We start from the raw sequence: 144,179 nt of genomic DNA, 5'->3' as shown, positions 1-144,179 counted from the left end.
TGCGGCGTTCCGTCTCCAGCTCCAACTTGGTCGCGAGCAGCTCAGCCTGGGAACAGTCGGCAACATTGCTCTGTACCATCACCAATACCTCTATTTTCTTCGCCTTCTGGGCCTCTTCCAGTCCCCTGGCACACGCACTCCGCGCGGCCTTCCTCCAGCCTATGCTCTCCTTCTTCAAATTTTCAAGTTGGGCTTCCACCTACCCCAACTTTGCATGCAGTGGCCTCAATTCACCTCTTACAGCCGCCGCCTTGTTTAGTAGGGCCTTTGCTAAGGCGGTCGCCTCCATTTGGGCAGAGCACAATCCCTTTAGCAGCTCAGCCTCGGTGAAATTGGTGAGCGAGCGCACGGCTGGGTCTTCCACTACTCCCAAAAGGCGATCTGCAGTTGTCCTGACTGGGCCTCCTTCTCCCTCCAGTCGCCCAGACACTACTGGAGCATGGTAGATGACAGTCTTCAACTTGACCCCCCCTTCCTCTCCTTGGGGCGCAGGACCCTTATTTGGCTGTTGCTCTTCTCCCTCCTTAGGACCGGTCGCTGCACCTTCCATTTGTTTTTCAGGGCCAGTTGCCCCACTATTCATCCTTTCTGCTGCTTCCCCCAACTCCACTTCGGGGTTCTCCTCCGCCGTCACCTCATTCCTCCGCTTCAAGGCGGGCTCCTCCACATTCACCCTCACCCTCTTCTTCTTCTTCAACAAAGTCTCCATCTTCTTTTTGTTCCTCTCCTTCAGAGGATCCACTGGGGGCGATCGTGGCTCAAAGCCGCTCAGATCCTTCTCCCCTAGCGGCTTAGGGCGTAGTCTGATTCGCTCCCTCCCGATCGGCCTTGGAGCAAGCCCTAGTTGCGTCTCCTTATATTTGTTCGCTCGGGTGAACAACCTCATTTCCTCCTCCTCCTCCGCCTTCCGTTGCCTCTCTAACTCCTCCCTTGCTGGATCATCCCCCAACGATTGCAGCCCCAAGTTCACAGCAAACAACGTTGAAGGTAGGACCAGCTCATCCCACCTCACTCTCTTCTCTTCTCTCTATTCCCTCACCCTTTTCACTTGGTCCTCGGCCGCCTCATCCAACTTGGGCTCGACTGATTTGGTGGGCACCTTCCACGTTGTGCGCACCCCAGCCCCACCGTTCGCCGTCACAAAGAACCATCTCGGTCTTCACCCCTTCACCGACGATGGAAGACCCGCCACCAGACCTCGCCCCGCCACCGCTTGCAGCATCACCCAGGTCTCCTGCTGACCGGAGGCCTTGTAGTAGAAGAAGAACTCCTCTACTGTCATTGTCGTCCCTCCGGTCGCCTGCGGCCAGGCACTCGCGCACGCCATTACTATCTTCCAGGCGTTCGGTATCAGTTGCCTTGGCGCCACTTCTAGCTTGTTTAGCACATCCACCACTACTTGGGGGAGATGCAGCCTCAAACCCCCTCGCAATGCTTTCTCGTACAAGCTAAATTCGCCCGGCAGCACATCTGATGCCCTCTCCTTGGTTGTGGGCAGTCTTAGCCCTATCTCTGAAGGAATTTGATAATTCTTCCTTATTCCCTCAAACTCTTCTACTGTCAATACGGACCTGTCTGGTTTGGTGTGCCAATGGTCTGGCTCCACCTGACTGATAGGTCTCGCAGCTGAGATTATTGTCCTGGGGCGAGCTCGCACAGCCTGACTCGCTCCCTCCCCCTCCATACGCTCCGTGCGATATTGTTCCGCCAAATCCACCGCATCGTCGTCGCCCAATGGATCAACCCTCGCGGTTGTTGCTTCCTTTTGGGCCATCTCTCTTGTGTGTTTGGGAATAGCTTCAGATGTTAGTGCGAGATAGTCCACAAAATGTTGCAAAGAGGTATCACTTGAGACAAAGGAGTTTACACTTGGAATATTTTGGTTGTTTGCAAAGAGATACATAAAATGGATAATACCTAAGCCCAAGGTTTGCCTATATTCCAAGGGTCACAATTAAATTTCGCCAGTTTGAAAATTTTCAAACATCTGCCAAAATTGTCTTTTCAACACCCTATATTGACCTATCGTTTCATTTCTTGCTCAACGCCTAGCCTTCCCCATCATGGATTCCACCACGTGTATGCCCATGATTCACTGCTCCTTTCCCCTACCCTGTCTTTTCCACTTCAAATCACCACGTGTCCTGCCACTCCTCGAGCCCCGCGCATCATCACTTGGTCACCTTTCGCGGTCGGCCCTCCTCATGGTCGGTCCCTCTACTCGATCACCCTTTGCGGTCGGCCCTCCTCATGGTCGGTCCCTCCACTCGGTCACCCTTCGCGGTTGACCCTCCTCATGGTCGGTCCCTCCACTTGGTCACCCTTTGTGGTCGACCCTCCTCATGGTCGGTCCATCCACTTGGTCACCCTTCGCGGTCGGCCCTCCTCATGGTCAACCCTCCACGAGGTCGGCCCCTCCATTCGATCACCCGTCGTGGTCGACCCTCCTCATGGTCGGCCCCTTCGCCTCGTTGGTCTCTAGCAACCATCATTCTATTCATTATTTCCTTCGTTGGACTAAAGCTACACTTGGAAATGGGGGACTACTGACATAGGTAGGCCCATAAAGGCTATAGCCCACTATGAACAACCCAAGCCCACCATTTGGGGCCCAATACGTAATTCAACTGATGAGGCCCAATATGATTGGAAGTCAACATGACATTAAGAACTAATGACACTCAGACACGGGGCAGGTGAAGGACAAACCACATAAGCAGACAAAGATCCTGCAAAGTTATTGCACTGCACATCAGCCATTAATGAAGCCCCTTACAGCATTTATTGCGATAAGCCCTCCCCGTCGAGACAGAATGGCCTCACCATGAATGAGGCAAGCTAGAGCATAGATTTTCGGCCATGGCGCCAGGGCGGAAGGGACAACGAAATGATTACTAGAGGATATAAGCAAACATCGAAGATAAGAAAAAGGTTAAGCTTTCTATCTCTACATTCTACTTCTCTTTCTAACTTGCTCGTCGGAGGGTTCGCTGGGGGACTCCCCGTTCCTTGTTGAACTCTTGTGCAGGTCTTCTGGTGGGCTTGGTCACTCGGACACTAGTTTGGGAAACATGGATCAGTCCGACCCGTTCCATCTAGAACCCGCAGTATTATCAAAAATAAACTGTAATGTTTTAACTAATATGATCTTTAATGGTTAGTTGCTTTATAGGCTTTTGTCTATTTATGAAAAAATAACAGGTAATATAATATTTATTTACTTTATAGCTTATGTATATGGCCTGGTAGACGGATTTGGGAATTATAATTATTTAGAACCGGATTTAGGTTGATTATATAGGCTCGATGTTCGAGCTGAGTAGGCTTTTGAGTAAATACAAAGTCCCTTATTAGATAATGTTGGCCTAGCCTGGTGAATGACCATCCCTACCAGAAATTATTCGAGGTGCACATAAACTGATCTAGACACTCAGGTATCAAATACACAAAAAAAGGTATATTACACTTTGCTTCCTTTATGTTTGGTCACTTTGTCACTTTGACCCGTAAAGTTTATTTTTTCCTATTTTGGCTCTTCATGTTTCAAGTTTTTCTCAGTTTACCCCTAAAGCTAATTTCTATTAAATATTAAACCTAAAATGACACATTAACAATCACGTGACATAAAAATATTTTATTATACATAACTCATGTTTCTCACATAAATTTAAATTTTAATATAATAATATTTTTTTTTATGTTATATGACGATTATTACGACATTTCTGTCTAATTTTGAATAAAAGTTATGAGTAAATTGGAAAAAAAAAATTTAAAACATAAAAGGCAAAAGTGGGAAAAAAAAAATTAAGGGTCAAAGTGGAAAAGTGATCAAATATAAATGGGACAAAATATAATTTACCCTAAAAAAACAACTTTAACAATTGCTAGGCTTTGTTTGGAATATTTGATTTTGGCTAAAATAGTTAATGACAACCAAAAAAAAATACAGTAACTAATAAAATAAAATATTGCATCGTACACATCAATCAAATTAAAAAAATTCAAAATCATCTATTTAACTATTATAAAAAAAATCATAAATCATTCTAAATATACAATTTTTTTCATCTCATAAAATAGTCAAAAATATTATTAAATAATCAAATTTCCAAATGATCACTCAAAGGGTTATTGTTAAAATTTGATCAGATTGACACAAAATTACACTCCAATAATAGGGTGCATATATTATGCCATTGATTTTGTACTCATTTTGAAACGAAAAAAGAAAATAAATATTACAGTAATATCAATAACATATTATTACCATCTAATAGCATCTCCAATGGCTTGTTATTAGAGCTGCTATTGCCAAATTATGGCAGTGGTTCATAGAAAGCCACCTCCAATAGTAAGTTTTAGCAGCTGCTATCTTTGGCAACTGCCAAAGCTGCCAAGTCAATTTCAACCAACCGTTTCCTCCTTCCCTCCCTCCCTTTCTCATCATCCTTTCCAAACACAGAAGCAATTTTCACCCAAAAACCACAAAAAAATAAAAATAGAAGCAGAATTTTTGAAAAAAAAAAAACAAAATTGAACAATTTCAAGCAAGCAAGCAACTTAGCAAGCAAAATTTCAAATAGAAGCAAGCTAGCAAAATTTCAATTTTAACAATTTTAAGCAAAAAAAAAATTGAAAATAAACACAGTGAAGTAAAAAAAAATACCTGACATAAATGGTATTTTGTAGGTTTGATCTTCTTCGTGTTCTTTGGATGATCTTTTTCGTGTTCTTCATTAGGGTTTCAATCGTTAGAGATCCCTTTCTGTCAGTGATGATCGTTAGGGTTTCGAACGGAGGGGTTCAATCATTAGGGTTAGGGTTTCAAAGAGGAAGAATGTGAGAGATAGGGGCTGTAGTGGAGAAGAGGGTTGGAGATCATAGAAGGATCCGAAGAGTTTGAGGGTTGGAGTTCAGAAGGGTTTGTTGCTGAGGGTTTGGTGGTTGTTGTGGTTAAGGGTGGTGGTTATGGTGATGAGCAACGACAGATGCGGCACAGAGGGAGAGAGTGAGTGAGGAAAGTTGTAATCGGTAAGGGTGAGGGCGAGGGAGAGAGATGAAAGCTGGTTGTGGAGAGGCATTGGAAATGGGTTAAGAAAGAGAGCAAAGTATGGGGTGGTGGTTCTGAAATCAACGAGAGGTATAGTGATAGAGAGATAAGAGAGACAAAGAGATAAGGATAAATTTGGACCGTTGGATTGTTTAATCCAACGGTGCTCTTTTGTCATTAGAAATACAAAAATTGAGCAACGACTCCTTTTTTTCCCCCCCCTCCAATTGAGAAATGTTTGAAACAGCTGATTTTTAATGGTTATAATTTTTTTTATTAAAAAAAAGGTCTTATTTTTACTCATTATAAAACTAAACAACCAATCTCCATTTGAATGCATACTATCTTCAATCTACATAAAAAAAATTTGTATGTTTTTTCACGCAATTAGTATGGAAGGTTCATCAAAAACAAAGAGAAGAAAATCATTCATCACTCAAGAAGATGTGGCAATTCGTAGAACTTGGTGTCACATTACTGAAGACCTAATTATTGGGAATTTGCAATCTCATGCTTATTTTTAGCGAAGAGTTTTCAAAAATTATTACTCGCTGCAAAATGGTCACTCAAGAACACAAGTGTCCATCTCATCTTGATGGGGTGTAATTATGAAATGTTGCAACAAATTTTGTGGGTGTTTGGCACAAGTCGAATATCTACACTCAAGTGGGATATCTCAAGTTGATAAAGTAAGATTTTATTTTCATTTATTATGTTTTTTTATTTATTTTGTCTCATATAAAAATTAACTAATTAATTAATTTAATATTTTATTGATACAGATGCTTCAAGCAAAACTTTTATACCATCAAGATGAAAACAAACATTTTGCTTTTGAATATTGCTGGCCAATCTTGCAAAATAATATCAAGTGGCAAGATGTAGCTCCTACGAGCACAATGGAGTCAAGGATACATACACCGTTTTCTTCTAATTCAGCCCCGAATCCCCTATGGATAACTGCATTTCTCTTAAAGATAACAATAGTCCAAGTGTTGGTAATAATTCAACTGTTAGTAATAATCCAATTGGTGTGGGAAGTATCTTTGTAAGGGGTAAAAGACCTATGGGTAGGAAATCTGCAAAAGAATTGCTTCAGAAAAGTGAAGCTGTTCAAGTTGAAGTCCACAAATATAATAATTTGTTGGAGACAATTAACCAATACCTTGCTAAGAAGGAAATGAAAAAAGCTGAAAGAGAAGAAAAAATAATTCAAGCATTACAGGAGATGAAAAAATTAGAGATCAAAAAAGAAGAACATTTATTAGAGGTGAGAGAACTTGAGATAAAAAAGAAAGAACGTGAGATGAAAAAAGAAAGAACGTTTGATAATGACTATGAAAATTTCTCATTTGAACTCTCAGACGAAAGCGTATTACATAATACACAAAAGTGAGATTTTCGCCAAGTGATCCGTACATGTCAACAATCCAAATTATTATTTTTCCTTCTCTCTTGATGAATAATTATGGGACAATGTTATTTTTAATTTTGCAATGTCTTTTATTTTTCAATGTAATCTTGAGTATTTTTAATGTAGTTAATAATTTATTTATTTTTTTTGGTGAATAATGGATGGTTGTTGGTGGGTAGTTGGTGATTGTTTATTTTTTAATGTAGTTGATAATTTTTTTTTTAGTGGTATGTTTTTGGTGTGGTGAATTATATTTAAATTTTTTTTTGAAAAATTTTCAATTTTTTTTGAAATTTTTATATTTGTCTAGTCGAGTGTAATGTAAATATATAATTTTTTTTTTTACAACTAGTTGAAAAAAGGTCAAAAAAAAAAAAAAAAAAAAATTAAAAAACTTATATCTAAATAACACCTACAAACTTGAAGGGAAAGTTGAAATTTGCCAAAATAGCATGTAACCAATGGAGCGCCATTGCTATAATTTGGCAAAATAGCATTATTCATTGCCAAATTATAGCAATGGCAATGTTATTTTAGTAAATACCATTGGAGATACTCTAATATGAGTTTGTTATTTTTTCTCTTATATATATATATTGGGAAATTACCTGCAAGTGGTAATTGCAAAAAATTATTGCATATGGATGAAAAGGTTTATAATTTTAATTATTAATATCGATAAAGTTTATGGCTAATTTGTAATTACTTTTCAATTTATACACTTATATGGGGTTAAACTTTTCTCATGTTGACATCTTAAGATGAGAGAACTTAAGGGGGCCGTGAAACCCACCACAGGCTCCGTTTTTTATGATCCGAATCGTTCACTTTTTAAGATTCGTTGAGTAGAATATTCATGCAAAAAATAAGACGATCGGATATCAACAGCTATATGTTTGAATCAAAATTGTATTTACAAAAAATGAATGGTTATTCTTGAAATTATATTTGCCGTTCATTTTTCTAAAAAAATATGATTCAAATATATAGCTACTAATATCCAATCATTTTGATTTTTTGCATGAATATGCTACTTAATAAGTCTAAAAAAATGAACGGTTCAAATCACCAGAATCGATTTCAAAATATACCTACCAAATGTAAACTCTCTCTTAAGTTGAGATGACAATTCAAGACAAGCCAACCCCATATATATGTGTGTGATAAGTGGTGAGTGGGATTCATTCTTCTTATATAAATATATTATGTATATAAATAATGCTATATAAATAAAAAAAATTATATAAAAGTTTTATATATAATAACAAAATATTATTGAAAATATATTTATTATCATACCACTCTTATGAAGTTTTTTATATATAAATTTTAGGAGAAATTACCAGTAAATCCCAAATTGGGGAATGATGATCCATTTAGTCCTGTGTTTTTTCTTATGAACCATTTGGTCCTATTTAATTGGTAAGGAATATTTTCCTTTGATTTGGCATGGGCAAAGTTTACACATTTGCCCTTGTTATAATTTTGGTGGGTTTTTTTTGCTCATTTGTGTGTAATGATTGAGATGGTAACGTTTTACATTTCCATTTTTATGTGTTTGATTTTTGCAGAGTGATATACGGTGGATAAGTTTCAATTCTTGATATTGTTTTCTTTATTAATGTCGATACGGTTAACATTACATTTTTACTACCACAAATGTTATTAACATTCCATATCACCACCAACATTCATTTACTAACATGACGGCAATGTTTGTGTCTATAATGTTTTGTGTGGCGATGTTTGTGTGGCGATGTTTGTCCTTTGATAATGATTTGTTGATGTGTTTATTACGTTTATTGTGATTAGTCACACTGGATTGGACAAACGTTGCATTGTTTTTTTTAGTGTGGTTTGTTTTTATGTTGTTTTTCTCACGGGAACATTTGGGTCACCGATGAAATATCACATGATGTTGATACATCAATCATGTACATTTTTTTAATGTATTTATTGTGGGTTCAATTTTTGTTTATTTTGCGATGATGTTATGAGTTGTGATGGCTACGAGTAGTCGTAACATCAATTTGTCCTAAATGCGAATGTTAAGTCTGATGTTACGTTACAGACGGACAAAATTTTAGGATGCTTAGTCATAACACTTTGATGTTAAACAAACGCACATCAATGAACATAGGTTATTACATTTACCAATTACACAATGGTGAATCTCATAACTATATGCAACAACAATTACATCATGTACACATTGTATCAATGTTAACGTAACACAAATAATTACATGCATCGTTGAGCATTTAAACACAATAAAAACATGATGTCACCATACCTTCATCGTAAACCAATGAGAAGCTCACAATTAAATTAAATTAAAATCCAACAAACCAAACTTTCAATCAACAACATTGCAACACCTATATTTCGAGAAAACCAATCGCCCAATGCCACATTCAATGACAAGGGCTGCTAATTCTACGTCAATCTATTTTATTCAAAAGTATGACATTAATTCCACACAGAAAAATATGTTTCTAGTTCAAAACAGGGTCAATACTGAAAAGGGTAATGAACTACTGTAATGTGTACACTAATGAAAGGAACAAAACTGTGTAATGTAAACCAAATGCACATCAATAAACACAAGTTATTACATTTAATTAGAATGCAATAGTGTGACATAATTGTGATTGTAACATTAGAACCAAATGCATCATTGCACACGCATTTACGTTGGAAATATGACGTCACAATACCCTCATTGCCAATTACTGTGACGTACACAACCGAATTAACATCCAACCAACATCATACATAATGAATAGGATCTGAATAAACATTGTACTGAATACCACACCAAAGTACAATGTTTGCTAAATGCACGACAATTCATTTGTTCAAAATATGCAATAAATTCCAGTAAAACCACACATTTTAAGCGAAATCCCACCTCCCGTAACAACCAACTCATGATTGTAAATTCCATGTTAACAAACCATCTCATGAGTCGACAAATCCAAGCTAAAACAGGGTAATGTAATACCACGGTCGACGTGTCTAAACTGGGCTTTTTTTTCATTGTTGATGCTGGCTTGTTACATCGGAACGGTAACTTTGCTTGTTTCTTCACTGCTAAATGGGTAGATGTACATTCTTTCATACCAGAATCTTGATTCCGTTGAACCGGCACTTTTTCCGAAGTTTGATGCCAAGCATTACCTACCATGTTAAAATTTAATTTGTCAATATCAATCCACGATCAAACAATCGTTAACAATACAAGTACAATATATGTTGCAAGCACTTACAAGCAATGCAATGCACGGTGCATTATCAACGAGTCGTATACTAATGCAAGCTAATACAACAATGTCACAAACATCATAACAATCGGCATACGACACTATCAAAAACAAAAATTAGAGGCAATGTTTTCGTCATGACGTTTATTTACTTGAGAACCAACGGTGGGAACTACCTGCTAACTATATTGTGTCACGTTTGGTTCTGCCAAACATATGAGCCAAGCGTTCCCTTGTAAACTACGTTCTAACTACATTGCGTTGATATCTTTCTGGTCAACGTACTAACAACCCCAGGACATCAGCAATGCAAACACATTAACACACTGTCAAAACAACAACATAAGGTAATATTCAAGTCACAATAACAATGCTCCAATAGCAATCATTGTTAAAACACACATACGACCACGTACGCTGTTATGTTAAACAATTACAATGGGTCAAAATGAGACGTATTCAATGCAACAGCCACATTGGGGCATTGTATACCCATAAAATGTCCACAGAAATCGATGACGTTACATTCGTTGATGGCATCCATACCCATTACACCCAATCACATTATCAATTTGATTACACACTACTCCAATAACTACCAATCAACACCAAGACTCCAACGTTAATGCACATCAACATTCACTAACATCACAATACCTACGAAAATTTCAAAATACACTGCATTACGGCCATACCATGTCAGACCTACAGCCATTTCTCCAAAATACATTTGGGGGAAATGTATGTAACACCAACAACTAACAACTCCAACTACAAAACCAACAATACCACATATAACATCTACAAAATAAGTCAACAATTACACACGAAAAGTAACGAACCTGCTATTTTCATTGTCATCGATTGTAACTCTGGGGAATGACTGAATCGTCGGCATAATTTGCAGTGCTTGTATACGACGGCGAGGTTAATGGTGTTAACGAAGCAGCCGAAGCAACGTTTTGTCCGTCATAGTCAACGATGGCAGTAGTTGGCCTATGCAGTGTTGCTTTCCTCTCGATTTAGGGTTCCTCCCGAAACACCAATGTGGATTCCGTGCTGTTTATAATCATAGATTCAGAACTCACATTTAGGGTTTCAACAATAACACATAGCAATGTTCGAATGTGGAAATTGTCCTCCTAATGTTTTCTTATACAGTCTAAAAGATTCAATCAAAGACGAGGGAAAAATAAAAAGCCCTATAGTGCGCTCGATGTCCACGACAGTAATTTCAACATTACACAAAACCAACATTGTCCTCCAATTAAAACATAAACACACAACAGATGAAGGCCAAATGTGACATTTCAATCATCTCAGGACTTTTTGGTTTAAAAGAAAAGATGCAGGACTACATAGTGCATAAATCATTAATTTGGGATTTATTAGTCCTTTACCCTAAATTTTATGTAAGAATATAATTTTTCTTTTCAAGTGTGTTACTCTTAAAGAGGCTAATTATTCTGTTTTTCGAGAATAAGAACCTTGATAAAAAAATAATAATTACTCTGTTTGGTTTCAGCTTTTAGAATTCATTTTTTAGAAAATTATACTTTTTTGTTTTCTATATTTTTTTTACTGAATTTTTTTAATATTTTAAGTAAGTTTTTTTTTTAAATTTTTAGACATACCTAACATAAATATAATTAAAAAATATAATATTTGTGATTTTTTTTTAAAAAAATCATTAAATACCAAAATATAAAAAAAATAATATATTTTCATATTTTTGTACATTTATTAATTTTTTAAAATATTTTTTGATAAATATTTTATTATTTAAATGCATGTAAGTAAAATATATCTAAAAAAATTATTTAAAATTTTAAAAATATTTATTAAAAATAAAAATATAAATAATTAAAAATTTAATTTTCAAAAAACTAAATTAAAAAATGTCGAGTATATATCACGGGCACATCACCTCATGATTTTCGTGATCAAAGAACAATTTATGTCAGGAATATGCAGGTGAGGTGGCACCCACCTATTCTGTCTGAAGGCCACGTGGGAATGCCACGCCACGTCACGTCTCTAGGCACCTACCTATGAAGGAAAGTTATTAATTGATAAGTAATGTTAAATATCTCAAATATTTTGTCAAATGTTTTATTAAATATATTAAAATTTTTATCAAATTAAAAATCACATAAAATTTATATTGTGTGGTCCCACATCTATATAAAATTTTTGATAAAAATATTAATATTTTTTTTAAAATTTCGAATATTATTTAATTTATAATTGATGAGAATATTATTGCACGGAAGCAGTGGAGCACCAAATAATTTTTCAAGTAATATTAAAAATTTTAAATATTTTACAATACTAAATATTGTATTAAATATTTTATATAAATATAAAAGACTCATATACTGGCTTGCTTTGGCAAGTTAGCAAAATGTTACTTTTTAATTTTTTTAGCTAAAAAAGTTAACTTTTTTTATCCAAATCACTACTTGAAAAACTAACTTTTTAAAAAAGTCAAAAGTCAACTTTTTATCAACTTCTCAAAACATCACACTGTACATCTAACATCCATATAAAACAGTAGAAAAACACGTGGGCCAACATTTTTCTAATTTTTCACCCATAAACCTCATCTCTTGCTCTCTTTCTCTAAGGTTTTACGGTAATGATTCAGAACATTAATTTTAATATTTTAATAGAGTACTAATAACATAATAAAGAGAAAAAAATTAAATAAATCAATACTAAAATGTCAAATCATAATGGGTAGGACCCACTATCTGTTGGGAAAAACTACTCACATTACATAATTTCACATTGCATATCGCAAAATTATGAGATGAACAAAACAAACCTTCAATCCCAGGAAAAATAAAATGCTGAATAAAATATAGATGAAATATAAAATGGTTAAAGGAAGCAAACCGAAGCCTGCGTGATACTACAGTCTCTTTAAAATAGATTCGCCGCCTCACCGTTGGGTGCTGGAGGTACGCCGACGTCTACTTCTTAGGATACGACGGTTTTTACCAGCTACAACAGAAGCATCTTCTGATTAGCTTAGCGAACAGACAACAGCATCACTCTCTTTCAGGAAGAAAATTATAGGAGAAGTAGACTGACAGTGTATGGATGTCAAGGAAAAATTCTATATCTCTTTCCAAGGAATAGGGTATCCTTTTATACACCATGAGAGAGAGGGGAGGAGCCTCTAGCCATCAAGGCTGACAACTAATGCTAGCAAAACTGCCCAAACAATTTTGTAAAACTGATGAGCCTTAAATGTGTGAGTTATATACACATTTATGAGGCAATTTCTTATTCAACCATTTTTCTCCAACAATCCCCTACATGAATAAAAATTGACCGAATACAGCAAACACTCAACGTTTATCAACAAAGACTCAGAAAGAGAGAGAGCACATAGACTAACCCTGCATCAGAAAAGGTAGCTGTTGGCCTTGAACCTTTCGTAGTGAAAGCCTATCGGATTTACTGGCTGACCAGTGAATGTTATGTCTTGAACTGTTCTGCCGTTTATGTAAACCGAGACAATAGACCTCACACAGGAGTTAGTCTAACCATTGTTCTTGTTCTCATTGGTGTGTCCGGTATGGCCCTGGAACACTAGCCTGGTTCTGTGAGTGTTTTTAAAGAATTCGGCCTTGGCAATTCTTAAAGAAACGGCTCCATTTCGCACTCACATAGGTGACCTAGATACGGTATTTCATTATACCACATCACTAAGGTCATTAAAAGCATTAGCTTAACCTTCCACCCCCACAAGGCATCACTGTATAAAGGAATGGGCAAAAGGATTTACCTCTTCAGTGACTCACCCGTTACACGAAGTTAGGTTGTCCCTTTGAACCTAGATCTTGGGATCTCCAGTCAACTAGGTTGGGTTTTCCGTTCCGATAACCTTTACTAAAGGCCTTAACCCCATTCCTCTTGACGACTTTTCTACTAACTCTCGAGTTAACCCTTTGGTTAGCGGATCCGCAATGTTGTCCTTAGACTTGACATAGTCTAGAGAGACAACTCCATTTGAGAGTAGTTGTCGTATGGAATTATGTCTACGACAGATATGTCTAGACTTTCCATTATACATATTACTCTGTGCCCGACCAATCGCTGATTGGCTATTGCAATGAATACTGATAGCTGGCACAGGTTTCGGCCAACGTGGAATATCCTCAACAAACTGGCGAAGCCATTCAGCTTTTTCAGTTGCTTTATCTAAAGCAATAAACTCAGATTCTATCGTTGATCTCGAGATACACGTTTGCTTGGTAGATTTCCAAGACACGGCTGCCCCTCCGAGGGTAAACACATAACCACTAGTGGATTTGGAATCTTTTATATCAGATATCCAATTTGCGTCACTATACCCTTCTAGTACCGCTGGGTATCTGGTATAATGCAGCCCATAATCCAGGGTGTAACGGATATACCCCAACACCCGCATAATGCCCTTCCAATGAGTAGCATTAGGATTACTCGTGTATCTACTCAGCCTACTAACAGCGTAGGCGATATCCGGCCTTGTACAACTCATCAGATACATCAAACTCCCAATGACCCGAGAATATTCTAGTTGAGAGACACTCTCACCATTATTCTTGGTCAAATATAGACTTAAGTCTACCGGTGTCCTAAACATACTTGTATCTGACTTTCCAAATTTCTCAAGTATCTTATTAACATAATGAGCTTGAGAAAGTAGAATACCACCAGATGTTCTGGTGATCTTAACACCCAGAATGACATCTGCAAGGCCCATATCCTTCATGTCAAACTTAGAGTTTAACAATCTTTTGGTAGCTTTAATCATTTCATCATTGCTACCAACAATGAGTATGTCATCAACGTATAGACACAAAATGACATAACCTTTGTCTGTGTCTTTAACATACACGCACTTATCACACTCATTGATTCGAAATCCATTTGACAGCATAGCATTGTCAAACTTTTCATGCCATTGTTTGGGAGCTTGCTTCAAACCATACAATGACTTGACAAGCTTACAGACTTTCTTACTTTTTCCTGGTGCTGAAAACCCCTCGGGTTGCTCCATGTAGATTTCTTCATCTAAATCTCCATTTAAGAAAGCTGTCTTTACATCCATCTGATGCGTTTTTAAACCACGTAAAGCTGCTATTGCAATCACCATGCGAATGGATGTAATCCTTGTCACAGGTGAATGCATATCAAAGTAATCCAGGCCTTCTCGCTGTCTGTATCCTTTGATAACTAGCCGAGCTTTATATTTGTCAATTGACTCATCCGCTTTCATCTTTCTTCAAAAGATCCACTTACTCCCCAAGGCCTTACTGCCTGGGGGTAGATCAACCAACTCCCAAGTATGGTTCTGTAAGATGGAGTCAATCTCACTCTTAATTGCTTCTTTCCATAAAGGACTTTCACGTGAAGTCACAGCTTCATGGAACGTTCGAGGTTCTCCCTCTAACATATAAGTCAAGAAGTCTGGACCAAAAGACTTTGTGGTTCTAGCCCTTTTACTCCTTCTTGGCTCATCTACTTCATCAGCTTGATCATCTACTTGATCAGTTATTTGATCACCTGTTTGATCATCCATGTGATCATCTATGTGATCGTCTTTGTGATCATCTATTTCTTTCATGGAACTCGAAACCCTGTCTTGGGGACGACACGGAAATACATCTTCAAAGAAAGATGTACTTCTAGATTCCATGATAGTATTCTTGTGTATATCTGAAATATCAGACTTGTGCATAAGAAATCTATATGCACTACTATTTTGTGCATAACCAATGAAAATACAGTCCACGGTTTTCGGACCTATCCTAACCCGCTTGGGTGTAGGTACCGCCACTTTTGCAAGACACCCCCACATTCGTAGGTATTTGTATGAAGGCTTGTGACTTTTCCATAACTCATATGGAGTCTTGTCCACTTTCTTCCGTGGTATTCTATTAAGAATATAATTCGCGGAGAGAATTGTTTCCCTCCATAAGTTCTGTGGCAACCCAGAACTTATCAACATTACATTCATCATCTCTTTCAGCGTCCTGTTCTTCCGCTCAGCAACACCATTTGCTGAGGCGAATAAGGCGCTGTGGTTTGGTGAATAATTCCAAATTGAGCACAAGTCTCGGTAAACGGGGATTCATACTCACCACCACGATCACTTCTCAATGCCTTGATTTTTCGGCTTAATTGATTCTCAACTTCATTCTTAAAAAGAATAAATTTATCAATAGCCTCGTCTTTGCTTTTAAGCAAATACACATAACAGTATTTAGTGCAATCATCAACAAAAGTGATGAAGTACTTGTTGCCACCACGTGATTGTACAACTTTCAAGTCACACACATCACTATGCACTAAACCCAAAGGCTGGGTACTTCTTTCAATAGAATGAAAAGAAGACCTTGTCAATTTTGCTTCTACACAAGTTTCACACTTGTGTTGTGGATTAATCTTGAAAGATGGTATGTGATCTAACTTGATTAATCTACGTAAAGAGTCAAAATTTACATGACCCAATCTACCATGCCATAAATTAGGGGACTCAAGCATATAAGTAGAAGAAGAAGCTTTCTCATTAATCTTAGGGATAAGTGTCATTACATTCAATTTAAACATACCACCTGACATATATCCCTTCCCCACATAGACCCCGCCCTTGGTCAACACGACCTTGTCTGATTCAAACACCATGCGGACGCCATGCTTGCTTAGGAGAGACCCCGAGACAAGGTTTTTACGAATGTCCGGCACAAAAAGGACATCGTTCAAAGTCAGTTCTTTTCCTGAAGTCATCTTCAGGATCACCTTGCCTTTACCCTCAACAGCTGAGGTTGCAGAGTTTCCCATAAACAACTTCTTCCTGTTTGAAACCGGTTCGAAAGTTGTGAACATTCTCTTCTCTGCACAAATATGGCGAGTGGCCCCAGTGTCCACCCACCACTCCCTCGAGTTTGACCCCACCATGTTCACTTCTGACACGACGGCTGACAGATGCATGTCGTCCACATCGTGTGACAATTCCTCTATTTCAGCCATATGTGCCCGATTTTTGTATTGGGGAGGGTTTTTCCTGTAGGGCTTCTTCTTCAGACAATCAACTGCCCGATGCCCGTCACTTCCACAGTTGAAGCATTTGCCATCGAACCTAAAAGTAGGCTCCTTTGGCTTGTAGGTTGGCCTTTTGGAGATTCCTCCTCTAGCCCCCAACTTTGAGCTTTTGCCTGTCGGTGGTTTTTTCCTCGCCCCCGAGGACTTGCCATGCTCAACCATGTTGGCTTTGATAGTGGAGGTACTCCCTCATTTCTTCCTGTTGTCCTCTTCAATCCGGAGCCTGACAACGAGCTCTTCGACTGTCACCTCCTTTCGTTTGTGCTTCAAGTAGTTCTTGAAGTCTTTCCAGCCGTTAGGCAGCTTTTCAATGAAGGCAGCTGTCTGGAATGACTCACTTAGGACCATCCCTTCTGTATGTATCTCGTGCAGAATCACTTGGAACTCTTGGACTTGACTCGGGACAGTTTTAGAGTCCACCATCTAAAAGTCCAGGAACCGGCTGTAACCAGCCCGCGGGGGACCTCGCTACAGCTCGGACTCGACTTTTGTCAGTCACGGTTCTAAATCTGAACCAAAGAGTCCAAATCCGGCAAATCGTTTTGAGAAAACTGATTTTTGAAAGAAGTGCCAAACATGGACTACTTTGCCAGATACAGAGTCGCCACCTAAATATTTTATTTTGGGAAATTTAGGAAACCCTGACTCGGTGCCAAAAGGCCACGTGTCCGTCATCACCAAAGTTGCCTCGGCTCGGGAACTTGGGTACGATTGGGGAAGGTCACTTCGTGAGCACCCCCGCTCGCCCGATCAAAGATCGGCCTCTACTAATCATGATATCTATTTTTGAAAACATTGTGAGTTCCTATTCCGGTTATTAGCCTAGGTTACTATGTGATGCGCACAGCATACAAGTATAGACTGGATCGCCTGAATTGGAACGAAACATTTCATGTTCGCTTTTTGAAAATGGTTTGCTACCCGCAGGTAGGCTTAAAACATTTGATGATTTATTCCAATTTAAGTAACCCAACCTTCACCCACAGGCATTCAGGCAGATATATCACGTAAGAAATTAGCCTCATGGTAAGCATGCTATTCATGGCAGTCACTCACACACATGCAAGGATGCTAAAGCATAAAGCTTACCGAGTACTCCAAGCCAAAATAGAAACTACATTAGAAATCATGCATGATCCTAAGTATACAGAAATGCCTAATGCAACACATACAAAATGCAACTATAGCAGGCTCGGCTATTCTAAGATGGCATATGAAATGCTACAAATAACATTTATTCAATTTGGAATTGAAATACAAATGCAGTTAGTATGATGCGCCGAGCCCGGTGCATGCAAAACTGATGAATGAATGCAAACATGCTGTCATACTGTATGCTAATTGAAATATGCCCTAATCTAACCATCATAAGCGGATAAATAAAAGGGAGAAAGACGTGGGGTTGGAAGACATACAACACACACACGCACACTTATTACAGTCGTGCCCTCGCGCAGAGGGTCCGAATAAATAATACAGTCCAAATATTACAGTCCCGAATAAAAGAATATTACAGTCCAAAATATTACAAAATCCTAATTAATTAACAAATTAACTAAGAAAATAAATAAAACTGGCATGCAAGCCAGGGACTTTCACAGTTATAAACATGGCCAAACAGCAAGCATAGGTATGGCAAAAATGGCATGCAAGAATAGGGGCCAAGAGAGGGGTAATGAAGCAAGTGATATAAGCAAAATCCAAACTGAAAAATTTCCTTCTACAACACTGAAGAGGGACCAAAAATATGAATATTTACAGTATATGGCAGCCTCAAAATCAGTATACAAACATGATAGAAATGTGATGCAAAATGAGGCCCAAAAGTGGCTATAACATGAGGTATGCAAAATATTCACCAAACAGCCAAAGACCCTTAATAAAACATGTAGAATGGGCCAAAATAGGACTATTTCCAGAACTGTAAAATGGCCAAAAACAAAAGCATGATAGGCTAACTAAACATGCAAGAATGGGGAATAAAAGAGAGATATAACATGAAGTGGCATATGGAGGTCCCAAACCATGAAAGGACCTAAATGAAACATGAAGAATGGACCAAAATAAGCACTTTTTTAGCACTGTAAAATGGCCAAAAACAAAAGCATGGTAGGCTGCCATTGCATGCAAGAATGGGGAAGAAAAGAGGAGTATAAAGGTAAGTATAATATGGAAGTCCCAAATGGTGTTAAGCCCTTCTTCAATGTTGAAGAGGGGCTCAAAATAAGCCTAATATCAGTTTACAACATGCTCAAAAACAGATTACTCATGGGCCAAAAATAGCATGCAAGATTATGACATATAAGAGGATCAATGAAGCAAGTGCATCATGGAGGGCTCAAACAGGGTTGAGCCCTTAATGAAGAGTGAAGATGAGCTCAAAAGAGGGCCCTTTTCAGTTAGGGCCGGAGCTTGAAACAAAAAGCAAGTGGGGCTTACAAATGGATCAAGAAAAAGGGTCAAAGAGGAGAAATGTTACTCACCCTTGAAGACTAAAGCTTTTGTTTCTTCTTGGATCAATTTGCAGCTCCTTTAGCCTTTGAGAAGCCTTCCTTGTTGCTGGAAATGAAGTGGTGATGGTAGAGCTTGGTGGTGTAGAAGAAATGGTGATTAGGGACTCAGAAATTTTCAAGGAAATGAGAGGGATAAAGATGGAGTTGTGTATGGAAGCTTCAAGACCAATTTTTCTAACCCCAACAAATGATATAGCTTGCTTGTTATAAAGGCCAAAAAGGGGGTGTAAAGGTGGGGGAAAAGGAGGGCAACTTTCTCCCACAAAATATCCCCCGGATAAAGATATTTTCTGGGGGATAAAGCTCCACAGCTGTAAAGTGCACAGTGCAAGGAACTCGGCCGGCCTGTTACTTTTGCTACAGGTGGCCGGCCGGCCACACCCCCTAGCCGGCCGGCTAGGGGTCAAAAGGGTCAATCAGATTTTCTGGCCGGCCACCAATTGATGGTGTCCTCCTATCTGTGTACAACACAACCCTGTGGTTAAAAGTCCAAGAAAGTGGGTCCAAGGGGTTCAACATTAGCTCGGAAAGAGGGGTTCAAAAGGGTCAGGTGGAATTACTGGCCGGCCACCAACTTTTAGGGTCCTCTCATGTGTCTACATCACAAATATGTGGTTCAAAGTTCAAGAAAATGGGCCCAAGGTGTTCAACATTAGCTCAGAATGAGGGGGTCAAAAGGGTCAAGTAGCATTAATGGCTGGCCACCAACTTTTAGGGTCCTCCCATGTGTGTACATCACAAATATGTGGTTCAAAGTTCAAGAATGTGGGCCCAAGGTGTTCAACATTAGCCCGGAAGTGCGAAAAACGGGCGCTGGAGGGCGTCGGAGGATGTATAACTGGTTGCTGCAACAATTACTGGCCTCTCACCCTTCAGTGACCTTCCCGGTGATAAAACAGAGGTACCTGCCAAAAATGAACGAAAACCGTTGCAAAATGAATGTTCGGGGGCCAAAACGCGCAGTTCGGGGTCCCGAAAATGGGCTGTTAAGCACCGAAAGTGGCGTTCGGCCACGAAGTGGGTTTCTCAGCCCCCAGTGTCCCTCAAAAGGGAGTAAATAGGAAGTATACCAAAAACCGGAGCAATAGGAGATGGTTAAGCGGTCCCGAACCGAGGCACACGGCCTGACGGCTCCGAAAACCGAAAACTAGACTCCGAAATGGGAAAAATGGCCTACGGCCACCAAATGTAGCCTACGGACATTGAGAGATGGTCTACGGGACTTCTCCCTCCCCTCGAGAAAAGAAGCAGAGAAAACTGAGTTTGGTTCGCAAACCGAGACAAGGCACAGAAGAGGGTTCGGAAGTCCGGAGGCAGGGCTCACGGCCGTGACTCTGAAGCTTCTGAACAAGCACATTATGCAACATCACCAAGCGCTCAATCGGTGACGTCTGAGTCTTAAGGTCGGTCAAAAATGGGGTGTCTACAGTTGCCCCTCTTTGACAGAACTCGAAAGTCACAAGTGACGGGAGTGAATGTCAAAGCCCAGAGACGACCCATTTTTGATAAGGCCGAAGACTTAGACAAATGTTCAAGATAAATAGAAATGTGCCCGCAGGCAGGGGCAAAGTGCAAATGATATGCAAGAAGCCGAAGGTAACCCAATGATCATGCAAATGCAGCAAGCTGTAATGAAGCAAGTATTCGCAAATAGATGCAACAGTTTTAAGCAAGAATGCAAAGCAACAACTACATTTCATGTAGTTAAGAATGCGGAGGATTATTCAATCCCCGCCACGTCTCACACGGAGAAGATACGATACCTGCGCGATTCGTCTGGTCGCACCAGCCTCAATTGAACCGTACATACAATATCGTGCCTGCAAAAGAGAGAAACTCAACAAGCACAATATGCTAACAACATATATTTAATGTGATTCTGGAAGTTTGACACACGCAGTGCCGGTGAGTGAATGCATCGCAATGCAAGAGTGGAACATGCGTGACAACGCATGCCCAAGTATAGAGGTATGCCAATATCAAGAAATGTGCACGTTAATGCAGGTATGCTCATGAGAATGCGAGATAATGTGACATGAGCATGAATCAGGGTGTCCGTTTGTCATGAAACAACGAGTACGGAAACGTGTGTTTCGGCGAAGGCGACTCGATCACGGCCTCCGATCCGCTTCCCTGAAAGGTTACAACTCATTCAAAAAGGATACACTTTGATTTTGATGAATGATGATGAGACATATGTCAGATCTCGAAGCCGAAGTTCCGACGGAGCAATTTCGCGACCGGAAGTGTACTTTTCTTGAACTTTTTCAGGTCCCGGGAACTCCGATCTTCCTCAAAATTTGCAGGGAGCTAGGTGAGCCTGTGAGGGACATGGCCGTCCGGTTATAGGGAAAGGGGGAGGTGGCCAACCGGTTTTCCATAAAGTAAATAGCTGGCCGGCCAGTTTTCCAAAAAGCAGATAGCTGGCCGGCTAGAAAAGAGGGCCCGCCGGCCATATGCCCAAATCCGGGGGTATTTTGGTATTTTGACCTCCTTTTTGATGCTCCTTCAATCCAAGACTTGGGGCCTATATAAGGCAGCCGAGATCCCTTCCTTTCTTGCCTCCTACAACACTTTTTTCTCCAGATCTGAGTTTCATACGCGTTTTCCAACGCCCTGTGCAAATTATTTTCGCAAAAATATTCAGTTTCAAGCACTTTGAAGCGATTAAATTTCGGTTTCGGAGCTTCTTTTCGCATTTTCGCCACTTGAGGTAAGTTTATCTCAATATTTGGAAGATTTTCTCGGGAGTTGACTTTTGTTGACTTTTTCCAATTTTGGCTCATTTTGCTCATTTTTGCTCCCTTTTGCAGATCTTCTGAAAAATGGCGGGTAATTCTCCCCACGGCGGAGGTTTTCCAGGTGCCGGAGATGATTTTGATCCCATGACTCTACCTCCGAGGACCCGACCTTTTATTCCTGGGAGGTACAATCCTCCAGCACATGTTCTTCCGCGCGCCGTTTTCCGTCACTTCACTGGCTTTGATGAGCGAGCACCCGGGGATCTGCTTCTCCGAGAGCCGGAGCATCACCTCTCTCATGAGGCCCGAGAGGTATTTACTTCATTTTCTGTATTTTCGTACATTTCGCACCTTTGCCATGCTTGAACACGCAGTTTAGCTTATGACATAGTGCTTTGCTTGTATCCTGAACATGTAGTTTCAACACTCGAATTTCTGAACACTCGGCTCATTAATTAATTGCGAACACACAGCCCACATTAGAACACACGGCTCAAACACTGATTTGTCGAACACACAGCCCGAATTCGAAAGTGAACACACAGCCCACACTTTACGTTTTCTGAACACACAGCCCAGATTAGATAGTGAACACGCAGCCCACACTAGTTGAAATTTGAACACGCAGCCCAAACTTTAAATTTTCTGAACACGCAGCCCAGTTGAATAGTGAACACGCAGCCCACACTTTAAATTTTCTGAACACGCAGCCCAGTTGAATAGTGAACACGCAGCCCACACTTTAAATTTTCTGAACACGCAGCCCAGTTGAATAGTGAACACGCAGCCCACACTGATAGAAAGTTGAACACGCAGCCCAAACTTTAAATTTTCTGAACACGCAGCCTAGTTGAATAGTGAACACGCAGCCCACATTGATAGAAAGTTGAACACGCAGCCCAAACTTTAAATTTTCTGAACACGCAGCCCAGATTAAATAGTGAACACGCAGCCCACACTGATAGAAAGTTGAACACGCAGCCCAAACTTCAAATTTTCTGAACACGCAGCCCAGATTAAATAGTGAACACGCAGCCCACACTGATAGAAAGTTGAACACGCAGCCCAAACTTTAAATTTTCTGAACACGCAGCCCAAACTTTAAATTTTCTGAACACGCAGCCCACACTGATAGAAAGTTGAACACGCAGCCCAAACTTTAAATTTTCTGAACACGCAGCCCAGTTGAATAGTGAACACGCAGCCCACACTGATAGAAAGTTGAACACGCAGCCCAAACTTTAAATTTTCTGAACACGCAGCCCAGATTAAATTTGCATGTAGCTTATTTCACTTCATCGGCATACAGCCCATTTCATTCCATTGGCACGCAGCCCAGTTCGTCTCATTGGCACACAGCCCAGTTCATTTCATTGGCACACAGCCCATTTCATCTCATTATTGACACATGTATTCATTCTGAATGCAGGTTGGTTCCCGCAGTGTGCGGGGATATGGTTCCACCATCGCGCGGGACTGGTACGCTGAGCTCCCGGAGGGTGTCCGAGATCTGGTAGACTTGGCAGGGTTTGGGCCCTTCTGCGTCGGGTTGTCACGTTGTCCTGCCAGGAGGACACTGATGGCAGCATTGGTAGAGAGATGGTGGGACACCACCAACTCCTTTCATTTCTCTACCACTGGAGACATGACCATGACGCCCCTAGACTTTGCTGTGTTGACTGGCTTAGACATAGGAGGTTGGCCCATCCCCTATGACGAGGACATGGGCGAGTGGGAGGCCGCCTGGATGTATCTATTGGGGGCTCGCCCGCTCGTTGACAGGGTTTTTGGGAGAGTCCGATACACTTGGTTCTCTTCCCACTTCCGGCGGGTGGAGATGGTGCCTGAGACTCCCGAGGAGACGGAGCAGTACGCCCGTGGTTTCCTTATGTTCCTCTTCGGGACTACCCTGTTCGCCGACAGAGGGAACACAGTCGGGCTATACCTGCTGAGCGCTCTGGTTGACCTATCACAGGTCAGTAGATTTGACTGGGGGGGCGCCGGCCTGGCTACCCTTTACTTTTATATGAGCGTGACCTCCCGCGGGCGGGGCGATTTACTCGGCGGCTATTGGAGAGCCTGGGAGGTACTTTTTTGTCCTCTTGATTTACATTTCTGCTCTTCATTACTTGTACATTGCACACACAGCGCACTTTTGCAGTCTATATTTTGCTCTCAGCATTTCGTACTTACATTCCGCATTGCTTTTCTCAGCTATGGGTCTATGCATACTTTCCATCATTAGCCCCAGAGTTGGAGGTGGCAGGGCTCCCCATGACCCCTTATTCACTGGTGTTCGAGGGTCCGCACCGGCCGAGACCTCGAGAGACCCTCCTTTACCTGCGACAGTACTTTGACACTGTGCGACATTCAGAGGTACCTCAGAACTTTCAGTTCCTTTCATTTTCATCTTTGATTTGCTCTGTATATTCTCGATTTCTAATTGGTTTATGCATTTATCATCCGCAGATCACATGGCAGCCCTGGGTGTCCCTGGGTGATGGTCTCCGACTTCAGTTTACCGGAGGGTCGGACATCTCCCAGTATAGAGTCCTGCTCGAAGGGCTGGTTGGCAGGGTATGGTTCCTGGGGGAACGCTTTCTGCGCCAGGTATGGGGGTATCTTTCTCAGGATCCTCCCGCAGTACCCCCAGTCAGTATGCGGACTGCTGACAGGCTCTTTTACTCGGAGGTAGTCGGCGCCATGCTGGGTAGTGATGCTTTACTATATATTGAGGAGGGGGACTACGCCACTTACCGTCACATATATTTGATGCCTCCATTGACGGGAGCTCGTATCCTGATGATGAGGCCTGCCGGTATGTCATCCTCGGGCCACGCTCGGGCTCGGGCTGCAGACGCCCCTTCTACTAGCAGGGCTGGTACATCTAGAGGTGGGAGTAGACCGGTTCCTCCGATTCCGTCGACTTATCCTCATCCTGGATGGCCAGATATGCCTACTGAGTTGATGGCGTGGCAGTATGGGGCTATTTCCCCGACTCCGATCCCGCTAGAGCCTCCGATGCCCAGTGATCGATACGCCATTGATCCTGACTCACCGCTGGTATGCTCCACTGTTTTTCATTCATCATTCAGATGTTTAGACATTCTTTTGTTCACTGATGATTATGAACTCATTTTTTGCAGCCACCGCGAGGGTACATGGAGGAGGTGGTTGGACTGGTGGCCACACTCGAGGGCATGGTCCTGCGTAGGGAGGCACAGTTGTCTGTCGCGGGCATTCAGGTACCCTTCAGTTTTCTGGCATTTATCATACTTCTGATGACATGCTGATTTCTACTGCATCGATAGACTACTTGTGTAGAGCACATCTGACACACACCCCACTTGTACACTGTATTTACATGCACCCACTTCACGTAGCCTTTGCTTGTATCTGCATCTGATGTATATATTTGGACTGATGTATTTGAATTGAACTTTTTGTTTTCAGATGCCTTTATGGTCCGGTCAGCCGCAGGCCAGGCCACCTGGGCCTCCTTGGGGAGCTGGGCCATCTGGGCCTTTTCAGGGAGTTGGGTCACCCGGGCCTTTTCAGGGGGCGGGGCCATCCCGGCCTTCCCGAGGAGTCGGGCCATCTAGGCCTTTTCGAGGAGCTCGAGGAGGGTCTGTCCGCAGACGCAAGGCTCACGTTGTAGAGGTGGAGCCTGATGAGGAGGAGGAGGATGCTGAGGAGGAGGAGGAGGCTACCGACCGTCAGTCAGAGACATCTGCTGAGGAGGGGGGCTCCGGTTTTGGTTCGGGGAACAGAGGTGAGGCTGAGGGGGATCCTGAGGATGACAGCTCCGACCCAGATGATGATGATGGTGTAGAGGTTGTCCCGCAGAAGAGGATGAGGAGTGCTTCTCATTCCCGTTCCCGAGGACATTGATGCCGCTATTTCCTGCTTTATTTTTCTTTTTGCTAGTAGTTTGTAGCACTTTGCACATTGTTAGGCAGTTTTATTTTTTGTAAAACTTGTACCTTTGTTTGTTGTAAAGCATGATGGAATGAAATAGCTTTTGAAAAGGTGTTTGTATTTTAAACTTTTAGCATCTTATCGCATCATTTTATTTTGCACAAAAGTGAAATTGAATGGGAATGCGCATTGTGTAATCACCAAGTCAGGTAGTGAACCGACGCAACAAACTAAGCAACTTAACTTACTAAGATATAACAGAACCTTAGGAAGTTTACAACTCGATAAGCAAAATGCAACAACGTAAATAAACAAGACTTTAAACAAAGATTGTCTAAACAAAGAGCAATGACTCAAAAACACGAAACACGTCCGCTCGACAAACAACTCGATAAGCAAAACAACAACTCGATAATCAAAACAACAACTCGATAATCAAAACTCAGCAACAACAGAGTGTACTTCTGACGATCTGGGCATCGGAACGCATCCGAAACGGAGGGAGATGAAGGCCTTTGATTCTCCCGTTGCATGGAAATACTTGGAACTTTCCCTCGAAGGGTAAAACAGGGCCAAGGAGATACACTGCAGCATTGCCGGCCATCCCTGGGAGCCGGCCGGCCATTTTTGTGGAGAGAGACAGCTGGCCGGCCAGTTTTGTAAAAAGTAAATGGCTGGCCAGCCAGAAAAGGTGGCCGGCCGGCCACTTAGTCCTGCAGCCACCAGATTTTTGACACGTGTCCCCGTGAATAGTGTTTTTCCTTCTATAAAAGCCTCAACTTCGGGAACATTCATTTCATCTTAGTTTTAGACAAAGATGGAGGCGTTTCTCGCAGAAAATGTCACATCTTGGATCTCTTCTCTAGATGGCTCGGAAAAGCTGAATTTCCGGGGTTTCGGCTTGAATGCACTATTCACGCTGAGCCGTACTCCGCTACAGCTTCCTTTTCTCCATGCCGCGGCAAGGTTCTAGAATCCAGTGACGCATGTTTTTAGCTTTGGCGGCCAAGAGATGTGTCCCACTTTCGAAGATTTTCAGGTTTTGATGGAGTCTGAATGCTCTGAAGTGATCTTGCCCCAGCTCCGTTTTGGCCACGCTCAGGCTTTAGGGCGGTTGTGTGGGCTCACGGCGCATGACGCTCGATCTCTGATCTGCAGTGGGGAACTGGACATCCTCGGCTTGATCCATCGTTTTTCCGACGCCGGTGACCGCAGCAACCATTATTGGCAGGGTTTCCGGCAACACGCCCTCTGCTTATGTTTGTTGTCTCACTTTCTGCTTTCCTCGGGCTTCGGCGGGGCTAGCATTCACCTGATTGAAGTCGCCCAAGGTTTGAGAGAAGGAAAGAGCTGTATTGCCATGACCTTGGCCGAGACACTGATGGGCTTAGATTCTGTCTATCGCCGGGAGGCGACTAGGTTTGCTGGGAGTCCACTGCTACTGCAGGTAATGTTTCCCACCCAACCTTACATATATATTTGCTCACATCACTCGACCCTCAGGCTCGGTTTTTCTCACAAAACCCTTGTCTTACTTTTCTCTCATCGTACATCTCTCTATTATTTATTCTCTCATTTTCCATCCCTCCCCTAGGTATGGTTAATGGACAAGTTGCAGGTTGTGGACTCTTGCCCGGCCTATTCAGCTCGAGGCTACTTCTTTCGGCAGCGCCTAGTCAATGCTCTTGACGAAAGGTGGTGTCTTGATTGGATGTGCAATTTGTCCGCAGACGGCATTGCTTGGCGTTGTCCTTGGCTCAACCTCCCGGCAATGAGCTATAGTATGTCCCGGCTGATTGGGATCCAATTGATTGGTCTAACCCACTGCGTATTCTATTTTCCGTTCCGATTCCTGCGTCAGTTTGGTTATGATCAGACCTGCCCAGCGGAGGGGATTGAGTACCCAGCCGCTTTCCCGGTCTGGGGTGCACAGCTTGCCCGATATGCCACAGCATGGAGGACTAGAGAGCTCCTGGCCCCTGCTTCCACTTTCGGTTGCACTTTGTCCGATGAGTGCTTGGATTGGCTCAATGAGGAGGCACAGGTTGGGCCTAACTTGGCATCAGATGCTTCGTCCAGCTCTGGGAGGGGACGCAGAGATACTTGATTCAACTATGCCCCAAATTTATTGCTTTATTAGCATTTTCAAGTTTTCTTTATGAATGTACCAAAAAAAGCAACCTCGATTGTAATGCAAGAGCAGGAGAACTCTATTTTGAAATCAATGAAATTGAAGGTTATGGTACTGAAATTTTTTCGCTTAGGGTCCAAAAATGGTCTTAGTCGTAAAAAGATTAATTTGAACAAAGTCGACTTTTATTAAAACTTTTCAAAACTATTTTCGATGTGGATTAGAACTGGACACGCCGAAAATCTGTCACTGAGATGCACAACCCCATATTCTTGCAACTGGAAAGTTGCCCCTAGTCTGAAGAACAATGCGGCACTGCAAAGCAACGGAAAGTTGCCCCTTGTCTGAGTAACTTTGCACCGTCGCGGCAACGGAGAGTTGCCCCTAGTTTGAACAGCACTGTACCGGAGATCACGATAAATGCTGATGGATAAAGATGACTGAGATGATCAAAATGGACAGAGTTGATCGGGGAAAAGTTTATAGCTGAACTTCAAGGTGAAGTTGCCTACGTATCCCAAAGATGGGAATCAAGCCTTACGTAGTTCAGGCTCAGGTTCACTCATGTATTAACACTCTCCTTTTGTGCTCTAACTTTTGCCAAGGTCGCCCTTTCTGGGTTTTCAAGCTTGTAAGCTCAGTTTTTATTATTTCAAATTTTCTGTGCTCTAAATTTTGCCTAGGTCGCCCTTTCGGGTTTTCAGCCTAGCGAACCACTCAGGGATAGTATTTCTTCAACTTGTCCATATTGATCGGTTGTGAGAACTCCAAGCCATCTAGATCCATCAGAACCACAGCTCCACCTGACCAGATAGCTTTGATGATGTAAGGACCAGTCCAATTAGGTTTGAACTTGCCCCTTGGGTCGTGGATGGGAGCTCGGTTATCTTTGAGCACCAAATCTCCTTCTTTCAGATTCCTGGACTTAACCTTATTGTTGAAAGCCCGGGCAATTCTGCGTTGATAGCCTTGGATGTGGTACAGTGCTTTCAGTCTTCTTTCATCAAAGAGCATGAGTTCTTCGAATCTGCTTTGCTGCCAATCTGCTTCGGCTATCTGGCATTCAGCCAATACTCGTAACGACGGAACCTCAATCTCAATGGGTAGAACAGCCTCCATTCCATAGACCAATGAATATGGAGTTGCTCCAGTAGAAGTTCTGATTGAAGTCCTGTAGCCCCACAGAGCAAATGGCAGCTTGTCTGGCCAATCTCGATAGGTTTCCACCATCTTCTGCAGTATATGCTTGATATTCTTGTTGGCGGCCTCAACCGCTCCGTTGGTCTGCGGCCGGTATGTAGACGACTTATGGAAAGCCACATTGTATTTCTCCAACAAGTCTATCACTTCTTTCTTGAAGTGGGAACCATTATCTGAAATTATCTCGTTTGGCACCCTGTAGCGACAGATGATGTTGTTTCTGATGAACTTTGCGACGTGCGACGCCTTCAACACCGCGTATGATTGGGCCTCGACCCACTTTGTGAAATAATCTATCGCTACTAGGATAAACTCATGCCCGTTTGACCCCTTCGGGGTAACAGCTCCGATCACATCAATTCCCCAGACTGAAAAAGGCCATGGCGAAGTCATGTTGTACAGTTTTGACGGTGGGATGTTCATGCGATTTGCATGGATTTGACACTTGTGGCATCGCCGAACAAAACTAATACAATCCTCCTCCATGGTTGACCAGTAGTAGCCCTGTCTGAGGATCTTTCTAGCCAGCATTACTCCATTCATGTGTGCACCGCACTCCCTCCCATGGATGGCTTCCATCAGGCGTTTCGACTCTTCAGCTTCTACACAGAGCTTATGCATTCCCAGATGGCCCCTTTTGTACAGCTTACCCCCGCAGATGATAAACTGAGCAGCCATTCTTCTGACAGCCCTCTTATCCTTGGCATTTGCCCCTAGTGGATACATCTCCTTTTCCAAGAAGTTCCAGATGTCGTAATACCAGGGGTTGCCGTCTTGAACCTCATCTATGGCGGAAATCGACTCGTATGCTGGCGCAAACTTCTGATCAATAATGACTGGACGCATCCGGACTCCGGACGGGATGTCTATCATAGAAGATAGAGTTGCTAATGAATCTGCAAACCTGTTGTTCTCTCTTACGAGGTGGGTGAAATTTAGTTTCTCAAACCGAGGAATTAGCAGATCCAAGGTTTGGTGGTAAATTATCATCCTTTCCTCCTTGACTTTCCAATCTCCTTTTGCTTGAGACACAACAAGGTTCGAATCCCCAATGACGTCCAACCGTCTTGCCGCTAGTTCTAGGGCTGCTTCCAGGCCAGCAATACATGCCTCATACTCTGCCTCATTGTTTGAGACTTTGAACTGGAGCTTGAAGGCTAAAGGGATACGGGAATCGTCAGGTGCTATCAGCAACACCCCTATCCCATACCCATATTGGTTTGACGCTCCGTCAAAGTACATCGTCCAAGTTTCATCTTCGACGTGCAGAATGGCTTCATTTGGGAATAGATACTCAACCGCTTCATCCCCCTCAACCGGGTGGTCGGCAAGGAACTCCGCTACCGCTCTCCCTTTTACTGACTTGCACGTTACATACTTCAAATCAAATTCGGAGAGCAACAGCAGCCAACGAGCTAGCCTACCCGTAAGTGCTGGTTTCTCGAAAAGATATTTGATGGGATCCAAACGCGAAACCAACATTACTGAGTGAGCTAACAGGTAGTGCCGCAGCTTCCTGGTTGCCCATACCAAGGCCAAGCAAGCCTTCTCCAGCGGTGTATAGCGGGTCTCGTAATCCAGCATCTTTTTGCTCAGATAGTAGATGGCTCTTTCCACTTTGTCTTCTGACTCCTGCGCGAGCATGCAGCCCATGGTAGTCTCAGTTACTGAAAGGTACAATATCAACGGTCTCCCCGGCTCTGGTGGTGACAACACGGGCGGGTTCTGTAGATACTCTTTGATCTGCTCAAAAGCTGCTTGACATCGGCCGTCCCATTGGAATTTCTTTCCTTTCTTCAGGAGACCAAAAAGTGGTTCACAAGTCAAGGTTAATTTAGAAATAAACCGTCTTATGAATTGCACTTTACCCAGAAAGCCTCGCACCTCCTTTTCAGTCCTTGGTGGTGGCATTTCTAAGATGGCCTTGATTTTGGAAGGGTCAACCTCGATGCCCCTTTGTGTAATCAGAAACCCTAGCATCTTCCCTGCTGTAACACCAAACGTGCATTTCTGGGGATTCAGTCGCAGCCGAAACTCCTTGATCCTTTGAAAGAATTTTTGTAAGGCGGTGTAGTGGCCCTCTCTATCTTTGGACATGACAATCATGTCGTCCACATACACCTCGACCTCTTTATGGATCATATCATGTAATATTGTAGTTGCTGCCCGTTGGTACGTAGCTCCAGCATTTTTCAACCCGAATGGCATCACTCTATAACAATATGTCCCCCACGGGGTAGTGAACGCAGTCTTCTCCCGGTCTTCGGGTGCCATTACTATCTGATTATAGCCTGAGAAACCATCCATAAACGAAAGCAAGGCATGTCCTGCCGTGAAATCCACCAATTCATCGATGTGCGGCAAGGGGAAGTCGTCCTTCGGACTGGCCCTGTTCAAATCTCTGAAGTCTACACAGACCCGAATTCTGCCATCCTTCTTTGGCACCGGAACAATATTGGCCAACCAAGTTGGGTATTCAGATACCAGCAGGAACCCTGCGTCAATTTGCTTGGTGACCTCTTCCTTGATCTTGAGAGCCCAGTCCGGGCGAATTCTTCTGAGTTTCTGTTTGACAGGGCGGGCCTCGGGGTCCAGAGGGATCCGGTGCTGTACAATCTCAGGATCGATTCCAGGCATGTCTTCGTAGGAGCACGCGAAAACATCTTTGAAATCTTTTAATAAAGCGACTAAGCGCTCGAGCTCCTCCGAAGACAACGTGGACCCGATCTGGACCAGCCGCGGGTCCTTCTCAGTACCAACATTCACAGTAGTGATTTCATCCATTAAAGGTTTAACAAATCTTTCTTGCTCTTGATCAATTAATCATTGCAAAACTGGGGGAATTTCTCCCTCGTTGTTTTCATCAAAATTTTGAAAATCCTGATTTAAGCAATAAATCAAAGGCACAGAAAAATACTCGGAAACCACATCCACATCATTCTCATTAAATATTTCCAAGCCGTCAGATTCCTCTGTTACAACAGACTCAAAAGAAAATGAAAATGACGACCTAGACAGGACTGTGGCATCCGGGTTATCACCCCCAGGAATACCGGACTCAGACTCAGTCGAGCTGGAATCTGATTCCGACGCACAAGATTCGGTAGAATCAGATTTCGGCTCACTACCTGACCCGAAGCTGCTAGATAAAAAGCCTTCTTCATATTGCCAGATGAGAGAAGGTGCGATAGATGCATCCAAGATCGGCGCTGGAAAGCCCGCAGCTATTTCATCTCCAATCATAGAAACCGAAGAGTTATCCCCCAAGCACTCTTGGCCGATCGGAGGATCTGATAGTAGACACGCCAGTGCTACCCCCATTTCAAGCTCTGTGCTCTCAGGGTCCACTGCTTCACACTGCTCTGCCTCAGTTGGTGGGTCTGTCTACGCTTCGGCAACGTCATCCCCAGATAATTGTATGTCGAAGAAGATTTCAAAACCAGGCACGCGCTTCCCCTCCGCGTTTAGCCATGGCTCCGGGAAGCCGCAGAATGGAAAATTTTCCCCCTCCCGGACGAAGCGTCCGTTTAGGGTACCCCAGATGGGCCTGTGCATTAACTCAAATGGCTTCCCGGCCTTCTTTGCTCTGGCCCTTCCGGCCATTTCTTTTCCTTTTCTCACCCAGTCCTCTTTGGTGGGCAGATAACCCAGTCCAAAGGCGTGAGGGCTGTGTGGCACTTCGGCCAACACTGAGACGCCCTTCCGGCCGCTTCTCCCTAATCCTATCCCGGGGGTATGTTTTAGCTTGTTCATGAGGTAGATAGATTGAGCACTTACGTACATACCCTCATTCACAGCCATGACATTCTGCACCACTTGAGCCTCGGCCAAAGTGAACCCCGACAAAAACACATCCTTTGTGCCGTGCTCGATCTCCAAGACAGGTGTAGACACTTCCGGCGGTGGATGGATTGATGAATTCCCAAAAACGATCGCTACCCCTTTCCCGTGAGGGTACTTTAGCATCTAATGTAGAGTGGAAGAGATTGCTTTGACCTGGTGCAACCACGGTCGCCCCAAAAGTAGGTTAAAGGTTGCGGGAACGTCCAAGATATGAAATTCAATGCTATGTTGTCCTGGACCAACCTTGGTTTGAATTTTAACAGTCCCCATCACTTCTCTGCTGGTATTGTCGTATGCTCTGATCACTTGGGTGGTTGGGACGAAGTCCACAGGTTTCAACCCGATTGCATACGCCGTTCTGGTCGGGCAGACATTAATTGCAGGCTCGGTATCAACAAGTACCACCGGTATCCACTTATCTCTACATTCCACAGAAATATAGAGAGGTTTGTTATGACTTGTGCCCTCAGGCGGTAGTTCCTTGTCCGAAAAGGTTAATGCCGGGGAACCTCCTCCCGGAAAAACCAGCCCAACCAACTGTTCAGGCGTGGTGTCTATGGAGAGTTTGGACTTGTCCATGGCAGATAGGACAGCTTCTCTATGTGCTCGTGATGCCATTAGCAGTCCCCAGATGGAGATGTCTGCTTGTATCTTCTTTAATTGTTTCAGCACAGCTTCCTCTTCAATCTGCTTCTCCTTCTGTTTCTCCGCTTCTCTATCCTTCCCGGATGCCTCGGGTTGGTCCAGGTGTGGGGGTTTGAAGTACCGCCCACTTCTTGTCATATGGTCAACCTCATCGAGGTACCAAGTGTCATCCGGTTGATTATTTCCCCAGTCTTCATCCGTGTGGGCAAGACATAAGTCATCGTCTTCCCACCACATTCCATCGGCAGCCAACAGACACCTGTCTGGCTCCGGTTTAGTTGTTCTCGCAGTACTCTCTGTCCACATGCTCGCAGCATTCTCTTTCTTCGTGCACACGGCACTTTCAGTCCCCTCAGGGCCTTTAGCTTTCCTAATTCTCTCAGCCTCCTCGAACTTTTCTCGTTCCAGCTGCATCAGTACAGCTGTTTGTTCAACAATTCCCGTATCTGTAATGCCCATGTCTCGAGCGAAATTCTTAGCACCGGCGCTCTCCGGCGATACAACTTGACTTTCGGCCATTCCGGCCACAACTGATACTTCTGCCCCTGCCGGGCTCTGTTCTGGTTGGGCTTCCCCCACTGCATCTGGTTGATCTTCGAGCCATCCAGTGGCCTTCTCTGATCCCTCATAATCGTACCAATTGATTGACGCATCCCCCGGTTCCTGGTCATCGAGAAATTGCAGGTTGGCAAAGTCCTCCTCTACGGCCGTCAGATCATCTGCCCATAACCCAGATCCATCCCCCCGGATCATACATAGCTCTCCTGTCTCTGGCAATTCTATACCTAGCCCAATTCGGCTCGTTGATAGGATATACTCGCTTGGATCATAGGCTCCCCCAGCAAAACTCTGTCCAGTCCCGGATTCAACAATCTCATTCTCTCCCAAAATCTGCCCTGCCCTATCTTCGACGGTCACCACCATCGGTTCTGGTTGGGTTTTGGAGATGTCCACCATGCACAAGAAGTCAGTGCAATCGGGGAGGAACACCTCCGGCTTAGGTAGGTGGGTGGGCGTAATATAGATGCTAGGATCGTAAGATGCGACCCCAGTCTGGATAAAATTAATTCTTTTGGGAGGGGGAGGTTGGTTATGTGGTGGGAGAGGGTTGGTTGTGACATTGGGTTTATCAGGAGGCGCGATCACCTGTTTGTCAATAAGATCTTGGATCTCATGACGCAATCTGTAACAACGGTCGGTGTCGTGACTGTGTTGTTGGTGATACGCGCAGTACTTTGATGGGTCATAAGAGGGGGGGAGTGGATTCGGTAATGGCTTCGGCTCCAGGGGTTTTAAATGATTTTTTCTGATCAATATTCCCAGAACTTTGGTCAGGGGCATATATAGTGGGGTAAAGGTTCTTTGGCCTCGTGGTTGGAATCTGTTGGTTTGTGTGTTGCTTCCGGACGCGCCGGAGAAGGGTGTGGCAGTCAGGGGCCTTGGAGGGGGAGGGGGAGTGGTGGTGACCATACTAACTTCCGAGGCTCTCGTATTTGCAGCGCCACTCGGGCCCGCATTGTTGTTACGGTTGAAGGTCCTCCTCGGTTGTTCTCTATCGTGGTCAAACAAACCTTGTTTCATTGCGTCTTCGATTTGCACCCCCATCTCATGTAAATCTGCGAAAGTAGGGAAGGGGACTACAATCATTCTCTGCATCAACTTTGGGTGGAGATTGCGCACAATCATCCGGATTTGATCTTTATCCGTGGGCCTTAAAGTCATCATTGACGCCTTTGCCCTCCATCGGATCACAAAGTCCGAGAAAGTTTCCTTGGGCTCTTGCCTTGTCGTTTCAAGATCACGGGTTGTGATCTCGATCTGAGTGTTGTACGAATATTGCGTGACAAAGGCCTCAGCCATTTCATCCCAATTTTTCTTCACTTCATCTTGTAACTTTGCGTACCAGTGGGAGGCCACACCTGACAGGGTTCGGCCGAATAGTGAAAGCTTTTGTGGTCGTGTTAGGCCCATTGGCCGCAAGATGTCTGCAAACAGTCGGATATGGACCATGGGGTCGCCGGATCCGTCAAAACGGTCGATTTGTGGCATTTTGAACCTAACGGGGAGTGTCACGGCCTCCTCGGTATATCCGTCTTCGATATCCGGCATAGCCTTGACCCCTTGGGATTTCTTAAAGAGCTTCTCCAGTTTGCTCAATTTCAGAGCTGTATGATCAACCTCGACCTCAAAGGGAGAGTCCGGGTGATTGGATGTATGGACCTTGGACAGTTGTGGTGGAAGCGGGGGCGGAGCTGGCCCCGTTGGAAGATTCGTGTCCTCTCGCGGGTTCTGGATAGTCGGTACAGTATTCTGGGTGTTCAGAGGAGCGTTCTGAACAGCAGGTGTCTGCTCAGGTAATTGAGCCCCTGCCGGAGGAGGAATTTGGTGTGAAGCAGATGCTGTATTCTGTTGTTGCGGTCTGGTAATCAGCTCAGCCTGCTGGGTCATAATTTCGGCCTGTTGCTTAGCGAGTTCATCTCGGCGAACGGCATCCTGCTGCATGGCCCGCATGGTTTCCTGCATTTGGCGCATCATTTCCTCAACTCCTGTTGGTGCCGTCATACTGTTTTGATTTGTCTGAACTACTGGTAGATCTGTCTCAATGGGGATCTCAATCCGACTGTCCACTGATGGGGGAAACCACTGTTCTGGTGATCTCTGTTCAGATACACTGCGCTTTTTCTGCTTCCTTCTGATAACAGGGGGTAGAGAATGGAACACTGGTTGTCCGTCGATTAGATCCTCGGATCGATGGAGTCGACGACCTCGTGTCCAAAGTGCTTGGGGAATGCCTGCTGGGTTGGAAGCAATTGTGCTAAAAACTGACCTAGCAAAAGATAAATAAAGCGAAAAGGAAATAAATAAACAGATAAACGGACAGCATAACAGCTTAAAATAAAATGCATGACACACAGCTGGGCATAATCAACATACAGTCAATAAGCTGAATAACACACTGTCCTCAAACACTGATCATTATCCCTGTATCACTGTCCCCTAAAACAGAATCTGTTATCCGCAGATAACTAATTCTCAAATACTGGCTGATGCCTGCAGGCCTGATACCCAAACTCATGTTCTTGAACTGATGCCCGCAGGCCTGATGCCGACAATACTGAACTGATGCCCGCAGGCCTGATACTGACGATCCTGAACTGATGCCCGCAGGCCTGATGCCCAAACTCATATACTGATACATGCATTCCTGTAGAGACGCACTCTAAAGCACATAACAGATAAGTGAGAGCCAAAACACCCCTATGTTGGGGTAGGGTTTCCCTATCCTATTTTGTCAGGAACTAGGGTTTCACTACGCACGCAGCGGTTTCAAACAACCTATAAACGGGTAAGCAACCTGTCCAAATTTGGAATGGTCACTATGGATCAGAATATGCACTAGGTCGAATGGTCAAAGAGGGTGCCCCGGTAAAACCGGGGTTTGTGTTCCCATACTGGCAGAGCCCACAACCGGTCAGCCTTATGGTCATGCCTTGACAAGACAAGCCTCTGGCAAACCGTTCAGGAATAGCAGATGGCAAACACGGTGTCCTAGGCGCACCAATGCAAATGCAATGCAAAGAATCACACAAGCGTAGTCAAAAAAAAAGATATCATGAGTTCGAGTCAAGTTCTCTAAATCCCCAGCAGAGTCGCCAGAAACTGTAACCAGCCCGCGGGGGACCTCGCTACAGCTCGGACTCGACTTTTGTCAGTCACGGTTCTAAATCTGAACCAAAGAGTCCAAATCCGGCAAATCGTTTTGAGAAAACTGATTTTTGAAAGAAGTGCCAAACATGGACTGCTTTGCAGATACAGAGTCGCCACCTAAATATTTTATTTTGGGAAATTAGGAAACCCTGACTCGGTGCCAAAAGGCCACGTGTCCGTCATCACCAAAGTTGCCTCGGCTCGGGAACTTGGGTACGATTGGGGAAGGTCACTTCGTGAGCACCCCCGCTCGCCCGATCAAAGATCGGCCTCTACTAATCATGATATCTATTTTTGAAAACATTGTGAGTTCCTATTCCGGTTATTAGCCTAGGTTACTATGTGATGCGCACAGCATACAAGTATAGACTGGATCGCCTGAATTGGAACGAAACATTTCATGTTCGCTTTTTGAAAATGGTTTGCTACCCGCAGGTAGGCTTAAAACATTTGATGATTTATTCCAATTTAAGTAACCCAACCTTCACCCACAGGCATTCAGGAAGATATATCACGTAAGAAATTAGCCTCATGGTAAGCATGCTATTCATGGCAGTCACTCACACACATGCAAGGATGCTAAAGCATAAAGTTTACCGAGTACTCCAAGCCAAAATAGAAACTACATTAGAAATCATGCATGATCCTAAGTATACAGAAATGCCTAATGCAACACATACAAAATGCAACTATAGCAGGCTCGGCTATTCTAAGATGGCATATGAAATGCTACAACTAACATTTATTCAATTTGGAATTGAAATACAAATGCAGTTAGTATGATGCGCCGAGCCCGGTGCATGCAAAACTGATGAATGAATGCAAACATGCTGTCATACTGTATGCTAATTGAAATATGCCCTAATCTAACCATCATAAGCGGATAAATAAAAGGGAGAAAGACGTGGGGTTGGAAGACATACAACACACACACGCACACTTATTACAGTCGTGCCCTCGCGCAGAGGGTCCGAATAAATAATACAGTTCAAATATTACAGTCCCGAATAAAAGAATATTACAGTCCAAAATATTACAAAATCCTAATTAATTAACAAATTAACTAAGAAAATAAATAAAACTGGCATGCAAGCCAGGGACTTTCACAGTTATAAACATGGCCAAACAGCAAGCATAGGTATGGCAAAAATGGCATGCAAGAATAGGGGCCAAGAGAGGGGTAATGAAGCAAGTGATATAAGCAAAATCCAAACTGAAAAATTTCCTTCTACAACACTGAAGAGGGACCAAAAATATGAATATTTACAGTATATGGCAGCCTCAAAATCAGTATACAAACATGATAGAAATGTGATGCAAAATGAGGCCCAAAAGTGGCTATAACATGAGGTATGCAAAATATTCACCAAACAGCCAAAGACCCTTAATAAAACATGTAGAATGGGCCAAAATAGGACTATTTCCAGAACTGTAAAATGGCCAAAAACAAAAGCATGATAGGCTAACTAAACATGCAAGAATGGGGAATAAAAGAGAGATATAACATGAAGTGGCATATGGAGGTCCCAAACCATGAAAGGACCTAAATGAAACATGAATAATGGACCAAAATAAGAACTTTTTTAGCACTGTAAAATGGCCAAAAACAAAAGCATGGTAGGCTGCCATTGCATGCAAGAATGGGGAAGAAAAGAGGAGTATAAAGGTAAGTATAACATGGAAGTCCCAAATGGTGTTAAGCCCTTCTTCAATGTTGAAGAGGGGCTCAAAATAAGCCTAATATCAGTTTACAACATGCTCAAAAACAGATTACTCATGGGCCAAAAATAGCATGCAAGATTATGACATATAAGAGGATCAATGAAGCAAGTGCATCATGGAGGGCTCAAACAGGGTTGAGCCCTTAATGAAGAGTGAAGATGAACTCAAAAGAGGGCCCTTTTCAGTTAGGGCTGGAGCTTGAAACAAAAAGCAAGTGGGGCTTACAAATGGATCAAGAAAAAGGGTCAAAGAGGAGAAATGTTACTCACCTTTGAAGACTAAAGCTTTTGTTGCTTCTTGGATCAATTTGCAGCTCCTTTAGCCTTTGAGAAGCCTTCCTTGTTGCTGGAAATGAAGTGGTGATGGTAGAGCTTGGTGGTGTAGAAGAAATGGTGATTAGGGACTTGGAAATTTTCAAGGAAATGAGAGGGATAAAGATGGAGTTGTGTATGGAAGCTTCAAGACCAATTTTTCTAACCCCAACAAATGATATAGCTTGCTTGTTATAAAGGCCAAAAAGGGGGTGTAAAGGTGGGGGAAAAGGAGGGCAACTTTCCCCCACAAAATATCCCCCGGATAAAGATATTTTCTGGGGGATAAAGCTCCACAGCTGTAAAGTGCACAGTGCAAGGAACTCGGCCGGCCTGTTACTTTTGCTGCAGGTGGCCGGCCGGCCACACCCCCTAGCCGGCCGGCTAGGGGTCAAAAGGGTCAATCAGATTTTCTGGCCGGCCACCAATTGATGGTGTCCTCCTATCTGTGTACAACACAACCCTGTGGTTAAAAGTCCAAGAAAGTGGGTCCAAGGGGTTCAACATTAGCTCGGAAAGAGGGGTTCAAAAGGGTCAGGTGGAATTACTGGCCGGCCACCAACTTTTAGGGTCCTCTCATGTGTGTACATCACAAATATGTGGTTCAAAGTTCAAGAAAATGGGCCCAAGGTGTTCAACATTAGCTCGGAAGGAGGGGGTCAAAAGGGTCAAGTAGCATTAATGGCCGGCCACCAACTTTTAGGGTCCTCCCATGTGTGTACATCACAAATATGTGGTTCAAAGTTCAAGAATGTGGGCCCAAGGTGTTCAACATTAGCCTGGAAGTGCGAAAAACGGGCGCCGGAGGGCGTCGGAGGATGTATAACTGGTTGCTGCAACAATTACTGGCCTCTCACCCTTCAGTGACCTTCCCGGTGATAAAACAGAGGTACCTGCCAAAAATGAACGAAAACCGTTGCAAAACGAATGTTCGGGGGCCAAAACGCGCAGTTCGGGGTCCCGAAAATGGGCTGTTAAGCACCGAAAGTGGCGTTCGGCCACGAAGTGGGTTTCTCAGCCCCCAGTGTCCCTCAAAAGGGAGTAAATAGGAAGTATACCCAAAACCGGAGCAATAGGAGATGGTTAAGCGGTCCCGAACCGAGGCACACGGCCTGACGGCTCCGAAAACCGGAAACCGGACTCCGAAATGGGAAAAATGGCCTACGGCCACCAAATGTAGCCTACGGACGTTGAGAGATGGTCTACGGGACTTCTCCCTCCCCTCGGGAAAAGAAGCAGAGAAAACCGAGTCTGGTTCGCAAACCGAGACAAGGCACAGAAGAGGGTTCGGAAGTCCGGAGGCAGGGCTCACGGCCGTGACTCTGAAGCTTCTGAACAAGCACATTATGCAACATCACCAAGCGCTCAATCGGTGACGTCTGAGTCTTAAGGTCGGTCAAAAATGGGGTGTCTACACCGGCCGACGATAAATTTCTTTACCCCAGCATCCTCGGTCTTGTACTTTTTGTCCAAGGCATCCCACAACTCCTTAGCCGATTTCTTGGCATAGAACACGTTGAAAAGCGGATCTGCCAAGCTGTTCAGAATGTAATTCCGGCATAAGAAGTCTGCTTGTTTTCAAGCGTCCAGAGCCATGAGCTTTTGTTTATCTTGCTCATTCTCCTCTACGGCGGGTACATCTTCACTCAGAAACCTCGCAAGGCTTAGAGTAGTCAAATAAAACAGCATCTTCTGCTGTCATCTCTTGAAATTCACTCCCGTGAACTTCTCCGGGCGCTCGTGATGATTGAGCGGTCCTGCTGGAATAGCCGGAGTAACAGCAGGAGGATTGACCACAGAGGTCACAGCAGGGGTTGGCAAGCCAGTCGCCCCGGGGTTCGGATCCCCACCAACATTAGCAACAACAGTAGCAGCATCGGAGACAATTGCCATTTCTGAAAAATTACAGCAGAATTTTCACTATGTTGTATTTCCAGAAATCAAACTTAACACTAGAAAATCCCACAATTGGAAATTTAATTCAAAACTAGTCTCACCACGCAACCTAGAATCGAACATGGTCAGGAAAGTTTCCAGGAAGACTGGAGGGGTCACACCGGTCCCACTTAAAACCCAGTTAACCTTAGACAAAACTTTCAAGAGCATGTTGACTCCTAGTCCATGGGAAACAACTTTAAGAATTAAATTTTTCAAGGGATGAACTAGGTTAAACACACCAAGTTTCAAATTGTACAAGCAATTACAACAAAATTGCTACAAGCAATTACAACAAAATTGCTACAATAATTACAAGCAAATAAAACGTGCTTTACATATTGGTGAATAACCACAAATGAACACTCAAGCAAACAATTGCTTCAAATATTTAGTCCAAATTAATCATTTTTCCCATTTCCATAGGTATTCCTGCAATAAAGAGTTAGCAGCAAAATACAACAAAACCTCCCTCAGCTTTTCTTTGCTTTTGGCAAAGTAGTGATTGAAGGGGAGGGTACTAGCAAACAAACTAATAAATAACTGTAAAAAATTAGTTACATAATAAACATGTAATTAACTATATAAGTTACAGACCTAAATTAAATATAATTAAACCATATTTTAAATTGGTAAAGGTTACATATGAACTTATGGTACACTAAACATGTAATTAATTGAGGCAAGTTACAAACATTTTATAACTCCTAAATACTTAAATCACATTACTAGGCAAGAATTGCAAATGACATGATTAACATGCAAATAATTCTAGAGAAATTAACATGAATTTAAATATAGGCAAGTTATAAACTTTACAACTCCACACCTAAATTAAAGATTAATAGGTACAAGTTACATGAAAATTTATTACCTAATAAACATGCTAGAAATGTAAATTACACTAAAAATTAAACCCGAATGAACATGTAATTTATATTGTAAACTAGAAGCATGTGAACTAGAAGCGTGTAAATCTAGAAATACAAGGCATGAACCGGTACACCATAAATTAACAAATTAATTAGAAAATACAGTGAATTAACGTTGCACCAATGGAACTATTCTTCCCTATTGATAACAGTGGCCTATTCCATGGCATGGGAAGACCAAACAGTAGCATACACAAAATGGCAAAATCAAAAGCTTAACCCTGTATACATGCATCTAATAAACCGATTAACTCGCTAGTACTACCAGTGGCCAATTACATGCAAAATTATTACACACACCTATGAATCTATTAATTTAATTCTATGATAAACGTCGAATCTATTTTAAGCTTGTTGGGAAAAACTACTCACATTACATAATTTCACATTGCATATCGCAAAATTATGAGATGAACAAAACAAACCTTCAATCCCAGGAAAAATAAAATGCTGAATAAAATACAGATAAAATATAAAATGGTTAAATGAAGCAAACCGAAGCCTGTGTGATACCACAGTCTCCTTAAAATAGATTCGCCGCCTCACCGTTGGGTGTTGGAGGTACGCCGACGTCTACTTCCCAGGATACGACGGTTTTTACCAGCTACAACAGAAGCACCTTCTGATTAGCTTAGCGAACAGACAACGACAACACTCTCTCTCAGGAAGAAAATTATAGGAGAAGTAGACTGACAGTGTATGGATGTCAAGGAAAAATTCTATATCTCTTTCCAAGGAATAGGGCCTCCTTTTATACACCATGGGGGAGAGGGGAGGAGCCTCTAGCCATCAAGGCTGGTAACTAATGCTAGCAAAACTGCCCAAACAATTTTGTAAAACTGATGAGCCTTAAATGTGTGAGTTATATACATATTTATGAGGCAATTTCTTATTCAACCATTTTTTTCCAACACTATCAACTCATTAAAACTGATTTTAAAACTGAAGAATTAAAATTGCAAAGCGTTTTTCAAAGTTTTAATCCACCTACCTATAAAGGAAAGTTATTAATGGATATTTTACCAATTATTTTATTAAATATTTCACATGCGAGACTTATATGGTGTGAGACTCACATGATATAAGTCTCACATTTATGCGAGATATTAAATAGTACATTTAGCAAAATATTTAGAATTTCTAACATTTTTCTTAATTGATGCAGGTATCATCAAGTAGTGTCCAAGATGCTGCAATGGGAAAAAAATATGAAATTTATGATTTTGTATTAGATAATTAAATAAGAAGACATGAAAATTTATAATTGATGAGAATATTGCCACGTGGAACCGGCAGAGCACCAAATAATTTTTTAAGTAATACTAAAAATTTCAAATATTTTACTAAATATTTTATATGAATGTGAAACTCATATATGACTTTGTTTTGGCATATAAGGTTTGGGTTAAAATAGTCATAAAAAGATAAAATAAGTTTTTTAGCTTAATAAGACAAAATATCACATTAAAACCATAATCATTTCATTTTTTTTCTTATAAAAGTCAAAAAAATCTAAAAAAATTTATCTCAAACGAGATTTTTTAATCCCAAACTAAAATAGGCAAAAAACTAAAAAATTAACACACATCCCAAACGAAAGCATAATATGAGCCCTACACTTATATAAAACATTTTAAAAACAAAAATATTAAAAATCTCAAAAATTCTATCAAATGTCTCACGTAAGACCTACATTATATAGATCTCATACCTATATAAAATATTTAGTAAGCCCTCATTTGGGAAGATGGTTGGGATGGGTTTGGAGCTAAAACAGCCACAAAAAATAAAATAGTCTTTTTAGTCTAATAAGACAAAACATCACATCCAATCCATAATCATTACATTCATTCTCTCACAAAAAAGTTAAAAAAGTCAAAAAAGCCAACCCACTTCCCAAACCAAGCTTTAAAAGTTCTGTTAGATTCTTAGTATCACTAGCAAACTCGTACCATCTTATCTTTCCGGCCAATGATCAAATCCAATCGTCAAAAGTCTATACTAGATTGAAAACTTCAACGGTTATTATTAAGAAGTAGTTTATAAAAATTTTTAGTCTGGTTGTAGTAGATACTTTGGACTCGATTTTTCTGCATTTCCTGAAGAATCTCGGGAAGTTTTTCCACTCCCCCATGCATCCACTCCAACATTGACACGATCTGCTCCACCTGTTCAGGAGCAGGTTGCCTAAGATGCTCCTCGTTCTGCAATTCGCGGATGAGACATAATCATTACATTCCTTCTCTCACAAAAAAGTTAAAAAAGTCAAAAAAGTCAATCCACTTCCCAAACCAAGCTTTTTAGTCTTAAGCTAAAATAATTAAAAAAATCAAAAAATCAATCCACTTCCCAAATGAAGTCTAAATTTTTTAAGGTTTTCAACATTACCCTTTTAAAAAAACATTTGGGTCCTAACATTTTTCTAATTTTCCACCCATAAACCTCATCTCTTGCGCGCACGCGCACGCGCTCTCTCTTTTTCTAAGGTTTTAACCCCTCTCTCTTCCATCAATTCTCTCTCTCCTCCACGTAGACGTATTCAAGCTTCTCTCCCTGCATCCATGGCGTCTCTCTTCGCAAAGCTAAATTTCACACCCATCTCCCACTCTTCCGCCCTCACCCCAACTCGCTTCCTTCTCCATTCCTCAATTCACCCCAAAACCCGAACCCCATTCGCCTCCATCCTCTGCTCCTCTGTCACTCGCCCAAACTACATCCCCAACCGCATCCCCGAGCCCCGCTACGTCCGCATCTTCGACACCACCCTCCGCGACGGCGAACAGTCCCCCGGCGCCACCATGACCAGCAAAGAGAAGCTCGACATCGCCCGCCAGCTCTCCAAGCTCGGTGTCGACATCATCGAGGCCGGTTTTCCTGCCTCCTCCAAAGACAACCTCCAGGCCGTCAAAGTCATTGCTCAGGAGGTTGGTAATGCGGTGGATGAGAATGGGTATGTGCCTGTGATTTGTGGTCTCGCGAGGTGTAATAAGAGGGATATTGATGCGGCTTGGGAAGCTGTGAAGTACGCTAAGAGGCCGAGGATTCATACTTTTATCGCCACGAGCGAAATTCACATGGAGTTTAAGCTGAAGATGACGAGGGAAGAGGTGGTCGAGACGGCGCGGAGTATGGTGAGCTATGCGAGGAGTTTGGGTTGTGACGATGTGGAGTTCAGTCCAGAAGACGCTGGAAGGTCGGTTTTTGATCATTGATGAACTCAATTGTTTGGCTTGGTTCATTATAGTTTAATTGATTTTATGAAAGCATAGTGGCTTTACAATCTATTTGATTTTATAGAGCTAACACTCTATTTGAATGGGGTGATTTGATGAGAAATGACTCTTTCTCATGTTTGGTTTATAAATTATGTGAGAAATGGTGAGACAGATAACACTCCTATTTTGTTTATTTTTTTCTCACAAAAAGTGGTGAGTTTTGGTGAGAAACAAGATGATTGGTTATAAAGATCAGCTTATAGAAATGCATACTCTTTCTCATATAATTTAATTTATGAACATGAATGGGTTGTTTGTTATCGAAACCATTCTAGCCTTGCTCAAACTGTTGATTTTACAAACCATTCTAGATGATTTATAGTAACAGAAATGTTTTTTTATCATATTTTTTATTTATTTATTTATTTTTTATGTAATATGACATGGGTAGGCCCATAAAGGCTACAACCCACTATGAACAACCCAGGCCTACCACTTAGGGCCCAATACATAATCCAATTAATGAAGCCCAGCACTGCTGAAGCCCCACATAGCAATAAGAACGAATGGCATCAAGACACATGGCAAGAGAAAGGCAAGCCACAGCAGCAGACAAAGATCTGCAAAGTTATTGCTACGCTACATCGCCATTAATGAGGCCCCTTACAGCATTTATTGCGATAACCCCTCTTCGTCAGGACACCACGCCCTCACCCTAAACAAGGTAAGCTACAGCATAGACTTTCGGCCAAGATGACAGGTCGGAAGGAACAACGAAATGATTACCAGAGGATATAAGCAGGCCTTGAAGACAAGAAGAAGGTTAAGCTTTTCTATCTCTACTCCATCTCTACATTTCACTTCTCTCTCTCTAACTTGCTCGTCGGAGGGTTCGCTGAGGGACTCCCCGTTTCCCGTTGAACTCTTGTGCAAGTTTTCAGGTAGGCTTGGTCATTCGGACATAGGCTTAAGGAGCGTGGATCAGTCCGACCCGTTCTATCATCACGAACTGCACCATCAGTTGGCGCCGTCTGTGGGAACATCTTACTTCGCACGCCAGTTGTGCTCATTGTCGCTGGAGGCCCTTCCCTAATAACCCTCTTCCTACCCCCTGCCAAGGTGTATGGTCACGGCTAGATCCATGGCTTCTCACCCCAATGTTCCCGATCACCAAGCCGACCCCCCCAATCCAAATAACCCACCACCGTATTTCACCGAGCTCACCAACAACATTAACCACTTGGCCGAGCAAAACCAAGCCCTGATTAATGCTCTTCTCCAAAGAAACCTTCCTATGCCTCCTCCACTACCCCCAGATATTCCCCCCAACCAAGAACGAGCCCTGAGCCATACTATCCTGCAGCCTAATCTACTAAACTTGGAAGGCTTACAACCTCCTCCCCCAAATATAAATCCACTACCCCGACCCCTATATCCATTGGTCCCGGCACCAACCCTTGAAGGAGAGGCCAGTAGCGTCCAGCACCTGCTGCCCTCCGGTGGTGACAACATTCCTCTCTGGGATGCAGAACTCCGAGCCATGAAGCTCCAACTCCAAGGGGTTATGCAGAACATCCAGCATAAACCCTCTACCACAGCCAACTCACCATTCGTGGCCTCCATCCGGGATAAACCTCTACCCCCCAAGTTCAAAATGCCCACCATCGACTCTTTTGACGGTACGATGGACCCGGTCGACCACTTGGAGACCTATAGGACCCTCATAATCCTCCATGCTTTTCTGGACAAAATCATGTGCCGGGCTTTCCCCGTGACACTCAAGGGGTCAGCTCGACTTTGGTTTAGTCAACTGCCAGCAGACTCCGTCTTCACTTTCCAGCACCTCAGTGACTCTTTCCTCAGCCATTTCATTGGAGCCCAACACCAGCGGCGTCCAGCAACCCAACTCCTCAACATCCGTCAGACTGAGGGGGAGTCGCTACGCAGTTTCGTTACCCGCTTCAATACCGAAGCCCTGCAAGTAGCGAAAAACGATGACAAGGTCATCCTTACGGCTTTCATGGCCGGTCTGCGATCGTCTGACTTTCTTTTCTCTCTCTCTAAAAACCCCCCGATCTCCATGGCAGCCCTACTCTCTAAAGCCCAAAAATATATGAATGTTGAAGATTCCCTAGCCGCCCGGCAAGATCCTATAACCAAAAATCCGACCCCCAGAGAAAAGAGAAAAGATTCAGAAACCAGAAATACCCAGTACAATAACCAAACATCTCAGTACACTGACCGACCCCCCAGAACCGACCGGTCGGCCCCAGCCCGACCGCCCGGCCGGTTCAAGCGGTACACCCCCCTAAACTCCCCCATGAAACAAGTCCTCCATCAGATCTAGCGAGACTACCCCCTAAAATGGCTCCAACCATCACGGACTCCTTCCAATCGGAAAGAGCAATCCAAATATTGCCATTTTCACTAGGATCACGGCCATAATACTGAGGAGTGTGTTAACCTCAAAGATCAGGTCAAGGGCCTGATTCGTCAAGGACGCCTCAGCCAATTCGCAGATACTCGCCCTCAGCAGAAGCAGCGGACTGAACCCATCAGAAACAACTGCCGGCGTACCCCTCCCCGACAGCCAGCACAACCTAACCAAGGTCATGATTGCCCTCCACAGCAACCTCGGGCACAAGGTAACCCCGCCCCACCTATTGGAGAAATCAGAGTTATCTCCGGCGGTCTTGCTTGTGGAGGACTATCCCGGTCGGCTCAGCGGGCAGAACTCAGGAAAATAAGGCAGGGCTCAAACAAAGAAGTTGCCATGTTGGATCGACCCTCCAAACACCCCAGGCAGTGGACCCAGCCTATCACCTTTATGGACGCCGACTGCACAGGCATCCGTTATCCTCATGACGACCCTCTCGTCATTTTCGCCCTCCTCTCCAATTACAAGGTTAGACGGGTTCTCGTCGACAACGACAGTTCTTCAGACATCATCTTCCTCAATTGCTTTTGCCAGCTCAAAATTGGGGAAGAAAGTCTGTCTCCTTTCCAAACCCCTTTGGTCGGTTTCACTGGCGACCGGGTGACCTCCATCGGCTCCATCGATCTTCCTATCACAATTGGCGAGTACCCGCGACAGACCACAAAGTTGCTCACCTTCCTTGTTGTTGACTGCCTCTCTGCCTACAACATCATCCTTGGCCGCACTGCCCTAAATGCTTTCCAAGCTATCACATCCACTTACCACCTTGCCATCAAGTTCCCTACCGATCTTGGGGTCGGAATAGTGAGGGGAGAGCAGACCATGGCCAGAGAATGTTATGTCGCCTCATTTAAAGAAGTCAAGCTGAAGGAGGCTATGATCATTGAAGGACTCGATGTCAGAGATGAAGACGAGCTGGTTAGAGGGGAACCAGTGGAGGAGCTCGTCGAAGTCCTCGTCAACCACACCAACCCAGCCAAAACCGCCAAGATCGGCAGCCAACTATCCCCCCAAGCCAAGGCTGACCTCACTGCCCTCCTGGTTGAACACAATGACGTGTTTGCCTGGACTCACTCCAATATGCCGGGTATTGATCCCTCCTTCATCAGCCACCGTCTCAGTGTTGAGCTCCATTTCTGACCTATCTGCCAGAAGCAGTGCATTTTTCACCCGGAATGGAATAACCTTATTACTTCTGAAGTAGACAAACTCCTTGAGGCACAGTTTATCACTAATGTGGATTACCCCAGATGGCTGTCGAATGTGGTTCTGGTTCGTAAAAATAATGGTAAATGGCAACTCTGTGTCGACTACTCCGACCTCAACCGAGCTTGCCTCAAGCATAGCTACCCTCTCCCTCGCATAGATCTACTGGTCGACGCCACGGCCGATCATCAAATGCTCAGTTTCATGGATGCCTTCTCTGGATACAACCAAATCTTGATGCACCCATCTGACCAAGAGCACACCTCCTTCATCACCGACCGAGGCACCTACCATTGCCGTGTGATGCCATTTGGGTTGAAGAATGCCGGGGCCACTTACCAACGGTTGGTCAATGCTGTCTTCCATCATCAGATAGGCCGGAACATGGAAGTATATGTCGATGACATGCTGGTTAAGAGCAAGCTCTCCACCGATCATCTGGCCAACCTGTGAGAAACCTTCGCCACCCTACGAAAGTACCAGATGAAGCTCAATCCGAAAAAATGTGCCTTCGGCGTAGGATCTGGGAAGTTTTTAGGATTTATGGTCAGTCAGTAGGGCATCGAGGCTGACCTCGAAAAGATCAAGACCTTAATCGAAATGCAGTCACCCAGAACGGTCAAGGAGGTTCAGAGGCTTACTGGCCGAGTGGCCGCCCTCAACCGCTTCATTTCCCGAGCAACGGATAAGTGCCTCTCCTTCTTCAAAGTCCTTCGGCAAACTTTTGAATGGTCGGCAGAATCTGAAGAGGCCTTTCAACAATTGAAACAGTGCATGGCTAACCCCCCTACTTTCTCAAGCCATCACGAGCGAACCCCTCTTCCTCTATCTAGCCGTGTCACACACTGCAGTTAGTGCAACACTCGTCAGGGAAGACAACTCTGTCCAGCGACCGCTCTACTACAACAGTCGGGCTCTTCGGGGGGCGGAACAGAACTACCAATTGTTAGAAAAAATGTCCTTGGCCTTAGTCACCGCCTCCAGACGACTCCGCCCTTACTTCCAAGCCCATTCTATAGTGGTCCTCATTGACCAACTGTTGAAGAAGATAATGCAACAACAAGAGCTTTCCGGCAGGCTTATGCCATGGTCGGTCGAACTCAGTCAGTTTGATATCTCCTACCGGCCTCGGACAACAATTAAGGGACAGGCTGTTGCCGACTTCATCCTGGAATTCACTAACCTCACCCCAGCCACAACTCCTCCACCCCCACCAACCTCTACCGAGCCAAAAGACCCTCATTCTTGGACCCTCAACGTCGATGGATCATCCCGCAAAGAAGGCAGTGGGGTTGGTCTCATCCTCACCGCCCCTGACGGTGGTTATTTCAAATGTGCTCTCCGTTTCTTGTTCGATGCAAGCAATAATGAGGCCGAATATGAGGCACTGATAGCAAGTCTCCGCCTAGCTAGAGACATTGGTGTCAGCCATATCCGGGTGTTCAGCGATTCCCAGCTTATCGTCGAGCAAATTACGGGAGAATTCGACGCCAAGGAGGACACCATGCGGGCATATAAGGATATTGCTCTCCCCCTTGCTCGCCTCTTCAATACCTTCCACATCAAGCACATCCCTCGGGCTGAAAACTCCAAGGCAGATGAGATGGGCCAATTGGCTTCTGCAGACCAGCCAGACCTCAACCACGGCGTCCGCCTCGAATACCTGTCCCACCTGGCCATATCCACCAACCTGCAGGAAGTCCACTTCCTCCAAGATGAACCTATCCCATGGACGGCAGACATCTTTTTGTATCTGACAACGGGGGAACTTCCAGACGACAAACAGGAGGCCACCAAAGTCAGGGCCCGGTTGTCTAATTACACCCTTGTCAGCAGCCTCTTGTACAAACGTGGTTGTTCACGCCCGTATCTGCGATGCCTCAATCCCGCTCAAGCAACCTATGTGATGAGGAAAGTTCATGAGGGTATCTGTGGTAATCATTCGGGCGCTCGGTCCCTCGCCCATAAAATACTTCGCACTGGTTATTTCTGGCCTACTCTTAATCAAGATGCGACTGACTTCGTACTCAAATGTGATAAGTGTCAACGTTTGCCAACATCCCCCATGCTCCCCCTACAGAATTGATCATGCTTTGCAGCCCCTACCCATTCGCCAAATGGGGGATCGACCTGGTTGGCCCATTGCCTACTGGCCGAGGTCAAACCAAATTCGCAATTGTCGCCATCGACTACTTCACTAAATGGGTGGAAGCAGAACCCCTTGCTACCATTACTGAGCGGAACACAACCCGATTCATTTGGCAGTCAATCGTATGCAGGTTTGGCATCCCTCAAGCCATTGTCTCCGACAACAGCAAACAACTCGACAACGCCAAGTTCAGGAAATTATGTGCAGAACTCCAAATCCAGCAATGTTTCTCTTTCCCAGGTCATCCCCAAGCCAATGGCCAAGTTGAGGTCACTAACTGTAGACGCGCCCGCGTGGGGCCCTCGTGCTACAATTCGGACTCAATTTGTGTCACGGTTCTTAATCTGAACCAAAGAGTCCAAATCTGGCAAATCGTTTTGAGAAACAGATTTTTGAAAAGAAGTGCGAAACATGGACTGCTTTGCCAGATACAGAGTCGCCACCTAAATATTTTTTATGGGGGAATTTAGGAAACCCTAACTCGGTGCCGAAGGCCACATGTCCGTCATCACCGGAGTTGTCTCGGCTCGGGAGCTAGGGTACGATTGGGGAAGGTCAGCTATGAGCACCCTCTCTCGCCCGATCTGAAGATCGGCCTCTACTAACCGTGATATCCGTTTTTGAAAACGTTATGTGTTCTTATTCCAATTATTAGCCTAGAATTACTATATTATGCGCGCAGCAAACAAGTATAGACTAGATTGCCTAATTTGGAAATAAGCATTGCATATCCGTTTGTTTTGTAAAAATGTTTTGGAATTTGCTACTGTAGACACCCCATTTTTGACCGTCCTCAAGACTTGGACGTCACCGTTTGAACACACGGTGATCATCCATGTTTGTGTTCGTTTGGAGTTCCCGGAGGCCTCGGCTCGCGTGCCTTGCCTCAGGATCTCCGAACTTGACTATTTAGTGCCTGGTTTCATACCAAACACTTGTGTTTTGCCTTGGAGAGGCAGGGTCGGGTTTGTAGACCATCCCCACCCATCACTGGCAGTGGCTAGAGGCCACCGGCTGGTTTTTGCTGCCACCGGCAATGTATATTGCCGGTCAGCACTTTTTAGTGCCGGCCGGCACTCTTTTTGGCCAAGATGGCATTTTTGGCCGGCCGATTACTGTGCATCTGCTTTAGCAGATATTTTAAGACAGCTGTCTTGCTTTTGCTCCCCTCCATACACGTGTATGGAGGGATCTCCCTCTTATGAAGCTTGTCTTGTAAGCTTTACAAGACAAGAAGTGCCATATAGAGAGAGAGGGGGTCTCTTGGCTTAGGGGTTGGAGAGTTTAGATATTTTGAGAGCAAAAACAGCCATTGTTAAGCTCTGGTTTTAGGGTTAGGGTTAGATACACTTCCTATATCTCTTTCCCTCTCTTTTGTACTCTAGGTGTTTTGTGTCTTACTATTGCACACAAACACCTAGTGTTTCACCTTCCTCTTGGAACTGAGGTTCTAAGGGACTGGTTTTGAGGTTTTGGTGTTGGATTCAAGCTAAGGAAGGTCATTGGAGCACCATTTGTGAAGGGGTCATCAAGGGTAAGAAACTAACACCTTTATTCCCCATTTTTGCACCTTGTTTATACCTATCTTAAATTCGTTTTTGAGCTTAGTGTATAACACAAAAAAGTTCTATTTTTAGACCCTCTTGGTTGTTTGTTAAGAGTGTTTTGTGGTTTGGGTAAGTTTGAACACCCTTAGGCCTTAAAAGGCCTCATTTGTGCCCTTTTGTGCTAGCTCCGGGATTTTGGTGTTGGGGTCTCTTCACCACTGAAATCTTGAGGGATTTCAGTGGTGAAGATGATGCCTTGAAGTCCCAAGAAGGAGAGGGCCACCCCCTCTCCTTGTTGTCCTTGAAAAGGGCATGTTTTGGCCTCTTGAGAGAGCATTATGCTTGAGTGTGTGTTGAGCATGTTTAGGCTGTTTTTCATGCTTATATATCCATAATATAACATGATTTTAAATTGGTTTTGGTACTCCATGCATGCTTAGCATAGTTGCCTTGTAATGCCTTGTTATGCCTTAACATGTCTTAGGTTGTTAGCCTTTGTTGGAGCATGTTTTAGGCTTAGTCTTGTGAAGATTTTGTGCATGTTTTGCCATGTTCTAGGTCTGTCCTAGGTTGTTTGGGTCGAATTTGGCATGCATCATATAGCTCCTTTGTATTTAGGCTTGTTGGCCTTGAGCATATGAATGTATAGCATGGCATCTTTGCATTGTTTTGGTGATTTGGGGCCACCCTATAAGCTATTTCAGTCCCATTTTCATGCTTGCTTGATTGCCTTGCATGCCCCTTTGATGCTTTGGAAGCATGTGTTGCATGCTCCTTGTTTTGACCATTTGTGCATGCCTTTGTTTTTGAGCCATTTAGATGCCATCTAAGTGGTCTTTTGGGCCTTATGTTATGTGCTAAAATTCTGTTTTTAGTCATTTAGTCCATGCCATGTTTGGTCTTACTAAGTGTAGTTCAATGCCCCATTGGTTTGCTTTGAACACTTGGACTATTTGTTGCATGTTTGGCTTGATTTTGTTGCTTGGTTTGGCACCATCCTAACATGCATTTTTAGAGCTCATGTTGCATGTTAATTAGTCCATGTTCCCCCTTTCAAATGTGTTTGAGGGTTGTTCAATTTGTGCTTAAGTGTTGGCCTTTCAACATGTGTATGTGTGCATGTGTATTTGGTCCTTCACTATAGCATTTTGGCTACGGTTTTAGGCCTATTTAGAGCTGCCTAATTCATGCATAAGTCCATCTTTGCATCCATTTACATGCCCCTATGTTTGCTTGTATGCTTGCATAAGTTAGTTGCCATGCCATGTTGCATCCTTAGCTTGCATGCTTAGGTTGCATTGCATCTTGCATGCATGCCTTGTTCCTTGACTTGATGATAGGAATTGGGCCTTGTTTGGTTTGATTGGTTTGCATTGCATTTGAAATCAAAGTTGCATACTTGGTTCTTTGGGCCATCATGCATGGAAATGCGTGATTGGTGGTCTGAGAATCGAGGCACATGCCCCTTTGAGTCATTATCATGATAAGGGACATGGTTGGTGCATATATGCCTTGAATTGTGCTGCCATGCTTTGCCTTGCCCTCTGTTGCTGTCATTTGCAGATTCTGCAGGAACACTCTGCCGACCGGCAACAATTCCTCTGCCGACAGCTTCATTTTGTGTCGATGGCCACACACCACTGCCGGTGGTAATTCCACTCAGCCGGTGGCACTCCTTAGTGTCCAGGGATGCAGTCCTGAGGTTTTGACAGCCTCCAGAGGGGTGAAGGAAGGAAAACAGAGGCAGCCTATGCATGGCGGCGCGTTCCCCGAGGCAATTTTCCTGTTTTTCTTAGTTTAAGTTATTTTGCTTAGTTGATTAGGCAATTTGTAATATTAATTAGCTTGCGTAGTTAATTAATTTGTAATATTTATTTGGTCCCTCCGAGTGAGGGCAAATCTGTAATAAGTGTGCGTGAGTGTGTGTATGTCTTCCAACCTCACGTCTTTCTTCCCTTTTATTTACCTGCTTACGATGGTAGATTAGGGCACGTTTAATTTAGCATACCTTATGCTATGCATGCGTGCATCCATGCATTTGTATTGCATGCATTAGGCTCGGTACATCACGCTAACTGCATTTGTACTTCAATTCACAAATTGAATATGTGGTAGTTGACCGCATTTCACATGCCATGTTGGTTAGCCGAGCCTGCCTAGATTGCATTTTTGCATGTGATGCATTAGTCATTTTTAACATGAACTAGGACACGCATTTTTGCTAACTAGTTTACTGTTTTGGCACGGAGTACGATGTAAGTATTTATGCTTTAGCATCTCGCATGTGTGTGAATGTTAACATGACAGTATGCTTGCCATGCGGCTAAATGCTTATGTGTTAAACTGTTTGAATGCCTGTGGATGAAGGTTGGATTGTTTGAGTTGGAAAAACTCATTGAAATCCGTGTTTTAGCCTACTTGCGAGTAGCAAATTCCAAAGCATTTTCAAAACAAACGGATATGCAATGTTTCTTTCCAAATTAGGCAATCTAGTCTATACTTGTTTGCTGCGCGCATAACATAGTAAATTCTAGGCTAATAAATGGAATAAGAACACATAACGTTTTCAAAATCGGATATCATGGTTAGTAGAGGCCGGTCTTCGGACCGGGCGAAAGGGGGTGCTCATAGCTGACCTTCCCCGATCGTACCCAAGCTTCCGAGCCGAGACAACTCCGGTGATGACGGACATGTGGCCTTCGGCACCGAGTCAGGGTTTCCTAGATTTCCCCATTAAAAAATATTTAGGTGGCGACTCTGTATCTGGCAAAGCAGTCCATGTTTAGCACTACTTTTTCAAAAATCTGTTTCTCAAAACGATTTGCCAGATTTGGACTCTTTGGTTCAGATTAAGAACCGTGACACAAAATCGAGAGTCCGAACTGTAGCGAGGTCCCCCGCGGACTTGTTACAGCTACTCACAAGTAGGCTAAAATACGGATTTCAACGAGTTTTCCCAACTCAAACAACCCAACCTTCACCCGCAGGCATTCAAACAGTTTATAACACATAAGCATCTAGCCACATGGTAAGCATACTGTCATGATAGCACTCACACGCATGCGATGATGCTAAAGCATAAATACTTACATCGTACTCCGTGCCGAAACAACAAACTAGTTAGCAAACATGCGTGATCCTAGTTCGTGTCAAATTGACTAATGTAACACATACAGGATGCAATTAGATAGGCTCGGCTAACCTAAACATGGTACGTGAAATGCTACAACTATTACGTATTCAATTTGGAATTGAAGTACAACTGCAGTTAGAATGATGTGCCGAGCCTGGTGCGTGCAAGGCAAATGTATGAATGCACGCATGCATTACATAAGGTATGCTAATTTTAAATATGCCCTAATCTACCATCATAAGCAGGTAAATAAAAGGGAAGAAAGACATGAGGTTGGAAGACATACACACACTCACGGACACTTATTACATAATTGCCCTCACTCGGAGGGTCCGAATAAATATTACAGTCTGAATGATAAACAAATAAATTATTACAGAATTTTTATTTTACTTAACAGAATGAGTGCAAACAAAAGGAAAGGTGGCCACAGCCCCCACCTCGGGATGAGCGAATGATGCATGCTCGAACCCGTCTCGCCCGGAAAGTCCGTACCATACCATTGCTGCCTCTGTTTTCACTGCCTTGCTTCTCTAAAAAATGCCAAAGTTCTGGGGCAGGTTTGTTGCATACTGCAGAGTACCACCGGCTGGGGGAAATTCCCACCGGCAGTGTATAACTCCCATCGGCTGCTGATTGAGTCATCGGCCATTCACCAATGGCCGGTCGGCATTGAATTCTGCCGGCCGGCAGAAATTCCCTGCAGAAGACAGTTTTGACAGCAACAGAGGACAGACAGCATATGGCATAGGATTTCAGGCACATGTGAGCTTGGTCATGTTTCCCATCATGTGTTGAACTCAGGGAAGCATGGCCCTCGATCCTCGAGCCATCAATTGTGCATGATAGCCCAAGAGATCAAGCTTGCCATTTGATGTAAGAATGCATGCAACACACAAATGAGGACCAAGGCCTTATCATGTTGAAGTCAAAGGCCCCGGTGACCGAGAGTTAAGGCACGTTGCATCACTTATAGTATGAACGCTCCTTAACCCTCACACTTGGTTTGACACCCCAAACCAAGTAATGCAATGCGTGTTATGCAAACAATGACTCAAAGGTACAACATGAGATTGAAAATGCAAGGCATGCCAAATGCCATGCAACTAATATGGCAAGTATGCAATGCTAGGCATGCAAGATGCAAATGCAATGCAAACATGGACAATTTAAGCAATGGGATCAACATATTACAACATTTAATGAAGCAATTATGCAATGGACATGAGACAAGCATGCAAAGGGGCCTTAAACCATAAAAGGATAGACCTTGATCCATCCCAAAACAGTGGCCAAAAGTGCCTAAAAAGGTGGACAAATACTCATGCCAACAAGCAAGCCAAAGGTCCTAAGGTTAAGGCACAAAAGGGGGCACTTCACTTCCAACAACATGACCACTCATGGCATGAATTGGACAAGCCAAAACAGGAACTTAGCATGCAAAATGGACTCCAAACCTACTGATATGGCAGCTTGAATGGCTCTAATGGGATGCATGCACCAAAGCTCATATCTAGGCATAAAAGGCATACCCTCAAAGCATGAAAGAGGTCACTTATGTACACATACAAACATGATTTATGGACTGAAATATGATCCTAAATGATGCCAAATCGTGAGGATGGTCATAGCTACGCATGCTAGAAGTCAAAATGCTCAAAGCTTACAAGCCAAAACACAAAGAGAGGATACCAAATAAGGCAAGCATGACTGAAATAGATGGCCAACAGGCCTTAAACATGGTAAAATAATGCCAACACCTTCATGGGACTAAGCCAACACATGCAAGAACCATGGCCTAAACACAAGATGCATTTCTAGGCCAAATAGGGGGATGTAAAGCAAGTATATTAAGCATGCAAAAGACCACAAATCCGACTAAAAACAGAGATGACATATGACCTAAAAACACCCAAAAACCTCTGAAAAAGGGCCAAAACCAAGCAAGCATGCATGTCACCCTTTAAGCCAAAATGCAAGGAAATAAGACAATGAAGGGAGAGGGGTGTCCCTCCCCTATACAAAACTTCAAACCACCTTCCTCACCACTGAAAACCTACTGGTTTTCAGTGGTGAGAAGACCAAAACACCCAAGCAAACAAGGCCTCACAAAGGAGGCACCAAAAAGGCCAAATAAGGCCTAAGAGGGTGAGTTTGAACTCAAACCACAAAAGACCCTTAATGAAAGTTCTTAAGCATGAAAATATAAGCCTTTTTTATGTTATGCACAAAAACTAAATCAGCAAGCAAGATAGGTAAAAGACTAGTGCAAGTTTGGGGAAACTAAAGCAAAGTGATTACCCTTGAAGATCCTTTGAAGAACAACTGGTCCAGCCCTCTTCTTTTGATCAAAATCAGTCCAAAAACTCAAGAATCAACCCCTCCAAGCCTCTCAATCTCGAAGCAAGGTGTAATGGTGTGTGTTTTGGTGCAAAAGTAAAGCCAAAATACACTTTTGGACTTCCAAACACACCTTAAGGATGAGAGAGAGAGAGATATATAGAGAGATGATATATCTAGCAGATATATGTATATAAGCTCTGGTTTTTAGGTTTAAAACTCCCAACCTTAAACAATGGAGGAGGAGGGCTCTATATATAAGCTAAGCAAATGGTTATTGGCTTCTCCAAGAAGCCAAGTGAAAGGGGCAAAGGGTGCAAAGGAGTCTAGGCTTCTTGGAGAAGCTAAAACAGCTGGCAAAGCTTCTCCAAGAAGCTTAGCCAAGGGTTCATCCTTCTAGAAGGAACCAAGGGGTTCAAAGGCTCATACCAACCAAAACCGCACGGGGAGGAGTGATGGTGCATTCCAGCTGGCACAGCTGGCATGCACCATGCCTCAAGGGTGCAAAGGAGTCACACCGGCCAGCAAAATAAGTCACCGGCAGAATAAAGTGCTGGCCGGCCAAATATAGTGCCGGCCGGCCATTGATTTTAAGAAACCATGGCCGGTGGCACCCATAAACAGCCGGTGATGCTAGGGGAAGGCCAGTGGAAAGTGAGGATGGCCAACAAGCCATTCTCCTCTCTTCAAGGCAAAAGCACAAGCGTTTGGTGCAAAACCAGACACTAAAGAGTCGAGTCCAGAGATCCTGAGGCAAAGCGCGTAGCCGAGGCCTCCAGGAACTCCAAACGAACACAAACATGGATGATCACCGGGTGTTCAGACGGTGACGTCCAAGTCTTGAGGACGGTCAAAAATAGGGTGTCTACAGTTGCCTCTCTTTGACAGAACTCGAAAGTCATAACAATGACGGGAGTGGATGTCAAAGCCCAGAGACGACCCATTTTTGACAAGGCCGAAGACTCAGAAAAACATGCAAGACAATCAAGATATGCGCCCGAAGGCAGGGACGAAATGCAAGACAATGCACGGAGCCGGACATAACTTATGATTATGCAAAGAAAGCTGTAATGAAGCATACATGCGACAATTTTAAGCTAGCGTACACCAAACTACACTAAAATGCAGAAAGGATGTAAGAGAATTATGTAGTTCTCAATACGTCTCACTCGGAGGATTCAATACCTGTGCGGCTCGTCTGGTTGCACCAGCCTCAAATGAACCGTACATACAATATCGTGCCTGCAAAGAAAACAGACTCAACAGGTACAATATCGTTAGCAACATGCATAATAGTGTACTTGAAATGCATGACAACGCAAAGCAAGTGGGGAGCATAACGATGCTGTAAAGGTACAGACATGTAAGTGGAGCGCGCGGTCTACGCAGGCAACGAAATTGATCATGAGCATGCGGTCCACGCAAGTAATGACATTGAACGTAAGAATGCGGTCTACGCAAGTAGAACATGCGATCTACGCGAGTAGTGAAATTGATTACAAATATGCGGTCTACGCAAGCAAAACGTGCGGTCTACGCAAGTGATGAAGTTGATTACGAACATGCGGTCTACGCAAGCAAAACATGCGGTCTACGCAAGTAATGAAATTGAATAATCATGCGGTCTACGCAAGTAATGAAATTAAACAAACGTGCGGTCTACGCAATCAAAACATGCAGTCTACGCAGGTAATGAAATTGAATAATCATGCGGTCTATGCAAGCGAAACATGCGGTCTACGCAGGTAATGAAATTAAACAAACGTGCGGTCTACGCAATCAAAACATGCGGTCTACGCAGGTAATTAAATTGAAGGAACATGCGGTCTACGCAAGTAATGAAATTAAACAAACGTGCGGTCTACGCAATCAAAACATGCGGTCTACGCAGGTAATGAAATTAAAGGAACATGCGGTCTACGCAAGTAATGAAATTAAACAAACGTGCGGTCTATGCAATCAAAATATGCAGTCTACGCAGGTAATGAAATTGAATAATCATGCGGTCTACGCAAGTAATGAAATTAAACAAACGTGCGGTCTACGCAATCAAAACATGCGGTCTACGCAGGTAATGAAATTGAAGGAACATGCGGTCTACGCAAGCAAAACATGCGGTCTATGCAGGTAATGAAATTGAACAATTGTGCGGTCTACGCAAGCAAAACATGCGGTCTACGCAAGTAATGAAATTGAATGATCATGCGGTCTACGCAAGCAAAACATGCGGTCTACGCAAGTAATGAAATTGAATGATCATGCGGTCTACGCAAGTAATGAAATTGAATGATCATGTGGTCTACGCAAGCAAAACACGCGGTCTATGCAAGTAATGAAATTGAATGATCATGCGGTCTACGTAAGCAAAACATGTTACTCAGGATGCTGGAATGTAGAGTGTTGTAACACAGCATAATCGAAACGGTTTTGTGGGATTCACAAGATATGAAAAGGATACGGGACGGGACGTCCTCCGTATGAATCGAGCATCGCCCGCAGAAGTTGTGGCCTGAGGTCAACTCGGAGGTTCACGTTTCAAAAGTGTGCTTTCCCGCATTGTCTCGGGTGATGAAGGCGTCAAACCATGTAGTTAACCCGAACAAAGGTGCGGAAGGCACGTTGACCGCAAAGGGGAGTTTTATTGGTATCAATTCCGACACTTTGCTACCCTGCCATTCTATGCTTTACTTTCCTTTTTACTGGTAGTTTAAGCACATTGCACTACCTCGGGCAGGTTTTAGTTCTTTCTCAAAATTTCACATTTCGCAAAACGCGTGACGGGAATGAAACAACCATTTTGATCAAAAGATGTTGCATATGTAAATGTTCTATGCATCACATCGCAAGGTACCACACCACAATGTGAACGAAGTTGAACCTGTTTTGAACATTGAGTACTTGCATCGTAATAATCAGGTAGTGAACCGACTTACAACTCGATAAGCAAAACAAAGGCATTATATAACCAAACAAGTGTGAGTATAACTCGATAAACAAATCAAAAGCTCAAAGAGAGTAAAATACAACTCGATAAGCAAATGTTCAATGACTTGATAAGCAGACAGGCGTGACTCCGCAAGAATCGACCACCGGGGGAGGGATCAGAGGTGGTGGAGTTCCCCAATCCCTAGCATAAACAGCTCGGGGGACCAGGAGGAAGCCCATCGGCCAGGGGTAGAGGCCACCGGCTGCGAGGAATGGCCATCGGCCATAAATTTGTTCGGTCGGCAAAGTATAATGGCCGGTCGGCATAATATTTGGTCGGCCGGCTATTAATGAGGGAATCACCAGAATGTTGACACCTGTCCTCCACCCAACCTTATCTCCTACAAAAGACCCCAGTTTCGTAGCTTTTCTCAATTCCACACTGATTTGCTCTAATGGAAGAGTTTCTTGCTCAAAATCTCACAGCTTGGATTGCTAGCTTGGATGGCTCGGAAAAATTGAATTTCCGGGGTTTCGGCATAAATGCACTATTCACTCTGGGTCGTACCCCATTGCACCTCCCGTTTCTTCATGCCGCGGCACGGTTTTGGAATTCGGTAACGCATGTCTTTAGCTTCGCTGGGCAAGAGATATGTCCTACCTTTGAAGATTTCTGAGCCTTAATGGAGTCCGAGCGCGATGAGAAGCTCCTGCCCCAACTTAATTTCGGCCATGCCCAATCCTTAGGGTGAATGTGTGGACTCAGTATGCGTGACGCTCGGTCTCTGATTTGTGACGGGATGCTGGATATTCCGAGTTTGATCGATCGGTTTTCTGATGCCGGCGATCGCAACAACCATCACTGGCAAGGCTTCCGGCGACACACCCTCTATTTGTGCATGCTATCTCATTTTCTACTTATCTCAGGCTCCGAAGGGTCTAGTGTCCGGCTGACCGAGGTTGCCCAAGGCTTGAAGGAGGGCAAGAGTTGTATTTCCATGACTCTGGCTGAGACGTTGATGGGCTTAGACGCCTTTTATCGTCATGAGACGACCAGATTAGCAGGGAGTCCACTATTACTACAGGTAATGTTTCCCACCCAATCTCATATTTGTATTGCTCACATCACTCGGCCCTCAAGCTTGGTCTTTTCTCACAAAACCCTATTCTCGCTTCTTTCTCCTCGCACATCTCTCTATTTTTTATTCTCTCATTTTTCATCCCTCTCCAGGTATGGTTGATGGACAAACTGCAGGTTGTGGACTCTTGCCCAACGTATTCAGCTCGCGGCTACTTCTTCCGGCACCGTCTAGTCAATGCCCTGGATGAGGGATGGTGGTTCGCTTGGATGTGCTGCTTGTCCGCAGACTGTATTGCTTGGCGGTGCCCTTGGCTGAGCCTTCCAGCAATGAGTTACAATATGCCCCGGCAGACTGGGATTCAATTGATTGGTCTCACTCACTGTGTATTCTACTTCCCATTTCGGATTCGACGCCAATTCGGCCATGATCAGACCTGCCCACCAGAGGGGATAGAGTATCCTGCTGCATTCCCAGCCCGAGGCGCACAGCTTGCTTGGCAGGCCACCGCGTGGAGGACGAGAGAACTCCTGGCCCCCGCTCCTACTTTCAGTTGCACTTTGTCTGACGAGTGCTTGGATTGGCTTAATGAGGAGGCACAGGTCGGACCCATCTTGGCGTCAGAGGCTTCGACCAGCTCTGGGAGAGGGCGCAGGAGCACCTGACTTGACTATGCCCCGGATTTATTGCTTTATTAGTACTTTCAAGTTTTCTTTATGAATGTAATAAAAAGCAACTTTGATTGTATGCAAGAGCAGGAGAACTCTGTTTTGAAATCAATGAAATTGAAGGTTGTGGCACTGAAAATTTTCTGCTTTGGTTCAAAAATGGTCTTAGTCGTAAAAAGATTAATTTGAACAAAGTCTGCTTTTATTAAAAACTTTTCAAAGATATTTTCAACGTGGATCAGAACTGGACACGCCTGAGATCTGTCACCGAGATGCACAACCCCGGATCCCTGCAACTGGAAAGTTGCCCCTAGTCTGAAGAGTATCGCGGCACTGCATGGCAACGGAAAGTTGCCCCTAGTCTAAAAAGTACTGCACCGGAGATCATAGCCGAACCCTTGAATGCTAAATAGACAAAGATGGCCGAGATGATCAAATGGACAAAGTTGATCAGGGAAAAGGGTTATGGCTGAACTCCAGGACGGAGTTGCCTACGTATCCCAAAGGTGGGAATCAACCCTCACGTAGTTCAGGCTCAGGTTCACTCGAGTATTTTCACTCTCCTTTTACGCTCTAACTTTTTCCAAGGTTGCCCTTTGCGGGTTTTCAACCTTGCGAGCTCAGTTTTTATATTTTCCAATTTTCTATGCTCTAACTTTTACCTAGGTCGCCCTTTCGGGTTTTCGGCCTAGCGAGCCTCTCAAGGGTGATATTTCTTCAACTTGTCCATGTTGATTGGTTGGGAAAATTCCAGGCCATCTAGGTCCATCAGAACCACAGCTCCACCTGACCAGATAGCTTTGATAATGTAAGGACCAGTCCAATTAGGTCTGAACTTGCCCCTAGGGTCGTGGATGGGGGCTCGGTTGTCCTTGAGCACCAAATCTCCTTCCTTTAGATTCATGGACTTAACTTTCTTGTTGAAAGCCCGGGCAATTCTGCGCTGATAACCTTGAACATGGTACAGTGCTTTCAGTCTTCTTTTATTAAAGAGCATGAGTTCCTCAAACCTGCTCTGCTGCCAATCTGCTTCGGCTATTTGACACTCAGCCAATACTCGTAATGACGGAACCTCAATTTCGATAGGTAGAACGGCCTCCATCCCATAAACCAATGAATACGGAGTCGCTCCGGTAGAAGTTCTAATTGAAGTCCTGTAGCCCCACAGAGCAAACGACAACTTATCTGGCCAATCCCGGTAGGTCTTCACCATCTTTCGCAGTATACGCTTGATGTTCTTGTTGGCGGCCTCAACTGCTCCGTTGGTTTGCGGCCGGTATGTGGATGACTTACGAAAAGCCACGTTATATTTCTCCAACAAGTCAACTACTTCCTTCTTAAAGTGGGAACCGTTATCCGAAATAATCTCGTTTGGGACCCCGTAGCGGCAGATGATGTTGTTTCTGATAAACTTTGCAACGTGCGACGCCTTCAACACGGCATATGATTGGGCCTCAACCCACTTTATAAAGTAATCTATCGCGACCAGAATGAACTCATGCCCGTTCGACCCCTTTGGAGTGACAGCCCCGATCACATCGATTCCCCAAACCGAAAATGGCCATGGCGAAGTCATGTTATACAGTTTTGACGGCAGGATGTTCATGCGGTTCGCATGGATTTGACACTTGTGGCATCGCCGAACAAAACTGATGCAATCCTCCTCCATAGTGGACCAGTAGTATCCTTGTCGAAGGATTTTCCGTGCTAGCATTACTCCGTTCATGTGCGCACCGCACTCTCCTCCATGGATGGCCTCCATCAGGCGCTTCGATTCTTCGGCTTCTACGCATAGCTTGTGCATGCCCAGATGGCCCCTCTTATACCGCTTACCCCCACAGATGATGAACTGAACGGCCATTCTTCTGATCGCCCTTTTATCCTTGGCATTTGCCCCTGGTGGATACGTCTCTTTCTCCAAGAAGTTCCAAATGTCGTAATACCAGGGGTTGTCGTCCTGAGCCTCATCTATGGCGGAAATTGTCTCATATGCAGGCGCAAACTTCTGGTCTATAATGACTGGACGCATCCGGACTCCGGACGGGATGTCTATCATGGAGGATAGAGTTGCTAGTGAATCTGCAAACCTGTTGTTCTCCCTCACTAGGTGAGTGAAATTTAGCTTCTCAAACCGAGGAATTAACAAATCCAAGGTCTGGTGGTAAATTATCATCTTCTCCTCTTTGACTTTCCAGTCTCCTTTTGCTTGAGACACAACAAGGTTCGAGTCCCCAATGACGTCCAACCGCCTTGCCCCCAGTTCTAGGGCTGCTTCTAGGCCGGCAATACATGCCTCATATTCTGCTTCATTGTTCGAGACTTTGAACCGGAGCTTGAATGCTAAAGGGATACGGGAATCGTCAGGCGCTATCAATAACACTCCTATCCCATACCCGTACTGGTTTGACGCTCCGTCAAAGTACATCGTCCAAGTTTCATCTTCGACGTGCAGAATGGCTTCATCTGGGAATAGGTACTCAACCGCCTCATCCCCTTCAACCGAGTGGCCGGCAAGGAACTCCGCTACTGCTCTTCCTTTTACTGACTTGCGTGCCACATACTTCAGATCAAATTCAGAAAGCAACAGCAGCTAAAGAGCTAGCCTACCCGTAAGTGCCGGTTTCTCGAAAAGATATTTGATGGGATCCAAGCATGAAACCAATATTACAGAGTGAGCTAACAGGTAGTGCCGCAGTTTCCTGGTAGCCCATACCAAGGCCAAACAAGCCTTCTCCAGCGGAGTGTAGCGGGTCTCGTAATCCAGCATCTTCTTGCTTAGATAGTAGATGGCCCTTTCCACTTTGTCCTCTGACTCCTGCGCGAGCATGCAGCCCATGGTAGTCTCAGTTACTGAAAGGTACAATATCAACGGTCTCCCCTGCTCTAGTGGTGACAACACGGGCGGGTTCTGTAAATATTCTTTGATTTGTTCAAAAGCTGCTTGACATCGGCCGTCCCATTGGAATTTCTTTCCTTTCTTTAGGAGACCAAAAAGTGGTTCACAAGTCAAGGTTAGTTTTGAAATAAACCGTCTTATGAATTGCACTTTACCCAGAAAGCCTCGCACCTCCTTTTCAGTCCTTGGTGGTGGCATTTCTAAGATGGCCTTGATTTTGGAAGGGTCGACTTCGATGCCCCTTTGTGTAATCAGAAATCCCAACATTTTTCCCGCTGTAACACCGAATATACACTTCTGAGGATTTAGCCGCAGCCGAAATTCTCTGATCCTTTGGAAGAACTTTTGCAAGGCGGTGTAGTGGCCTTCTCTTTCTTTGGCCTTGACAATCATGTCATCCACATACACCTCAACCTCTTTGTGGATCATATCATGCAGTATTGTGGTCGCAGCCCGTTGATATGTGGCTCCAGCATTCTTCAACCCAAACGGCATCACTCTGTAACAGTATGTCCCCCACGGGGTGGTGAAAGCAGTCTTCTCCCGGTCTTCGGGTGCCATCACTATCTGATTGTAGCCTGAGAAACCATCCATAAACGAGAGCAAAGCATGCCCCGCCGTAAAATCCACCAACTCATCAATATGCGGCAGGGGAAAGTCGTCCTTCGGACTAGCTCTATTCAAATCCCTGAAATCCACGCATACTCGGATCTTGCCATCCTTCTTTGGCACTGGAACAATGTTGGCCAACCAAGTTGGGTATTCGGATACCAACAGGAAGCCTGCATCAATTTGCTTGGTGACCTCTTCCTTAATTTTGATGGCCCAGTCCAGACGAATCCTTCTGAGCTTCTGTTTGATCGGTCGGGCCTCGGGGTCGAGAGGGATCCGGTGCTGTACAATCTCAGGATCAATTCCAGGCATGTCTTCGTAAGACCACGCGAAAACGTTTTTGAAATCTTTTAATAAAGCGACTAAGCGCTCGCGTTCCTCCGAAGACAACGTGGACCTGATCTGGACCAGCTGCGGGTCCTTCTCAGTACCAACATTCACAGTAGTGATTTCATCCATTAAGGGTTTAACAAATCTTTCCTGCTCTTGATCAATTAATCGTTGCAAAACCGGAGGAATTCCTTCCTCGTCGTTTTCATCAAAGTTTTGAAAATCCTGATTTAAGCAATAAATCAAAGGCACAGAAAAATACTCAGAAACCACATCCACATCATTCTCATTAAATACTTCCAAGCCGTCCGATTCTTCTGTTACAACAGACTCAAAAGAGAAAGAAAATGACGACCTAGACAGGACTGTGGCATCCGGGTTATCACCCCCAGGAATACCGGACTCAGACTCAGTTGAGCTGGAACCTGATTCCGACTCACAAGATTCGGTGGAATTAGATTCCGGCTCACTAACTGACCCGGTGCTGCTGGACAAAAATCCTTCTTCATATTACCAGACGAGAGAGGGTGCGATGAATGCATCCAAAATAGTTGATGGTAGGCCCGCAGCCGTTTCATTCCCGATCATGCATACCGAGGAGTTATCCCTCAAGCACTTCTGTTCGATCGGAGGATCCGAAAGTAGACATGCCAGTGCTACCCCCATTTCATTTTCAGCGTCCTCAGACTGCACTTCCTTGCTTTGCTCAGCCTCGGCCAATGGGTCTATCTGCTCTTCGGCGATGTCATTCTCAGGTAGCTGTAGATCAAAGAAAATCTCAAACCCCGGTACGCGCTTCCTCTCTGCGTTCAACCACGGCTCGGGAAAGCCACAGAACGGAAAGTCCTCCCCTTCCCGGACGAAGCGTCCGTTTAGGGTACCCTGAATGGGCCGGTGCATTAAGTCAAAGGGCTTCCCCATCTGTTTCGCTCTGGCTCTTTCGGCCATCTCCTTTCCTTTCCTTATCCAGTCCTCTTTGGTGGGTAGGTAACCCAATCCAAAGGTATGAGGGTTGTGTGGCACTTCGGCCAATGCCGCGACGCCTTTCCGGCCGCTCTTCCCCAATCCCATCCCGGGGATGTGCTGGAGTTTGTTCATGAGATAGACTGCTTGGGCACTGACATATACCCCTTCATTAGCTGCCATGATGTCCTGTACAACTCGAGCCTCAGCCAAGGTAAAACCCGATATGAACACATCTTCCACACCGTGCTCGATTTCTAGAACAGGCGTAGATACCTCCGGCGGCGGATGAATTGATGAGTTTCCAAAAACAATGGCTACTCCCTTCCCATAGGGGTATTTCACCACTTGATGTAGGGTGGAGGAGACCGCCTTTACCTGATGCAGCCACGGCCACCCCAAAAGCAGGTTGAACGTTGCAGGAACCTCCAAGACATGGAAATCTATCTCATGCTGTCCTGGCCCAACCTTTGTTTGAATCTTAACTGTCCCCATTACTTCCTGGCTTGTGTTGTCATACGCCCGAATCACCTGGGCCGTTGGCACAAAGTCTGCGATTTTTAAACCGATCGCGTAGGCTGTCCTTGCCGGACAGACGTTGATGGCGGACCCCGTGTCGACAAGCACCACGGGTATCCATTTATCTCTACACTCCACGGAGATGTAGAGTGGCTTGTTATGGTTCACACCCTCTGGTGGTAGTTCTTTATCAGAAAAAGTCAACATCGGGGCGGTCCCTCCCGAAAAAACTAGGCCCACCAGCTGTTCGGGCGTGGTGTCTATGGAAAGCTTGGCTTTGTCCATGGCTGAAAGGACAGCCTGCCTATGTACTCGAGAAGCCATAAGCAGCCCCCAGATGGAGATGTCTGCTTGTATTTTCTTCAATTGTCTCAATACGGCCTCATCCTCGAGTTGTTTTTCCTTTTGCTTTTCTGCCTCCCTATCTTTTCCAGACGCCTCTGGTTGATCTAGGTGTGGAGGCTTGAAATACCGTCCGCTCCTAGTCATGTGATCGACTTCACCGATATACCAGGTGTCATCTGGTTGGTTACTCCCCCAATCTTCGTTGGTGTGGGCAAGGCACAGATCATCATCCTCCCACCACATTCCATCTGCGGCCAACAGGCACCTGTTCGGTTCTGGTATGACTGTTCTCATACTTGCAGCACCTTCTATTCCTATGCTTGCGGCATTCTCCCTTTCTGTACTCGCAGCAATCTCAATCCCCACATGGGCTTTTGCCTTCCTGATTCTCTCGGAATCTTCGAATCTTTCCTGTTCCGACTGTGTCCAGGCAGCCGACTGCTCAATAATCCCTGTACTCAAAATGCTCCAATCCCGAGCGAAATTCTCGACACCGGCGCTCTCCGGCGATGCACTCTGTTCTTCAACCCTTTCGGCTGCCACTGATATTCTTGCCCCTGCCGGCCTTGTTGTGACTGAGACTCTTCTACCACATCTGGTTGATCGTCCAACCATCCCGTAGCCTCTGTTGATTCCTCGTAATCGAACCAGTTGACGGCTAGATCCTCCGGATCTTGGTTACTGTGAAAGTGAAGCTTAGCAAGGTCCTGTTCCACGGCCGTTACATCATCCGTTCCCAGTCCCAGACTGCCCCCTTGGATCAGACACAGCTCCCCTTCTGTTGGTAGTTCCATATCTGGCCTGTCCTGGCCTATTGACAAAATGTAGTCACTCGGACTATAAGCACTCCCAAAACCACTCCCAGATTTCGCAGACTCTGGCTCAACAACCCCCTTTTCCTCTGGAGTCTTCTTTCTCCTGTTCTCAATAGTCACCACCGTTCGCTTAGGTTGGGCTAGGGAGATGTCCATCATGCACAAATCAGTGCAATCGGGAAGGAACACTCCCCGCTTGGGCAGGTGGGAAGGGGTGATATAGATGCTAGGATCGTAAGGCACGACCCCAGCTTGGATGAAGTTGACTCTTTTGGGTGGTGGAGTTTGGTTATGTGTGGGGAGAGGGTTTGTAGTAACGTTGGGTTTCTCGGGAGGCAAAATCACCCCGTTGTCGATGAGATCTTGAATCTCATGACGCAATCGGAAGCACAGGTCGGTGTCATGACCGTGCTGTTGGTGAAATGCACAATATTTGGAGGGGTTGTGGGTAGCGGGGAGTCTTTCTGGTAAGGGCCGCGGCTCGAGGGGCTTCAGATGCCCCTTTCTGATTAAGACCCCCAAAGCTTTGGACAGGGGCATATAAAGTGGAGCGAAGGTTCTGGTGTTTTTGGGTGGGTATTTGACGGTTTGTAAGTTGCTTCCGGACGCACCGGAGAATGGTGCGGCTGCCATATTTCTTGGGGGAGGGTTGGTGGTGACCATACTTACTTCGGAGGTCCTGGTAGTTGTAGTGCCACTCGGGCCTGCATTAGTGTTACGGTTGAAAGTTCTGTGGGGTTGCTCCCGGTCATTGTCAATTAAGCCTTGCTTTGAGGCATCCTCAATCTGCACACCCATTTCATGTAGATCTGAAAAGGTAGGGAAGGGGAGTACAATCATCTTCTGCATTAACTTCGGCTGAAGATTGCGCACAATCATCCGAATCTGGTCTTTGTCTGTGGGCCTTAAGGTCATCATCGAAGCCTTAGCCCGCCATCTGGTTACAAATTCCGAGAAGCTCTCTTTGGGTTCTTGCCTCGTTGTCTCGAGATCCCGGGTTGTAGTCTCGATTTGTGTATTGTATGAGTACTGCAAGATGAAGGCCTCAGCCATCTCGTCCCAACCCCTCTTGACGTCATCCTCCAATTTGGCATACCATATAGCCGCTACACCCGACAGGGTTCGGCCAAATAGAGACAGCTTCTGTAGTCTAGTGAGGCCCATCGGCCTTAGGATGTCTGAAAACAATCTTAGGTGCACCATGGGGTCTCCAGACCCATCAAATCGATCAATGTGTGGCATCTTGAATCTGTCTGGCAGCGTCACAGCTGCATCGGTATATCCATCCTCGATGTCCGGGATGGTCTTGACTCCCTGGGATCTTTTGAACATCTTTTCCAACTTACTCAATTTTAAGGCTGTGGGGTCCATTTCGAACTCAAAAGGAGAGTTCGGTATATTGACAGGCGTGGGTGCCTTGGATAGTTGTGGCGGGATCGGGGGCGGAGCTGGCCCTGTTGGAAGGTCGGTATCCTCTTGGACATTCCGGGCATTCGGTGTTTCTTCGGGTATCGGAACCCTTGGTGGGGGAGGAACTTGTTGCGAAGCAGATGCTCCGTTTTGCTGTTGTAACCTCACGATTAACTCTGCTTGTTCGCTCACAACCGTGGCCTGCTATTTGGCGAACTCTGCCTGCCGAACAGCATCCTCCTGCATCATTTTCATGCTCTTTTGGAGTTGGCGCACCATCTCCTCTAAGCTAGCCATACTATTCTGCTCTGGTTGAATTACTGGTATATGTTCCCTTTCTGTAAGTGAAACAGGACCCTGATCCCTACTGAACTCAGGTGGGGTAGATAAGGCCCTCTGAACTGACTGTTGAACTGATGCCCTCTGCCTAGCTGTCCTCCGTCTAGTAACCAGGGGTAGGGAGCGGTACACTGGTTGTCCATCTACCAGATCCTCAGATCGATGGAGCCGACGACCTCTAATCTAGAGTGCTTGGGGAATATCTACCGGGTTGGAAGCAATGGTGCTAAACTACCTAGCAAAAAGATAAATAAAGCAGTAAATAAACAAACAATCGGACGGCATAACGATATAAGATAAACACATACAACGCGCAGTTGGGTATTTCATAATACACAGTTGGTAAGCCGAACACACTGTTCGTCGATACTGATCACTGTTCCCCAGAACCACTGTTCCCAAAACTGAACCTGATACCCGCGGATAACTGATCCCCATAAACTGATACTGATGCCCTCAGGTCTAATACTTAATCTTGCAAACTGACATGTACGTTCCTGTAGAGATACATTCTAAAAGCACATAGCAAGTAAAAAGAGCCAAAACACCCCTATGTTGGGGTAGGGTTTCCCTGTCCTATTTTGTTAGGAGCTAGGGTTCCACTATGCACGCAGCAGTTTTCAAGCAACCTAACATCGGGTAAGCAACTTGTCCTAGCTTGGAATGGTCACTATAGATTTCGATATGCACTAGGTCGAATGGTCAAAAAGGGTGCCCCAGTAAAACCGGGGTCTGTGTTCCCATGCTGTCAGAGCCCATAACCGGTCAGCCTTATGGTCATGCCTTGACAAGACAAGCCTCCGGCAGACCGTTCAGGAATGGCAGATGGCAAACACGGTGTCCTAGGCACACCAATGCACATGCAATGCAAAGAGACACATAAATGAAATCAAAACAGAATATCACGAGTTCGAGTCAAGCTCTCTAAAATCCCCAGCAGAGTCGCTAGAAACTGTAGACGCGCTCGCGTGGGGCCCTCATGCTACAGTTCGGACTCAATTTGTGTCACGGTTCTTAATCTGAACCAAAGAGTCCAAATCTGGCAAATCGTTTTGAGAAACAGATTTTTGAAAAGAAGTGCGAAACATGGACTGCTTTGACAGATACAGAGTCGCCACCTAAATATTTTTTATGGGGGAATTTAGGAAACCCTGACTCGGTGCCGAAGGCCACATGTCCGTCATCACCGGAGTTGTCTCGGCTCGGGAGCTAGGGTACGATTGGGGAAGGTCAGCTATGAGAACCCCTTCTCGCCCGATCCGAAGATCGGCCTCTACTAACCGTGATATCCGCTTTTGAAAACGTTATGTGTTCTTATTCCAATTATTAGCCAAGAATTACTATATTATGCGCGCAGCAAACAAGTATAGACTAGATTGCCTAATTTGGAAATAAGCATTGCATATCCGTTTGTTTTGAAAAAATGTTTTGGTATTTGCTACTCGCAAGTAGGCTAAAATACGGATTTCAACGAGTTTTCCCAACTCAAACAACCCAACCTTCACCCACAGGCATTCAAACAGTTTATAACACATAAGCATCTAGCCACATGGTAAGCATACTGTCATGATAGCACTCACACGCATGCGATGATGCTAAAGCATAAATACTTACATCGTACTTCATGCCGAAACAACAAACTAGTTAGCAAACATGCGTGATCCTAGTTCATGTCAAATTGACTAATGCAACACATACAGGATGCAATTAGATAGGCTCGGCTAACCTAAACATGGTACGTGAAATGCTACAACTATCACGTATTCAATTTGGAATTGAAGTACAACTGCAGTTAGAATGATGTGCCGAGCCTGGTGCGTGCAAGCAAATGTATGAATGCACGCATGCGTTACATAAGGTATGCTAATTTTAAATATGCCCTAATCTACCATCATAAGCAGGTAAACAAAAGGGAAGAAAGACATGAGGTTGGAAGACATACACACACTCATGCACACTTATTACATAATTGCCCTCACTCGGAGGGTCTGAATAAATATTACAGTCCGAATGATAAACAAATAAATTATTACAGAATTTTTATTTTACTTAACAGAATGAGTGCAAACAAAAGGAAAGGTGGCCACAGCCCCCGCCTCGGGATGCGCGAATGATGCATGCTCGAACCCGTCTCGCCCGGAAAGTCCGTACCATACCATTGCTGCCTCTGTTTTCACTGCCTTGCTTCTCTAAAAAATGCCAAAGTTCTGGGGCAGGTTTTTGCATACTGCAGAGTACCACCGGCTGGGGGAAATTCCCACCGGCAGTGTATAACTCCCATCGGCTGCTGATTGAGTCATCGGCCATTCACCAATGGCCGGTCGGCATTGAATTCTGCCGGTCGGCAGAAACTTCCTGCAGAAGACAGTTTTGACAGCAACAGAGGATAGACAGCATATGGCATAGGATTTCAGGCACATGTGAGCTTGGTCATGTTTCCCATCATGTGTTGAACTCAGAGAAGCATGGCCCTCGATCCTCGAGCCATCAATTGTGCATGATAGCCCAAGAGATCAAGCTTGCCATTTGATGTAAGAATGCATGCAACACACAAATGAGGACCAAGGCCTTATCATGTTGAAGTCAAAGGTCCCGGTGACCGAGAGTTAAGGCACGTTGCATCACTTATAGTATGAACGCTCCTTAACCCTCACACTTGGTTTGACACCCCAAACCAAGTAATGCAATGCGTGTTATGCAAACAATGACTCAAAGGTACAACATGAGATTGAAAATGCAAGGCATGCCAAATGCCATGCAACTAATATGGCAGGTATGCAATGCTAGGCATGCAAGATGCAAATGCAATGCAAACATGGACAATTTAAGCAATGGGATCAACATATTACAACATTTAATGAAGCAATTATGCAATGGACATGAGACAAGCATGCAAAGGGGCCTTAAACCATAAAAGGACATACCTTGATCCATCCCAAAACAGTGGCCAAAAATGCCTAAAAAGGTGGACAAAAACTCATGCCAACAAGCAAGCCAAAGGTCCTAAGGTTAAGGCACAAAAGGGGGCACTTCACTTCCAACAACATGACCACTCATGGCATGAATCGGACAAGCCAAAACAGGAACTTAGCATGCAAAATGGACTCCAAACCTACTGATATGGCAGCTTGAATGGCTCTACTGGGATGCATGCACCAAAGCTCATATCTAGGCATAAAAGGCATACCCTCAAAGCATGAAAGAGGTCACTTATGTACACATACAAACATGATTTATGGACTGAAATATGATCCTAAATGATGCCAAATCGTGAGGATGGTCATAGCTACGCATGCTAGAAGTCAAAATGCTCAAAGCTTACAAGCTAAAACACAAAGAGAGGATACCAAGTAAGGCAAGCATGACTGAAATAGATGGCCAACAGGCCTTAAACATGGTAAAATAATGCCAACACCTTCATGGGACTAAGCCAACACATGCAAGAATCATGGCCTAAACACAAGATGCATTTCTAGGCCAAATAGGGGGATGTAAAGCAAGTATATTAAGCATGCAAAAGGCCACAAATCCGACTAAAAACAGAGATGACATATGACCTAAAAACACCCAAAAACCTCTGAAAAAGGGCCAAAACCAAGCAAGCATGCATGTCACCCTTTAAGCCAAAATGCAAGGAAATAAGACAATGAAGGGAGAGGGGTGTCCCTCCCCTATAAAAACTTCAAACCACCTTCCTCACCACTGAAAACCAGTGAGAAGACCAAAACACCCAAGCAAACAAGGCCTCACAAAGGAGGCACCAAAAAGGCCAAATAAGGCCTAAGAGGGTGAGTTTGAACTCAAACCACAAAAGACCCTTAATGAAAGTTCTTAAGCATGAAAATATAAGCCTTTTTTATGTTATGCACAAAAACTAAATCAGCAAGCAAGATAGGTAAAAGACTAGTGCAAGTTTGGGGAAACTAAAGCAAAGTGATTACCCTTGAAGATCCTTTGAAGAACAACTGGTCCAGCCCTCTTCTTTTGATCAAAATCAGTCCAAAAACTCAAGAATCAACCCCTCCAAGCCTCTCAATCTCGAAGCAAGGTGTAATGGTGTGTGTTTTGGTGCAAAAGTAAAGCCAAAATACACTTTTGGACTTCCAAACACACCTTAAGGATGAGAGAGAGAGAGATATATAGAGAGATGATATATCTAGCAGATATATGTATATAAGCTCTGGTTTTTAGGTTTAAAACTCCCAACCTTAAACAATGGAGGAGGAGGGCTCTATATATAGGCTAAGCAAATGGTTCTTGGCTTCTCCAAGAAGCCAAGTGAAAGGGGCAAAGGGTGCAAAGGAGTCTAGGCTTCTTGGAGAAGCTAAAACAGCTGGCAAAGCTTTTCCAAGAAGCTTGGCCAAGGGTTCATCCTTCTAGAAGGAACCAGGGGGTTCAAAGGCTCATACCAGCCAAAACCGCACGGGAAGGAGTGATGGTGCATTCCAGCTGGCACAGCTGGCATGCACCATGCCTCAAGGGTGCAAAGGAGTCACACCGGCCAGCAAAATAAGTCACCGGCAGAATAAAGTGCCGGCCGGCCAAATATAGTGCCGGCTGGCCATTGATTTTAAGAAACCATGGTCGGTGGCACCCATAAACAGCCGGTGATGCTAGGGGAAGGCCGGTGGAAAGTGAGGATGGCCAACAAGCCATTCTCCTCTCTTCAAGGCAAAAGCACAAGCGTTTGGTGAAAAACCAGACACTAAAGAGTCGAGTCCGGAGATCCTGAGGCAAAGCGCGTAGCCGAGGCCTCCGGGAACTCCAAACGAACACAAACATGGATGATCACCTGGTGTTCAGACGGTGACGTCCAAGTCTTGAGGACGGTCAAAAATGGGGTGTCTACACCAACCGTTCTCTCCTGAAGATCATCAAAACCAACCTGGAAGTTGCTAAGGGACTTTGGGCTGAGGAATTACCCAATGTACTCTAGGCTTACCGCACCACCGCTCGAACTCCCACTGGGGAGACCCCCTTTCGCCTAACATACGACGCTGAGGCGGTCATCCCAGTGGAAGTCGGTCTGCCAACCCCAAGGGTTTTACACCCGAATCCAGAACTAACCGAAGAGCTGCGTCGGGCAGACCTAGATCTGATCGAAGAAATCCGAGAAACCACCGCTGTCAGACGGGCCTCATACCAACAGAAAATGAGAACACACTACAACCGCAAAGTCAGACCGAGGGAATTCGCCGTGGGGGACCCTGTTTTGCGAGAAGTAACTCTTGCCACCAAAAATCCGACTGAGGGCAAACTGGCAGCCAAGTGGGAGGGACCTTACGTTGTGAAAGCCAAACCACGTCCGGGCACTTACCGACTTCGGGACATGGAAGGTCGAGACCTCCCCCATCCTTGGAACGCTGAGCATTTGAAGCGCTATTTTCAATAAAAGTTGTATTTTTGTATTGTCCAATTGCTGTATGTTCTTTTTGACAATCTGCACACTTGAATGTTCTCATTTTCTCCTCATATGGTATAAATCTATGATTCAATGGGCTACACTTTATATGACAGCAAGCTTATATCTCAGTTATCTGTGGTATTCCAATAACACTTTGATTGTAGACTCACCCAGACTGAGCATGAAGAACTCGGCCAGACTGAGTCACTTAAAGCCTCAGCCAAACTGAGCACAAAAAGCCTCATCCAGATTGAGCATGAAGAGCTTGGCCAGACCGAGTCACTAAAACCCTCAGCCAGACTGAGCACAAAAACCCTCAGCCAGACTGAGCATGAAGAGCTCGGCCAGACCGAGTCACTAAAAGCCTCAGCCAGACTGAGCATGAAGAGCTCGGGCAGACCGAGTCACTAAAAGGCTCAGCCAGACGGAGCACAAAAAGCCTCAGCCAGACTGAGCATGAAGAGCTCGGCCAGACCGAGTCACTAAAAGCCTAAGCCAGACTGAGCCACCATTGCAACTTCATGATCATAAGCATAGTGGCCATACGCTCTCCACCAGATTGAGTTATTTCAAGCCCCAGCTAGGCCGAGCCACCATTGCAACTTCATGATCATAAGCATAGTGGCCATACGCTCTTCGCCAGACTGAATTACTTCAAGCCCCAGCCAGGCTGAGCCACCATTGCAACTTCATGATCGTAAGCATAATGACCATACTTAGTCAAATTCCAGTCCAATGTTTTCCAAATCAGACCGTTTCCTTGTTGGGTTGGGATTCACAAACTTTGCATCTTTAACACTCTTACAAGTTAAACTCCACTTTACATTGAGTTTTCCTTACAATCACTCTGCATTGAGGTTGCCTTACGTTTTAAACTTCACTTTACATTGAGTTTTCCTTACATTTTCCACTTCACAATGATTTATACACAAGCCTTATACAAGTCACCATTCTCATTCATTTCAGATGCACAAACAAAAGCAATAGCATGAAAACACGACTCAAAATTTTATTTATTCACATACTTGCACATAAGTTTATTGCAGCCATTAAAAAAAAAAAAAAAAAAAAAAAAAAAAAAAAGCAACCAAAACTCTAAGTACATATTTTCTCCACTCCACTCACTCCCCTTCTTCACTTGAGGCGAGATCTTCCTCTTCAATGCCCTCATCTAGGGGGTCTGGGCCACGTCGACTTCGTCAATTCTAACACTGCTGAAGTCCATGTTTGGGAATAACTCTTCTGCTTTACGCTTGAACATCTTTCAGCCACTGTCCCAGAATTCAGCCATTTCGTGTTTGTAGAAGTCCGACCGTTGGAAGCTTTGGATCACTTCGTTTTCACTTCTGTTCCCAGCGGTTGTCCCTGACGGACCAGCCCCCCCAGCCCCCTTTCTCGCCAAGTTGTTGGTAATAGCAGCATCGATGGCCATCTGAAAGTCAGCAGACACCTTAAATTACTTTACTGCTGCAACGTACAGATCGGGGTATGCTGCCCTTTCAAAGGTTGCCTTAGTTTTTTCTTCCTCCAACTCCTTCTCCAACCTCGCCTTCTCCTCCATTGCCCTAGCACGCTCATCTTCCAGCTCCTTCTGCAGCCCAGCAATCTTCAGGTCTGCTTTGTTTTTTTCATTGATTTGCTGGGCGCGCAGTTCTTCATTGCTGGTCATAGCCTCTTCAAACCGCTCGGTGGCGACCGTGCAGGCATTTTGAGCATCCCTCAGCTTCTTCTGTTCGCCAGCCAGCTGGAACTCGAGCGACACTACCTTGCGGCGTTCGTCCTCTAGCTCTAACTTGACCGCGAGAAGCTTAGCATGGGCTCGAGTGGCAACATTGCGCTGCATGATCGCCAACATCTCCATCTTCTTCGCCTTCTGAGCCTCCTCCAACCCCCTAGCACACGCACTCCGCGCAGCCCTCCTCCAAACCACGCTCTCCCTCTTGAAATTTTCAAGTTGGGCCTCCACCTGCCCTAACCTCTCCCTCTCCCTCCTCAATTCGCCCTTCGCCACCGCCGCCTTATTCAATAGGGCTCTTGCTAAGGCAGCCGCCTCCATCTCGGCTGAGCACAATCCCTTTATCAGCTCTGCCTCAGTATAACCAGCCATCGAGCGAACGGCTGCGTCTTTCACTACCCCCAAGAGGCGGTCTGCAGCCATCCTGGCCTCTCTCCCTTCCTCTTCCACTCGCCTAGACACCGCAGGGACGTGGTAGAAGGCGGTCTTCAACCCAAGCCTATCTCTCTCTCCTTGGGGTGCCAGACCCTCCTGTGGTTGTGACTCTTCCTTTGGCTCTACCCTTGGCTCAGCGCCGACCCCACCACTTTACATTTGCTCCCCAAGGCCAGTCGTTCCACTCTCTGCCTTTTTGGCCGCCCCTTCTAACCCCATTTCAGGGGTCCCCTCTGCCTCCCCTGCTAGGAGGGTCTGCTCCGTCGTCGCCTCCTTGCTTCTCTTCAAGGCAGGCTCCTCTTCACTCCTCCTTACTCTTCTCTTCTTTTTCACCACACCCTCCATCTCCTCGTAGGCTCTCTCCTTCAAAGGATCAACTGGGGGCAGTCGTGGCTCAAATCCACCTAAGTCCTTTTCCCCCAGGGGTTTAGGGCGCGGTCAGATCCTCTCCCTCGCGATCGGCTTCGGCGGTCGGTCTGCCTGGGACTCTTTGAACTTACTGGTTTTGGCGAGGATGGCCCTATCCTCCGTCTCTTGCCCCTTCCTTCTCGCCTCTAACTTCGCCGGTCCCAGGTCTCCACCGATCGGCTGAGGACCCAACCCTGCCGTAAACAAGGCTGACGGCTGAACAAGCTCGTCCCATCTGGCGCCCTCCTTTTCCCTCCATTCCTTCACCTTCTTCACTCTCGCCTCTGCTGCTGCCCCCAGTTTTGGCTCCACAGACTTGGTAGGCACTTTCCAAACTGTGCGCACTCCAACCCCTCCGTTGGCGGACACATAGAACCACCGCGGCCTCCACCCCTTTATCAATGACGGCAACCCCGCCACCAGCCCCTTCCCTGCCGCAGCCTGCAAAGTGACCCAAGTCTCTTGCTGCCCCTACGCCTTGTAGCACGCAAAAAACTCGTCCACCGTCATTTCAGCCCCCCCGTTCGCCTTCGGCCACGCGCTCGCACAGGCCAGCAAGATTTTCCACGCATTGGGCATCAGTTGGCCTGGAGCTACCTTCAACCGGTTCAACACGTCCACCACTATCCGGGGTAGGGGCAACCTCAAACCCCCCTTTAGCGCCTCCTCGTATAGGGCGAATTCCCCTGGTCGAACATCAGATGCCCTCTCCTTTGATTTCGGCAATCTCAACTCTATCTCTGCGGGAATCTGGTACTTCTCCCGCATACCCTCCAGCTCCTTCGCGGTAATGATCGACTTATCGGCCTTTGTATGCCAGTGATCTGGCTCCACCTGGCTGATTGGCGTCGGTGCCGCCATCATTGTGGACGAACGAGGTCGCCCCGACGGATCCCCCCCACTCCCCACTCGCCTCTCCGTCTTGTATTGCTCCGCCAAATCTACCACATCGTTGTCCCCTAATGGATTAACCCTGGTGTTTGCAGCTTCTTCTTGGGCCATTTTTGTGGTGTGTCTACAAATAGCTTCGGATGCGCGCGCAAGGAAATTCAAAAAATGTCGCAAGGGTGTATCACTTGCAACGAAGGAGTCTACACTTGGAGTGTTTTGATTTTTCGAAAAAAGGTAGGTAAAACATATAATACCAAAAACCCAAGGCTTGCCTGTATTTCAGGGGTCACAATTAATTTTTGTCAGTTTGAAAATTTTTCAACCATCCGCCAAAACTGTCTTTTCAACACCCATAATGACCTATTGTTTCACTTCTGGCCCAACGCCTAACCTTCCCCACCACGTGATTCTGCCACGTGTACGGCCACGATTCACTGCCCCCTTCCCCTACCCTGTCTTTTCCACTTCAAGTCACCACGTGACCCGCCGCCTCTCGAGCCCCGCACCCCGCCACCTTCCCCTTCATGGTCGGCCCTCCTCACGGTCGGTCCCTCCACTCGGCTACCCTTCGTGGTCGGCCCTCCTTGTGGTCGGTCCCTCCATTCGACGACCCTCTGCGGTCGGCCCTCCTTATGGTTGGTCACTCCACGTGGCCACCCTTTGTGGTCGGCCCTCCTCATGGTCGGTCCCTCCATTCGGCCACCCTTCGCGGCCGACCCTCATCGTGGTTGGTCCTTCCACTCGGCGACCCTCCGCGGTCGGCCCTCCTCATGCTCGGTCACTCTACTCGGCCACCCTTCGTGGTCGGCCCTCCTCATGGTCGGCCCTCTTCATGGTCGGTCCCTCCACTCGGCCACCCTTCGCGGCCGGCCCTCCTTATGGTCGGTCCCTCCACTCGGTCACTCCTATCGGTCGGCCTCCATCCTGCCGGTCTCTAACAACCCTCATTTTCTTCATTATTCCCTTCGTTGGACTAAAGCTGCACTTGGGAATGAGGGACTACTGACATGGGTAGGCCCATAAAGGCTACAGCCCACTATGAACAACCCAGGCCCACCACTTAGGGCCCAATACATAATCCAATTAATGAAGCCCAGCACTGCTGAAGCCCCACATAGCAATAAGAACCAATGGCATCAAGACACATGGTAAGAGAAGGGCAAGCCACAGCAGCAGACAAAGATCTGCAAAGTTATTGCTACGCCACATCGCCATTAATGAGGCCCCTTACAGCATTTATTGCGATAACCCCTCTCCGTCAGGACAGCACGCTCTCACCCTGAACAAGGTAAGTTACAACATAGACTTTCGGCCAAGATGACAGGTCGGAAGGGACAACGAAATGATTACCAGAGGATATAAGCAGACATTGAAGACAAGAAGAAGGTTAAGCTTTTCTATCTCTACTCCATCTCTACACTCCACTTCTCTCTCTCTAACTTGCTCGTCGAAGGGTTCGCTGGGGGACTCCCCGTTCCTCGTTGAACTCTTGTGTAGGTCTTCAGGTGGGCTTGGTCATTCGGACATAGGCTTAAGGAGCGTGGATTAGTCCGACCCGTTTTATCATCACGAACTGCACCATCATAATGTATTCTTCCAAATTCAGTTGGTTAGTTTGGTTCCCACAGTACTCCATTTCATCAGATGAATTGGTCTGGCCCTCTAGCTATTTGTATATGCTGCTTGTTCTAGTTTGTTAGAACAGGGCCCTGCTTTAGGATTTGTATATGTTTAGTTTGGTTTGTTAGAATATTTAAAACTAGCTGAGTGCTGCCTGTTTGGCACATAGCCATTCTTTCAAGTCAAGTTTTCACTATTATCTAGGTTATTACTACCTTGCTAGTCAGTTTTATCTTCTTTCCTTGGTTTTAGGAGTTGGCAATTTGGTAATGTCAAATTTTGTATGGACACAGGCTGAGTTTTGGTTCATGGTCCTAAAGTGGGTCATGCTTTGTGTGGCTTTCAATTGGAAGTCAAAAGGTTTCAAATTCAAAAGGTAGTTCTATGACAACTTATAGTCTTACAAGTTCTTATACAACCATGTAATGCCTTTAGTTCAATGAAGAGCAAGTTTCAGTATTTTATAGCAATTTTAAATTTCCCTTTGCAGTTGTGTGAGGCAAATCAAACCCTAGGTATTATGCCGAGTGCTTCACCTCCTCCTTCTCCTTGTCTTACTTCTTGGCTTTTTACTTGTTCCTCACTCCTTTTGAATGTAAAACTGCATTAATTCTCCAAAGTTGAAGATGAAGATTAATGATGAACTTCTATATTTTTTGAACGTTGTTCCATTCTGAAAATTAAGCCAAAAGCTTATTATTGATAATGCAAGTTGTACTAATATCATTTTGGTATCCCTTTAAGGCTCAGGTGATGTAGGATGGAGTGGTGGAACAGTTTCAAAGGAGGTTAGGAGGTTGAGCTACCTGACTTTATACTGTTGCACTATCCAAACTTCTATGGCCAAGAGACTTAAAAGGTTGCAGCGTGATTTTCTTTTCAGCGGAGCACGAGAAAAATTTCAATATCATCTTGTTGATTGGGATATGGTGGCTCTCTAGTGAGAGGAGGAGGTTGGGATTTTAGAAGTTGGACATTTTCTACTAAGATATATTGGGGAAATAGGTGTGAAGATTTGCTTGTGAGAGGGATATTGGTGGAGGGTGCGAGTGGCCACCTATGATTCCTCTTAGATCGATTCATACACACTGGATGTGGTGTTCTCATGGAAGGGGAGTTTAGAAGGGGAAAAAATAAAAATAAAAAGAGGGAAAAAATTTAAGAGGGTTAAAAAAACATGATGAGCATTTATGATTCTTGCTCATCTTAAGGGAAGGTGTTAGAGATAAAATTCACAATATTAATCTTATCTTTTGAGATTTGTAAATAATAATAATGCCTGAGATAGTAGATATCCAAATAATTCTCTCTCTGTCTAGGGTCTATAGATATGATAGTATTCATATGTATTCATTTGAGTGAAAAACTAAAATAGTGTTATTGATCTTCTGTGGTGGATGTAGGCCATCACGGCCGAATGACATAAATTTCTTGTCTCCTCTCTTATATTGTTCTTCCACAGTGGCTATGATCGAGGAGCTGCAAAAAAAGTCCAATTGAATCTTTTTGAACGCTTTCATGGTTTCATGTTGAGGCAAGGCAACTTTGGAGAAATTTTTGAGAATTTTTAACATTGATCTTTGAAAAAAAAAAAAAAATGTTTGTGTTTGATGCTCACTAACAAAACCCAGATAACTTTGTATTTGATGAAGTAATGCATTTGTACACTCTAAAATTTTGTAAAATAAGTTTGCTGAGGAAATAAGTTAATCCAAATTTGAAAATCTGCCTATGCTTAAGATGATGTAGCATTAGTTTTATCGAAAGCCATAGTACCCCAATATTGGTAATAATTTTAAAGTTGTCACCAATAATTGGAGTTGCTTATTGATTATAGCGAAAACTGTGTTATCTGTTTTTTCTTCATTGAATATTGAAGGGTTGAAATAAGTTTTATACTGGAATTCCAAAAAAATTCTGTTTGTTCTATCTTGCGTGAGTCTTTACAACTTCTGATTAATAATGAAGAATATTGTGCCTGGTCACTGGCAATTTCTATTTCTTCTTTGTTTCTAACTTTCTAATTCCTGTTTACTAATTGTTCCATGATATATGTTTTTTTTTTTTTTTTTTAATCGACAACACAAAGAAACTTTATTGAAATTAAAATAGAGACAAGAAGAGGACAAGGAGTCCACAAACATATCTCCAATGCAGATCCCCATTAAACAATGGAGAAACAAAAGCCCAAAACAATGTCAAGAGACACACTCTATCCCACAATGAATCCAAATCTTCAAATTTGTCTTCAAAGATCCTTACATTCCTTTCCAACCAAATAGCCCAAAAGATTACGAAGACAATACAAGGCCACTACACTTTTGCCATCTTCTTGCCTCCAAAACCCTGGAAATCAATTAAAGCATGTTAACACTAACACCTGGAGCCACCCAAAGTGAATCAACCAAAAGAAAGAGTCAATGCCAAAGATTAAGAGCTAGATGGCAATGCAAGAATAACTGGTTTAAAGATTCTCTATTTCTTCTACACATGATGCACCACTGGTACAAGGAGTTTAGAACAGGATCCCAATTTACTTTGTGTCTATATTCAAGATTCCAAATAGGGTTGCAAAAAAAATTTGAAAATTTGATGAGATTTTTTTTAGGAAGGGAAAGGTGAGGGCAAGAAGGACAATCTTCTAAACTAAGAAATAGTCTCACTTCCTAAGGTGAAAGGGTGGTGTAGAACCAGAAGACGAAAGACGGCACAACCCACTCTGGGGTTTATGTTCCACAATCTCCATATATATATGGCTAACATAGCTAATAAGGAAATTAAAGAAAAACGAGAAATAAATAATTTGGAAATAAAATCTCCTAAAAATTTTAGGGTTTAATGAGGTGAACCAAGCTTTGCCGGCTAAAGTCTATTTACATCATGTCTTACTTCAATCACTTTGAGCTGTACCAATGAATTGCTCTTGTTGCATTGCCGAAGCGTACTATTTGAGCCTTAAGGTGGTTTCATAATCTTGGGTGTAGAACTTTTTCATAACCAAGATAAGAAAAGGGGAGAGGAAAAGAATATTGAAGTCTAAAGTTGCAAAGTTAGTTGAATTTTGTCAAACTTCCATATTATTGTCCATCTAAGGAAAGGCAAAGATGTTACATCTAATGTTTTTAATTTTTTTATTGCTGGCTTTTCACGAAGTAGTTTTGAATTAGGACAGCTGGAAAAGCTTTTAATGATCTTACTATGTTAAACTTGGTATCTGTCGTTGAATATTATTTGAATTTCATTCCTATTGAATTTAGAAACAACTTGCTAGGATACTGGTCTTTGTTGGCAATATCTTCTTGTTAACATATCATTCCCTTTTCGTTCTTGACAGATCTGATAGGGAGTTTCTTTATCAGATACTGGGTGAAGTTATTAATGCTGGGGCTACAACTCTCAATATCCCTGATACTGTTGGGTATAATGTGCCCGATGAATTTGGACGATTGATTGCCGACATAAAAGCCAACACTCCTGGAATCGAAAATGTGATTATTTCGACGCACTGCCAAAATGATCTTGGGCTGTCTACTGCCAGCACATTAGCGGTATGTAATTATATTGGTCGTCTTGTATACATTTAAGGGCCACATAAACCAAGGTGCACTCATGTCTTAGTTCATCTAAATTCAGGGGGCTTGTGCAGGCGCAAGACAAGTGGAAGTAACAATCAATGGCATTGGTGAAAGAGCTGGTAATGCTTCATTGGAGGAGGTGCGTGTTGTTTACGCGAAGTTTGATAATAAAATAAAGTCGCAACCTCTTAATTTCATGGAAGCTTATTTTTTATGTGGTTTATGGACTTCTGTTGCTCTGCATGGAGCTTCCAGACAGCTTTTATGGACCTAATGATGCAATTGCATTCTGAGCTTGATACTGATGTTCCTTTCATTGCTTCTCCTTTAGAGTAAGCAACAAGAATGTTTTTATCTGCTTTTCATTTGCTTATTGACTTTTTCTGCAAGATTTCTTTTCTCAAAACTGGATTCAGTTGGTCTATGATGAGTGGCTATGTTGTGCACCATCTTCATTGTTGTTTTTCGTAAATGGGGCTTTGAGGCATAGGGCTAGAGCTTTCATTCCTTCCTGTGCTGGTAGCTATCTAATACCTTTCATAGGGCTTGGTGAAAGCTTCAGACACAATTTCATTTGGAGTTATATATAAATTTGCAGCTGAATGGTTTATATTTTTCAGGGTTTCTAATCATCATTCTGTTTTGATTATTAAATTTGGATTTACATATAAATTTGCAGCCTAATGGTTTCTATTTTTCAAGGTTTCTAATCATCAATCTTTTGCGCTGTGTGTTTGCTGTACATGTTTTCATCCTCAACATTTCCTAAAAGAGAAACAAATGAAAAAGGGGTTCATTCATATTGCTTCTGTCCCTGAAAAAGTACATAATGTAGCCTTTACAACATTGGTACTCCATCGCAATAGAAACATCCATGCTATATCAAACCATTAAGATTCTCGGTGTATAAACTTAATGAAACTGAATACAAAATTAAATTACTGTGTGTGTGTGTGTTGTATGGCTCATGCATCCCTTAAATTATTTTAACTACGATTTACTTTTAAAGTTTTAACTTCTCTTAAATTTTCCTGAAGTTTTTTAAGGTTTTTTTTTTTTTGAATTTTAAACTTTTATTTCGATTAATGTGTGTGTTTTTTTCTTCCAAAATAGGTTATTATGGCCCTTAAATGCCATGGAGAACAAGCGTTAGGAGGATTTTTGTAATAACCCTCACCACTGATTACCGTTAAACATTGATTACTGATAACTGAACTGATCATGACTGATAATTGGACTGATTAAAAATACTGAACTGACTGACTGAAGTTGGAAACCGAATTGACTGAGTATATGTTAGTTAATTGCATTCTATCTGTTTGACTGTATGGTTATCTGTTCATGCTTATGTGTTTAAACTGCTAATTGAAGGCCTTATCGGCGGCCGAATCAGAAACCGATTAGTGTTCTATGATCGTCTGAATTAATGTGATTTTATAGTATAATTATCTGAAAACTGATTAGGTATGATTAAATTAGATTAAAATAAGCTAATTAAAGAGTTGGACTTATTTACCGAATCGCCACCCTTTGTGGCCCACTCAATACACACACTTGAAACTTGTATACACTCCACGTATTTGATTAAACCAACATTTCTTCTCACATTTTGAGCCTCAACCGACCCTAGAGAGAGAGAGACTTGAGGAGTTGGTTTTCATCTTGAATTGTTTGGAATTGCTTGAGGATTGAAGTGTTGATTCCTACTTTGAGCTCCTAGACCTTGAACACAAGACTAAGGTAGGACATCCATCTCCTTGTTGTTGTCTTAGAATTCATTCTTGCACAATTCATGCTTCAATTGTAGAGCTAAGCCATGTTTTGGTGCATACATGTTGTTATAGAGTGTAATTCATGCATGCATGTTGTTAATGTAGAAGTTTGAGTTGAATTCATGGTGAAATGTTGCATGCATGTTCATAATTTTGTAATGGTTCATGTTTTCAACTTGTTTTTGGATCAATTGGCTCCTTAGAGCATCAAATTGAAGCTTTGGAATGATTTGAATTCATGCATGTTTGCATGTTCTTCATATTCTTGAAAATGGGTTTGAATGTGGTTTTAATTGACTCACCTTTGGGGCTTGAATTCATAAATTGAGCTTTGAAACTTGTTATACATTGAATTTAGTTATGTTTTCCAGAATTTGGGCCCAAAAGGTCGAGTTTGGAGTGGTAGAATGCTTGGTTTGAGCTTGAGAGGCAGATCTGGAAATTCCAGATTTGGCTTCCTCGCTCGAGCGAAGGATTCCCCGCTCGAGCGAGCACCTTTGTCCAGGAATCCGCTCGAGCGACCATCGAGCGACCATCGCGCGTAAAATCACAGCATCCAGTATTTTTTACTGTTTTGACAGACCGCTCGAGCGAAGGATTACTCGCTCGAGTGAAGCCTTTGATTTTGGAAGCCCGCTCGAGCGAAGAAAGTCCTGCTCGAGCGAGGCTCCTATTTTCAGCAAGTTTGCAAAATGTTTTCTAAGTGTATTCTTGCATCCTCATCCCATCCTAGGCATTCTTAGGCCTAGTTTAAGGCATCTTAATGAGGATATAGATGTAGAACACACCAAGGCAAATTAGGGATTTAGTTATGAGATTTCCCAACTGTGTAGCTTAGTGTGTTCAACCTGTGAACTGTGTAGGGTTGGCGACTGGGGAGACACGCTCTAGCATACTGTAGCCCAAACTCTGTGAGTAACAATTGTGTAAAGATATGTTCAACTGATTATCTTTGAATACTGAACTGTTTACTGAACTGATATTGTTTACTGAATGAATGTATGTCCTTTATTTCTGAACTGTACTGTGGCATCCTTAGTACCTACTGTTTACTGTTACTGTTACTGTTACAGAGATCTCTGTCGGTTCCCTCGTGGAGCCACTACTGTTTACTGACTGATGGCCATCATTACTGTTCGGTCTTTTAAGACCTACTGTTACTGAAATGCTAATGGATGTACCACATATGACTGTTTACTGTACTGAGCAACTGAAATACTGATTGAAATGAACTGTTTTCATTACTGTAAGGACATTCATTCTAAACCCCTTTACGCTTTATGTTATTCACTGGGCTTTAGCTCACTGCTCATATATATATGTAGGTGTTCAGGCACCAGACCGCAGCTAGGAGCGTCAGGCTTACTCCAGTTTTGTCAAGCCAGCCTTTGTGCCTCACTGCGAGGTTCCGAGCCTATCTGCTAAGGCTTAGGGGTGTTTTAAGAACTCCCCTTCTGTACTGTTTCACTGTTTTGTATAGACTGATTGTTCACTACCGTTAACTAGGGTAGAGTCCCTAGTTTAAATGAATGTAAATATTGTGCATACTGTTCTGTACTGTTTATGTATGAATGCATGAAAAATCTTTTTGGCATGCAGACTGTCACAGCTCATTGGACACTGTTTAATTACTGTATTGGCTTCCGCCAGGCCCTGTACTCTGTTTTACTGTATTACTGATCTGCAGGCCTTCGGTAATCTCGGATTACTGGCCGGTTACGGTGCTAAACCCATAGGGCCGGGTTCGGGTCGTGACAATTTTATACAGGGATCAATACAAAACAGATTGTTATGTCAAGCAAGATGGTAGTGTTTCTGGGATTTGTTTTGCAACTTTTAACATCTATTTTCTCCTTAATAAATTTGCTTCTGTTGTGATTTCTTAATTAATGCATATTTTTTCTAGGTTGAAGAGTACAGTGGACTGCATGTGCAACCACACAAGGCCATTGTCGGGGCTAATGCTTTTGCTCATGAAAGTGGTATCCATCAGGTTGGTTTGTTTTAATAAAAATGATACAATGATTTGTTTCATCTTATCAGTTTAGTATCCCTAACTTTTACATTCATGTGACTCAGTGCTATGTTTTTCTCTTATATGACATCTTATTACTTGATTGTTCTTGTCCATCATGTTTTAGGTGCACAGCTACTTTCTGACATCATTGCCATCTTAATTGTTTAGCCCTTCTACTTTATTAAATTATTTTTCGTTGTGAACCTTCCTTTACAAATGTGACTGTTTATAATGGTATCTTGTGGTGTTGTTTGAATTGATGTAATCTACCCATGTTGAAAGTGGTTGAGATGGTGTTGTAAACACACAAAAAAAAATGTCCCAGATTTTGATTAGTGAAAAAAAGGTCTGTATGCAATGAGGTCTCCGGTAGAGGGAAAGGTTGATTGGCAAAAGAAAAAATCAGCTCAATAAGGTGTAAAATAAGCTTTTATGAGTTAATTTTTCTTCTCATAAAATCCAAAGTAAAATATACCCATTTGGCTGAAAGTGTAGTGTCAGATATTATTTTCTATTCTGTGATTCCTTCCTCTCTTTTTTCCCCTCGTCATTCCATCTCTTCTGCTTCAATGAGATCGTATAGGTTGTGCAAGGATCTGGTGACTTCGAAGATTGAACAAAAAAAATTCATTATTCAAATCGGTGAAGTCTCGAGAGGGGAAACCGTAAGGATAGCTGAAAGAAATGGAATGCATAGTTACCCATTAACCTTGGACTTGGGGGGTATCTCTTCGGCTATCCAGTCTCTGAGGCTGTAAAGCAAATTGATTGAAACTCTTCTTTCAGGAAATATAGAAGCAGCAATGCTAAGGTTTGGATTCAGAAGTATTCAAATAGTAGAGGTATCTTCATTGAAGTTCTGAAGCTAACCGGTAATGGTATTCTTCCGGCTGGTCAAATTTGGTTGTGAATCATAGGGAGGTGTTGTCATGTAAAGGGCTTGAGCAGTCCCATTCTGGAGGACAGATCTTATATAACAAGCTTGTTAGTGCTTTCTTTATTTTCATGGAAGAGTTCATAAGGCTATTCAAGGAGAAGCATCCAGAAATCAAATTTGTGGTTGTTATTGGTAAAGCTGGTGGTACCAAATGGGAATCAATGACATGTTAAAAAGCACCTTTGGATTGTACGAGGGAAGTTGGGTCTATCTTTTATTCTTTTGTTCTTTTTTTTGTTCTCGGTTTTTAAAACTGTATAAGGGTTGTGCCCCCCTAGCGCGTTCTCTAACACAATTTTACTTGTTGCCAATCAATATATATATAAATCTGTGTAATGTTTAGTTGGAAAATGAATGTCTCCTGTATGCCAAGTTTATCATGTTTGTTCTCATCTCCAGAATTGGTCTAGGCCTTTAAAATTGACTTATAATGCTCTATGTTTTGTAGGATGGAATGCTTAAACATAAAAATATTTATGAGATTATATGTCCTGAAGATATTGGGCTTCAACGGTCTAATGAGTCTGGTATTGTCCTCGGAAAACTCAGGTATGCTATGCAAAATTTCTACTTGCCATACCATGTGTTCTTTCTTCTTCTTCTTTTAAACTTCTCACAATTAGATATACTTGTATATGCTCTTTGTTAGAATTTACCATCACCTACCACCACTACCACCTCACCTACTCCACTAAACCTAACCCACTACACCACTACCACCTTACCTACTCCACTAAACCTAACCCACTACACCACTATCACCATCCACTACACACCATCCACTACACCTACATCTATATAAGGAACCATTTGTAATAGAACATAATATCAATAAATCAGATATCAATCAATAATACATACATCAATTTTAACATGGTATCAGAGCCATAAGATTTAGGCCTGTATTTCTTTCTCACCGGCGGGCAGTTGGCCGGTAACTTTGCCTTCGCTGCCCGCTGGAGTTGTCTACACATACCTTCTCATGCAAATACTCCAATCCCCTTGCAGCATCAAATTCCATCTTGGTCACTCTTCATCCCCGATCTCGGCAGTTTGATTGAAAACAAAGATACACATCCCGCCACCTGCGCCGCCCGGATCTTCCAACTAACCCTCCGCCACAAGTCCGACGGCGAGACCATCCGGTGGTTGCTGGAACACGCCGAGCCTTCCATCATCTCTGCCACCGGCACCGGCACTGTCCCCGCCATCGCCATGTCCGTCGGCGGAACCCTCCAGATCCCCACCACCTCCGCCGAAAGCACCCTCCAGATTCACCCACACGGTTTAGTGAGAGAGAGCGCAGACACCATCCCTTCTTGGCCATGGTCATGATGGACCGTACTACCTTCATGCAAAACACATGTCCAACTTGGACAGAATGAAGCATCAGCAGCTGAGGATGAGCCTAGCTGTCTTCACTATTTTCAGCATTGGTATTGCAGTACCTGTTTCTGCTGTCATCTTCCGGCAAAGGAAAACTACTTCTGCTTAGCTCTCTCTCTCTCTCTCTCTCTCTCTCTCTAAGAACACAACACACACCATGCATCCGTAACTCTCTCTCTTCTAGAGGGAGCTGTCTCTCTCTCTCGGGTTTGGGGTGTTAAAAAAAAAAAAAAAAAAAAAAAAAAAAAAAAAAAAAAACACCACAAACAAAACAAAACAGAAAGACCAGATACACATGCACTCCATGATTTCAATTTTTTTATTATTATCCTTATTCCTCCGAGTGACTACATTCTCATCACATTTCTTTTCTATATATATATATATACTTTCCACTCAATTTGTCTCCACTTTGCATTTTTCTCTTTTTTTTATTTCTTTTGCTTTTTCTTTTATCATGCCATCCACCTGACTTTGTCCCTCTCTCGACCACGGGAAGATGAGGCCATGTTCTGGGTAGCTGAACGGGAAGAAGAGGCCATGTTTTTTTGGGTTGCTGAGTGTTTCCGAGAAGGGTTGGATACAGAGTATTTACAGATTGTTACAGAATGGCAACAGAGTGTTCCAGAATCTCTTTCTCAGAAACGGAAGAGTTTTTTTCAAAGGATTTTCGGCGGTTTCAGACTGGTTTGCACAGCCTCCGCTTCGATTTATAAAGACCCTGACGAAGCGGCAGACACGCGCATCATGCGCCGCTCGACGCTCGCCGACAACATGGGCGCGCCTTTTGATGGCACGCCTTTTGATGGCACGCCTTTTGATGATTTGGGCACGCCTTTTGATGGCACGCTTTTTGATAGATTGGGCAAACCTTTTGAGGGTGCGACTTTTTTATGGGTCCGACAAGACTCTGTAAACTGTCCCGACATTGATTCCGGTTAGTTTCTACAAGGGTCCAGCAAGACTCTGTAAACTGTCACAACAACTGTCACAGCATTGTCTGCTACAACGGTCCGACATGACCCCATAAACTGTCTTCTACATCGGTCTGACACCGCCATCCAGTGTCCTCTACACCGTTGTGACACCCCCATACAGTGTCCTCTACAACGTTGTGACACCCCCATACAGTGTCCTCTACAACGTTATGACACCACCATACAGTGTCCTCTACAACGTTATGACACCACCATACAGTGTCTTCACCAATGGTCTGACACGACCATACAGTGTCTCCTATCCTTTTTTTATGTATTTTCTTGTTTTGTTCCTCTCTTCAAACTCAAGTTGGTTAGTTTCTATCCTCCTTGAGTTTGCGGGGGGCTGTTAGAATTTACCATCACCTACCACCACTACCACCTCACCTACTCCACTAAACCTAACCCACTACACCACTATCACCATCCACTACACACCATCCACTACACCTACATCTATATAAGGAACCATTTGTAATAGAACATAATATCAATAAATCAGATATCAATCAATAATACATACATCAATTTTAACACTCTTCAACAATGTATCTTGCTCTTTCGTCCATTGAATAGTCATATGAACAATGTATCTTTCATCATTGATGTTTTTTTGTTCATGCATCCTAATCTGAATGCATGGCTTCATCTTTGGATTTCAAGGACAAGCTTAGGACTTTACAATCTTTATAGCAACGTCCATCTAGTAGATCCGCAAGTCCAAATAAGATAGTAATTAATCAATCTTTTGGTGAACCATATAGAAATGACTTGGTGCCGAAAAAATCAAATGTATCATGCTAGTCAAAAGAACTTGTCGTGGAAGTAATTTTCCACCCTGCCCTTTCACTGTTAAATTTTAATAGAGGGAGCTTATTGTGTAAACCTTAGTTTCTAATGGTAATATTCTTCTTATATAAATTTTGTACTCTTGAAGGTGCTGCAAATGCAATTACAGTGGATATTCTGTGTTAGTTATTTTATGAGAGAATAATAAATACTGTATGGTGCTAATATGATGAGTGTTGGTACTTGGTGGATTGCATATCTCTTTCTCTAGATTATTATGTATATATATATGTTGAGTAATTTCATTCCATTTTTTGTGAAAACTTTTGGTGCAGTGGACGCCATGCTTTGAAAACTCGACTTTCGGAGGTACAGTGTAATTTTCATGTTTTCCTCAGAGAATTGTTTAAAATCCTCTTTGATCTCAAGCATTAATGTTCTACTTCGCTGTTTCAGCTGGGTTATGATATTGATGGTAAGGAACTTGATGGTCTCTTCTGGCGTTTCAAAGCTGTAGCTGAAAAGAAAAAGGTAGAGGGGAATAACTTGTACTTTACAATGGTGGTTGATATCCCTGAATCAATTAGTTAAAAATATATATTGCAAAGACATAGATGTAACTGGTTTCATTTTAAGGACCCGTATGGCCACAAAATGGAGTAGTTTAGATTTATCATGGATTACATGCCAATGATGCTTTGCGATAGGAGGAGCATTGAAGTCAGGGTGCTTCATCTTCTTTGCCTTAATAAATAATGTTGGCAATCTCAAGTAAATGATGGATGAAAAGCAAACAAATTTTGGCAAAGTTGTTCTTCACTTTGCCAAACAGATTTAGAGCTGCGAAGTATCATGCGTCCATGTATTGTGGTTCTACTTCTTGTGAAAATGCTATTTGTCTGCGAAATCTTTGCTATAATGCTCTAATGCAAATTTTCTCTGCAAATTCTTACCTATAATACTAATCCACGTACTGTGGTTGTACTTATTGTGAAAAGACCTGTTTTTATAATCAAGATTATTTTCTGTCTTTGCTGTATAGCTTGGTTCTTGGGGTTTGGACTTCGTGCCTTTAAATAGGTCTAGGTTTTTGGTGTAAAGTTGTTAGATCTCTTTTCTTGTATATTGGTTAGGCACTCCCTCAGAGCCTTTACTTCAATCAATAAATCTTTTAGTTATTAAAATAAATAAAAAGAGGTATAACCTACTCTTCACACTTGTATCAACACAAAAAACACAAGTCCACTTTACTTCACTTTACTGTTATCACTGTTATAATGTCATCTGTGTATTCTGAATTAAGACTCTCAATAATAAATTATTTGGTTTGATCCCAGAATATTACCGATGATGATCTGATTGCACTGGTGTCAGATGTAGTTTTTCAGCCACAAGTTGTTTGGAAGCTTGGAGATGTTCAAGTATGCATAGACTTTCGAGTTTCAACTTAGCCATTCATTATTCATTTAAGCTATGGCTCTAACAATTAGTTGGAAGTGACCTGACAAACAGGTTACATGTGGAACTCTTGGTCTTCCTATGGCAACTGTTAAACTCATTGATGCAGAAGGGGAAGAGCATATTGCTTGTGCAAATGGAACAGGGCCAGTTGATTCAGCTTACAAGGCTGTTGATCACATTGTGAAGGTTTGAAACAGAAAACTTGCTATTTGCTTTCCCCACAATTTTACTATAAGGTTTAGGACTTAAAGATGCTTGCACAAAGAGGCACCCTCTTCTGTGAGTGGAAGAAGGATAAAGGGATACCTTCATGCCAGATAAAACGTCTAAATAAATGGATATGGGCTGAAAAAATGTGGAACCATATGGGGGAACTTCTATTTCCACACACTACTTTCTTTCAGTTCACACATCATTTTTCATTCGGATATCATCTTCCGAACAAAACTACTTGATAACCAAAACCTATGTTTCAGAAATGAGCTTCTAAACCAAAACCTATGGTTCAGAAATCAACTTCCAAACCAAAAGATATAGCCTAACCATTGGTTTTTGTTCAAAAGTTGATTTCCGAATCATGTAATTTTGTTCAGAAGTTGATATCCAAACCAAATAACTTGTACTTGGGCATAATAGATTTCGTGCCTTGGTCTTGGGTATAGATTTTCTCTGGTGTTTGGACAAATTGGATGAGATTTCTGTAGAGCTATTACATCCTGGTGCAACATTTGTATACAATTACAACTCTAAAAGTATCAAAATTTTAACCAAAACCTGCTATAATCCAGAACTTAAAAGTTATTCACAATTTAACCAAAATTAATCGGCAATATACAGTGCCCAATTATATCAGTATTGTTGATAATAATTTGACTATCCATTTTCAACAAGAATTTTTTTACATTGAGAACTGATTTTTTCAGAAAAAAATAAAATAAAAAATAGAACCCAAGTCTGCAAAACAGTTAGTTGGGGAATGAAAAAGAACATACATGTGATTTTAGTTTGAAACTCAACTCAACGTTTGTGGACTATTTAAATCTTGTTTTGCCATTCCACTCTATCAATGGTCATAGCTTCAACCAAACATGCTAACATGTCTGACTTTTACTTTCTCAACCCAAAATAACTTTAGCCTCCTTCCCTTGCACTACTATCATTTAGAACAATATCATTCTTCATTACTGAAACAGTAGTTGGTTACAATATTGTGCAGCTTGAACCGATACATGTTCTTTTGAGTTGTGTATCTTTTATTCTGCATTTGTTCATATTTCTCAGCATGGAAAAAATTATTTGTAATGACTACTCTTTCTCCATATATACAGGTACCTGTAACTCTTATTGAGTACTCCATGAATGCTGTAACAGAAGGCATTGATGCAATAGCCACCACTCGAGTTTTAATTCGTGGGGACAACAACCATACATCAACTAAAGCTAGTGAAGAAACTGTCTGTCATACATTTAGGTATGACAATCGCTTAAGTCTACTTTTCTTTTGACTATAATTGAATCATTATATCTAATATACTTGATTGTAGTTTACAGTGCTAACTTTTAAATACCTTGAATTATATGATTTATTATCTCTCCTATTGGTGGCAGTGGAACTGGGGCAGGAATGGATATTGTTGTCTCCAGTGTCCGAGCTTACATTAATGCTTTGAACAAGATGTTAGGATTCAGGAACCAACCTGAGTTAAAGGTAAAAGCAGGAAATTCTCGAGTGTGAAAATGAAGAATAGAGTTAAGCAAATGATTGTGTTTTGTGTTCTCTGTTGTGGGTGTGCTTCCATGTTAAGTGTACAAATGAAAAGAAAGAAGTGGGAGCATTGTCATCACCGGTCTTCGCTTTGACTTGTGTTCATGTAAATTATATTTCCCAACTTCTAGGCGATAAGATTCTCTAGGGTACTTAAAAAACCTGTGCAGTGTGTGAGACTCTGGAACATCTTTATATGTTTGAACTTTGTTGTATAATACTGAAGTTACTTTATTTCAAATGTTTTTCCATTTCTAATAGCTGTATTTCCATTTTTATTTCTAATAGCGGTTTGAGCTAATGTTAAGGTTAATTGTAAGGTTTGCCATTAGTGTTTTGATGGCATGAGCTTCAGTCACAAAAATATGAAAACCACCTCTCCAAAAATAAGAGCAAGGTTGATGCTTACATCTTGCAGCAGGAATTTCTTGCATTAGGTTGCTTTTTTTTTACTAGAAATATATACATAAGTAATCTCTAGATAATGAAGTGTATCCTTACAGGCGGGTAGTGATGGGCAATGTATTGTTCTTTGAGTTGACTTAAAAGCTTGGTAGCTTTCCATAATAAGTACTCCTTCCGTCCCAAAATATTGGTTCCTTTTGGGGAATTCAATTGTTTTTGGTAGTACACTTATTGCATTTAAAAAAAGTTAATTTTCCAAAATTACCCTTTTGATAATATATTTTTTGGGAATATCAATGTCATAATTGTATTTTTTAAATTGTTTATTAATTTAAAAGAAGGGCAAAATAGGAAATTTACATTATTTTTGTACTTGATTTATAAAGACCCCAAATCCGGGCATGACCGGCCGTGGCCCACAGGGACTTAGCCCAAGGCACACGTAAGCCTAAACACGAATCCAATCACATTGAACAACTGAACAATAGTCTAATAATAAATAACCAAAACTCAATCCAGACATGTCACAATTATAAACGGCAAAATCAACCGTAATAAAAAAAATCATCCAAACTTATGGGATATAAACAACCCACCTATCAAAAATAATCCTAAATGAACTTCGATAAGAATAAATATAAATATGCACAAACTTGACATAACACTCTAAACTAAAGGAATGCCCTAGAGGTCCATGCAATTGAGTCCCCGCTACGCCATGAGTCCACTCTAAGTCCTTCTAACACCTGGAAGTGATAAAAACTAAGTCAGCTGATAGCTCAGTGAGTAGCAACATGGATAGTAAATACAGTTTTGAAAACAGGATTCAATTCCAAAATAAGTTATATATCACAGAAACTAGATTGGCATACAGTTTGGTAAATACAATCTGTTTCAAAAAGAAGGTTACACAAATCAACACTTAAAATACTCATGTCTCGCAAGAACATGATAAACGACATTTTCCACTTAAAACAGATTATAACATGAACACCAATAATTTTCTGGGTACCAATAAAAACAAATAATCTGCCACACATTTCTCAGGCTATAAGCCCCGTTGGATCCAATACCGAACTAAGAGTCATCCTCAGGGTGGCACCTGGGCCTTTTCTCAAAGACGATCCGATTGAAGGTCACCTAGTTGTTTTTAAAGGTCTGTTCCTTACAATCGTTGAGCACTAGAGTCATCACGGCCCAACCCGGATCTGTTCCCTAGTGGCCAGAGTCACCACACACAGTGGAATAATTTCCCTGGACTAAATACACACATGGTCCCAATAATCAATACACATCAGTTTCGCAAAACATGGTAGTTCATCATTATAAACATGAGACCAAAACAAATAGTTTACAGTATGCCAAGTTCACACATGTTTCAGAAATAATTTGATTCAATTGATAATATAATAATTTATCAAAACAGTTTAATCATGAAACAACAATTTAATTTTCCAACAGTTCAGGGTAGGGGAACATTTATAAAAGTATGTAGCATGAAACTACTCACCTGAAACGCAATAATATAATCCTCGAATAGAGTGTAAAAGTCCAACTAGTGGCCTGAACCAAGTATAAAAACTACGCGTCACAACTAATTTAAAAATACTAAAAAAAAATAGGAACTAAGTAATCTCAAACTAAAACGCACTAACACGGCTCAATCTAACTCAACGTTACTCTTAAATATTACCTAAGTTCATATTCTTCAAGGTCTAAAATCACCCAAGACATAGATTCCGATCGAAACTTAACTAAAAATAACTTTAAGATGAAACAGTGTTTTAAACAAGTTTTCCCAATCTATTCGCTAACTTTGAAAATTAAAAAATCCACTCCACGCTATTCGAAAAATTCCAATAACCTCCAGATATGATCTAATATATCCTAAGTTTCAAACCCAATTGGTTTCACTTGATTTGCTTATCAAAATAATTTTTCTACAATTTATTATATCCAAACAGGTTGTTTTCTGCAGCACTTTAAAGAAATTGACGGTTCTCTTAATATACACGAGCAATCAATGCAAGGCCAAAAACGTATGAAACTAGACTCGTAACCGGTTCTAATGACACTAATTTGATAATTTTTGGATTTATACCCAAAGAGAACAACAATCCCGAATTTACTGTTTCGGACTGGTTTCCTGGACAGATTTGAATACCTCAATTTATATGGATTTCGACTCCCAAAAATTATGAAAAAATTCAGATATGCAATTAAATGTGTAATTGATCTACTGTAAAAATTTCAGATTAAAATTCATCCGTTTGATATGGTTTCTTGATTTTTAAAATTTGTGACTTTGTACAGAATTTTTGGACTGAAAATTACACCCAATCTTTACACATAAATTTAGCTCCTCAAGTTTCTTAATAGGATATCTATATACACAATACATAAACCTACAACCTCTCCATCAATGAACAAAATAATTATAGAATAAGGATGAAGAACAAAAAGAAGAGAAGAAAACCAAGGAGGGCTAACCTTTGATGATCACACACAACACAACACACCCAAAAGTTCTTTGATTGCAACATCTTCTTCTTTTTTCCTTCTCTCTAACCCTCTCCCGTGGCTGCTGTTGTTGCCCTATGTGGTGAACAAATAATAGAGTAGGGTTTGTGTTTATTTTATTTTATACTAGTGGTGGGCACACTTAGGTCAAATAGATAGATAAATATACAAAATACATATATAAGTTATATGCAACTCAAATGGTAGGAGTCTTGTATATTAACCTTGTGGTCTAGAGTTCAAGTCACACCCTCCTCTCTCTCTATTTTTCTTTTTTCATTTTTTTATAATAAACCTTGTCTCTAAATTAAAGACTTTCACCATAAATTTATTTTAGGTTTAAAATTAATTAAAAGATCCTCCAATAATATTTAATTTGCACCTTAGAATTCACCACCAAAATATTTGAGATTTGTAAAATTATTATTGTTATTATTTAATTATTTACTTAATTTTTATATTTGGGTTCTCACATTCTCCCCCACTAAAAAAAAGTTTCGTCCTCGAAACTAACCTGAGTAAATCATGAGAATAGATGTGGATACTTCTCGCGCATCTCACCCTCGCGTTCCCAAGTCACCTCTTCAACTAGATGATTACGCCACAGTACCTTAACCAATTTAATGACCTTTGTATGTAACCTTTTCTCTTTCGAATCCAAAATCTAAATAGGTATCTCTTCATACGAAAAATCCTCTCTAATCTGAAGCGGCTCATAATCTATCACATGCGACAGACTGTGCACATATTTTCTCAGCATAGACACGTGAAACACATTATGCACTCCTGCCAACCTAGGGGGTAAAACAACACGGTACACAACCTCACTAACCTTCCCTAATACCTCAAATGGTCCAATGTATCTAGAACTCAACTTTCATTTATTTCCAACCCTGATGACTCCTTTCCATGGTGATACTTTCAAGAATACCATATCCCCCACATGAAACTCTAAGTCTCTCCTACGATGATCAGCATAACTTTTTTTTATCTACTCTGAGCTGTCAATAATCTCTCTCTGATGGTGATAATTTTCTATGTAGCATCCTCCACCAAATCAGTCCCAACATTTGCCTCTTACCAACCTCATACCAACACAAAGGAGACCTACACTTCCTTCCATACAAAGCCTCATAAGGGGCTACTCCCAAACTAGAATGATAACTATTATTATGTGCAAACTCCATAAGCGGCAAATAATCATCCCAATTACCTCTCCACTCCAAAGCATAAGCCCTCAACATATCCTCAAGGGTTTGAATAGTCCTCTTTGATTGCCCATCTGTCTGAGGGTGATAAGCTGAACTAAAATTTAACCGAGTACCCATAGCTGATTGTAAGGCACCCCAAAACTTAGACACAAAACGAGGGTCCTGATCTTACACTATTGACACAGGTGCGCCATGCAATCTAACAATCTCCTTCACATACAACTGTGCAAATTGAGCTAGAGAATAGTTCATCCATACTACAATAAAATGTGATGACTTGATTAATCTATCAACAACTACCCAAACTGCATTGTGATTACTACTAGTACGAGGTAATCCGCACACGAAATCCATGGTAATATGATCTCATTTTCACTCTAGTATAAGTAAGGGTTGTAGTTTTCCCGCAGGTTTCTGATGTTCTACTTTAACCTGTTGACACACCAAACACTGAGTCACAAATTCTGCAATATCTCCCTTTATACCATTCCACCAAAAATGTTCACAAAGATCCCGATACATCTTAGTACTTCTAGGATGAATGCTATAACTATAACTAGAACTATGTGCCTTCGTCATAATCTCCTTCCTCAAATCACCACCAGCAGGAACACAAATTCGGCTACGGAATTTAAGCAACCCATCATCACTAACCACAAAGTCTATATGTTTACCCTCTGTCATCTCTCTTTCAATACGCTCACACTGGGGGTCAATCTCCCGAGCTAAACAAATACGTTCTCTCAAGGTCGGCTAAACTATCAATTGACTACAATCAGCCCTATCACTAGGCGTAACAACCTCAAGCCTCAAACGTCTCATGTCTTCCATAAAACAACTCTTAATACACAAAGCAGATGTATCTCCAATTGCGACCTTCTTACTCAAGGCATCCGCCACCACATTTCCTTCCCTGGATGATACAAAACATTCACATCGAAATCTCTTAGTAACTCAAGCCATCTTCTTTGCCTCAAATTTAGTTCCTTCTGTGTGAAAATATACTTCAAACTCTTATGATCAGTGTAAATCTCACATGACTCTCCATACAAATAATGTCGCCAGATCTTAAGAGCGAAAATCACTGTTGCTAACTCCAAGTCGTGCGTAGGATAATTTCTGTCATGTATTTTCAACTGTCGTGACACATAAGTAATCACCTTCCCATGTTGCATGAGCACACATCCTAAACCCTATCATGAAACATCACTATAAATCACAAAACTACCACCACCTGTAAGTAAGACAAGGATTGGAGCTGATATCAACCATTGTTTAAACTCTTGGAAACTACACTCACAATCATCATTCCACTCAAACTTTACCTCTTTCCTAGTGAGGTTTATAAATGGAAAAGCAATACAGCAGAATCCTTCCACAAACTGTTTGTAATATCCAGCAAACCCTAGAAAGCTACGTACCTCTATCACAGAAGTAGGTCATGGCCAATCAACGATTTTCTACCACCTTTGTGCTATCCACAAATACCCCATCTTTACTTACCACATGACCCAAAAATGATACAATGCTCAACCAAAATTCACACTTCTTAAATTTTGCCTACAGTCTCTACTCTCTAAGGATCTAAAATACTACCCTCAAGTATTGCTCATGCACTGCTTTACTCCTCGAATAAATTAGGATATCAACAATAAACACCACCAAAAATTTATCCAGCTGCGGTTTAAATACTCTGTTCATCAAATCCATGAATTTGGCTGGTGCATTTGTGAGACCAAAAGGTATCACCAAGAACTCATAATGCTTATAACGGTTTCTAAAAGCAGTCTTAGGAACATCCTCATCCTTTACTTTCAACTGGTGATAGCCTAACCTCAAGTCAATCTTAGAGAATACTTGAACTCCCTACAATTGGTCAAATAGGTCAACAATACGTGGCAAAGGATACATATTCTTCACTGTGACTTTGTTCGGTTCTCAACAATCAATACACAACCTCATAGACCCATCATTCTTCTTCACAAACAACACATGTGCTCCCCAAGTTGAAACACTAGGCTTAATAAAACATTTCTCTAACAACTTCTATAACTAAGTTTGAAACTCCCTCAACTCCAATGGTGCCATTATATAGGGGACTTTAGAAATAAGTGTTGTGTTGGGACCAAGTTAATGAAAAATTCTACCTCGCGATCTAGAGGAAGTCCAGGTAGATCCTTTAGAAAAACATCAACACAATCACTCACTACAGGAAATTCCTCTAACTTCTAGTCTGGCAGTTTAGTACTCACCACACAAGCTAAATAATCATGACACCATTTTCTCAACATTCGGTTAGCCTGAAGGTAAAAAAAATAAACCAAATAGAAGACCCTTTCCTATCTCCCTGAAAGAAAAACTCAAGTTGTCCCAGCATAGCAAAAACTACCCTCTTTCTAAAATAATCAACAGAGACATGATGCTTTGTCAACCAATCCATCCCCAAAATCACATAAAAATCCTTTATCTCTAAAGAAATCAAATCCACTGCAAAAATCCAACCATCCATCTTTATCTCACAAGATCTACAGACATCTCCCAACACTACTGTTTCTCCTAATGGATTACACACTGTAATACAAACATCAAAGGCTCACAAAGAATCAAAAATCCGTGTAAATATCTAGGTACCAACGCTTAACCTCAAACTGAAATCAAGAAAGATTCAACACAAGTTTAAACAAAACTAACTTAACCAAACACTACTAAGGACTATAAGGACTCGGACCTCGTCTAAATGATGAAATGCAAGATATGTAACTCAATAAACCTATTGCTCTGATACCACAATTGTCACACCCCAAATCCGGGCATGACCGGCCGTGGCCCACAGGGACTTAGCCCAAGGCACACGTAAGCCTAAACACGAATCCAATCACATTGAACAACTGAACAATAGTCTAATAATAAATAACCAAAACTCAATCCAGACATGTCACAATTATAAACGGCAAAATCAACCGTAATAAAAAAAATCATCCAAACTTATGGGATATAAACAACCCACCTATCAAAAATAATCCTAAATGAACTTCGATAAGAATAAATATAAATATGCACAAACTTGACATAACACTCTAAACTAAAGGAATGCCCTAGAGGTCCATGCAATTGAGTCCCCGCTACGCCATGAGTCCACTCTAAGTCCTTCTAACACCTGGAAGTGATAAAAACTAAGTCAGCTGATAGCTCAGTGAGTAGCAACATGGATAGTAAATACAGTTTTGAAAACAGGGTTCAATTCCAAAATAAGTTATATATCACAGAAACTAGATTGGCATACAGTTTGGTAAATACAATCTGTTTCAAAAAGAAGGTTACACAAATCAACACTTAAAATACTCATGTCTCGCAAGAACATGATAAACGACATTTTCCACTTAAAACAGATTATAACATGAACACCAATAATTTTCTGGGTACCAATAAAAACAAATAATCTGCCACACATTTCTCAGGCTATAAGCCCCGTTGGATCCAATACCGAACTAAGAGTCATCCTCAGGGTGGCACCTGGGCCTTTTCTCAAAGACGATCCGATTGAAGGTCACCTAGTTGTTTTTAAAGGTCTGTTCCTTACAATCGTTGAGCACTAGAGTCATCACGGCCCAACCCGGATCTGTTCCCTAGTGGCCAGAGTCACCACACACAGTGGAATAATTTCCCTGGACTAAATACACACATGGTCCCAATAATCAATACACATCAGTTTCGCAAAACATGGTAGTTCATCATTATAAACATGAGACCAAAACAAATAGTTTACAGTATGCCAAGTTCACACATGTTTCAGAAATAATTTGATTCAATTGATAATATAATAATTTATCAAAACAGTTTAATCATGAAACAACAATTTAATTTTCCAACAGTTCAGGGTAGGGGAACATTTATAAAAGTATGTAGCATGAAACTACTCACCTGAAACGCAATAATATAATCCTCGAATAGAGTGTAAAAGTCCAACTAGTGGCCTGAACCAAGTATAAAAACTACGCGTCACAACTAATTTAAAAATACTAAAAAAAAATAGGAACTAAGTAATCTTAAACTAAAACGCACTAACACGGCTCAATCCAACTCAACGTTACTCTTAAATATTACCTAAGTTCATATTCTTCAAGGTCTAAAATCACCCAAGACATAGATTCCGATCGAAACTTAACTAAAAATAACTTTAAGATGAAACAGTGTTTTAAACAAGTTTTCCCAATCTATTCGCTAACTTTGAAAATTAAAAAATCCACTCCACGCTATTCGAAAAATTCCAATAACCTCCAGATATGATCTAATATATCCTAAGTTTCAAACCCAATTGGTTTCACTTGATTTGCTTATCAAAATAATTTTTCTACAATTTATTATATCCAAACAGGTTGTTTTCTGCAGCACTTTAAAGAAATTGACGGTTCTCTTAATATACACGAGCAATCAATGCAAGGCCAAAAACGTATGAAACTAGACTCGTAACCGGTTCTAATGACACTAATTTGATAATTTTTGGATTTATACCCAAAGAGAACAACAATCCCGAATTTACTGTTTCGGACTGGTTTCCTGGACAGATTTGAATACCTCAATTTATATGGATTTCGACTCCCAAAAATTATGAAAAAATTCAGATATGCAATTAAATGTGTAATTGATCTACTGTAAAAATTTCAGATTAAAATTCATCCGTTTGATATGGTTTCTTGATTTTTAAAATTTGTGACTTTGTACAGAATTTTTGGACTGAAAATTACACCCAATCTTTACACATAAATTTAGCTCCTCAAGTTTCTTAATAGGATATCTATATACACAATACATAAACCTACAACCTCTCCATCAATGAACAAAATAATTATAGAATAAGGATGAAGAACAAAAAGAAGAGAAGAAAACCAAGGAGGGCTAACCTTTGATGATCACACACAACACAACACACCCAAAAGTTCTTTGATTGCAACATCTTCTTCTTTTTTCCTTCTCTCTAACCCTCTCCCGTGGCTGCTGTTGTTGCCCTATGTGGTGAACAAATAATAGAGTAGGGTTTGTGTTTATTTTATTTTATACTAGTGGTGGGCACACTTAGGTCAAATAGATAGATAAATATACAAAATACATATATAAGTTATATGCAACTCAAATGGTAGGAGTCTTGTATATTAACCTTGTGGTCTAGAGTTCAAGTCACACCCTCCTCTCTCTCTATTTTTCTTTTTTCATTTTTTTATAATAAACCTTGTCTCTAAATTAAAGACTTTCACCATAAATTTATTTTAGGTTTAAAATTAATTAAAAGATCCTCCAATAATATTTAATTTGCACCTTAGAATTCACCACCAAAATATTTGAGATTTGTAAAATTATTATTGTTATTATTTAATTATTTACTTAATTTTTATATTTGGGTTCTCACATTCTCCCCCACTAAAAAAAAGTTTCGTCCTCGAAACTAACCTGAGTAAATCATGAGAATAGATGTGGATACTTCTCGCGCATCTCACCCTCGCGTTCCCAAGTCACCTCTTCAACTAGATGATTACGCCACAGTACCTTAACCAATTTAATGACCTTTGTATGTAACCTTTTCTCTTTCGAATCCAAAATCTAAATAGGTATCTCTTCATACGAAAAATCCTCTCTAATCTGAAGCGGCTCATAATCTATCACATGCGACAGACTGTGCACATATTTTCTCAGCATAGACACGTGAAACACATTATGCACTCCTGCCAACCTAGGGGGTAAAACAACACGGTACACAACCTCACTAACCTTCCCTAATACCTCAAATGGTCCAATGTATCTAGAACTCAACTTTCATTTATTTCCAACCCTGATGACTCCTTTCCATGGTGATACTTTCAAGAATACCATATCCCCCACATGAAACTCTAAGTCTCTCCTACGATGATCAGCATAACTTTTTTTTATCTACTCTGAGCTGTCAATAATCTCTCTCTGATGGTGATAATTTTCTATGTAGCATCCTCCACCAAATCAGTCCCAACATTTGCCTCTTACCAACCTCATACCAACACAAAGGAGACCTACACTTCCTTCCATACAAAGCCTCATAAGGGGCTACTCCCAAACTAGAATGATAACTATTATTATGTGCAAACTCCATAAGCGGCAAATAATCATCCCAATTACCTCTCCACTCCAAAGCATAAGCCCTCAACATATCCTCAAGGGTTTGAATAGTCCTCTTTGATTGCCCATCTGTCTGAGGGTGATAAGCTGAACTAAAATTTAACCGAGTACCCATAGCTGATTGTAAGGCACCCCAAAACTTAGACACAAAACGAGGGTCCTGATCTTACACTATTGACACAGGTGCGCCATGCAATCTAACAATCTCCTTCACATACAACTGTGCAAATTGAGCTAGAGAATAGTTCATCCATACTACAATAAAATGTGATGACTTGATTAATCTATCAACAACTACCCAAACTGCATTGTGATTACTACTAGTACGAGGTAATCCGCACACGAAATCCATGGTAATATGATCTCATTTTCACTCTAGTATAAGTAAGGGTTGTAGTTTTCCCGCAGGTTTCTGATGTTCTACTTTAACCTGTTGACACACCAAACACTGAGTCACAAATTCTGCAATATCTCCCTTTATACCATTCCACCAAAAATGTTCACAAAGATCCCGATACATCTTAGTACTTCTAGGATGAATGCTATAACTATAACTAGAACTATGTGCCTTCGTCATAATCTCCTTCCTCAAATCACCACCAGCAGGAACACAAATTCGGCTACGGAATTTAAGCAACCCATCATCACTAACCACAAAGTCTATATGTTTACCCTCTGTCATCTCTCTTTCAATACGCTCACACTGGGGGTCAATCTCCCGAGCTAAACAAATACGTTCTCTCAAGGTCGGCTAAACTATCAATTGACTACAATCAGCCCTATCACTAGGCGTAACAACCTCAAGCCTCAAACGTCTCATGTCTTCCATAAAACAACTCTTAATACACAAAGCAGATGTATCTCCAATTGCGACCTTCTTACTCAAGGCATCCGCCACCACATTTCCTTCCCTGGATGATACAAAACATTCACATCGAAATCTCTTAGTAACTCAAGCCATCTTCTTTGCCTCAAATTTAGTTCCTTCTGTGTGAAAATATACTTCAAACTCTTATGATCAGTGTAAATCTCACATGACTCTCCATACAAATAATGTCGCCAGATCTTAAGAGCGAAAATCACTGTTGCTAACTCCAAGTCGTGCGTAGGATAATTTCTGTCATGTATTTTCAACTGTCGTGACACATAAGTAATCACCTTCCCATGTTGCATGAGCACACATCCTAAACCCTATCATGAAACATCACTATAAATCACAAAACTACCACCACCTGTAAGTAAGACAAGGATTGGAGCTGATATCAACCATTGTTTAAACTCTTGGAAACTACACTCACAATCATCATTCCACTCAAACTTTACCTCTTTCCTAGTGAGGTTTATAAATGGAAAAGCAATACAGCAGAATCCTTCCACAAACTGTTTGTAATATCCAGCAAACCCTAGAAAGCTACGTACCTCTATCACAGAAGTAGGTCATGGCCAATCAACGATTTTCTACCACCTTTGTGCTATCCACAAATACCCCATCTTTACTTACCACATGACCCAAAAATGATACAATGCTCAACCAAAATTCACACTTCTTAAATTTTGCCTACAGTCTCTACTCTCTAAGGATCTAAAATACTACCCTCAAGTATTGCTCATGCACTGCTTTACTCCTCGAATAAATTAGGATATCAACAATAAACACCACCAAAAATTTATCCAGCTGCGGTTTAAATACTCTGTTCATCAAATCCATGAATTTGGCTGGTGCATTTGTGAGACCAAAAGGTATCACCAAGAACTCATAATGCTTATAACGGTTTCTAAAAGCAGTCTTAGGAACATCCTCATCCTTTACTTTCAACTGGTGATAGCCTAACCTCAAGTCAATCTTAGAGAATACTTGAACTCCCTACAATTGGTCAAATAGGTCAACAATACGTGGCAAAGGATACATATTCTTCACTGTGACTTTGTTCGGTTCTCAACAATCAATACACAACCTCATAGACCCATCATTCTTCTTCACAAACAACACATGTGCTCCCCAAGTTGAAACACTAGGCTTAATAAAACATTTCTCTAACAACTTCTATAACTAAGTTTGAAACTCCCTCAACTCCAATGGTGCCATTATATAGGGGACTTTAGAAATAAGTGTTGTGTTGGGACCAAGTTAATGAAAAATTCTACCTCGCGATCTAGAGGAAGTCCAGGTAGATCCTTTAGAAAAACATCAACACAATCACTCACTACAGGAAATTCCTCTAACTTCTAGTCTGGCAGTTTAGTACTCACCACACAAGCTAAATAATCATGACACCATTTTCTCAACATTCGGTTAGCCTGAAGGTAAAAAAAATAAACCAAATAGAAGACCCTTTCCTATCTCCCTGAAAGAAAAACTCAAGTTGTCCCAGCATAGCAAAAACTACCCTCTTTCTAAAATAATCAACAGAGACATGATGCTTTGTCAACCAATCCATCCCCAAAATCACATAAAAATCCTTTATCTCTAAAGAAATCAAATCCACTGCAAAAATCCAACCATCCATCTTTATCTCACAAGATCTACAGACATCTCCCAACACTACTGTTTCTCCTAATGGATTACACACTGTAATACAAACATCAAAGGCTCACAAAGAATCAAAAATCCGTGTAAATATCTAGGTACCAACGCTTAACCTCAAACTGAAATCAAGAAAGATTCAACACAAGTTTAAACAAAACTAACTTAACCAAACACTACTAAGGACTATAAGGACTCGGACCTCGTCTAAATGATGAAATGCAAGATATGTAACTCAATAAACCTATTGCTCTGATACCACAATTGTCACACCCCAAATCCGGGCATGACCGGCCGTGGCCCACAGGGACTTAGCCCAAGGCACACGTAAGCCTAAACACGAATCCAATCACATTGAACAACTGAACAATAGTCTAATAATAAATAACCAAAACTCAATCCAGACATGTCACAATTATAAACGGCAAAATCAACCGTAATAAAAAAAATCATCCAAACTTATGGGATATAAACAACCCACCTATCAAAAATAATCCTAAATGAACTTCGATAAGAATAAATATAAATATGCACAAACTTGACATAACACTCTAAACTAAAGGAATGCCCTAGAGGTCCATGCAATTGAGTCCCCGCTACGCCATGAGTCCACTCTAAGTCCTTCTAACACCTGGAAGTGATAAAAACTAAGTCAGCTGATAGCTCAGTGAGTAGCAACATGGATAGTAAATACAGTTTTGAAAACAGGGTTCAATTCCAAAATAAGTTATATATCACAGAAACTAGATTGGCATACAGTTTGGTAAATACAATCTGTTTCAAAAAGAAGGTTACACAAATCAACACTTAAAATACTCATGTCTCGCAAGAACATGATAAACGACATTTTCCACTTAAAACAGATTATAACATGAACACCAATAATTTTCTGGGTACCAATAAAAACAAATAATCTGCCACACATTTCTCAGGCTATAAGCCCCGTTGGATCCAATACCGAACTAAGAGTCATCCTCAGGGTGGCACCTGGGCCTTTTCTCAAAGACGATCCGATTGAAGGTCACCTAGTTGTTTTTAAAGGTCTGTTCCTTACAATCGTTGAGCACTAGAGTCATCACGGCCCAACCCGGATCTGTTCCCTAGTGGCCAGAGTCACCACACACAGTGGAATAATTTCCCTGGACTAAATACACACATGGTCCCAATAATCAATACACATCAGTTTCGCAAAACATGGTAGTTCATCATTATAAACATGAGACCAAAACAAATAGTTTACAGTATGCCAAGTTCACACATGTTTCAGAAATAATTTGATTCAATTGATAATATAATAATTTATCAAAACAGTTTAATCATGAAACAACAATTTAATTTTCCAACAGTTCAGGGTAGGGGAACATTTATAAAAGTATGTAGCATGAAACTACTCACCTGAAACGCAATAATATAATCCTCGAATAGAGTGTAAAAGTCCAACTAGTGGCCTGAACCAAGTATAAAAACTACGCGTCACAACTAATTTAAAAATACTAAAAAAAAATAGGAACTAAGTAATCTTAAACTAAAACGCACTAACACGGCTCAATCCAACTCAACGTTACTCTTAAATATTACCTAAGTTCATATTCTTCAAGGTCTAAAATCACCCAAGACATAGATTCCGATCGAAACTTAACTAAAAATAACTTTAAGATGAAACAGTGTTTTAAACAAGTTTTCCCAATCTATTCGCTAACTTTGAAAATTAAAAAATCCACTCCACGCTATTCGAAAAATTCCAATAACCTCCAGATATGATCTAATATATCCTAAGTTTCAAACCCAATTGGTTTCACTTGATTTGCTTATCAAAATAATTTTTCTACAATTTATTATATCCAAACAGGTTGTTTTCTGCAGCACTTTAAAGAAATTGACGGTTCTCTTAATATACACGAGCAATCAATGCAAGGCCAAAAACGTATGAAACTAGACTCGTAACCGGTTCTAATGACACTAATTTGATAATTTTTGGATTTATACCCAAAGAGAACAACAATCCCGAATTTACTGTTTCGGACTGGTTTCCTGGACAGATTTGAATACCTCAATTTATATGGATTTCGACTCCCAAAAATTATGAAAAAATTCAGATATGCAATTAAATGTGTAATTGATCTACTGTAAAAATTTCAGATTAAAATTCATCCGTTTGATATGGTTTCTTGATTTTTAAAATTTGTGACTTTGTACAGAATTTTTGGACTGAAAATTACACCCAATCTTTACACATAAATTTAGCTCCTCAAGTTTCTTAATAGGATATCTATATACACAATACATAAACCTACAACCTCTCCATCAATGAACAAAATAATTATAGAATAAGGATGAAGAACAAAAAGAAGAGAAGAAAACCAAGGAGGGCTAACCTTTGATGATCACACACAACACAACACACCCAAAAGTTCTTTGATTGCAACATCTTCTTCTTTTTTCCTTCTCTCTAACCCTCTCCCGTGGCTGCTGTTGTTGCCCTATGTGGTGAACAAATAATAGAGTAGGGTTTGTGTTTATTTTATTTTATACTAGTGGTGGGCACACTTAGGTCAAATAGATAGATAAATATACAAAATACATATATAAGTTATATGCAACTCAAATGGTAGGAGTCTTGTATATTAACCTTGTGGTCTAGAGTTCAAGTCACACCCTCCTCTCTCTCTATTTTTCTTTTTTCATTTTTTTATAATAAACCTTGTCTCTAAATTAAAGACTTTCACCATAAATTTATTTTAGGTTTAAAATTAATTAAAAGATCCTCCAATAATATTTAATTTGCACCTTAGAATTCACCACCAAAATATTTGAGATTTGTAAAATTATTATTGTTATTATTTAATTATTTACTTAATTTTTATATTTGGGTTCTCACAGACTAATATTTTGGGACAATGAAAAATAAAAAAAGGGACTAATATTTTGGAACGGAAGGAGTATTTATATTAAAAAATATCTTGGTGGATTGGTTTTTTCTTTTTTTTGTGTACTCTGTTAGTACAATACAATGTGAATTGGTGTTGTACTGACCAAAAAAACTTGTATTAAATGGCAGCTTCTTGTTTGAGAGGAGCAATTGCTTACATTAGTTATATATACATATTAATGTTATGTATGGGCTTGAGTACTTAAAGTGCAGGTAGTAACCGATTAGTCTAGAGATCTATTTTGGGGTTGGAAATTTAGCACAAGCTAAACAAAACAAAAAGGCATTAGAGCATTCACAATGGGATAGCTAAAAAAGTATATTAAAATGCATTATATGACAAAAAATGATAAAAGTGACACCTAAAAATGTGTTAAGGTGTGTTAAGATTTTGTTAATTTTAGAGAGTAAGTGGTGGTGTAATGGATATGTTAAAGTGTGTGTTAAGGGGTGTGTTAAAGAATATATATATATATATATATATATAAATAGGTAGCAGCAGCTACAGATGAAGATGGCTGGACGTCCGTCCAGTCAACTGGAAATTTTTTATTTTTTATTTTTTAACTTGAAGATCCGGACGTCTGGGGGGACAACGGCTGGACAACCCCATGGCAACTCCCACGTCCCCTCCTCCCTCTCTCTGTGGCTCAAACGCTAGCCACAGATAACATACAAGTTAACAATTAACACCTGACACTAACACACCCCTTAACACTTCTATTGTGAAAACAAAAGTCACTGTGGCAGGCTAAAAATTTGGCCACTGACACTAATACGTCCATTGTGAATACTCTTACATTTTCAAATAACAATTTGTGTGTTTGGTTTGAGTTTTTTAGATTAAGGTTTTTCAAAATTGAGTTTTTTGTTTTTCGTGTTTTTGTTTTGAGTAAATATTTTTAAAATTTTAAGCATTTTTTTTTTTTACTTTTTAGATGCATCTAAAAAGTTTTTAAAAAATTGTAAAAAAATATTTTAAAAAATTAATAAATACATAACAATACAAAAAATATATACTGAATTCTCGTTTTTTTTTTTTGTAATTTTGATATTTAGTGATTTTTTTTAAAAAAAATTTACAAAAATTATACTTTTTATGTGTATTTATGTTAGGTGTGTCAAAAAATTAAAAAAAAAATTGCTTAAAATATCAAAAAAATTTAATAAAAACAAAAAAAAAAAAAACACGTAAAATAAGAAAGTAAAATTTTTTGAAAAGTATTTTTCAAAAACCAAAAACAATTCATCAATCAAAACTTTATGAAATATCACGTGTTCATAGTTCAGAAGTACTGAATAATCACCCTACTTTCACATAGTGTGCTACTAAAACGCAAGCAAAAATTATACACAGAAGACACATTTGTATATAAGCGCGTTCCGTTATAGCAAAACCAGAAAGTTAAGGCTATGTTTGATTTTGTTTTGAAATTGTAATTCCAATAAAAAAATTTCAAAATTCATAACTAAACACATAATACAAAACTTAATTTAAAAATTATTTTCAAATCTCATAACCAAATACATAACTCAAAACTCAATTCAAAAACTATTTTCAAATCTCATAACCAAACACATAACTCAAAACTTAATTCAAAATTTTTTTCAAAGCTCATAACCAAACTGTTTTCAAAACTTTATTTAAAAAAAAAAATCAAAAAAATATTTTTTTATTTTTTTTAAAATGATTTTTAAAATCATGATTTAGAATCGTAATTTGAGCGTAAAGTTGTGTTTTGAGTTATGAATTTTTAGTTGAGTTTTGGAAAAAGAAAATTTATTTGGTTATGAGTTTTGAAAAAAGTTCTGAGTTGTATTTTGAAATTTTTTGGATATTTTTTTAAAATATTTAAAAATTTTCTTTATTTTATTTTTTAAGGTAAATATTTTATATTGTAAATATTTATTTATTTCTTTTAGTGTGCACTGTATTTCATACATTTGTACATTGTATTTTTTAAAAATATTTTAAATATTTAAAAATTTAAAAATTTTATTTTTGTTATTTTAAATTTTTTTCTTATTTTAAATATTTTATTTTATAAATAGTTTAATATTTTTAATATTTTAAATATGTTTTTACTTTTTTAAAATATTTAATTTTTTTAAATTAAAAAAAAAATCACATCACCATATATATCTAAATCATAACAAATTATTTGGCCAATACTTAAAAAAATAACAAAAATTATTTTTCAAAAAAATAAAAAAAATAATAAAAAATATTTTTCTTTAGAAATAAAAAATAATTTTAAAGAACAAAATAAAAAAAAATTGAATTTTTTTTAAATACAATTTTGAAAAGAGTTTGGTTATGAATTTAGAAAAGAGTTTTTGAATTAAGTTTTGAGTTACATGTTCGGTTATAAGTTTTGAAAATAGTTTTTGAATTGAATTTTGAGTTATGTGTTTGGTTATGATTTGAGTGTGGAGTTGTGTTTTAAATTTAAAATAGGGGATTTTTTTTTAAGGTCTCTGGCATTAAGATTTTATAACATAAAGGACATCTTATATTTTCATAATGTCTAAGATCCCTCAACATCAATCCAGAGAAAATTCGATCACAGAGAAATTCTCTCCAAAAAAATTTTGTTCCAGAGAAATTCTGAATCCATCCTAAAGAAATTTTTTTCCTAGAGAAATTCTAAATCCATCACCAGAGAAATTCTCTTCCCAGAGAAATTATGCACTTCCTTATAACTTCTCTGTCTGCTAATAAGTTCTCATCCATATTCTCATTATTTGATAGCTTCTCATCACTCTTCTTATCAAACTGTACTCATTTTCTTCACCTGCATTTCATTGTATGAGATAATTGAACAATCAGAGAAAATTTCAATCCAGAGAAAATTGAACAACTAGAGAAAATTTCAATATAGAGAAAATTGAACATTTCAATCCAGAAAAAATTGAACAATCAGAGAAAAGTTCAATCCGGAGAAAATTGAACAATTAGAGAAAATTTCAATCTATAGAAAATTGAACAACCAAAGAAAATTGAAATTCTAAGGACATCAATTCTCCTCCAGATTTGCCAGCAAAAATACCATTCAAGAACTCTGTTGAAGAAGGTAATTCTCAGAATAGGGCTAAAAATGGCGATCATGATGAAGAGAAGCCAAGAAATGATTTGAACAATGATGAAATCACAATCTTAAAGAGCATTCTTGATAACTCCAAGAATGGGGTATACCCATTTCACAATTTCCCTGCCTTGCATGATTTCCTCAAAAACTCACTTCAAATTGATGTCCATCCACGGGATTTGAATGATGAAATCTCCAAATTAAGGGAAAAATACATCAACATTTAGGAGAAAAAGAGTGACACGAATGCTAATGATGATCATCTGAATCTCTAGACTAATGCCAAATTTCTCAGGATCTTTGGACTAAAATCAAAAACCCTTGAACATTTCACAAATTTCTTTGGACTAACATTCAAATTTCTCTAGACTAACATCAAATTTCTCTGATCAAAAACCCTTGAACCTTTTACAAATTTCTCTGGACTAACATCAAATTTATCTGGATCTCTAGACTAATATCAAAAACCCTTGAACCTTTCACAAATTTCTTTGAATTAACATTCAAATTTCTCTAGATGATATTGATAACAATCGTCTGTGCATATTTTGTATATTTTCAAAACAAGCACGTGCATAATCAGAATAAAGTATTTTCTTTGATGAAATATGATCATTTGTTCAAATTTGGAAAAGAATATAACAAAATTATTTTGAGGGTAAGAAATCCATGAATTGAAAGCAACATTCACAATCTAGAAAGATTTGAATGGTGTGTAACTCATTCATAGCATATTTATTACATTGAAGACATAAGAATTTAATTGAAGACACTTGATCATTTTTCCTTCTGAAACTTCAAAGACTATAATTGTCCTTAATGTAGTCAAGAAAGCTTACAAAACTACTACATGGAGGGCAGAAGCCACCCATATAACAATGGTGCATGTTTTGATGACATCATCTCGTGTCTACATCTTTGGCCACCTTGGCTCGTCTTTTTTGTCACTATGGCTCTTATTCCGGAGCTCTGTCCACCACGACTGAAGTTTAGAGTCACCTCGAATTGACTCATCTGTGGAGTAGTAAAAAGTGCAATATTCACGAACCCTCACGGCTCAGATTGCGGTGGTTCGGTTCAAATCGCAACATTCCGGTGACGGCGTGGTAGAGACAGAAACGAAGGTGAATATCGAAATGTGCACAAAGAGAGAGGGTTTGGTTTAGATAGAATGAAGATCGGAGAGAGAGAGAAAGAGAGAGAGAGAGAGAGTCAAATTTCTCTGATCTGATATATGTATGTGGGTTTAGGGACCTTAGATATCAAAAAATAATATTATGGATCTTTTCCATTACTAAAAATAGGAAAGGACCTTAGACTAATTTTCCCTTTTAAATATTAAAAAAAATAATAAAATATTTAAAATTAAAAATAAATCAAAAAATATTTATAAAAAAAATAAAATTTTCTTAAACATTTTTAAATATTTAAAAATAAATAAATCCAAATTTTTTTAAAATACAACTCAAAATTCAAAATCTCAAAACTTAAAATACAATTCAAAACTCTTTTCAAAATTCAAATTTAAAATCTCAAAACTCTTTTCAAAACTCATAACCAAACAAACTCTCTCTTTTCAAAACTCAACTCATCACTCCACACTTAAATCACAACTCCACACTCAAATCATGATTCTAAAACAAAACTAAACGGACCCTAAATCTTTCATATTTTCATTTTCATCCAAATATATAGGGTGGAATGTTTTGGTATTCCATTGAATGTTGAGCATCATCATCATCATAAATTCCAACTTCACTAGCCGCAAGATAAAGTTCATCCACGAAATTGAATGGGTGATTCATAATTCCCACTACCAAGTGTGCACAGCACAATAAGATTAGCCATGAGTGGTCATTGAGTAGTTTATGACTTTACACTTGAATATGTAAAACTAGTTAACTCGAGTTGAATTGTTTAAGCTTATATTGAAAACTTAATGAGTTTTAAAAAGTGTTTGAATATGACTTATTTACATAGCAAATTAATCTTGATCAAGCTTTTAATAAGCCCACCACAGTTTGTATTTTTTATTTATGAGTAGTAGATTTGTCTAAGTTTGGCCTGAAAATTATTGAATTTTAAAATGTCTTCAAACTAAACTTGTCTATATAATAAGCTGATATCTCAAATGAGTTTTTAACAGTTTAACACGAGTTTAACTTAAGTAACATGATTCATTTTGCAGCCCTATTTGCACTTCGTTGGAGACCCAAGCCTAGTAACATACAAAGACAGATAAGAAGGGCTTTTCAAATTTCATACGAATGCAAAATTAAGCCATAATACATGAAGATAACAAGCAATGCACACCAAACCTATCCTCCTACATTTTCATGTAATAATAGTAAGAAGAAAAATGGAGGCTTTTCCCATATTAAGCCTATTTTGTATCTTAATTTCCAGACTAGGCCTAGTTTGGATGGAATTCCAAAACTAGGCTAAAGCGCTATTACAAATCGCGCTTTCACTGTTTGGAGCCCAAAATGAGATGAATAGTGAAAGCGCTATTGCAAACCACGCTTTTAATTAAGAAAACGTGGTTGCAAATCACGCTTTTAACATAAAATTTTTTTTCTGAAAAACCACACTTTCACTATGTATATAATTATTAGGGATTTTTATTGATAAGTCCAATTTAGAAGTGTTTTAACCTAAGAAGTCCATGAAGGAATTTTTTAACCAATTTAGTCCCATGTATGTATAGTTTTATTCCATAAAGTCTATTTTCTTGATTTACACTATTTTCTTGGACACTTATGCCCTTATATTTAATTTTGATACCCTTATAAATATTTTTTCAACGATTAGCAATTTAATGATGCGAACATTTATATTTTAAAATTCACATTTATAGGAATGTAAATTGGCCCGTGGGCGGCCCGAAACCAGTCCGCGAGCCAGGGCGGGCCCGGCCCGTTGACAACGTGAATATTTACATTGACATGTTAAAATTCACATTAATAGGAGTGTAAAATTGGCCCCCGTCCCGTGGCGGTGCGAAACCCGCCCGCGGCCCATGGGCGGCACGGGGCGGGCCCGGTTCTGCCGTTGACAATGTGAATATTCACATTGACATGTTAACATTCACATTGATAAGAGTATAAAATTGGGCAGCGACCCATGGGCGGCCAAAAGCCCGCCCGCAGCCCGGGGCGGCCCCGGCCCGGCCCGGCCCGTTGACAATGTGAATATTCACATTGACATGTTAACATTCACATTGATAGGAGTGTAAAATTAGCCTGCGCCTCGTAGCTGCCCGATACCCGACAACGGCCCGTGGGCGGACCCGGCCCGGCCTGTTGACAATGTGAATGTTCACATTGACATGTTAACATTCACATTGACAAGAGTATAAAACTAGACAGCAGCCCAGGGCGGGCCCGACTCGGCCCGGCCCGGCCCGTTGACAATGTGAATACTCACGTTGACATGTTAACATTCACATTAATAGGAGTGTAAAATTGGCCCCTGTCCTGTGGTGGCGCGAAACCCGCCCGCAGCCTATGGGCAGCCCTGGGCGAGCCCGGTCCGGCCCGTTGACAATGTGAATATTTACATTGACATGTTAACATTCACATTGATAAGAGTATAAAATTGGCCCGCGGCCCATGGACGGCCAAAAGCCCGCCCGCTGCCAGAGGCGGGCCCGGCCCGGCCCGTTGACAATGTGAATATTCACATTGACATGTTAACATTCACATTGATAAGAGTGTAAAATTGGCCCGCAGCCCGTGGGCGGCCCGAAGCCTGACCGCAGCCCGAGGCGGGCTTGGCCCGACCCGTCAAACATTGATACGAGTGTAAAATTAGCCCGTGCCTCGTGGCTGCCTGAAACCCGTCCACGGCCCATGGGCGACCCGGGGCGGGCCCGGCCCGACCTCTTGACAATGTGAATATTCACATTGACATGTTAACATTCACATTGATAGGAATGTAAAATTGGCCCGCAGCTCGTGGGCGGCCCGAAGCCCGATCGCAGCCCGAGGCGGGCTTGGCCCGACCCGTGACAATGTGAATATTCACATTGACATGTTAACGTTAACATTGATAGGAGTGTAAAACTTGTCCGCTGCCCGAAGCTCGCTCGCGGCCCGGGTAAGCCCGGACCTAAACCCGGGCCATCCCGGGCCGCCCATGGGACGCGAGTCAATTTTACACTCTTATCAATGTGAATGTTAACATGTCAATGTGAATATTTACATTGTCAACAGATCGGGCCGGGCCCGCCTCGGACCGCTCACGGGCCGTGGGCGTGTTTTAGGCAACCACGTGGCATGGGCTAATGTTACACTCTTATCAATGTGAATGTTAACATGTCAATGTGAATATTCACGTTGTCAACAGGTCGGGCCCGCGTCGGCTCGGGGCCAGGCTTCGGGCTACCCACAAGTCACAGGCTAATTTTACACTCTTATCAATGTTAATGTTAATGTTAATATGTCAATGTGAATATTCACATTGTCAACGAGCCGGGCCGGGCCCGCCCTGGGCAGCGGGCGGGCTTCGGGCGGGCTTCGGGCCGTCCACGGGCCACGGGCCAATTTTACACTCCTATCAATGTGAATGTTAATATGTCAATGTAAATATTCACATTGTTAACGGGCCGGACCGGGCTTGCCCCGAGCCGCCCATGGGACGCGAGTCAATTTTACACTCTTATCAATGTGAATGTTAATATGTCAATGTGAATATTCACATTGTCAACAGGCCAGGTCGGTCCCGCCCCCGGTCGCCCACGGGCCGTGGGCTAGTTTCGGGCAGCCACGGGGCGCGGGCTAATTTATACTCTTATCAATGTGAATGTTAACATGTCAATGTGAATATTTACATTATCAACGGGTCGGGCCGGGCCCGCCCAGGGTAGCCCACGAGCCGCAGGCGGGTTTCGGGCCGGCCACAGGCCGCGGGCTAATTTTACACTCCTATCAATGTGAATGTTAACATGTCAATGTGAATATTCACATTGTCAACGGGCCGGGCCGGGCCCACCCAGACCCGGGCCCGGGCCCGGGCTTCCCACGGGTCATGGGCCAATTTTACACTCTTGTCAATGTTAATGTTAATGTTAATGTTAATATGTCAATATGAATATTCATATTGTGAACGGGCTCGCCCCGGGCGACGGGCTGGTTTTGGGCCGCCCACGGGCCGCAGGCCAATTTTACACTCCTATCAATGTGAATGTTAACTTGTCAATGTGAATATTTATATTATCAACGGGCCGGGTCGAGCCTATTTTTTTGGTTTCTGGGCCGGCCCGGCCCGACTCGAATTTTTCCCGGCACCCACAAGGATCGACATGAGCCGGGCACCTACACATTGACGATATAAACATTTATATTGACGGTGTGAACATTCACATTAAGGGTATTTTGGTAATTATGTCACCCATAGGACTTATTGAAACATAAGAAAATAATGTGAACTAAATGGAACATAAGTAGATGAAAATGGTATTTTGGTCTTCTTATCTCAAATTGGACCTAATGGAATAATCAAAAAGAATATGGGTTGGATGGAATAAAGCTCTTAGAAAATGGATTTATCAAAAAAGTTCCCTAATTATTATTATTTTTTTTTTATTTTTATTTATGTTTATTTTTTTTTCTGAAGAAAACGTGATTGTGAATCACGCTTTCATTGTTCAGCTAAAGAAGCATGGATTGTAACCACGCTTTCACTGTTCACTATAGTAAGCGTGGATTGAAACCATGCTTTCACTGTTCATTTATTTATTTATTTTTATTTATTTTAATATTTTTTTTTCCTGTTCTCATTGTTTTGATGATAATGTAATTCATAAAAAAATTTTGGCTTTACTAAAGCCGTTCTCATGTTAAATTTTTTTTTTTCTTTTATCTTTGTTTTGGTTTAGAAGGTATAATTCAGAAATTTTACATAATATGGGAAAAACCTTTTCTTTTCATATATTAATTTGTGTTACATAATATGAGAAAAGCCTCTTCTTTATATATGAATTTTACATAATATTTTTAACTAATTACCAAGCATTTGGGAATTAAGCCAATTTATATATCATTTAAATTTTTATGGGAAAAGCCTCTTTTCATATATTAATTTTACATAATATTTTTCATATATATAATTTCAAAATCACGTTCATTTAGATATTATTAAGCCAATCATGTTCATTTACAAAATTCATGCTTTCACTGTTCACTACAGTAAGCATGGATTGAAACCACGCTTTCACTGTTCATTTAAATTTTATTTTATTTTTAAATTTTTTTTTTCTGTTGTCATTGTTTTGGTGATAATGTAATTCATAAATTTTTTTTGGCTTTACTAAAGCCGTTCTCATGTTATTTATTTATTTTTTTCTTTTGTCTTTGTTTTGGTTTAGAAGGTGTGATTCAGAAAAAAAAAAAATTCTTTACTAAAGCCGTTTTCATGTAATTTTTTTTTTTGTTTATTGTTTTGTCTTTGTTTTGGGTTAGAAGGTGATAATGTAATTAATAATTTTTTTTTGGCTTTACTAAAGCCGTTTTCATGTAAATTTTTTTTTTTCTTTTGTCTTTGTTTTGGGTTAGAAGGTGTTGTTCAGAAAATTATTTTGGCTTTACTAAAGTCGTTTTCATTTAAATATATATATATATATATATATTTATTCTTTTGTCTTTGTTTTGGGTTAGAAGGTGAGAATGTAATTCAGAAAACCAGTTTAGTAAAACCGTTTTGTACCCGTTTTCATTAAAATAAAATAAAATTTCTTTCGTCTTTGTTTTGGGTTAGAAGGTGATATGCATGCTCTACAGTCCGAAACACACCCACACACTGTGCAGTTCAACGAGCAACGACGAAGGGTGAGATGCAAAGAGCACCGCAGAGTAGGCCAAGAAGACGAAGGCCACTGCGAGAGCTCCTAAAATAAATTTTGTCAACATTTTTGTAATAAAAGTTAATACATAATATACGAAATCACTAATTTACTAAATACTCATACAGGCATGAAAACAACATAACTGAAGTTGCAAATGTAACAGTTTTCAGTTACATAGGTAGTACAGACATAAGTCTCCCACAAAAATACATTCTGGACACCATGAACTGAACACACATTACATACATCCTAGACACGCTGAACTGAACACACAATACATAAACATAACAGTTAGACAGACAAATATTAGGCAGACAATCTGACAAACTCATTACGAAAACACTTAGTCTAACACAGACATTACATATTAATGCATGACCTAATATTGCCAAAGTGTAGACATTAACACCTAATTCGCGCTTAAATCGACAGGTGGCTCAGAGTCTGAATAATCCGAAAGCTCAGCGTCAGAGACAAGTTCAGGATCCTCCATGATACCCTTGATAGCCGCAACATTTGGTTCTGTTTTGTTCTTCTAGGCATCCTTCTTAACTATGTATAGCTGCATATCGCGAGCTAACCTACGGCGCATTTGAGAAATCTCACGTTGTAGTCTTTCACATAGTCGATCAACATTATCAGGATCTTCCTTTTGGATCTCAACAGAACGTGCTTTTGGCACCTTAAGTTGATTTTCCCGACTTAAGGTTTCCAGCTGTACCCGCTCTATAAATAGTGCGGGCCACTTGAGACGAGCAGCGTCAGATAAACCATATCCTGTTTAATTGTCAGATGGCTCCATACATGAACCTCCTTGAACTGGATAATACTTGGGCATCAAAAAATGTCGCTTCCCAAACCTATCAAGATAACCGCAAGCATAATCTAAAACAGGTATTCCCACTCCCTCCCATGAATCGTCTTCAGCATCACCACGTCCCCTTCCCCCTCCTCGTCATGAACTATCACCCCTTTGCAAGTTCCTACCACCTCTGCGATTCCCACTCTCTCCCATGAATCGTGTAGCCATGCTAATTTTTTAAAACAAATGAATGATAATTTCGTAGGGCGAAATGAGTTATAAGGTTGTGTCTTCACCTTTAGTTGTTTATATAGTTGATTATGAACGGCTTTAGGAAGATGCCTTTGCATGACAATCCCACATATACAAACAAGGTATGAGTTGTCACTAGAATGAAAAAACAGAGAAAAGTAAATACTGTGTACCAAGTCACGTGACTTGACAATCCATCTGCATATACCGACAAAATAAAGGCATGCTCAATGTAAGGTAAATCAGTGAATTCACTGTTGCCATGTGACTTTCTGAATTGAGAATCTCACATATATCAATAAGAGATGAGTTGTCACTGTAATAAAAAAATCGAGCAAAAAATCTAGAAAACCAAAGTCTATGCACCAAGTCACATGACTTGACAATCCATCTACATATACGGACAAAATAAGGGCATGCTGACTGTAAGGTAAATCAGTGAATTCACTATTGCCATGTGACTTTTTGAATTGAGAATCCCACATATATCAATAAGAGATGAGTTGTCACTGTAAAAAAAAATCGAGCAAAAAATCGAGAAAACCAAAGTCTGTGCACCAAGTCACATGACTTGACAATTCATCTGCATATACGGACAAAATAAGGGCATGCTGACTGTAAGGTAAATCAGTGAATTCACTGTTGCCATGTAACTTTCTGAATTGAGAATCTCACATATATCAATAAGAGATGAGTTGTCACTGTAATCAAAAAATCGAGAAAACCAAAGCTTGTGCACCAAGTCACATGACTTGACAATCTATCTGCATATACGGACAAAATAAGGGCATGCTGACTGTAAGGTAAATCAGTGAATTCACTGTTGCCATGTGACTTTCTGAATTGAGAATCCCACATATATCAATAAGAGATGAGTTGTCACTGTAAAAAAAAAAATCGAGCAAAAAATTGAGAAAACCGAAGCCTGTGCACCAAGTCACATGACTTGACAATCCATCTGCATATACGGACAAAATAAGGACATGCTGACTGTAAGATAAATCAGTGAATTCACTGTTTCCATGTGACTTTCTGAATTGAGAATCCTACATATATCAATAAGAGATGAGTTGTCACTGTAATCAAAAAATCGAGCAAAAAATCGAGAAAACCAAAGCCTGTGCACCAGGTCACATGACTTCACAATCCATCTGCATATACTGACAAGTCTCTCCACGATTTGACTACTCAATGTGTGGAAAAATGAAGCTTATGTAGGCAATGTTGTGTTTCACTTAGCTATGCATCATTCGTTATTACGACCTACTATTTGTATTTCATTGAAAAGTATGACTATTTGAATTTTTGTTGTCATTTGGAATTATTTTAAAATCAACTTTTGAATATTCAATTTGTAATATTTTGGGAAACATTTACAATCTCTACTGTTGAAATCAACTTTAAAATAATGGTGGATCTTGTGAGTGAAACATGGGTTAGGTAGGCGTACTTGGCCACCAACATTTGTGAATATCATGGTGCATTCAAATCTGTCCAGAAAACTGGTGCATTCAAATTTGTCTAGAAAACTGGTGTTACACAGTAATTTCAGAAGTGTTGTTCTCTTTGGGTATAAATCCGAAAAATAACAAATCAGTGTCATTAGAACTGGTTACAAGTCTAGTTTCTTACATTTTTGGCCTTGCGTTGATTGCTATTCTATACTAAGAGAATCGTCAATTTCTTTAAAAAGGTGTAGAAAACAATCTGTTTGGGTATAATTAATTGTAAATAGTGATTTTCACAAGCAAATCAAGTAAAACCAATTGGGTTTTAAACTTAGTCCCCCAACTGGACCAACCACTTGGCTTTGAGCTTGTTTGTCCATCCCCCGAAGTTTAGTTTTCTGTCAACCCCCCATTCCTTACCAGAGTCATCATTTGTACTGGACTTACAAGAATTGGAAGGTGACTCTTTCTTCTTTCCTGATGGAGATTGAAATTCTTTACACAAATGATCCCTATTTGACGAGGCCCAGTTAAGGGAAGCTTTTCACTGAGCTAACTGTTCTGTTTTATGTGTTATTGAAGGCGGTAGTTCGTTTGTCTGAACTTTATTACTCCCCAACTGGACCAACCACTTGGCTTTAAGCTTGTTTGTCCAGCCCCCGAAGTTTAGTTTTCTGTCAACGCCCCATTCCTTACCAGAGTCATCATTTTTACTGGACTTCCAGGAATTGGAAGGCAACTCTTTCTTCTTTCCTAATGGAGATTGAAATTCTTTACGTAGGGGATCCCTATTTGACGAGCCCTAGTTAAGGGAAGCGTTTCACCGAGCTACCTGTTCTGTTTTATGTGTTATTGAAGGTGAGTAGTTCGTTTCATCGAGTTTAGTTTTCTGTCAACCCCTCATTCCTTACCGGAGTCATCATTTTTACTGGACTTTCAGGAATTGGAAGGTGACTCTTTATTCTTTCCTGATGGAGATTGAAATTCTTTACGTAGAGGATCCCTATTTCACGAGTCCCAGTTAAGGGAAGCTTTTCACCGAGCTAGTTGTTCTGTTTTATGTGTTTTAAGTATTCACATAATTCAACATACATTAATCCATTCATTAATCCAGAACATTCATTAACTCATTGCAATTCAATAAAGAAAGTCATGAACTAATAAATGTGTAGTTATAAATGTAGTTATTTCATAAACTTCAGGTTCATAAAACAAATACTTGAAATACATCCGTACGTTAGATGAACAACAACATTGTCTTACGCTCCAGTAACGAAGATACGACACAGCATACAAACATATATAAAAGATAACGGTGTTTGATTTCTCATTCCTCATCTGACATGTAATAGTCAAAGAGATATTTTTCTTTGTTTAAGACATTATTTCGCTCAATCACTGTCAAATCTCTGTTGCTTGCTTCTGCCATTTCGGTGGCTAGCTGAAGCATGAAATGTCAACATCTCCGCATTAACATTCCGTTGTTCTCCTTCTTAATTCTGCTAACTGCTTTTTCATAGTCACTCACATTTCGTCTAGCCATGGTCAATGAACGATGATGAGGTACCGGTGCCCCAAAGTTACGTACATCATTAAACAATCCTTCTTGCTCCGTTACCCTGAACGCCCATTTTGCTCGGATACCAACATAATAATCCTTCGGACTCGAGTACTTTTCGCTCTTGTAGTCATAGGTAAATGGAGGTAGCAGCCACACTTTCAGATTTCTTTGCCGGCGTGAACTTCCTGCACCTCTTGAAGACATTATTCATAAAATAAAAAAATTAATAATAATAGTAATTGTAGATATATTACTATTGTTATGCTTCAACAAACATCATACTGGGGGTATCGCTATTTATAGACATCATAGTGGGGGTTAACTAGAGATGATCTGGTGACGATAATGCATGCTGGGGCACTATGGAAGAAGTGATACTCGTGATAATATTTTATGTTATTCATTTCATGCAATTTTGAGTACCCGTGACTTTGTGTACCTGTGATGTAGTCACGGACGTGGTTGTCAGATAAAATCATAATTGTAAGCCAGAGGATCTATAGCGATCCCGGTTGTCCCTTTCCTGTTCTGTTGTATTCCGGACTCGGTTCCGTGAAGTTGGTAGTAGTATCTCTCTTGTTGTCGTCCTTTAATTCCACTTGATTGAGTTATAGGATGTTTTGAGCAGGGTTGTTACAGGTTGGTTAGGCCTTGGTTTCAATTCCTTGTTGTCTAGTTTTTAGGCGATCCACTCGAGCGGGTCTTCTTGCGCTCGAGCGGGGTTTGCACACCTCCAGTATTTTGTGTTCCTGCAAAACTTCTGCAGATGTGATTTCTACGCTCGAGCGGGTTTGTTTACGCTCGAGCGGTAGCGCTCGAACGGGTTTGTTGGCGCTCAAGCGGGTAGTACCTTCTGGGTATAAGTTCTGGGAGGGGGAAATCTACGCTTGAGCGGACTGGTTTTCGCGCTCGAGCGGAAGTGCTTTATTCTTGTGTCTTGGCGCTCGAGCGGACCTTATTGCGCTCGAGCGTGTCCAGATTTTTGTTCTTGGCGCTCGAGCGTTGTGTTCTCCACTCGAGTGGGTCATGCGTATATGAGTTATCCGCTGGGTGATTTTAAATCACTTTTTACTTTCCTTTCTCTCTCTTACTTTTTCTAAAACCCATTCTGAGAGCTCCTCTCTCTAAAACTTTAACTTCTCTCTAGGGTTTGATCTAGTATGAGTGATTTTCTCACCTTTGACCTTTACAAATAAGTTGTTAATCGTCGAGGGCTATCTTTTGGTCCGAGAAATTCGTGGGTTGGAGCATTTTCGTCTTCTTCACCTTCTTGGTTGGGAGTCATCTTTTGAGGTAGGGATGTCCTACTCCTCTCTATGAGTTTTGTCTTTAAATTTTGGCATTTCGATATGTTGGGGGTTGTTGGGTAATTTTGAGAGAGTTTGGGCCTTTGTGTAATTTTACAAAAGTTAGGGTTTTAATTATATAAAACCTAAATGCATGTTTGGCATGAATGAATGAAGTAAATGTTGAAACGTTGGTGAAAATGAAACCGTGTAGGGTTGAAATGTTAATTATGGAAGATGCCCTAATTACATTGATTGATTAATTTGTATAATTAATTGTTGGAAATTGGAAAGGGAAGGGATTAAAGGGTGTAGTTGGATCATTTATCGCTCACCTAATTGAAATGTTGATTTAATATCCATTTTGTGCACTTACTTTCTGTTTAGAAATAACTGTTTTGGGCTATCGGTGGAGGATAGTCTTGATTGTTGTAGACAATGCATGATGATTAGGCAAACTAAAACTAATCGATTGAATGTGTCATAGAGTATGACGGTGGATTGAATACATTAATTTTATGTATTGATTGATTGTGTATAGAACCTTTGTGTTTATATGCATTGTGTGTAGAGGAGGAGATGGGGGATGTACTCCGCGGTTTAGGGGAAGATGGGGGATGTACCTCTAAACCGGATAGTGTTGGGAGGAGATGGGGGATGAACTCCGTAGATACAGCTCATATGCTTGTCTACAGAAATGAAGATACAGCTCATAGGCTTATTTTTGAGAAGTTTAGATACAGCTCATATGCTTGTCTAGTGAAGTGTGGATACAGCTAATATGCTTATCTGTTGATGTGTAATATGCTTATCTGTTGAGGTGTTGATATAGCTAATATGCTTATCTATTAAGTAAAGATGGAAAATGAGAAGTGACATAGACTCGTATGTTATGAAATTGTGACGTGATATATGCGGATGTATCAGTGTTGGCCATCTATCAATTGCTAATCTTTTAGTCATTGTTCATAGTTGGTTTAGTATATCTCTGCTGGGCTGTGGCTCACCCTATATGGGAACATCATTTTCAGGTACAGGTAGCATGCCACCTCCAAGGACATAGCTTGGGAGGCTAGAGGCGGACACACCTTTTGTTGTCTTATTTCTTTTGCTGTATTACATGTAAATTCAAGCCAAGGGCTTAATATGTAATTGAGTTAGTACTCTCTTTTGTAACCAAGTGTTAACTTGGAAAGCTGTAAGCCCGTAGGGCATTTGCTTTTGTTGTTAACATGTAATACTTTTGTAATGACGTACTCTGATGAATTGAAGAATGTGGATCTTTTGTATATAAATGTATGTCTATATTGATGGGTTTAATGTTTTTATTTTGAGGGCGTGACAGGATCACAATGCAATCCCTTCATATTCGAGCAGTGAGTTGTCAAATAAAACAAAATGCAGTGAGTTGTCACATCGCAACATGAAACTATTTTTTCGTGCTTACTTTTGTAATATAGTAAGTAGCCATTTGGAATTGACGATTTCAGTACAAATAGGTGTTTTAAAAAAATTATAAATGAAATCATAAAATGAAACAACGACTTTAATTTCTTTGTTTTAAAGTAATATTGTTCATAAACAACTATGAAACAGAGTGCAAGTAAATACATAACCGTCCAACTCACTTCGACCTACAAAACTATCGTTGTTTTTTTCACCAAAATAATAAAATGGTCACCTGATATGTAAACACGATTAGAACTTTGCAGCCTGTATTTTATCTTATTTTCACTTAATGAACTTCACAGTCATCCTATTTTCTCCTCTTTGCATTTTCTGCTTCTTTTTATATTTGGTAAATTACATTTCACTCCTTCAGGCCATCACATAATTGTTTATCAACACTATTGCCATGTGGTCGTATTAATGTGACTTAGATGAATTCTGAAATGTGAGGAACAAACAAAGCATGTAAGTTGCACTGCACAAAGTCACATGCATCACGTAATGTGAGGAAAAAAGTCACAAAGTATACAAGCATGGCAAAGTTAGAAAGTCACATGCATTACTGCATCATTGCATCACTGCATAAAGTGACATGCATCACTGCATCACTGCACAAAGTCACATGCATCACTGTATCACTGCATAAAGTCACATGCATCACTGCATCGCTACACAAAGTGACATAGCATCTGAGGAAAAAACAAAGCATACAAATTATTACGTCTGTTCAAGTCACTGGCGAGCATCACTGAGAATCGTTGGACGTATCACTGCGCCGAGCTACAATTTATTATCGTACCATACCTACTGTGCCCATGTGAATTATGCAATTTGGTCAAATTTTTCCAATTAAATTAAATGAAATATGTAAGGTAAAAAATAAAATTAAATATGTTGTCAAGGTAAAATAAATTGAATTATATTTGTAAGCGGAAAAATTAAATTAAATTAAATTTCCAAGCGGATTTGAACTTTGCTTAAAACCTTCAGATATGCACTGAGTGGTAAATAAAAGTCGAAATGACAACTCTTATCAAGTTGATGCATAGTTGTTCAAGTCATAAAAGTTGACGTGACAACTCTGATGCATAGTTGTTTACAATAATTTCATACATACAGCAACCATGTGTATATATGGTATAAATATCACATCATACCACAACAAAAGTTTCACAGCTATTTCGAGCGATATCATCATGAGATATACGGTGGTTGATCTATATTCAGCAATGGGTCGCTATTGGGTTGCAGATGGAGATGAATTTCAATACCCATTAAATCCAAATTTGCGTTACTCACGTGTCACCGTCAATACCATGAGAGCTGAGTGGGAATTTTGCATAACTCGAGCAAACGTTCTCGTTGAGTCATGTCGTGAAGTTAATATTAAATTTCTTCGCCGGTTAGCCATGCGTATGCTAGCTGACACTCCACAGTTGTTGCAAAGGGCATTGCATCGTATCCGCGACGAAGTTAATCGCGTGACCCAACGTTTGCAAAGGTCCTCACTAATGAAGACCGCAAATGAGCGTGCCGAAGATGGGTTAATGGATGATGCACACCAATACTTCGCCTGGAGCATGGATGTTATGTATGAATTTGATATTGAGATGTCAGATGATGATGATAATGAATGAAATTGTTTGGATGAATGACCAAACCATTTATGTTGTAATGGATTTGTAATGCTTATCCACGACTTATCAATGAAGGGAGATATTTCAATTGTTTTTGAAGAGTTCTTGTAATTCTACAAATAACAAATACCTTTGCTTTCTCTCCGTTATTGTTATTTTGAAGAACGTTTTCAATTCCAGCCACTCAATGCATTCACTGTACGCAACTCAGTCTTCTCTTTTCTCTCTCTGACACACACACACTCATCCCACACACAGACACACACCAAACCAATATACTTTTTAATATATATAAATTTTATTTTATAAAATTAAGATCAATATTAAATATATATATATATATATATAATAAATTTTATAATAACAAATAATAATCAACTATATGAAATTAAGACCAATATTTTTAAATAATTTGTTTTCAAATAATTTTTTTGAAAATTAATTTTTTTTTCTATTCATTTTTTTTTAGTTAATCTTTTACATAAAAAAAAAAATTTGGTTTCCTTTAAATTTATTTCTATTATTTTTTTTTCAATTATAATATGTATGATCCCATTGTTATAAATAATAAAAATAAATATAAATATTTTAGGCCTGAACAAACATATTTTTTATTTTATGTTTTAAAAATTTTTTGTACAAGTTTTTGTTCAAACCAAACGCATTTGTAATTTATGTTTTTCTAAAAATAAACAAAAACCAGTTTATAAAATTCTTGTAAACATAAACAAAAAACGTAAACGTTACCAAACGCTATCTTAGTATTTAGGGATAAAATTTATTTTTTTTTATGTTAGGGTTTAGGGTTTAATTCTTAAAGTTTATTTATTTTTATTTTAGGGTTTAGGGTTTAGGATTTAGGATTTATTTTTATTTTAGGATTTTTTAGGGTTTAGGATTTATAGTTTAATTCTTCAAATATATTTTAACTTCAATTTTATAAAAAAAATAAATCCTAAACCCTAAAAAATAAATTTTATACATTTTTTCCCCCACAAAACGTGATTAGGAACCGTGCTTTTAATGAAATCATAAAAACGTCTTTTGAAAACACGTTTTCACTGTTGCACTCACTCTTCATTTTCATTCTCACACTGACACTCACACGCACACACACACACTCTCTCTCTCTCTCTCTCTCTCTCTCTCTCTCTCTCTCTCTCTCTCTCTCTCTCTCACACACACACACACACACACACACAGACACAAACACACACCCACCACACTCACATTTTTTTAATATATATAAATTTTATTTTATAAATTTGGGACCAATATTACATATATATAATAATAATTTATAATAACAAATAATAATCAACTATATAATTTTAATAATTTTTCTAAATATAAATGATTTTTATATAATTTTTATTTTTCGAGTGGTTAGAAAAAAAAAATTTACAAATTAATTTGAAACAACCATACGTATATATATAACCTGCCCAAAAGTTAAAATGATAATTATTTTTTACCCTTAAATTATAACGATTTTTTATTTTTTATTTGTTAACCAAATTAATTTTTAATTTTTTTAAAAAAATTATAAAAATTAAACCATACATAGCCTACAAATCTTTTGATAAGTCATTTGTTACGTTGGTAACTTATTTAATTATTTGTTAATTTGAAGACATTTTTACCAAATTTTAAAAACTATCATGAAAACTTGTTTGATAATTTTTTTGGTTTATAAATGGTTGTCTCAATTTCTAAGTTTGAGAAAAAACGTAAATTACTATAAATAATACAGAGACTACGGAGAATGAGAGAGAGACAGAGATGTGAAAGAGATTTGTGAGATTCATCAAAATAAGTAAGAATAAAAAATTGTAAAATTATATTTTCGAATCAATAAGTATGACACATTTACATCATCTGTACAAGTTTGATTTATAAAAACTATAACAATTACTACAAATAAAAAAAACTATACACTCCATATCACACTCGGTAATGCCCTAACCTGCCCCCAATTCCACAACCCCGACCGTGGACTTCCCTCCTCGGTCTCCTGTGGTAGACTCTCTGAATATCTGGCACTCTCTCCCCTGCATGTGACCCCCCATTTCCTGCATGTGCTGGCCCTGATCCTGTCTCTAGCTGAAAATCGGATACTGCTGTGAGCTGTGAAACTCCCTCATCTGGTGCAACTGTATCACGATCTGCAGCTGGACCTCGACCTCTGCCTCTGCCCGCACCCCGACCTCGGTCGCGACACCCGCCGCGACCATAACCTCGGCCTCTCCCTCGTGCGCTGGAGGGGGCTCAATATGGGCCTCATCCTCAACGTGGGAGATGTCAGTAAGAACTGCATCATGTGTACTCATGGTCGCGGTCGAACTAGTCCCTAGAAAAGCATGTGGTAACTGGGTGGGTGGGGTAACAACGTCATGCATGTATTGGGGCGGTGTCTAATCAGGGTCAGCATGCTGGGTAGGATGTACGTGTGGGGAATCTGGAGAAATGTATGGGGTAACATGCGGTGGGGTGACTGAAGTCCAACGACCTGCTGTGGCTGGCGTTGAAGTGGAAGGCGCTGACGTGGACGGGGCTGATGTGTCTGGAGCAGCAACTGCTGCACTGTGTACACCGTAGTGGGCATGTTGGATCTAGCCGATGGGCATGCTGGATCCCCTTGTACAATAACTCTTGGATCTCTGCAAGGGCCTGCATTGCATGCTGTCTACCACGTCCGAAAAGGGCGTCCTCAGCCAAGTGATATGACCTCCCAGCTCGAGCCACCTGAACAAAAAATCAGACGTATTAGGCTATAGTTGACTAAAAGTAAATCAATTATGATCTTAACAATTATCTGACACATACTATGATATTCACCAATGTCTCGAGAGAAGGCCCAAGTCCCTGATATTCGGACTGAGATAGGTGGCTCGGATTACCGACTAGTAGGTGTGTATGTCGCCGATACCACAACATGTAAGGGTCCGAAGAGGGGAGGACCTCATCGTTCTAGTCAGCCTGTACAATACTGTCGCGACGGGCATCCCATAGCTGTATATATTGCATATGAAATAGACTCCAGTCAGTGCCGGCTCGGCTACGCCTATCAGTCGCATGCAACCGCCACTCGGTGTCGCACCGATCCGGCACGGACTGGACCCGACCAAACTGTCGGAGGACATGATCAGGGAGATGCCACTCAACCACGTCAAAACAAATGAGTGGTACTCTCGCCAGCCATATCTCCTCACCTAGTCGGCAATAGTCTGGGAGCGTACTGAGGACCCCAGCATAAGGTTGCCAGATATACTACAATAACAACAAGTCTATTAAAAATCACTCATGAACATATACATTGCATATGACAATTAAAATTTAGGTATTTCAATTTCATACCTCGCCCTCTATCATCCGGTCAAGCTGGTTTCTATACACGACGACTACGTAGGTCGATACGACCTCGTGGCCCATGTCAACCCTCCACCGGCTACCTCGAGGTCCGGCTGGCAACTACATGTCTCCCTAGCTGATGGGAACCTCACCAGGAGCAACCAATTGTCGCCTAGACGGGGCAATGCGAATCAATCTCTCCCATGCCCAAATCTGCAATAGTTTGAACGCAATTACAATATTGATATATGCCATACAAAATGAATTAACATGTAATAAAATTCTTACTAACCTGTAACAAGACAAGGGGTCCTCCGATCTCCTTCGCACCCACCTGAGATGCTCGACATAGCATCCTATACAAGCATGCCAAAGTTGGGGCGCCCCAGCTGTACTGGCCGATCGCGTCAATGTCTCTCAACAGTGGCAAGTACATCAACTTGAGCAGGTTCTGTGACTTATCAGGGAGAAGTACCCCCCCAATAAGCCACAGAATATATGCTCGGGCATGCTGCTGTACTAACTCATCTGGAGCCAGATTTGGAAGATGGCCCTAAAACTGCTCGGACAGCCACTTGACCCTCAGTTTACCTGCCTGTAAGTCTGCAGGTGTAGGTGCTACTCCCAATAGCTCAGCACATAGGGCTATCCACTGCTCCCTCGTCAATGGTAGGTTAGCTCCAGTAACTACTCGCCCATCAATCCGGAGACCATATAGGACAAATATGTCCTGCAATGTGACGGTGGCCTCCCCGATCGGGAAATGAAATGTATGAGTCCATGTGCGCCACCTCTCAACGAGAGCAGTGATGAGTGGGTGGTCCAGTCTGATATGGCCTATATGATAGACACCATAGAATCCCGTACGTAGTAGACACTGCAAGACTCTATGGTCCAATGGACGCTCCCACAGGCCGGAATCTCCCCGCCGGCATGTCACCACGGTGCGTGCCTCGTCCTGCATAACAGAATGACTAGTTTAAATTATAGCATCATCACATAATATAAAACAAAATGCAGGGTATTTTCATTGTAAGCGTAAAGTCCAACAAACGTTATTGCGTACCGGATCCTCCCATCTACTGTCAACCCGATGTGGATGACTGAATAGTAGCACCTCATCAGGTAGATGTGCCATGAAGCCTGCACAAGTGAAAAACTAGATCATAACAATAAAAGTCTCATTTAATCATAACAGCAAAACTGTAATTATTCCATAAATTACGATTTGTAAATGAAAAGTATGCTCAACTAATTACAAATTTATATTTGTGTGACTCCATATATGGAAACAATTCACTAAAATGTAATTAATTTTTATTTCGAAAAACTGTATTGGTAAGCATGTAATTTAACTATAACAATGAAACTCTAATTATTCCATACATGACGACTTGAACAACAAATGTGATCGATTATTTTAAAATTATCAATTTCTGTGCCACTAACATGGAAGCAATTCACTAAAATCTAAAAGTATCAATTTTTGTACCATTAAATATGATAAACAATTCAACAGAACCTACCGTTATCTATGCTATAACTAATATATAAATCTTTTACAAAATAATTTTAGGGTCTCAGTTACATAAGCTTAATAATGAGTATAAACACGTGGATAGTTTTTGTACATAAATATTTGCGAAAAAATTTAATGAGAATTTTTTTTTCAAATAATAGGTTGCTAATTACATTTATGACATATTTGACAAAACTTCATTATTGATTTTGAAATGGTAAAAGTTCCAATAAAGTATAAAATTTGTAAATTATGTAGATCTGATTCATAAATTGTAAATTTAAAAAATGCTTGCAGCATTCGAAAATATAAAATTTATTCATAAATAATAAATTTAAAAATGGTAGAAGAACTATGTGATTTTCACTAAAATTTTGTAATAGACATTTTCAATCAAGTAGAGAATAAAAAACTTAGGCCTATGTGATACAGTTAAATGTTTTTGAATACATATTTAATTTAATTTATTTGTTTAGTATGTTAGTTATAAATTTTTTCAAGGAAATCAAACAATTACAATATATAAAGAATTAAAAATTAGAAATGATCTATTACAAATAAAAAATGATCTATTTAAATGTACGACCCCGTTTACAAATTAAGAATTAAAAAATAAAGAATTAAATAATCTATTAAAAATAAAGAATTAAAAAATGATCTATTACAATATGTAAGCATTACATAGTCTTCATCGACTAAGTCGTGCCGGACATGTTCGCCTGTCATGACCTGTCTGCTGGCACTCACTGCAACGAGCGGTCAAATGCCTATCTGATATATCCATCTCATTCGGAATACGAGACATAGATGTACGACCCCGTTTTACTTCTCGTAGACGAAGTATATTAGGCATTAAGGTCCACTGCGGATCATCCCAATAATCTTGATGCGGTATTGGATTGAATTTAGTTTCCCAAACCCTCATGTATACAGGAAGCCTATATACTGGATTAACGTACTCGAATGGATTGTCACCGCATTCAGACATTATAGCGAGCATATGAGAACATGGATAGTGTCTTATCTCATATTTCCCACAACTGCACGTGGGTTGATTCATCCGCACAATCTGTGTATTGCGACCTCATCTATGGCGAAAAGATGTTTGCACCTCAAATACGCGGCAGGGCCTATCAGACAATATTGATACAAACTAATCAAGTTCATGTTTTTAGGTGTACTTAACTTCACAACATAATAACAACAATTTAGTTTATATTGCAAACTAACCTGTCATACGATATCAACTTGAAAGTATTTGCCCTTGTGATGCCATCCTCAATAGCTTTTTGCATCTCTCTAGGGTATTGGAACTCATTTCGTACATCTATTTCATCTTGGGCTCCCATCTCGTCAAAATATTTTACGAGCCGCCGAAATGTAAATTCAACCATAGCTGAGATAGGTAAGTTCCTTGCACCTTTCAAGACGCTATTGAAGCACTCTGCATCATTGCTGGTCAATACCCCCCATCGATATCCACCGTCATACGAAAGGGCCTACTCCAATGGATTCATCTTGTGAACCCAATTGATGGCATATTGGTCAATAGCCTGTATCTATTGTAAGTAACCATTACACTTTCGTCATTGATGAGCACTCCCTGCTTTCCATAGAAGTTGTTTCAGCTCCTTATTTTTGAACCTAGTGTTAAAGTTACTATAAACATGTCGAAGGCAGTGCCGATGATGTCCAACAAATTGGAGCGAGGGATTCAGCCAATGCCGCCTCACAGCAGCTAAAATACTCTCAGCTCGATCAGATATCAAAGTCACTCCCTGTCGGTCCATGACAATATGTTCCTTGATATTTGAAATGAAGAACGACCAAGACTCCAAACTCTCCCTGTCAACAACAGCGAATGCAAGCGGTAATACATTGCCATTAGCAGTGACAATCGTTGCTACAAGCAACACACCAGTGTATTTCCCATATAAGAATGTACCATCTATGGTTATAACAGGCCTACAATAATCTGAATCCATCGATGACGGGTTTGAAAGACCAGAAAACAAAGTGGAAGACGGGCATAATGGTTGTACCTCCGGTATATCTATGCTTCCATTGCACGATGGTGCCAGGATTAGATGTTTGTAATGCATGCATGAATTTAGGCAACATCCTATATGATTCATCCCAATCCCCGAATACCATTCTAATTGCCTTTGCCCTTGCATGCCACGCCTTCTTGTATGATATACTATAGTTCATGGTCTTTTTGATATCTTCGATGACATTCTTAATTGGCATATCAGGTTCATTCTGCATACGACAATACCTATGAGTCATATTATTTTGGTGTGAACATTATAAACAAACAAATATGTATATATATGTAAACATTTATTTTGTATACTCACTGCAACTTGTCCCAAAAGATGAGAAGCAATGTAACTGGAGCTAATATTAGTGTGGTCCTTGTTCATTCGTGGTATAAACAATGGTGAGGACCCCTATACTGCTTTATTTCAAAAAGACCATGTATCCTACTAAGAGATGCACGCAACCACCATCTGCAATCGTGCTTGCAAGCACACACCCAAACGTCTCGCTTGGAGGTTACGACTTTATACTCTCGATTATTTGTTGCATGGTATAATTTCACAGCATGTGCGAGTTGCTTTTTATCAACGAAAACCATCCCTTTGTCCAACTTTGGATTTTCAGCATTCCATATTAGCTTACGGGGAACGACATTGCGGTTACTAATGTCAAAATCACCACCCATGTGAATATTTTCATAGAAAGGGATTTCAGGTCTAGGTGGAATGGGGACATTCTGAATATCAATGGGAGCGTCGGCATCATCTTCTTCATCATCATCATCTGATCCACCCAATAAATTTTCTTCATCACATATTTCATTCTCATCATTGTCTAGGGCGACATCAGGACCGTACATGTCACTGTCAACAAACTGCACAGGATTAACCGTTTCAGCCATATTACCAGCAACTTCAACTGGAGTGGTATGATGGCTGTAGGTGGGCACATCTTCGGTGTTATTGTGAAATTCAGTCTTATATCCACCACGTGAACTTGATTCTCCACCATGGCCATGAAATGTCTATTGTGTGTAGCCCGTTGCATAACATTCATTTGATTCATACATAGGAGACTGAAACGCTGTCGTGTCAATCCCATGTGTCAGCAATGTAGTGAACGGATTTGAACTTTCCATCTGTGTCATATTAGGGACATTGTGTACAATCTCTTTATCAATGTACACTTCCAAACAATTTGGTGGTTGGAAACTTCCACCGATAATTAATACGGTGTTCAACGCCTCATCGTCATTGATCGGTAATATTTTGTATTTGCTAGTTGCTTGCTACTGGCGATAAGGAAATCTACATTTGAAGATCAATCGGACAATTTCCCCGTAACTTGCCACTTTCGACATAAACATCTCCTCCAAATTGCTAAGTGTGGTGCCAAGTTGCACCCTATATATCCCTTTCGGCTCAGCATCATATGTCACACCTTCATCGAGATCCCGAATTATGTTTCCCCCCCAGTAGAAGATAATTGGAACAGTTGCCATATACTCGCTTCAATGAAACAATGAACATTAAAATAGCAACAATATACATATATCGAATTTTACAATCGAGCAAATAATTATATGAATTTTAAATCATTCAATTACAATTACTTGTGAGGCAATAACTTTATTTAAGTAATCAGTAATTGTAATCCAACAATCACTATTCATTTTTTAATTAAAATATGAGTTAAAATAAACCTTATGTTTTGGATTTTTTAGCTTTTTAAGAAAAAAGCTTACAACACATAAAGAATGTTGGTTTGTTTGGACATAACTGTCTATGGAACTCCTGTATTCTACTTTTTCCATTATTTATTACGATTAACATCATGCTATTGCGCACGGTAAATGTAAATTTTTCTTTTTCCATGTTTCTTCTTCTTTGTTTTGATAACATTTCAGTGTTGATTTGATTTTTGTAAATTAACTTGCTTTTATTTTTATATTCATTATTTGAATTTGTTTAGGAGGACACTTTGTGAATTTGTTTATTTGAATTTGAATTTCCATTATTTGGTTTGTTTATTTTCTCATTTTTTCTTTCGTACTTTTTATTCGTATAAAACAACATCTAAGATTTCATCTCTACGTGGAGTTTTTATTTACTTCCTATGTGGAGACTCTTATATTTCTGCGTGAAGATTCTTTGTTGTCATTGCTCTCTTGTCTTAATTCAAAAAAAACATCAAAACAACTATACTTCTTGTCTTAATTCTTTGTTGTCATTAGTCTTTTTTTATTCTCATTCTTTTTGAAGTTGGATATGCTTTGTTCATATGATCCTTTTTGGAATTCATACACATGTATAGATGTCCTATACAAAAATGTTTATTGAATTAGTGGCGAAAAATAAATTTTGAATCACATAGCAGCAATAACTTTAGATTTTGAATAAGTCTAAGAATACAAAAATGGTCATAGAACTGTACAATAAATGTATATAGATGGATAAATTTTTAAAAAATAGTAACAAACTTTATAAAATTTTATGCGTATATATATGTATTTTTAGTCAATTTTATGATCAATTTTGTTTGTTTATAACAAAACTACAAGATTTTTAGCTAGTGACCCATTTGGATTTACAAGATCTATAAAGGGACAATTCCAAATATTACAGTCATGGCAGAGTTTAGAGGAAGATCAGATATATGCATGCGTATTATTAAGTATTTAAAGAGGTGTGTCGGGTTTGTGTTTCTAGAGTGTTTTTGAGACAAAAAGTACGAAAACTTATTTGGTTTGCCTTCTTTTAGAAATGGTTGTGGAAAATTGTTTTGGGAAGAGAGTTTTACAAAAAGTGATTAATTTGATGTGTATGAGAGAGAAAGTTATTTTGGAAATTAGGTAACCAAACAAAATTATAAAAATTTTATTTGGAAAAATTTGTTTGGTTTGATGAATCTATAAATTTGTTTGTAGAGAAATTTTCCCAACATTTTATATGAAAAACAATCCAAACAAGCCCATTATTTCTATGATTTGAATCCATAACACTCGAATTATAATAGATTTATTTTATTTTATATTATTATTAGCATAATAAAACAACCTTACCATTGCGGCAAGGGCCTCCCTCCCTCAATATGATCAATTTTTAAAAGGCATTTACTCAAAATAAATAATAATGACTCTACACAATCGTTAATTTAGGCAATTATTTAATCGTACGCATGTAAGCGGGACCAATTTTAAAAACACATATTTTGTTTTCTTTTCATAAATCTTGATATATTTTTTAGTATTTTGATAAAGTAGACAGATATATCACACATTTAAAAAACACTTCATTCTATCAATTATTTTTCTTATTCAGTGAGACTGGACAAAATTGGACAAGTCATACAAACATCTTAAATCATAGTGTAAGTTTTGTAGATAATTAAATATTTGTTCCATTGAGTTGAAAGAGCTCGATTGATGGCACGGTGTATGTTTTAAGACTCTTTTCATCAAATTAATCACTAGTGTATGCACAGTATGGTGTGAGTTGAAAGAACTTGATTGATGGCACGGTGTGAGTTGAAAGAACTCGATTCTATCAAGTATTTGTTTCATTCATAGTGTATGTTTTAAGAATCTTTTCATGCATATATTATAACTAGTGTATGCCCGTGCCTGCAGGGACGGTGCAATTAAGAATGACTTCTAATTATATAAATCAAAATAAAAATTATTAAAACATAATGACAAGATTTTCCTTTTCAATGGTGGTGGACAGTCACAAAGCGGAAGTGGCGATAAGTCCCTTCGTTCAATACCCATTTCAAAAAAATTTCAAATTTTCTTAAGTTTTGTGAGGAAATTTTAATTTCTACTATAATGCTATTATATGTATTACAAATTCAGGTCATTAAATTTTTTAAAATTTCTATGACAAGATTATAAAATTAAATGTTAGTATTTTATGATGAAATGTCTTCAAATTATTCTAATATCAAAGTTAATATTTTTTTATAAAAATTATTAATTTTATTGAATGTATATTAAAAATAATACATGATATAGCGGTTTGGTTTGATTTTTTAAATTATTTTTTTATTTTTTTTAAAAAAATATAAATAAATTTGACAAAAATAAATTGCTTGGTTTGATTTTCCAAACAGTTGTGGAAGAATGTGGCACCTCCCAAAATTCAGTTTTTTTTTTGTTGGTTAGCTTGGAGGGGCAGTTTTATTTTTTGACAGTTTTTTTTTTTTGTTTTTTTGTTTTTTTATGAAATGTCTTGAATTGAATAAATACACCTAGAGGGTAAAATAGTATAGTGAAATAAATCAGGTGACAAATACCATTTCTCATATAGTATAATAGGTGGCAGATTCAAGTATACAACCCCACCTTGATATTACCAAGTGAAATACTGAATAAAGGTGTATATATATGTAATACTATTATAAAGAGAAGTCTTCTTTGGGTGTTCACGTCTCATATTTTGGATTTTTCAAAAATACCCCTATATCAGTTATATGGCCAGTTATGCACTAAATTCATTTTTTTTTTGCCAAATCTCTGAACTTTTGATTTTTTCAAATTCATCTCAATTTTCAGATTTTGAATTCAATCATACAGTTTACAATCTTATTTTCTGAAACAAAATGATCATATATATGTAACCATGTGGACCTCGAATTGAAATTGTCAGTCCACCTTAATTCTCAATTCATGAATTTCATAATATGACATTAACAATTCTCAATTACATGAATTTTAATTTGCATAATTTTATTCTTAATTAAAAAAAATTATTTTTAAAACCCTAATTTAATTTATCCTAACCACTACTTCTCTAAAATGGTTAACATGTATCTTGTCAGATGTTGTCATTGGCAGAGAGCGTAGAACTCATAAATTTGTATTAGGTATAACAAAATAACTGTGAGACTTATCATTTGATGATTGGTAGAGGTCAAGGACCTAATGGTGCCCTAGACCACCTGAAATTTTTTTCCCCTACTACACCTTATTTGTTTGTGCAATCACAAATACTTTTACAACGTATAACATTTTGGTATCAATTTAACTCTCAAATATGGTAGAGAAGGTAAAAGAGGTCTTTTAAATATGACCAAGAATTTTTTGTCTTTAAATTCATTTAAGTCCTTTTATCTTAATACATTATGTCAATAGTTATATTATATGAGAATCTGAAAACATAAGTTTCAAAGCATAATTTCAAGAATAGGAGTGTATTTAGACATATGATTCAAAACTCTCTTAAGTGAGATACATAGTTAGGCCATGTTTGATAACTCTTTTAGAGAATGGAATTGATTAACAATTTAGTGAGTCTCACATAAATCCCGTTTAGTTGAAAAAGAAAAGTATAGGTTAATTCATCCAAGGTGAATTAAAATTCTCATAATAAGTACCTTTCATTGGATTGGACATTGTAAATGTTTTTTTTATAAATATCTTTCTATTACTCAATCTCATCATACTTATAATTTTAATAAACTATATTGAACAACCAAAATGAAATCTCTCTGCACTTGTAGGTACCCTTCATTTTCAAGTCATGTTTGCTTTTGTGCTAATGAGTAATGTTCTACTTTAAGCTAAGAATATGAGCAATGTGCATATAAACCTAAATCAATATTGGGAATCAATTGAGTGAAACTAAGGCATCAAGAGGGACAACCTTAGAATGAGGATGGAGGGCATAAATTTCGGTTGTTAGTGTCCAACTATGTCAAGAGCTTTGGGTGCTAAACCAACCAGCTTGCTGTGACACTATCTATATGCCTTGTCTCCATTGGATGGATCCTATTGGTTGTGCAATCCATTGTGTTAATGGCATATTTAGAACTTAAATTTGTCATGAAAAATTATAGAAAAGATGTATAGACTCATTCAGATATCGGCTAGTTTATTGAAACAATAGTCTTCGTATAACAGAGTTTACTTGGAAAAAATACATAAAATACATATCAAAGAAATGAGATTGATTTCAAATATGGGTCTCATTATCTTTAATTAAATCTATAAAATTAAGTAGTGGTGAGGATAAATTAAGTAGTTTATTAAATTTCATAATACCTAATTTCAAACCCTAATTTCCTTTTAATTCCTCTTAACAAGCAAAAAATAAAATTTCCAATTCAACAAATATAGGTTGGTTTATTCACAATTCAAAATTCCAAACCCTAATTTCAAAAAATATAGACAGGATTCACAAGCATAATTTTTGAAACCACGCTTTCTTCAGAAAATTAAGTAGTGGTTTGAAACCACGCTTTCTTCAGAAATTTTTTTTTATGATAAAAGCCACGCTTTCTTAATTAAAAGCGTGGTTTGCAATAGCGCTTTCACTATTCATCACATTTTGGGCTCCAAACAGTGAAAACGCAATTTGTAATAGCGCTTTAGCCTAGATTGGGAATTCCGTCCAAACTAGGCCTAGTTTGGGAATTAAGATACAAAATAGGCTTAATATGGGAAAAGCCCCAGAAAAATGGTTTCAGATTATTCTGATTTGATATTCCACATTCCAATTTATGTATCACAAGAAGAGTGATCTAAAATATCTTCACAGGAACTGCTAGCTATAAAGCTGCTTTCTTGAGGAAATCTGGTAAAAATTATTTCTAACCACTCGAAAGATAAAAGTTATATAAAAATGATAATTATTTTTTAT

General features: G+C 40.9%; 1 protein-coding gene, 3 long non-coding RNA genes and 1 pseudogene across 5 annotated transcripts; 2 read left to right on the top strand and 3 right to left on the bottom strand.

Annotated features, from left to right (window-relative positions):
• Positions 1-24,655: 24,655 nt before the first annotated feature.
• LOC145792426 (uncharacterized) lies at positions 24,656-26,128 on the top strand. The gene is made up of 3 exons (XM_082873137.1): positions 24,656-25,145; positions 25,229-25,327; positions 25,536-26,128. The coding sequence occupies exons 1-3, from the start codon at positions 24,741-24,743 to the stop codon at positions 25,971-25,973; spliced, it is 942 nt and encodes a 313-aa protein (XP_082729263.1). The 5' UTR covers positions 24,656-24,740; the 3' UTR covers positions 25,974-26,128.
• An 18,791-nt stretch (positions 26,129-44,919) lies between these two features.
• On the top strand, positions 44,920-96,785 carry LOC114305259 (2-isopropylmalate synthase A-like; annotated as a pseudogene). The gene is made up of 13 exons (XR_014331295.1): positions 44,920-45,620; positions 85,183-85,396; positions 85,482-85,562; positions 86,537-86,586; positions 88,932-89,001; positions 89,102-89,188; positions 90,598-90,698; positions 93,637-93,670; positions 93,758-93,832; positions 94,639-94,722; positions 94,814-94,948; positions 96,091-96,233; positions 96,371-96,785. The product of XR_014331295.1 is annotated as a 2-isopropylmalate synthase A-like (transcript).
• Positions 96,786-97,401: 616 nt separating this feature from the next.
• Positions 97,402-99,547, bottom strand: LOC145792965 (uncharacterized). Its single transcript, XR_014333298.1, has 3 exons — positions 99,423-99,547; positions 98,443-98,495; positions 97,402-97,678 (listed from the first exon to the last, which is right to left on the bottom strand). It is a non-coding gene; the product is annotated as an uncharacterized LOC145792965 (long non-coding RNA).
• Positions 99,548-103,543: 3,996 nt separating this feature from the next.
• Positions 103,544-105,689, bottom strand: LOC145792964 (uncharacterized). The gene is made up of 3 exons (XR_014333297.1): positions 105,565-105,689; positions 104,585-104,637; positions 103,544-103,820 (listed from the first exon to the last, which is right to left on the bottom strand). It is a non-coding gene; the product is annotated as an uncharacterized LOC145792964 (long non-coding RNA).
• Positions 105,690-109,685: 3,996 nt separating this feature from the next.
• LOC145792966 (uncharacterized) lies at positions 109,686-111,831 on the bottom strand. The gene is made up of 3 exons (XR_014333299.1): positions 111,707-111,831; positions 110,727-110,779; positions 109,686-109,962 (listed from the first exon to the last, which is right to left on the bottom strand). It is a non-coding gene; the product is annotated as an uncharacterized LOC145792966 (long non-coding RNA).
• Positions 111,832-144,179: the final 32,348 nt, after the last annotated feature.

This window comes from Camellia sinensis, chromosome 6 (genome assembly GCF_055761805.1).
Source record: "Camellia sinensis isolate YWXY chromosome 6, ASM5576180v1, whole genome shotgun sequence".
In the NCBI taxonomy this organism is placed as follows: Eukaryota; Viridiplantae; Streptophyta; class Magnoliopsida; order Ericales; family Theaceae; genus Camellia; species Camellia sinensis.
This window is presented reverse-complemented; position numbering and strand designations above follow the sequence as displayed.

Coding starts and splice junctions, on each gene's coding strand:
- LOC145792426 (XM_082873137.1), top strand. CDS start 24,741: ATGCGGACTGCTGACAGGCTCTTTTACTCGGAGGTAGTCGGCGCCATG. Junction 25,146..25,228: donor TTGATCCTGACTCACCGCTG/GTATGCTCCACT, acceptor CATTTTTTGCAG/CCACCGCGAGGGTACATGGA. Junction 25,328..25,535: donor TGTCTGTCGCGGGCATTCAG/GTACCCTTCAGT, acceptor TTTTGTTTTCAG/ATGCCTTTATGGTCCGGTCA.